This window comes from Macaca fascicularis, chromosome 3 (genome assembly GCF_037993035.2).
Source record: "Macaca fascicularis isolate 582-1 chromosome 3, T2T-MFA8v1.1".
Classification (NCBI taxonomy): Eukaryota; Metazoa; Chordata; class Mammalia; order Primates; family Cercopithecidae; genus Macaca; species Macaca fascicularis.
This window is the reverse complement of record NC_088377.1, coordinates 158,799,147-158,905,027: the sequence shown is the minus strand read 5'-3', so window position 1 is coordinate 158,905,027 and position 105,881 is coordinate 158,799,147. Positions and strand designations below refer to the sequence as shown.

At 35.7% G+C, this 105,881-nt stretch overlaps 1 protein-coding gene and 1 pseudogene across 1 annotated transcript; both read left to right on the top strand.

Moving 5' to 3' along the window:
- The first annotated feature begins 14,790 nt into the window (after positions 1 to 14,790).
- Positions 14,791 to 19,166, top strand: LOC102129935 (ankyrin repeat domain-containing protein 49-like; annotated as a pseudogene).
- A 9,961-nt stretch (positions 19,167 to 29,127) lies between these two features.
- Positions 29,128 to 93,595, top strand: ASZ1 (ankyrin repeat, SAM and basic leucine zipper domain containing 1). Its single transcript, XM_005550597.3, has 13 exons — positions 29,128 to 29,232; positions 29,649 to 29,748; positions 34,404 to 34,526; positions 36,484 to 36,595; positions 71,269 to 71,380; positions 72,204 to 72,338; positions 73,963 to 74,087; positions 74,918 to 74,993; positions 75,995 to 76,051; positions 77,022 to 77,131; positions 88,320 to 88,425; positions 89,597 to 89,710; positions 93,341 to 93,595. The coding sequence occupies exons 1-13, from the start codon at positions 29,128 to 29,130 to the stop codon at positions 93,491 to 93,493; spliced, it is 1,428 nt and encodes a 475-aa protein (XP_005550654.1). The 3' UTR covers positions 93,494 to 93,595.
- Positions 93,596 to 105,881: the final 12,286 nt, after the last annotated feature.

Below are 105,881 nucleotides of genomic sequence, written 5' to 3'. Positions count from 1 at the left end.
GCCTCACCTGGGAAGCGCAAGGGGGAAGGGAATCCTTTTTCCTAGCCAGGGGAACTGAGACACACAACACCTGGAAAATCGGGTAACTCCCACCCCAATACTGCGCTTTAAGCAAACAGGCACACCAGGAGATCATATCCCACACCTAGCCGGGAGGGTCCCACACCGACGGAGCCTCCCTCATTGCTAGCACAGCAGTCTGTGATCTACCGGCAAGGCAGCAGCGAGGCTGGGGGAGGGGTGCCCGCCATTGCTGAGGCTTAAGTAGGTAAACAAAGCTGCTGGGAAGCTCGAACTGGGTGGAGCTCACAGCAGCTCAAGGAAACCTGCCTGTCTCTGTAGACTCCACCTCTGGGGACAGGGCAATAACAAACACAGCGGAAACCTCTGCAGACGCAAACGACTCTGTCTGACAGCTTTGAAGAGACCAGTGGATCTCCCAACACGGAGGTTGAGATGTGAGAAGGGACAGACTCCCTGCTCAAGTGGGTCCCTGACCCCTGAGTAGCCTAACTGGGAGACATCCCCCACTAGGGGCAGTCTGACACCCCACACCTCACAGGGTGGAGTACACCCCTGAGAGGAAGCTTCCAAAGCAAGAATCAGACAGGTACACTCGCTGTTCAGAAATATTCTATCTTCTGCAGCCTCTGCTGCTGATACCCAGGCAAACAGGGTCTGGAGTGGACCTCAAGCAATCTCCAACAGACCTACAGCTGAGGGTCCTGACTGTTAGAAGGAAAACTATCAAACAGGAAGGACACCTACACCAAAACCCCATCAGTACATCACCATCATCAAAGATCAGAGGCAGATAAAACCACAAAGATGGGGAAAAAGCAGGGCAGAAAAGCTGGAAATTCAAAAAATAAGAGCGCATCTCCCCCGGCAAAGGAGCGCAGCTCATCGCCAGCAACGGATCAAAGCTGGACGGAGAATGACTTTGACGAGATGAGAGAAGAAGGCTTCAGTCCATCAAATTTCTCAGAGCTAAAGGAGGAATTACGTACCCAGTGCAAAGAAACTAAAAATCTTGAAAAAAAAGTGGAAGAATTGATGGTTAGAGTAATTAATGCAGAGAAGGTCATAAACGAAATGAAAGAGATGAAAACCATGACACGAGAAATACGTGACAAATGCACAAGCTTCAGTAACCGACTCGATCAACTGGAAGAAAGAGTATCTGCGATTGAGGATCAAATGAATGAAATGAAGCGAGAAGAGAAACCAAAAGAAAAAAGAAGAAAAAGAAATGAACAAAGCCTGCAAGAAGTATGGGATTATGTAAAAAGACCAAATCTACGTCTGATTGGGGTGCCTGAAAGTGAGGGGGAAAATGGAACCAAGTTGGAAAACACTCTTCAGGATATCATCCAGGAGAACTTCCCCAACCTAGTAGGGCAGGCCAACATTCAAATCCAGGAAATACAGAGAACACCACAAAGATACACCTCGAGAAAAGCAACTCCAAGACACATAATTGCCAGATTCACCAAAGTTGAAATGAAGGAAAAAATCTTAAGGGCAGCCAGAGAGAAAGGTCGGGTTACCCACAAAGGGAAGCCCATCAGACTAACAGCAGATCTCTCGGCAGAAACTCTCCAAGCCAGAAGAGAGTGGGGGCCAATATTCAACATTCTTAAAGAAAAGAATTTTAAACCCAGAATTTCATATCCAGCCAAACTAAGTTTCATAAGTGAAAGAGAAATAAAATCCTTTACAGATAAGCAAATGCTTAGAGATTTTGTCACCACTAGGCCTGCCTTACAAGAGACCCTGAAGGAAGCACTCAACATGGAAAGGAACAACCAGTACCAGCCATTGCAAAAACATGCCAAAATGTAAAGACCATCGAGGCTAGGAAGAAACTGCATCAACTAATGAGCAAAATAACCAGTTAATATCATAATGGCAGGATGAAGTTCACACATAACAATATTAACCTTAAATGTAAATGGACTAAATGCTCCAATTAAAAGACACAGACTGGCAAACTGGATAAAGAGTCAAGACCCATCAGTCTGCTGTATTCAGGAGACCCATCTCACACGCAGAGACATACATAGGCTCAAAATAAAGGGATGGAGGAAGATTTACCAAGCAAATGGAGAACAAAAAAAAGCGGGGGTTGCAATACTAGTCTCTGATAAAACAAACTTTAAACCATCAAAGATCAAAAGAGACAAAGAAGGCCATTACATAATGGTAAAGGGATCAATTCAACAGGAAGAGCTAACTATCCTAAATATATATGCACCCAATACAGGAGCACCCAGATTCATAAAGCAAGTCCTTAGAGACTTACAAAGAGACTTCGACTCCCATACAATAATAATGGGAGACTTCAACACTCCACTGTCAACATTAGACAGATCAACGAGACAGAAAGTTAACAAGGATATCCAGGAATTGAACTCATCTCTGCAGCAAGCAGACCTAATAGACATCTATAGAATTCTCCACCCCAAATCAACAGAATATACATTCTTCTCAGCACCACATCGTACTTACTCCAAAATCGACCACGTAATTGGAAGTAAAGCACTCCTCAGCAAATGTACAAGAACAGAAATTATAACAAACTGTCTCTCAGACCACAGTGCAATCAAACTAGAACTCAGGACTAAGAAACTCAATCAAAACCGCTCAACTACATGGAAACTGAACAACCTGCTCCTGAATGACTACTGGGTACATAACGAAATGAAGGCAGAAATAAAGATGTTCTTTGAAACCAATGAGAACAAAGATACAACATACCAGAATCTCTGGGACACATTTAAAGCAGTGTGTAGAGGGAAATTTATAGCACTAAATGCCCACAAGAGAAAGCAGGAAAGATCTAAAATTGACACTCTAACATCACAATTAAAAGAACTAGAGAAGCAAGAGCAAACACATTCGAAAGCTAGCAGAAGGCTAGAAATAACTAAGATCAGAGCAGAACTGAAGGAGATAGAGACACAAAAAAACTCTCCAAAAAATCAATGAATCCAGGAGTTGGTTTTTTGAAAAGATCAACAAAATTGACAGACCACTAGCAAGACTAATAAAGAAGAAAAGAGAGAAGAATCAAATCGACGCAATTAAAAATGATAAAGGGGATATCACCACCGACCCCACAGAAATACAAACTACCATCAGAGAATACTATAAACACCTCTACGCAAATAAACTGGAAAATCTAGAAGAAATGGATAATTTCCTGGAGACTTACACTCTTCCAAGACTAAACCAGGAAGAAGTTGAATCCCTGAATAGACCAATAGCAGGCTCTGAAATTGAGGCAATAATTAATAGCCTACCAACCAAAAAAAGTCCAGGACCAGATGGATTCACAGCTGAATTGTACCAGAGGTACAAGGAGGAGTTGGTACCATTCCTTCTGAAACTATTCCAATCAATAGAAAAACAGGGAATCCTCCCTAACTCATTTTATGAGGCCAACATCATCCTGATACCAAAGCCTGGCAGAGACACAACAAAAAAAGAGAATTTTAGACCAATATCCCTGATGAACATCGATGCAAAAATCCTCAATAAAATACTGGCAAACCGGATTCAGCAACACATCAAAAAGCTTATCCACCATGATCAAGTGGGCTTCATCCCTGGGATGCAAGGCTGGTTCAACATTCACAAATCAATAAACATAATCCAGCATATAAACAGAACCAAAGACAAGAACCACATGATTATTTCAATAGATGCAGAAAAGGCTTTTGACAAAATTCAACAGCCCTTCATGCTAAAAACGCTCAATAAATTCGGTATTGATGGAACGTACCTCAAAATAATAACAGCTATTTATGACAAACCCACAGCCAATATCATACTGAATGGGCAAAAACTGGAAAAATTCCCTTTGAAAACTGGCACAAGACAGGGATGCCCTCTCTCACCACTCCTATTCAACATAGTGTTGGAAGTTCTGGCTAGGGCAATTAGGCAAGAGAAAGAAATCAAGGGTATTCAGTTAGGAAAAGAAGAAGTCAAACTGTCCCTGTTTGCAGATGACATGATTGTGTATTTAGAAAACCCCATTGTCTCAGCCCAAAATCTCCTTAAGCTGATAAGCAACTTCAGCAAAGTCTCAGGATACAAAATTAACATGCAAAAATCACAAGCATTCTTATACACCAGTAACAGACAAACAGAGAGCCAAATCAGGAATGAACTTCCATTCACAATTGCTTCAAAGAGAATAAAATACCTAGGAATCCAACTGAAAAGGGATGTAAAGGACCTCTTCAAGGAGAACTACAAACCACTGCTCAGTGAAATAAAAGAGGACACAAACAAATGGAAGAACATACCATGCTCATGGATAGGAAGAATCAATATCGTGAAAATGGCCATACTGCCCAAGGTAATTTATAGATTCAATGCCATCTCCATCAAGCTACCAATGAGTTTCTTCACAGAATTGGAAAAAACTGCTTTAAAGTTCATATGGAACCAAAAAAGAGCCCGCATCTCCAAGACAATCCTAAGTCAAAAGAACAAAGCTGGAGGCATCATGCTACCTGACTTCAAACTATACTACAAGGCTACAGTAACCAAAACAGCATGGTACTGGTACCAAAACAGAGATATAGACCAATGGAACAGAACAGAGTCTTCAGAAATAATACCACACATCTACAGCCATCTGATCTTTGACAAACCTGAGAGAAACAAGAAATGGGGAAAGGATTCCCTATTTAATAAATGGTGCTGGGAAAATTGGCTAGCCATAAGTAGAAAGCTGAAACTGGATCCTTTCCTTACTCCTTATACGAAAATTAATTCAAGATGGATTAGAGACTTAAATGTTAGACCTAATACCATAAAAATCCTAGAGGAAAACCTAGGTAGTACCATTCAGGACATAGGCATGGGCAAAGACTTCATGTCTAAAACATCAAAAGCAACGGCAGCAAAAGCCAAAATTGACAAATGGGATCTCATTAAATTAAAGAGCTTCTGCACAGCAAAAGAAACTACCATCAGAGTGAACAGGCAACTTACAGAATGGGAGAAAATTTTTGCAATCTACTCATCTGACAAAGGGCTAATATCCAGAACCTACAAAGAACTCAAACAAATTTACAAGAAAAAAACAAACAACCCCATCAAAAAGTGGGCAAAGGATATGAACAGACATTTCTCAAAAGAAGACATTCATACAGCCAACAGACACATGAAAAAATGCTCATCATCACTGGCCATCAGAGAAATGCAAATCAAAACCACAATGAGATACCATCTCACACCAGTTAGAATGGCGATCATTAAAAAGTCAGGAAACAACAGGTGCTGGACAGGATGTGGAGAAATAGGAACACTTTTACACTGTTGGTGGGATTGTAAACTAGTTCAACCATTATGGAAAACAGTATGGCGATTCCTCAAGGATCTAGAACTAGATGTACCATATGACCCAGCCATCCCATTACTGGGTATATACCCAAAGGATTATAAATTATGCTGCTATAAAGACACATGCACATGTATGTTTATTGCAGCACTATTCACAATAGCAAAGACTTGGAATCAACCCAAAGGTCCATCAGTGACAGATTGGATTAAGAAAATGTGGCACATATACACCATGGAATACTATGCAGCCATCAAAAAGGATGAGTTTGCGTCCTGTGTAGGGACATGGATGCAGCTGGAAACCATCATTCTTAGCAAACTATCACAAGAACCAAAAACCAAACACCGCATGTTCTCACTCATAGGTGGGAACTGAACAATGAGATCACTTGGACTCAGGAAGGGGAACATCACACACAGGGGCCTATCATGGGGAGGGGGGTGGGGGGAGGGATTGCATTGGGAGTTATACCTGATGTAAATGATGAGTTGATGGGTGCAGCACACCAACATGGCACAAGTATACATATGTAACAAACCTGCACGTTATGCACATGTACCCTACAACTTAAAGTATAATAATAATAAATAAATTAATTAATTAATTAATTAATTTATTAATTAATTAAATTAAATAAAGAACGACATTAAGGATTTTCTGTGGGAAAAAAAAAAAAAGAAATGTCTATTCAAATCTTTGCCCATTTTTAAATCAGATTAGATTTTTTCCTATAGAGTTAAGCTCCATACATATTCTGGTTATTAATTTTTTGTCAGATGAATAGTTTGTAAATATTTTCTCCCATTCTGTGGGTTGTATCATCTCTTCACTTTGTTGATTGCTTCCTTTGCTCTGCAGAAGCCTTGTAACTTGATGTGATCCCGTTTGTCCATTTTTGCTTTGGTTGCCTATGCCTGTGGGGTATTGCTCAAGAAATTTTTGACCAGACCAAAGTCCTGGAGATTTTCCCCAATGTTTTCTTGGAGTAGTTTCATAGTTTGAGTTCTCAGATTTAAGTATTTAATCCATTTTGATTTGATTCTTGTGTATGGCAAGAAATAGGGGTCTAGTTTCATTCTTTTGCATATGCTTACACAGTTTTCCCAGTAACAATTATTGAAGAGGCTGTTCTTTCCCCAGTGTACATTCCTGGAACCTTTGTCAAAAATGAGTTCACTGTAGATGTGTGGATTTGTCTGTGGGTTATCTTTTCTGGGTTTTCTGTCCCATTGGTCTATATGTCTGTTTTTATGCCAGTATCATGCTGTTTTGGTTACTATAGTTCTGTAGTATAATTTAAAGTCAGGTAATGTGATTCCTCCAGTTTTGTTCTGTTTCTTCAGGATAGTCTTGGCTATTTTGGGTCTTTTGTAATTCCACATAAATTTTAGGATTCTTCCAATCCATAAACATGGAATATCTTTCCATTTTTTGGTGTCTTCTTTAATTTCATCAGTGTTTCATAGTTTTCATTGTAGAGATCTTTAACTTCTCTGGTTAATTCCTAAGTACATTTTTGTGGCCATTTTACATTGGATTACTTTTTTGAATTCTTTTTCAGATTGTTCACTGATGACATATAGAAATGCTATTGATTTTTGTATGCTGCAATTTTACTGAATTTGTTTATCAGTTCTAATAGTTTTTTGGTGGAATCTTTAGGTATTTTTTCCAAATATAAGATTATATCCTCTACAAACAAGGATAATTTGACTTCTGGCTTTCCTACTTGGATGCCCTTTCTTTCTTTCTTTTCCCTGATTACTCTAAGACTTCCAGTATTATTTTGAATAACAGTGGTGAAAGTGGGCATCCTTGTCATGTTCCAGATCTAACAGAAAAGGCTTTCAGTTTTTCCCCATTCAGTTTGACACTATCTGTGAGTCTGTTGTATGTGGCTTTTATTATGTTGAGGTATGTTCTTCATATACCAAGATTTTAGAGTTTTTGTAATAAAGGGATGTTGAATTTTATCAAATGATTTTTCAGCATAAATTGAAATGATCATATGCTTTTTGTCCTTCGTTCTGTTGATATGATGTATTACATTGATTGATTTGCATATATTGAACCATCTTTGCATCCCTGGGATAAACTCCACTTGGTCATGATGAGTGAGCTTTTAATGTATCATTGAATTTGGTTGCTGGTATTTTATTGAGGATATTTGCAGCAATATTTGTAAGAGATACTAGCCCGTAGTTTTCTTTTTTGATGTGTCTTTGTCTGGTTTTGGTATCAGTGTAATACTGACCTCACAGAATGAGTTTAGAAGTATTCTCTCTTTGTCCATTTTTTGGAGTATTTGTTCTATAGTGCAAATTAAGTCCAATGTTTCTTTGTTGATTTTCTGTGTGGGAGATCTGCCCAATGCTGAAAGTGGGTTGTTGAAGTCTCCAGCTATTATTGTATTGGGGTATATCTCTCTCTCTCTTTAGCTCTAATAATATTTGCTTTATATATCTGGGTGATTTTGTAGATTTCAGCAGCAATGCTATTAATATATATTGTAAATATATATGCACTTGTTGGGTGCATATATATTTACAATCATTATGTCCTCTGGCTGAATTAACCCCTTTATCATCATATAATGATCTTGTCTCCTCTTATAGTTTTTGTCTTGAAATCTATTTTTCTCTGATATAAGTGTGGCTACTCCTGCTCTATTTTGGTTTCCATTGGTATGGAATATCTTTTTCTATTCCTTTATTTTCAGTCTATGTGTACCTTTATAGATGAAGTGTGTTTCTTGTAGACAACAGACCACTGGGTCTTGTTTTTTTCAGCCACTCTATGTCTATTGATTGAGAGTTTAGTCTACTTACATTCAATGTTATTATTGATATGTAGGGACTTACCCTTGCAATTTCATTATTTGTTTTCTGGTTGTTTTACAGCCTTCTCTTCCTTCTTTACTTTCTGTTTTCCTTTCAGTGAAGGTGATTTTCTCTAGTGGTATGCTTTAATTTCTTGCTTTTTATTTTTTGTGTATTGTTGTATGTTTTTCTATCTGAAGTTACCATAAGGCTTGCCAATACTATCTTATAGCCCATTGTCCATTATTTTAAATTGATGCAACTTAACACTGATTGCATAAACAAACACACAAAAAGAAAATTAAAACTTTATACTTTAAATCTGTCCCCCTGCCTTTTAACTTTTGTTTCTTTATGTCTTATTGCACTGTCTAGGCCTTGAAAAGTAGTTGTCATTATTAGTTTTCATTAGTTCATCATTTAGTCTTTCTACAGAAGTCAAGTTTACATACCACAATTATATGTCATATTATTCTTTGTGTTTCTGTGTGCTTGCTATTACCAGTGAGTTTTGTACCTTTAGGTGATTTCTTCTTGCTCATTAACATCCTTTTTTTTTTTTTATAGACTGAAGAATCCCCTTTAGCATTTCTTGTAGGACAGGTCTGGTGTTGGTGATATCCCTCAGTTTGTGCTTGTCTGGGAAGGTCTTTATTTCTCCTTCATGCGTAAAGGATATTTTTGCTGGATATACTATTTAGGGTAAAAGTTTTATTCCTTCAGTACCTTAAATATGTTGTGCCATGATCTCCTGGCCTGTAAGATTTCCACTGAAAAGTCTGCTGCCAAACATATTGGAGCTCCACTATATGTAATTCACTTATTTTCTCTTGCTGCTTTTAGGATCCTTTTTTTAATCCTTGACCTTTGGGAGCTTGATTATTAAATGCCTTTAGCCAGTCTTCTTTGGGTTAAATCTGCTTGGTGTTCTATAACTTTATTGTAGTTGAATGTTGATATGTTTCTCTGGGTTTCAGAAATTATCTGATACTATCTATTTGAATAAACTTTCTACTTCTATCTCTTTCTCTACCTCATCTTTAAGGTCATTAACTCTTAGATTTGCCCTTTTGAGGCTATTTTCTAGATCCTATAAGCATGCTTTGTTTTTTTATATTCTATTTTTCTTTTGTCTCCTCTGTGTATTTTCAAATAACCTGTCTTCAAGTTTACTCATTCTTTCTTCTGTTTGATCCTTTCTGCTATCAAGAGACTCTGATACATTCTACAGCATATCGACTTTTTCAACTCTAAATTTTCTTGATTCTTTTTAATTATTTCAATCTCTTTGCTAAATTTATCTGATACAATTCTGAATTCCTTCTCTGTGCTATCTTGAATTTCTTTGAGTTTCCTCTAAACAGCCCTTTTGAATTCTATCTGAAAGGTTACATGTCTGTTTCTAGACACCAGGATTGGTCCCTAGTGCCTTATTTAGTTCATTTGGTGAGGTCATGTTTTCTAGGATGTTGTTGATGCTTATAGATGCTTATATATGTTTCCTGGATGTTGTTTATAGATGTTTCCTGGATGTTGTTGATGCTTATAGATGTTTCCTGGATGTTGTTGATGCTTATAGATGTATAAATAAGGTACTAGTATTGGTCTCTAGTGCCTTATTTAGTTCATTTGGTGAGGTCATGTTTTCCTGGATATTGTTGATGCTTATAGATGTTTGTCAGCATCTGGGTATTGAAGAGTTAGGTATATTTATTGCAGTCCTCATTGTCTGGACTTGTTTATGCCTGTCGTTCTTGTGAAGGCTTTCCAGGTATTTTGAGGGAATTGGGCCCAAAGCCCAATAATGCTGTGGTTTTTGCAGACTCATAGAGGTACCACCTTGGTGGTCTTGGATAAGATTTGGAAGAAGTGTCTGGATTACCAGGCAGAGACTCTTATTCTTTTCCCTTTCTCCCAAACAAATGGAATATCTCTCTGTGCTGAGCCACCTGGAACTGGGAAGGTAGTGATATAAGCATCCCTGTGGCCACCACCACTGGGACTGTGCGGGGTCAAACATGAAGCCAGCACAGCACTGGACCTTGCCTAAGGCCTTTCCCTTCAGAGTAGTGAGCTCTCCCAGGCTGTGGGCATGTCCAGAGATGCTGTCTGGGAGCTAGGGATTGGAGTCAAAACAATCTTGGCAATTTACCTGATGTTCTATTGTACTGTGGCTAAGCTGACACTCAAATCATAATACAAAGTTCTTCCCACCTTTCTCTCCTCTTTCTACAGACAGAAGAGCCTCTCCCTGTGGCCACCAGCACCATCGGTCCCCAGGGGTTTCTGCCAGGCCACCACCGATGTTTAAAGCCCAAGGGCTCTTCCACCCAGTTTGTGGTGAATGTTGCCTGGTCTGGGACTTCTCCTTCATGTCAGCAGGCTCCTCTTCTGACCCAGGGCAGGTCTATAAATGCTGTCCAAGAGCCTAGGCCTGGACTCAGGGACCTCTGCTTGTTGCTCTACCCCTACTGTGACTGACCTGTTGCCTAGGGTGCAAAACAAAGTCCCCTTTACCTTCCCCCTCTGCTTTTCTCAAACAGAAAGAGTCTTTCACCATTCCCACCACAGCTAAGAATGTGTTGAGTCACCCCTGAAGCCAGCATATCTCACAACCCAAGGCCCATAGCATTCTTCTGGGTTATCACTGGTGGTTATTCAGAGCCCAAGGGCTCGTTAGTCATCAGGTGATGAATCCTACCAGGACTGGTCCTTCCCTTCAAGGCAGCAATTCCCTTGAAATATCAAGAAATATCATCCAGGATTTAGGGCCTGGAATGGGGGCCTCACAACTCTCCCTGATGCCCTATCCTACTGTGGTGGAGCTGGTATCCAAGATGCAAAACAAAGTCCTTTTTACTCTTTGCTCTCCTCTCCTCTAAGCAGAAGGAAGGAGTCACTTTTGTTGCTGTGAGCTACGTGGCCTGGGGTTGGGGAAGGGATGGCTCAAGCACTCCCTTAACTGCAGCAACTGGTGTCTTCCTAGGTCAGGTGCCACCCTAGTTCACTGGCTCTAAGCCCAGCCTAGCACTAGAAGTTGCCTAGGAATTGTAGTCCTGTACCCTAGACAGCCTTTCTAGTATACCTAGACCCCAGAGCACTTAAGCCTACAGTGGCGAGGCTTGCTGAGAAACTCATATTCCAACCGCCGGGATGGTGATTCATCTCTGGCTAGGGCTGGTCTAAATGCTTCCTCCCTGTGCAGGCGCTGGCTGAGCCCAGCATGGCTTTATTCTCTGCTGTGACAGGGCAGCACTGAGTTCAATGTAAAGTTTCCCATTCGCTGTGCTCTTCCCTCCCCAAAGTGCACAAATTCTCTCCCTGCACCACACTGGCTGCTGCTGGGGAATGAGGGAGGGGTGGCATCGGCGATTCAAGACTGCCTTCCTCAATGTCTCTTTCCACAATATGAAGTTAAAATTAGGTACTGTGATTGCTCACCTGATTTTCGGTTCTTGTGATGGTGCTTTTCTGTGTGAAGATAGCTGTTAAAATTTGGTATTCCAGTGAGGGGGACGAATGGCATAGGCTTCTATTCTACCATCTTGCCCTGCCCTCATATAGTTTTTGAAGTTCAGGATTGTCAATTGAACAGTAGAGATAAACAGACCTAGTTTAAATCCCATCTCCACCACTTACTAAAATATGGTATTTAAACCTTCTAGGGCAAAGTGTTCTCATCTATAAATTGGAGATAATAATATTATCTACTCTATTAGCTGTAGTGAGGATTAAATGAGATATTAGCCATATAATATTTAACATAGTGCATGGCTGATAGTATACACTTTCTTTTTAAAGAAAACATATAAGCCAGGCACAGTGGCTCACATCTGTAATTCCTGTGCTGTGAAAAGTCGAGGCAGAAGGATCACCTGAGCCTAGGAGTTTAAGGTTACAATGAGCTACAAGAGTGCCAAGCACTATTATAGCTTGGCCAACAGAGAAAGATCCTGTCTCCAAAAGGAAAAGTAAAAGAAAACATACATACAATGGAATATTATTCAGTCATAAAAAGGAATAAGGTTCTGATACATGCTATCATATGGATGAAACTTGAAAACATTATGCTAAGTGACAAGAAAACATTATGCTTGAAAACATTGCTAAGTGATCAGACAAGAAAGGACAAATATTATATGATTCCACCTATAGGAGTACCTACAATAGGCAAATTCACAGAGACAGAGAGTAGAGGTTACCAGGGCATAAGGGGTAAAGGGGAATGGGGAGTTTCTGTACAATGGATACAAAGTTTCTGTTTGGCATGATGAAAAAGTTCTGGAAATGGATGACAGTCATGGCCGTACAGTATTGTGAATATACTTAATGCCACTAGAATTGTTATAATGGTAAATGTTATGTTATGTATATTTCACCACAATAAAGATAAAATTAAAAATGTTTTAAATGTGAACCATCATTTTTAACTTCCAAACATCTGTAGGGAAGGTCTAAGACCTCATAAGATCATGTCCCCACAATTATAATTTGAATTATTTCTAGCCATACACCTTATCTTATACTTAGCCATACCAAAGTTCAACTCTCTTCCTTCTGTTCTCTCTCCTGGCATCTCAGACTTTTAAAACCTCTTTGTTAATTTCTTTTCACATATAAAAATCACTTGTTTAATACAACTGTGAATGCAAAGATTTAATATAAGTGCTTGATCTGTAAAAAATTTAGATTAATGTCAGTACCTCATACTGCGGAAGCCAACTACCGGTTTTCTTTTTTAAAAAGCAACTGTTCCAACTCTTCATTCCTGGTTTCTTAGTCAATTTCTAGATAAAATAAAGCATTTCCTCTAATCTTGTAGTGTATCTTTTTAAGAAACAGTTTGCGGGGGATATGTGTGTGTTGGGATGTGTGTGGGGATGATAGGGCACAGCAGGGAAAAGGGAGACTTTGTCAAAGGTATTTTTTCTAATGTTAATAAGTTACATCTAATTGTTCCTCTTTTTTTTTTCAAATAGCTATTTATCATTTTATTAAACCAAACCTGATTGGTTGGCATGATTTCCCATTACGTAAATCATACTGTTCACCTCCAAATAGACTGTGTTTGTTTAAATGTTCAACAATTATACCATTCATTACAAATTCTATCCGCTTCCCTGACCTTGAAGTAAAAATGGACAATCTGTAATCAACAAGGACCTCCACTGGAATGCCTTGTGTGGATTGATTACACAGAAGTTATTTGTAATGATAAGACATACATTTCAGTCAGCCAATGGTAGAATATTAATGTGTGCTTGGAAAAATAAAGTTCTTTGTGAATATCATCTAGTATTCTGTTATCAAAAAGTATTCAAATTTTCTAATTTTGCAATTTTTACTATCAGAAAAAATTGTGAAGTATTAAACTTAATTCTATCCAAAGGAATGCAGTCTAAAATTTTCACTAGAAATCCTTGGGCCAGCAGTTCACAAGACTGATTACAAATATTCATATATGTTCAACTTTAGAATACTGTCCATGAAAAGAACAGAGTGTAAGAACAACTGAACCCGATCACAAGATGCATTCATCATAGAGATTTACTGTATTGTACTATCCATTTACATGAGCAATTGAGGCACTTTATAGTAAGGAAAGAAATAACTGAGTAAACTCTCTTGGTCTTATAAAAAAAGAGGGCAGTGTACTGCAGTAGTTAAAAAATTGGATCATGGGTCTGGTTTAAGTCAGGTTTCCTAGGAAAGCATGAGATGAGTTTTCTTGTCCAAGTGATTTATTGGGCTGTACTCTCTAAAGAAGAAAAGTGAAGGAAGTAGGATAGGTCAGGAGAGGCAAGAATGTGGCTCAGTTAGAGACTAGTTTCAGTTTGATCCCACAGGAATGCTCTGGAGCACAAATTGCACCACAGAATTAGCCCTACCTTGAAGCAAGTGGTTAGTCCTTTATAACTCCCTATCATTGAGTCATTGGTCAGGATCTGCCGGTAGGAATTGGAAGAAACATAGTCTCTCAGAAGAGAGTAACTCTCTGAATTATCAGCCCACAGTCATATGAGCTGGAGGATGAAATGGACAGCAGGGTAAGGTAGATATAGCTGCACATCATCTTCTACAGGGCTTAATTGTTCTGGCTTTTAATCACCACATAGCTATTACCTATGTGACACTTGGTGAGTATTTAAGTTCTCTGGTCTTGGGTTCCTTATCTATAAAATTGAGGAGAATAACCCTTGTTTCTCAAGGTTATTTCAAGGATAAAAAGAAAATAATGCATAGGGCTGGTGCTGGTAAATGTGCTCAGTAAATAGATGCTTTACAAAATGCTAAATGGCTAGAAGGCAAGAAAGATTTAATGAATGATATGGTTTTTTTTTTTCAATAAGACACTGTCCTTGGCAAAACTCCACAAGTAAGGAAATATTTTTGGGTTCCCTTCCAGTAGAGCATGACACAATAAAGACATTCTTGCCTATTTTTATAGATGTCTGTGCAAGTGCCTAGTCTCCAGCAACTCAGTGGTGGTACTTACTGAAAAAGCCCAAGTGGTGGGGTTAGTATGTGATTCTCATGACAGCAGCAGCCTCACCAAGAAGATATGGAAGAATTTGCAGAAGTCATACCATTTAGCATAAGGGAACTAGAATGGAAAGAAAGTGAAAAATGGTTGAACCCTTGCAGTAGCTGACCAAATTTGTTTGTGAGGATATGAGACACTTTTTGGTGGTGGTTGGGCAGGCAGTAGTGGGTTAATACACAAGACTCAGATCCTGTAATAGTAAAAAGCATTGGTGGTGAGCTACAGAATAATAGCAATAGGTGCCTAAGGACTACTGCTTTGTCATTTTTATTCATGTGATATATATTAGACTAGGTTAAAGATACAAGTACAGGTCCAGAGGTGACATCTGTGATTGGCATTAACTTGGGCCAGCTTGCCTAGAGCACTATTCTAGGGTATTAAAATATATCAAAGAATAAAACACAAATGCCTGCTACATGAGTTTATACTTAGCAGAAAATAAACATAATATATAAGCAAATAATACACTGTAATATGTTAGAAGGTGGTAATCACTATGAATTTTGGAAGTATATAGAGTAGGGTAGGGCATGCTGGAGAGTGAAGGTGGTAACCACTATGAATTTTGAAAGTATATGGAGTAGGGTAAGACATGCCAGAGGATGAAGGAGCAGTTTGCTGTATTAAATAGGATGGGCATGAGAGGCCTTACTGAGAAGGTAAGAGTTAAGCAGACACATGGAGAAGGTAAATGAATTAGTCTAGTGAAGATCACCAGGAGAGCATTTCAGACAGAAGGAACAGCTACAGCAAAGGACTTAAAATAGGAGAGAATCTAGCATGTTTAAGGAAAAGAGAAAGAGGAGTGAGCAAAGTGGATAGTGGTATGAAATGAGGTCACAAGGGTAACAAGACGAAGAGGAATGAATGAAATAGGGGGATTAAAAGTAGAGGGATGCTTTGCATGGTTGTTGCTGACCCTCCTTTTGTGGCCTGGCTCCTGCTCTCCATACCTGCCAGACTGGAATAAGCTACCACTGTTCACTTCTTGAATGTCATCTATTGCCTGCAATTACCTCTTGTTGTGCCTTTCCTGGAACAAACTTAGCACTCTCTCCCCCATCTCCTAGTGCTAAATCCTACTTAACTTTGGGGTATTCTTAGGATTTTCCTACAACTAGGATATTTTTCTTCTTAGCCTTTTCACCTCACCCTTTTCCACCTCACCTTCACCACCATGACCACCACCACCCTTGCACCCTCCCCGATCCAAGAGCCTTTTATTTTTTTAAGAGACAGGATCTAGCTCTGTCACTTAGGCTGGAGTGCAGTGGCACAATCATAGCTTACTGTAACCTCAAACTCCAGAGCTGAAGTGATCCTTCTGCCTCAGCCTCCCAGTGAGCTGAGATTACAGATATGAGCCACTACACCCAGCCCCAAGAGTCGTCTTCTGTTGTATGCATTCCCATGCTACTGAGTGGATCCTGCCATCAGACTCTTAAGGCCATTCCCATTAAAATATAATTAAGTTTAACAAGGCTTTTATGTTTCTTATAGGTATCTTCAACCAGCACATAACAACTCACCTTTGTTATCTAAAAAAGTAGAGAATTTTATGGAATGACTATAATCTGAAAGACGATGTTTAAAGCATAGTAAAGACATTTACAACACAATATTCCTTCTTTGTCTTTCTCAAAGCCTAGTTTGGTGTCAAGAAATATTTGTTGAACAATTGTGGAACAAAACAGACCTGGTTGCAAATCCAAGCTCAAATTTAATGATTCTAGGCAAGGTAATTAAATTTCCTGACCCCATTAGGCTGCAAAATCAGCCTAACATGTAATTCTCAGCGTGATTTTCAGACTTAAATAAAATAGCATAAAAAGGCCCCACATTTTATAGGTGCTTAATGGTCATTCCATTTGCATCTTAAATATACCTTCCTCTTTGTGTTGCTGCTTTCAGTTTACCTTGCTCACAATACTCAGCAAGAACCTATGAAGCTTCAGAAAATCTATTCTTTAGTTCATTACAGTTTAATAAATCACATAAGTCTGTTCAACCTGGGCTACAAGAACATAAGAAAAGTGTTGGCCATAAAGTCAAGTCAGAGCAAGGAGACAGCTGCTCCTCTTTCCCAAAATATAATAAATACCATTCAATTAGCCCTTTTTGAAGATGTTTGTTATCCATATAACGAATTATGAGAGACACATTTCTAAAATTTTTCTCAGATGTCAAAAACATCATATCTATATTACCATTTTATTTTAAAGTGACAATTCCAAACATGGTTTTAAACCAAACACATGCAGCTTATAATGAGCTTAAATTACTGTGTGCATAGAAATAAACATAAACTTTTCTAAACAAAAATGATATGTGCCAGTGGTCATTTTCTTCAGGTTCATAAAAACTGTTTTAAGAGCATTCTATGGCAGCAATAACTGCATAAATCCATTTTCTAGAGTTAAGTTGACATTTTCTACAACCTTGAAACACTGAAAAATGAAAGCTATTTTGACATGGTAGCAAACAATCAAGTCTACTAAAGATAAATAATCATCTCATTTTGTTTATTTACAAAACATTGTAGAAATGTTAAAATTGGGGCCTTACTTCCTGGTAGACCCTCGCCATCTTATAACTCCTGGGTCTGTAGAGGCAAGTGACCTCAGGCCAAGCCCTGTAGGTCAGACTCCATCATGGGTCCCAGATTGGGAGGAAGTGGCTTCTCCACTCTTGACTATTAGGAAGGCTGCAGGCAGAACTCCTAGGTCTATGAGTGACCAGCTAGTGGCACAAGGCTGGAACTGCATGCCCTTTCCCCTTACTCCTGTTCACGAGACTCTCTAGTTTACAGGTTTTTATTACCTACTTCCCCTTACTGTTGCCCCTGGATCCTTGGGTTCAGAATATCTCTACTGCTTTGTGCTTAGAGCAGTAAAATGTAGTGCAATGAAAAACAATGTGGAACCTTTGAATTAGAATATCTGGCCTTTCAATTCCATTGAAGGGTCCTTGATTTAGGGCAAGTTGTTTTAATCTATCCAAATTTCAATGCCTTCACCTGTTGATATGATTTGGCTCTATGTCCCCACCCACATATCATCTTGTAGCTCCCATAATTCCCACATATTGTGGAAGGGACCCTGTGGGAGATAACTGAATCATGGGGGTGGGTTTTTCCCATGCTGTTCTCATGACAGTGAATAAGTTTCACAAGATCTGATGGTTTAAAAATGGGAATTTCCCCTGCACAAGCTCTCTCTTTGCCTGCTGCCATCCATATAAGAGGTGACTTGCTCCTCCTTGCCTTCTGCCATGACTGTGAGGCCTCCCCAGCCATGTGGAACTGTAAGTCCATTAAACCTCTTTCTCTGCCCGGTCTCAGGTATGTATTTATCAGCTGCATGAAAATGAACTAACACATCTGTAAAATGGAGATTATAGCCCCACCTGTCACTGAGTTGTTTGTGATAAATTGACATAGTTCACATCTCTCCCAAAATGGAATATGCCCTTTAAGTTTGGAAAGGCATCCTATTAATTACTGACAGAATATCAGGAATATCATCAAATCTTGATGAATAAAATAAAGTAGATATAACACATCTCTAGAAAGATTACTTATACTATTTATACCCTGGCATTTGAAGTACTTTTTATTTAGAACAGTAGTAAAAATGGATAAGGAAAGTGAACGATGATGGAAAACCAGACCAAGAAAATTCCTTGAACTTTTTTGAATACCTTAATCAAATTGAATTGTTAGAAATACAAGAATACCTTATTCCCACTGGTACTCAAAGTCTCTGAATAAGCAATTCTGATAAAGATGAGTGAGAAGCAAGATGAAAAAAATGAAGAGTGATATGAATTGCAAGAAAAAAATGTGTGAAACGATCTAAGTAAATTGCTTATTTGGGCTACTGAAATAAATCCACTTTTTAACAGGAGCGCACCATAATCCACCAGATGTCCATAGAAAAAACTGAAAATCATTAACTGAAGGCATGTTTCTAGCCTTACTATAGTGCGAAGGCTACTTTCTGAAAAAGCCAATCATGTGAACAACACTAGGGACAAAGATGAATATACCCTTCTTCATTGAGCAGTCTACAATGGACACTTAGATATCATCCATGAGGTGACTGCACAAGGGGCAGATGTTCATCCAGTGACTGTGGATAGCTGGATACCCCCATACAACGCTTGTAAGTGTAATAACACTAGAGTGGCTTCTTTCTTCCTTCCACATGATGCAGCTATGAATGCCCAAACAAAAGGCCTCTGAACTCCGTTGCATCTTGCTTCTGGGAACAAAGATAGCAAAGATACCCTAGGACTCCTCCTGATGAACCCTTACATCAAACCAGGTCTGAAAAACAACTTGGAAGAAACAACATTTGATATCACCAAGAGGATAAGTATCTATTACTACCTCTTTAAAACTGTGGAAGGCTGTACAAATTTTTCACCTCAATCTTAACAAGTACATAACCCTCTTACTTGAGGGTAGAGGGTGAGAGGAGGGTGAGGGTTGAAAACTACCTATCAGGTATGACTACACTCAATACCTAGGTGACAAAATTATCTGCATATGAAACCCCAGTGACATGCAATTTTTTCACCTCAATCTTAACAAATAAGTAACCCTCTTACTTGAGGGTGGAGGGTGAAAGGAGGGTGAGGGTTGAAAACTACCTATTAGGTATGACTGCACTCAATACCTAGGTGACAAAATTATCTGTATATCAAACCCCAGTGACATGCAATTTACCCATATAACAAACCTGCACATGTATCCCTCCACCAAAATAATAGTTGAAAAATTAAAGGGAAAAAAACCAATCTGGATAGAAACAAAAAGCATAAATATAAATATTCAAGAAATAAGCTATAGCAAAAAATAAATTTTAAAAAATCAAAATATGAAAAAATATGAAAAAACTTAATAAAAATGACTTAATTTTATTATAAGAAACAAATTCATGATTAATTCCAACAGAAAAAAATACTTGACATGAATCATATCTGTGAGTTTTTAATTTCAAAAAATAACAACAAAATATACATTACTTCCTGCATATAATTTATAATTACTCAGGGTAATGCATTTTATAAAATAAAGCTATAAAAATGTTTCAGAAATTCTACTAACCAAGAGAACTAGCTTTCATAAAATATGGTATCTCAGAGACCATTGTTAAGACATTAAGAAACATTAAACGTAGAGTTTTAAAGTTTTAAACCTTTGCCTTGGTGAGAAAATTTGTAACGTTAACATTTGCTTCAATTCTTCTGCAATTTAATTAATATTTATCCTAAAGTAAAGACATCTATACTGGCAGGTATCTAAGGAAGTACAAATGGTCTGGTTCTATGTAAATCTAGGTTTAAGTCCCAGAACTTTTTGATACAAGCTTGATCTCATATTCCCAAATTATCAAATGCAAATAATCACATCTACCTCTCTCTATTTCTCAAAGGATTTATGAGGAAATCAGAAGTATATAATATGTATGAAAATACTTAGAATTATTTGAAAGGGTGACTTTACAAATTTGAATTAACCATGTGGTTTATTATTATTGGCATAATTAGAAAGAATAAGAGAAATAGCACACATTTATTTAGTTTTATCATTAGGTAATGCACTGCCTATTATAATAAATATATCATTCATGAGAATGTAAGGAAGTTATATGGAAGATCACTCACATGAGACGGCTCAGTGTTAAATCTGTCTGTGGCTTTATTTCTATACTACAGTAGAGTGGCTGAGAAGAGAGTCGATTCTGGAGACAGACAGACCACCTGAATTGATTTCTGGTTCTACATTATTTAGTTGTGTGATCATGGTCAAATTTCTTAACTTCTCACTGTCTTAGTTCCTCATTTGCAAAATGGTAATAAACAAAAGTACCACTTTGATAGGGTTTTCACAAGAAAGACATGAATTTGTGGCAGTCACTGTTGGCTGTCTAATTCAAAACCCATTCTCAACCTTCTTTTCCTTTCTCCTATTCTGGTATAAAGGCAGAAAAAAATGTAATACATGATTTCCCTACCTCCCTTGCAACTAGGAGTGCTAAGTAATAGTGCCAGCAGAGGAGACCTAAGCAGAAATCTGTTGGAGCTTCTAGGAAAGCTTTGGTTTTCCTGATAAAAAGAGACAGATGTATCCAGGTCCATCCTTTCCTTCCTTTTTCTTGTCTTTAACACAAACATGCTTCCTGGACCTGGGAGTGACATCTTGCAACCAAGAGGATGAGGCCAAGAGAGCAATGTAGATGCTATGAGAAACCACTGTGCCACTGAACCAATGCCAGTTTCCACACTCCTTTTAACATGAAAAGCAATGAACCATAGGTTTTTAAGTGACCAATACTGAATACTGTCACTTGTAGCTAGAAGTATTCCTTAACTGATAGAGTTAATATATGTAAAATGTTTGGAAATTGTTCTTAGTCACTGTAAATGCTCAATAAATTTTAGTTATTAGTATTATTTTCCAGTTAATGACATTTTGATATTACAATTGATATTACATTTGATATTATAATTGAATTTGAATAAGTGATATATATTTGTCTAATTTATGTATTCTTTCTTATAATTTCAACATAGAGCTATGTTATTTAAAATTCATTGTATTTTATACACATGATAAATGATTCTCTCTTGTAGTGAATAAGCTGTCTAAAAGCCCATTTTTTGCTATCTACTTTAATTCAAGAGCCCATTAAATCTGTTGAGTTCTTTTTGGTTTTCATCAATATATTAGATTTTTAAACTGTTCTATAGTGAAGCAAGTTTTGGAAATGATGTTCTAAAATTTCATTAGTTACCTTTTAATCCATTTTTAAAAACTTATAATTTTGCAATGTTTTTAACACTAACATGTTCATGCATTTATGTGTTATTGCTCTCCCCAGCAGTCTATTGGGACTACAGTTTACAAAATATAATTTTTTGTTGGAGTAAAGGTTAGCATAGTCTTAAGACACTCTTCTACCATACCTATATGCAATGTAGTAGGGTATACATTAAAAATCTAGGAAGAAAAAAAAATGAGATAAAAGTAAACAAGTTCCCTAGTTATTCAAACAATAAATAGACATAAAATCAAAGAAAATTATTCCAGGAAACAGATCATTCAAATTGTGAATCTATATATCACTCTACACTTACATTCATTTTAGAGTTTAATTAGCACTGTTTACATTATAAAGTCCAAACTGAAACTCTTAATTTCAATATTTGACCTCCTCCCCCACACAAATACATCCCTACTTTTCCACCGCTTTCCCCCGACGAAGTAAATGCAACAATTCACCCAATTGTTCAGGCTTAAAATTCGGATGTCATCCCTGACCAGCCTTTCCCTATCATCCCACTTCCAATGTATTAGTGAATCTTAATTGCTATCTCTACAAAATGTATAAATCCTGAATCTGACATCTAGCCACCTCCACAGATAACCACTAGAGACTCAGTTTCCTACATCATCCTTTCACAACCATTTTCATCCATGGACTCCATACTAGAATATTTGAAGAAACAAAACAAGACGAACATTTTCATTTACCACTACTTCCTTGTAGTATATTAGTTAATGCTTCTTAGCCAAAATCCATCTTCATCATTTTCTGATAAATTTTTTCCTCTTTGTTTAAGAATTTGTTTTGTTCTCTGACCTAACCATATTCCTTAAAGAAGAAAATAAATCCAGAAAAGAAGCCAGTCCTGTTTTCACAGCTTCCGTGTTCCTACTAGATTTAGACTTGTTGTCTGATATCTTTCTTCCACAACCTTTTCCAATCTTGGCTATATATTAAAATCACCAGAGGAACATTGAGAAATATCAACTCCTGGACTCTACTCTCAAAGATGTTGACATACAGTACATGGTTTCAACTGGGGTTGACTAGAATTATCTCCAGGGAATTCTAAGCAGCATATAAGGTTGAGAACCTAGACTGTTATATTAGACTCTTAACTGGTGCTCCTGATTCTACGCTTGCTCCCATAAATACAGTCTCTTCTCCTTGTAGCTAGAGTTACCTTTTAAAATGGTAAATCAGAGCCTTGAAACTTTCTATCACAATAACAATAAAACCTCAAAGAGGCCTTCTCTGAAATTCCTATTTTAATTCTTATTTGCTTCCATTATTCTCTATCTCATTTACCTGGTTAATTTTTCTGTGTAGAATTTATCATTACCTAGTATTTAATTATGTATTTATTAATTTATCTTGCTAGACTATAAACATTTGGAGGTCAAGGATCTTGCCTTGTCTTCCTCACAACTTTATTCCTGATGCCTAAACAATATAGTAGCAGCATAGTAACTATTTGTGGAATCAATTAATGCTATATTTTAAAAAGCAGTTGCTAATCTTTCCCCTTGACTATCTTGTGCACATAATTTCTAATAATTGAAAAAAATTGATTTACCATTTTTATGCCTCTAAAATTATCTCCAAAAGAGACAATTAATCCCACTATATCTCAGTCAAAATTAAGAATTCAGGATCCCAACAGAACTTTTTCAAACTATTGAAAATAAGAATTATAAAAATATGATAACATTAACTTTAAAACTAATTCCCCGCAAAATCCACCATCATCATTTGTAATATTAAAACAAACTACTAGCTAATCATTGCATATTGTCTGAGTGAAAGCTTGAAAGTTTAAAAAACAAACTCAGGAACTAGGAAGAAGAGCCTAAATCTGAGTAATATTTATTACTGTGATACAGCTGGTTTCTCACCCTCTTTGTTTTACCAGTTTCCTGTCATCAGTGAACCAAGCAGAACACTGAAGTCATTAACCCAGTGTGTAGGTGGCATTCTGACCCACTCCAGGAAATCGTCTTGGGGGAATTCCCAAATCTCTTCAGACAAAACCAAATTACTGATTTCTTATCTGGCCAGGAATAAAGCTTGTGATTTACCTGTAAATGAATCATAGCTCATTCCGAGTCTGATTTACTAGTCCGAAGATGAAATCTCCTTTGGAAAGGAATGTTTCCCTCTACAGAGAGTAAAACAAATGGTGGAAACAAGTATTCCCCTAGGGAGAGAGTGCTTCTGTGAGCATTATACTTTCCAAGTAACATCTGAGCACCACTATGAGGCCCAACAGTCTGGTGTTAGTTTAGAAAGTTCCACATCTACGACCTTGGGCAGTTGATATGACCTTCCTTTTCCTCAGTTTCCTCATCTATAAAATGGAGATGATAGTATTTACCTTAAAAAGCTATAGTGAGAATTATATGAATTAGTGACTACAAAGTGTTTAGAAAAGTGTCAAGGCACATGGAAGTGCTATTTAAGTATTGGTAATCACTAGCCTGGTGCAGTGACTCACGCCTATAATCCCACCACTTCCGGAGGCTGAGGCAGGAGGATCATTTCAGACCAGAAGTTTGAGATCAGCCTGGGCAATGCAACGAGACTCCATCTCAACAAAATTTAAAATTAGCCTGCATAGTGGCATACACCCAGCTACTCAGGAGGCTGAGGTGGGAGGATTGCTTGAGCCCAGGAGGTTGAGGCTGCAGTGAACAGTGTTCATGCCACTGCACTCCAGCCTGGGCAGCAGAGTGAGACCCTGTCAAAAAACAAACAAACAAAAATCGCTAAAAGCATGGACTGCAGAGCCAACTGTTTCCTGTCTTCCTGGGTAGATAATATTGGGCAGATAACATTACCTTTCTGTGCCTCTAATTCCTTCCGTAAAATTGAGATAGCATATACCTCAATAGGACTGTGTGAGTATTGTGACTTAATATAAGAAAAGTCCATAAAATGAATTTATTATCATTATTATTGCTGTGATTGTTATCTTAGACTATGATTCGGTGAAAGATTTTTGAAGCATTGATCTCTTCCATGTCTCCTGCTTCTTTAGTTACTATTTCTTAGGCCCTTGAAGTCATCCCTTTCCTTTAGTGGCTTCCTAAAGAAATAATCAATCCCCAAAACAAGAAAAGTTCATTATTACCTACCTTCTGAAGTTTACTTCTACCATTTCAGCCATCTCAGCCGCAGCCTAGTTCTGAGCCCTTGCTGGAGAGCACACCCACAACCATCTAATCTTTGACAATCCTGACAAAACCAAGCAATGGGGAAAGGATTCCCTAGTTAATAAATGGTGTTGGGAAAACTGGCTAGCCAAATGTAGAAAGCTGAAACTGGATCCCTTCCTTACACATTATACAAAAATTAATTCAAGATGGATTAAAGACTTAAATGTTAGACCTAAAATCATAAAAACCCTAGAAGAAAACTCAGGCAATACCATTCAGGACATAGGCATGGGCAAGGACTTCATGTCTAAAACATCAAAAGCAAAGGCAACAAAAGCCAAAATTGACAAATGGGATCTCATTAAATTAAAGAGCTTCTGCACAGCAAAAGAAACTACCATCAGAGTGAACAGGCAACCTACAGAATGGGAGAAAATTTTTGCAATCTACCCATCTGACAAAGGGCTAAAATCCAGACTCTACAAAGAACGTAAACAAATTTACAAGAAAAAATCAAACAACCCCATCAAAAAGTGGGCAAAGGATATGAACAGATACTTCTCAAAAGACATTTATGCAGCCAACAGACACATGAAAAAATGCTCAGCATCACTCGCCATCAGAGAAATGCAAATCAAAACCACAATGAGATACCATCTCACACCAGTTAGAATGGCGATCATTAAAAAGTCAGGAAACAACAGGTGCTGGACAGGATGTGGAGAAATAGGAACACTTTTAGACTGTTGGTGGGACTGTAAACTAGTTCAACTATTGTGGAAGACAGTGTGGCGATTTCTCAAGGATCTAGAACTAGAAATACCATTTGACCCAGCCATCCCATTACTGGGTATATACCCAAAGGATTATAAATCATGCTGCTTTAAGGACACATGCACACGTATGTTTATTCTGGCACTATTCACAATAGCAAAGACTTGGAATCAACCCAAATGTCTATCAATGATAGACAGGATTAAGAAAATGTGGCACATATACACCATGGAATACTATGCAGCCATAAGAAAGGATGAGTTCATGTCCTTTGTAGGGACATGGATGAAGCTGGAAACCATCATTCTCAGCAAACTATCGCAAGGATGGAAAACCAAACACCGCATGTTCTCACTCATAGGTGGGAATTGAACAATGAGAACACTTGCGCACAGGATGGGGAACATCACACACCAGGGCCTGTCGTGGGGTTAGGGGATGGGGGAGGGATAGCATTAGGAGATATACCTAATGTAAATGACGAGTTAATGGGTGCAGCACACCAACATGGCACATGTATACATATGTAACAAACCTGCACGTTGTACACATGTACCCTAGAACTTAAAGTATAATAATTGAAAATAATAATTAAAAAAACAGGAAAAAAAAACAAATAGTCCCTAAGAATATATTCTTGACCCTCTCATCTTATCCTATCCCTTCTCCTTTGATAACATTATTACTTTAATATGTCCATTATTACTTCTTAGGAAGATGACTTCTAAAGCTGGATAGCCCAGGCCTCTCTGGGGAACTTTGGACCTTAACTGGACATGGATGTTCCTTAGCTTTTTAGATGTGTCTCTGCAGAACAAAGCTTACCTGTTTCCTCAAACTTTTCCTCCTTCTTCTTCTTGTCTTACCAGCTTTGACTCCCCTCTCCTGTTCATCCTTTATATCCAGTCACCAAATCCTATTTTTTTTTCAGCTTAAAATTTTAATTTATTCAGTTCATTTAAGAGTTAAGTGTACTCTTGGGGTTGGATTACATCACTGTAACATGAAAATGAGAAATGTTGGCTGGTCTTTTGAACACACAATATATAAACTTGAGAGTAGTTAATTGCTTAGTATTATCCACTATTTTGATTTGGAAACAGAGAAAATAAGTATTCAGCAAGGGGGCAAGGCATGTAAAAAGCCAAAGAGGAGACAAAATATATTTTGAGTTCAATAATGCATGCCAGTCCAGGCTTGTTCCTGGAGGCTTATTGAGTGTTGAATTCTTTGCTTGGTGCCTAGAAGTGTTTTTTTGTTTTGTTTTGTTTTTTTCTTCTCAACTTTTATTTTAAGTTCAGGGCTACATATGCAAGATGTGCAGGTTACAGAGGTAAACATGTGCCATGGGGGTTTGCTACACAGATCATCTCATCACCTAGGTATTAAGCTCAGCATCCATTAGCTAGTCTTCCTGATGCTTTCCCTCCTCCCAACCCCCACCCTGTGACAGGCCCCAGTATATGTTGTTCCCACTTGTGTCCACATGTTCTCATCATTCAGCTCCCACTTATAAGTAAGAACATGCAGCATTTGGTTTCCTGTTTTTGCATTAGCTTGCTGAGGATAATGGCTTCCACCTCCATCCATGTCCCTGAAAAGGACATGATCTCATTCCTTTTTATGGCTGCATAATATTCCATGGCATATATGTACCACATTTTCTTTATCCAGTCTATCATTGATGGGCATTTGGGTTGATTCCATGTCTTTGCTATTGTGAACACTGCTGCAATGAACATACATGTGCCCATATCTTTATGAAGGAATGATTTATGGTCCTTTGGGTGTATACCCAGTAATGGGATTACTGGGTCAAATCCTATTTCTGCCTCTAGATCTTTCAGGAATCACCACAGTGTCTTCCACAATGGTTAAACTAATTTACACTCCCACCAACAGTGTAAAAGAATTTAGTTTTCCCCACAACCTCACCAGCATCTGTTGTCTTTTACTTTTTAATAACTGCCATTCTGACTGGCTGACATGATATCTCATTTTAGTTTTGATCTGCATTTCTCTAATGGTCAGTGATGAGCTTTTTTTCCTTCTGTTTGTCGACCTTGGTAATATTCCTCTCCACTGCCAGGAAAGCTCTATTCTTCCACTCTTATATGGCTTGTTATTTAGGACTCTGCACAGGTCTGACTACCCTATTTAAAATCTACCTCTTACATTGAGACAGACCTTATTCCAAGCCTATTACTTCATTTAGTCCTCATAACAATTCTATTTGGTGGGTACTATCATCACCTCCCTTCTACAGATAAGTTAGCTCATACCCAGATAGATGCTAAGTAAATTGCCCAAGGGCACACAGCTACAGCTAGTGACTCCTCCGGGAAACACCAAAGTGGTTTGATTCCAGAAACTGAGCACACTTGTTTCTTTTGAAGCACTTACAATCCGCAATAGTGTTTTTGTTTCCTTGCACATTGTCTAACTCTACTTATTAAAGTGAGCTCCATGAGGCTCCATGGTTTATCTTTGACGTTGTCTCCCCAAACCCAGTTGCACTTGGCTGTACTAAGTAATCCCTAGCATTTATTGAATGAATGCATTGAGAAAGACAGATGTGGCCCCCAAATAGCTAAACTACTTAAAAATACTTACCTCTGAGTCTCTGAAGTACATAATTTCAAAATCTTTTATCAAAGAATCTGCAAGAAAAAAAAACAGCAAAAGCTTTCAAATAATAGTGCATGGCTATTATCTTGAGATACATATAATATGCCCTGTTTCGTGGTAGATCTACTTTTCTTTGGTGGGGAAGAAAATCACTGTGTTACCAGCATCTAGAAGTTCTACCGTCTAGAACCTTTCTACATTTCTACCATGTAGAAAGATGAGTTTGAGCTTGGGCCACTTCCACCTGGAGCTGTTTGAATTATTTGCTCTCTGACCGTTTAAGTCATTTCTTTCTTTCTGGCTCTTTGGATCCACTGTATCCAGAAACCCCCTCCTTTCATATTTTCCTCTAGGACATCTACACTACATAGCGGGGAAGTGTTTTGATGGTCTGAAGCTTCTAAATCTAAGGTGAGATCTAAGATCACATGAAATGAAAAAGAAGAATTCTTTGCGGCAGTATTTTCTCCTGGCTCCTTTGTCGGCCTCTACTTGTGTAAGGGCTTCTTGAATGTCTGAGTGGTGCTCCTGAGCGAGGTGCTCCGAGGAAGATTCTGTCTCCCAGGGGATACAGATTTAACAGACGTTTGGCAGGGGGGCAGATGAAAAGGATGGCGGGGAAAGTCTAGTCTTACTTGCCATTAAATCCTAGTGTGCTCCTGCCACATGTAAGGCATTCTTTGCCGAGCAAGAATTTCATCAAGCAAATACTTTAAAGAGGTCAAAAGGTAAGTCTCTGAGAGGAACTGGAAGTGCCAGCAGGAGCCTGGCGCACGAACTTCATCACCAGTGTTAGACACGCCAGGTTTTCACCTCAGGAAGCCTCAAGGTTAGGGACGGGGTAGGTAGGTGAGCAGCGGGCCGCTGTGCGCCTGCGCTGGAAGGCTCCAGACCCGAGCACTTGCACGTCGCTGCTTCCCGCGCATCCCTTCGGACGCCCCACCCCGGTGCGCATGCGCCTGGAGAACTGAAGGACGCGCGTTGCCCACAGGAAGCTGCCTTGGCTAGCATGGCGGCGGGAGGGCTACGCGGCCTGCCAGTGGCCGGCGGAGGGGAGAGTAGCGAGAGCGAGGATGACGGCTGGGAGATTGGGTATCTCGACCGGACGTCTCAGGTAGCAGAGGAGGCCTTGTCTTGACCACACCTGGTTTCGGCCTTCCCTGGCCCTCGAAGGCGAGGCCCAGCCTGGTGAAACCTCTCACTTCCTCGCATGTATTTCCCTTTTTCTCAGTGGAAATACGGGCGTTTGTAGTTAGGCAAACCCGCACAAATTTCCTCCTGTTCCCCAACTGTGGTTACCACCAAATACGCTTCTTTAGATCGTTGTAGCTCTTCACTTGGGTTTGGATCCATCATTACCTATTCCCTTGAAAGATAATTTTCGACACGAATTCTTTTCAAACTTTGTATCTCGGTCAAAATAAAGCTAAGAAAAAAACCTATGTACTTAACCAAACATTATTGTTTCCTGATGAGGTAGAAACAAAACTATATATAACAAGAATTTTTTAAAACTGTTCATTTTTCTAGAAATTGAAAGGGCTGTTACCCATTGAGGAAAAGAAAGAAAAATTTAAGAAAGCAATGACCATCGGAGATGTTTCATTGGTCCAGGAGCTCCTAGATTCTGGTGAGAGATAAGGACAGTTTCACCTGAACACAACTGTCTTAAGTTTGCAAGGATTCCTTATTTTTAAAAGATTTATGTTGCTTTTCTAATGGAAACACAACAAATGTTAATATAAATTATCATAATATCCTGCATAATCTTCGTTGACTCTGAGTACTGCCTGTCTTATTTTCTTACTCTCTCCTTACATTTGGAATGCCACCCTATTTATCTTCCATCAGTTCTTCCACCTCCTTCAAGCAAGAGGCCTACTCTAATCCTGTCCCACTCTGATCATTCTTAATTTTCTCTTCATTTACTCTGCTGTAATGTTGTATGTTTCTTTTTTCTTTTCTTTTCTTTTCTTTTCTTTGGGTGGTGGGGGGTGAGGGGGAATGTTGTCTCACTCTGTGGCCCAGGCTGGAGTGCAGTGGCGCGATCTTGGCTCACTGCAACCTCCACCTCCTGGGTTCAAGTGATTCTCCTGCCTCAGCCTCCTGAGTAGCTGAGACTCCAAGCGTGTGCCACCACGCCCGGCTAATTTTTTTTTTTAATAGAGATGGGGTTTCACCATGTTAGCCACTATGGTCTCGATCTCCTGACCTCGTGATCTGCCTGCTTCAGCCTCCCAAAGTGCTGGGATTACAGGCATGAGCCACCGTGCCCTGCCTGTTGTATGTTTCTTAAGAATTGGTTCGAGTACATTTTAGTTTTTCTCGTTACAGTTTTTTGTTTTGTGCTGGTGGAATGAGGCCTGAGCTAGGAATCAGAATAAGTATATGGATAATTTCTTCCAGCTTATTGACTACTCTGGTTTCTTGGAAGAGGCATTTAAGCTTTGAGAGCATCAATTTTCATTTTGGGGGGTTGAGGGGAGGGGATGGAGCGTCGCTCTGTCGCCCTGCTGGAGTGCAATGGCACCATCTTGGCTCATTGCAGCCTCCATCTGGGGGCCGGGCTTCAAGCGATTCTCCCACCTCAACCTCCCGAGTAGTGGGGACTAAAAGCACCTGTCGCCAAGCCCAGCTAATTTTGGTAATTTTAGTAGACACGAGGGTTTCACCACGTCAGCCAGGCTGGTCTCGAAATACTGACCTCAAGTAATCACCCACCTTGGCCTTCCAAAGTGCTGAGATCTCAGGCATGAGCCGCCACACCCAGCCAGAGAGCATCAGTTTCTTTATGTAAAGCATCATAATTCTGTCCTGGGCTTCATGACTTTTTTTGTGTGTGTGGATTAAATGAAAAAAAAAATTTTAATTACCTTCACATAGAAATGTAAATTATTGATTATAATGATTGAAATTACTCAAAGGAATAACAAGCATTTACTTTAGGTTGGTGCAAAAGTAATTGTGGTTTTTGCCATTGTAGATACAAAACATTCACACACGAGGTAGTTAGATGTGATTATATGTAGCATAAAGTTTTTATTCTATGCTAGAATCAATGCATAGTTTACTGAAAAGTAAATAATTTTGAAAACAAGACAGATCTAGGTTTGATTACTAACTGTGCCACTTGATGACTTTGTAACCTTTACTAAATTACCAAATCTTCCTAAGTTTCAATTTCTGTCCGTTTTAAAATGAGGATTATTATATCAAAGTGTTGTTGGCAAGGGGGAAAATTAAAATACACTTTTAAAGGACTTAGAACACATAGGAATTATGTAAACATTAGCTGTTATTCGTGTAAGATATGAGAAGGATCTGTATGACTTTTTGGACAGTGGAACTTGAGTTTGTAATTGAAAAATGAAATTGAATAAACTCTGAATAAGTAGAAAGAGGCCTGAATACCTAATGTTAATATATGTATAGTGTACATAGCATGGGGTGGAATAAGCAGAGATTTGTTTTAGAAAAGAAAATTTGCCTTAGGAGTAATGGGACTAGGTACAGTTAACATGATAGAGGCTTTTGAAGGATTAAGACTTGATATGATTGATGGGCAGGTTAGAGGTTTACAGTCTCTTGAACAGAGCCTGCTGCTAAGTAGTTATTTAGTCAACCATTTGAAATTTGTTTTTAATTACAACAATTTTTAAAGTTCATTTTTAAAAGCCAGTAATAGAAATGTAGGTAGAAGTAGAAAGATTTCTTTACCATTGTCCTCACTCTCGTTCCCCTTACTGCTGATCCTCACTTTCACAGGTTAACTCCTGTTTTAGGGTATTTCCTTCCAGATGTCATTATGTAACTGTTTTTTAAAATATTGTTAATTTTTTGCCTTTCAAAGTCATTGTTGTTCTTGAAACATGTTTCTGCACCGATTGAAAACTCTAAAAATAAAAGCACATTTTGAGTCAACCACTTTTAACCATTTGAAGATGTCTCCAGTTTTTGTTCTGTGTACTATCATTTCAATTTTCTTTAAAGTATGACATATTTTAGACATTCAGAAAAGAAAGGTACCCCCTCTGGAGATAACTACTTTTCTATAGTTGATGTTTATCATTCTTATGAGTATCTTTATACTTTTACTATATCCCTAAACAATATAGTATTACTTTGAATGTTTTTGAGCTCTGTAAATATACGGTGTTCATCTTTTTGAAACCTACTTTTTTTTGCACTATGCCTGGAACATAATATGTGCTTAGTAATTTATGTTAAATATTAGAGGTTAAACATTAAGTTAGAATTTTAGTAAGAATTTTATACTATAATGCCACATTTGCTGCTTTTTTTTTTTTAGACGAAGTCTCGCTCTGTTGCCCAGGCTGGAGTGCAGTGACATGATTTCAGCTCACTGCAAGCCCTGCCCCCTGGGTTCACGCCATTCTCCTGCCTCAGCCTCCCGAGTAGCTGGGACTACAGGCGCCTGCCTCCGTGCCTGTCTAGTTTTTTTTTTTTTTTTTTTGTATTTTTAGTAGAGACAGGGTTTCACTGTGCTAGCCAAGATGGTCTCGTTTGCCTGACCTCATGATCCACCCACCTCCGCCTCCCAAAGTGCTGGGAATACAGGCGTGAGCCACTGCACCTGGCCTTTGCTTCTTTTTCTTCACATCTTTTCCTTTCTATCTTTGCTATCACAGTTTGAGCAGTACTCTCAGTAAATTGAGAAAACAATGATCTTTTCTCTGATCTCATTGATATGCTTTCAATTGAAGCAGTTTAAAGAGGAAGACTTGTTAGAGAAGACAAGTAGGGCTAGCAGTATGTGTCTATACTAAGATGGTTTAATGTTTTCTCCCAATGATTATTATGTACCTTATATCAATTAAAATTAGACAATTAGATATTAGACATATGTAGTCTTTCAGTGACCCAGTGTTTATACAGTCAAAAAAGTGACACCCCCACCCCCCACCAAGTCTGCATTTCTTCTGTGATGTGACCTTAATCTGTGCGCATAGGACATTTTATAGCCAAAGACAATAGAACCTGTAAATTACAAGGTATTAAAGGCAGGCCCACCTTCAGTGGTGTTTCACATGCAAGTTTTCCTTCTTTGAAACAGAAAAATGTTGTTTCCTTGCGATTAGCAAATATTTCATAGATTTAAGAGAAAGATTGCTACTTAAGTCATGATCTCTTGGCCAGAACCAGTGACTCACACCTGTAATCCCAGCACTTTGGGAGGCTTAAGGTGGGAGAATTGCTTGAGGCCAAGGGTTTGAGACCAGCCGTGGCAACATAGTGAGATTCCACCACTACAAAAAAAAAAAAAATTATCCCGGCATAGTGGCACGTGCCTATAGTCGGAGCTAGTTGGGAGGTTGAGTATGCTGTAAGCCATAATCATGCCACTGTGCTCCAGCCTGGGTGACAGAGTGAGATCCCATCTAAAAAAGAACAACAAACAAAAACAAAACTTACTTTCAGTACCTGATATCTCCTTTTATTTTAGCTCACTGCTTGTCATTCGATTGTCCAAGATAGAACTTGATAGTCATTTTTAATTTGTTCTTTTCCATCATACCTCCTCCTCAAAGTAATTTTAAATTCTGATGACCCTATCTTTGAAATGTCCTTTTGTTTTCCTTCCTTTCTCTCTCTATTGCCCTTTCTCTGATTTTCTTATAAACTTCCTGCCTTATAACTAGTTTCCTTGCTTCCTGTCCCATTTTCAATAGTGGTATCTGTGTTGTCTTTATAATACATATGTAATGATGTCATTTTCTGGATCAAAAACAGAGTCTGCATTTCTTAAGAGAGCTTTCATAATCTAACCTTAACCTATCTTTTTAGCTTCATGTTTTATAAGTCACCCATGGGTAAGTTTAGTGTTAGGAGTAAAGTTAAAGGTTTTTGAGGGATATATGTGGTATTTTCAACCGTAGAGATAATTGATATTGCCCAGGGATAATATTCTAATTTAAAAGGCATTTTACCTCTGTGAAACCTTTCCCAGCTCCCCTAGAGAAAAAAAGGTAGCATGTAAAAACCTGTTATAATATATACATACTCAGTTACATATTATATGATTAAACATCAGTCAGATCAGTCTTTTGGAACGTAGTGCCTGTAGCGAAACTGAACTTAGCAAATTATATTAACGTCCCAATAGAATTATTTTCTATTTTTTGGAAGCCATTATTACCAAAACTTCCCGTGGTGGAATAAAGTACTTGATGTACGTCACTTTACACAGTACTTTAAGCATATAAGGTGGCTGATTTTTTTCTTTGGTGGTAGTGGGCTTTTAAAAGCTTGTTTTTATATTGACAGGCATTAGTGTAGATTCCACCTTTCAGTATGGATGGACTCCCCTTATGTATGCTGCTAGTGTTGCCAATGCAGAACTGGTTCGAGTCCTTCTGGACAGAGGTGCTAATGCAAGCTTTGAGAAGGGTAAGATGTTTCAGATAACTTAAATGATTATGCTTACTGTGATTCCTTGATTTCCAAGTAGCTATTATATGAAGTGAAAAAAACTAAAGCAGTTTGAAGTAACCTTTCTATTTATTATATTATGTAAATAGTATACAAAATCAAATGAGAAGCCATACATATTCTGAAAAACTCTTTCCAAAAACATAAATTCCAGTTACAGTATCTTTATAACTGGTTGTTATTATATACCTTTAACTTTAAGGTTTTGGTTGCTTTTAAAGGAAAAATTCTTTGAAAGAAACATTAAAAAGCTTGTAATTTAGTGGCAAATTACTTGAAAATCAGTCTGGAATTTTAAACTAAACTCCAAATTACATCACTTAAAGTTGTTTCAAAGATAGTTCATGAAATCCATGTTTGTCCTTGTTACTAAATAATTTCCATTCAGTAGTACTTTGAGTGTTAGAAGAACAAGAGTATATGAGCAAATCGAGTTTAATTATTACATTGAATTCCTGATTACTTATTTTTAACATATTTTCAATAGACAACTAAATTTGCTTCATAATTTCAGGTATAGGTTTCATTTTAGAATTGATTTTTACATTAATTTTATACCTACAATTTTATTCTTTTTTCTCATTTATATAGTTTACATAAATTTCTGTCTTAACAGTTTCATGTTTAATTTTTTCTGTTAGGTTTTTCTTTTTATGGTATCATTTAAAAATATCACTTGGCCAGGCATAGTGGCCCATGCTTATAATCCTAGTCCTAGCACTTTGGGAGTCCTTGGCAAGAGGATCACTTGAACCCAGGAGTTCAGGATCTGCCTGGACAACATAGTGAGACTTTGTCTCTGCTAAAAATAAAGAAATACTAGCCGGAGGTGGTGGCACACACTTATAACCTCACCTACTCAGAAGGCTGAGGCAGGAGGACTGCTTGAACCCAGGAGTTTGAGGTTGCAGTAAGTTATGATCATGCTGCTGCACTCCAGCCTGGACAACAGAGTGAGACACTGTCTCAAAAAAAGAAAAATTACTCAATGAAAGCTATGCTTAGGAATGAGGTTTTCAAAAGTGTATAAAATATTCTCAAAAAATTAATAATTGTTATTTTTATACTTCTCCCTCCTTGTAATCAGAGGGATACTTAGAGTTATAAAATATATTTTTCACAGAATGTACATAAAAGTTCCTTTATGTGTCCCACAATAACCCTATCACATACAAAGGGCAGATATTAGGTTCTTATCTGTATATTAGATCTAATGAGATGTTAAGACATCACAGGAGTTACAGTTTCTCAGTGGCAGTACTGGGACTAGAATATGCTCTGTCAATATTGAGCCACTAATGTGAATCATAGCTGTGGTGACCTGTTTTGAAGTTTTAATTCAAAATAGGTGTTTTTTGTGTTTAATTTACTCTAATCTTTGCTGACACCATGAGAGCCAAGGGAAGAAGAGTTTTAGGAAACAGTGAGTTCAGAAAGATCAAGTACAAAATTACTGAAAAGAAACAAAACCAATGGATGTGGCAGTTACAGCAATTTCAGTAGGGTAGTTTATAAGCCAGATTTCAGGAGCTTTCAAATGGGTAAGAAGTGAAATCAGAGAATATAGATCATTGTTTCCCAAACGTGAGTTTAGCAAGGCAAATTTTAACAAAAACTGTTCAAATCCAGACAATGTGGCTATGTCCATGCCCTTAACCACTTTCTGTTCTCTTGAAGTAATGGGAATAAAAGGGGAAGGAAGTTAAATGACTTATAGATAAACTTTGGAGACTAAAGGGATTCATGTCTAATCTCATCTTTTGATGAAGGAAGACAAAGTTATCTGCTAAGAGAGAGATTTAGGAGGAGGTTATAGAGTTTTAGAGTGCAATAATAGAATGTTTTGGGTGGTAAAGACATCAAATAGATGCTCTTGATGTATGGGGGTTTTTCCTCACTTTTCTATTCACTATAGATAAGCAAACTATTTTGATAACTGCATGTTCTGCTCATGGCTCAGAGGAACAGATCTTGAAGTGTGTAGAGCTACTACTTTCAAGAAATGCTGATCCAAATGTTGCTTGTAGGTAAGAGCCTTTATATCTGTTCAAAATTCAAGTTGAATCATAATTTTTTTTGGTATCAGCCTTTTAAAAATCATGAACAGTGTTTACTTGGCCAAAGAGTTGATGAATGAAAATAGTTCATAAGGCCATGGTTCCAATTCTATAAGATTATCAGAGGAAGCGGATATCATGAAGGTAGTCTTTCAACTTTACGTTTTGAGAGGAATGTCATAATTTAGAATGAGAGGAAAAGGAGGACAATAAACTATAGTATAATTTCTTATGAATCATACTCCTCAAAAGAATATGACGATTGACCTGTAAGAGTAAAGCCTCTTAATGTTCTCTCTGTATAACATTTAACAACTAAACAATTTTACAAAAATACTAAGAAAATATGTCCATTTTCTATTTTCTTAAGTGTTTACATTTTCTTAAGACTTCATGAATTAACTAGGTAATAACATGTATGTAATAGCTTCTAGATACATAGAAGTCAAGCATAAATGTTATCTTGCATCTTTTGAAATGTCAGTAATAAAAATGAATCAGAATGCTTAAAATTTCTATCACATTGGCTTCCTTTCTGACTGCATCTTGTATTTCATCTATTAAATCTCTCTTTGTGTTTCATTTAATCTTTAAAATGAGTAGGAAGTAGCCCATCTAACAAAAATGTCTAGCACAAATAGAATTATTATTCATAATTCTTTAGTTCAGATAGTAATGATCTAGTACCTGATATATAGAAAGAATTATGCTTTACTCCAGAAGTTTTGTTCTAAATTAGTTTAGTTTATATGATACCTGGACAGCAACCTTGGAAGGTACTTTACAGCTTTAGATAATTCCTAAATCTTTGCTGAGATTTTTAAAAATATATTTTGGTCTAGTTGTAGTGGTTCTCAAGCAAGGTCTATTTGACCTTTCAGGGGACATTAGGCAATGTCTAGAGACATTTTTGATTGTTATACCTGAGAGATACTACTGGTACCTAGTGGGTAGAAGCCAGGGTTGCTGCTGAACATCCCAAAATGCATAGGACAACCCCTCAAAACAAAGAATTACAAATCCCAAAATGTCAGTAGTGCCACGGTTGAGAAACCGTGATCTAGTGTGAGAAGGGCCAAGGTTTATTGAGTGGCTAATTAATATTTAAACAAAGATAAAAAAGAACTGACAGAGAAACTACCTGCAAACCTTTATTTTTTTTTTTAAGACAGGGTCTCGCTCTGTCACCCAGGCGGGAGTGCAGTGGCACCATTGTGGCTCCCTATAACCTCTGCCTCCCAGTCTCAGGTGATCCTCCCACCTCAGCCTCCAGAGTAGCTGGGACTACAGGCACACATTACCACACTTGGCTAATTTTTGTATTTTTTGTAGAGATGGGGTTTCACTATGTTGCCCAGGCTGATCTTAAACTCCAGGGCTCAAGCAATCTGCCTGCTTCAGCCTCCCAAAGTACTGGGATTAAAAGTATAAGCCACCATGACTGGCCTACCTGCAAACATTTTTTTTTTTTTTTTTTTTTGGTTTGTTTTGTGTTTTGAGACAGAGTCTCGCTCTGTCACCCAGGCTGGAGTGGAGTGGCGAGATCTTGGCTCACTGCAACCTCTGCTTCCTGGGTTCAGATGATTCTCCTGCCTTCGCCTCCTGAGTAGCTAGGATTACAGACGCATGCCACCACGCCTGGCTAATTTTTGTATTTCTAGTAAAAACAGGGTTTCACTGTGTTGGCCAGACTGGTCTCAAACTCCTGACCTCATGATCCGCCCGCCTCGGCCTCCCAAAGAGCTGGGATTATAGGCATGAGCCACTGCACCCCACCTCAAACTTTTAACAAAAACTTTTATCCTGTCATATATGGTACAATCCTTAATAAAATGTAACTTTTGGATCTGGTTATATCTTGGAATTAGGACATGTGCTTTAGTACTCCTCGCTAAAGTAAACTTCTATGAGTGTTGTAATTTTGATGTATACCTTTAGAAGTGACATAAGATAAAATTTTTGCTTGGTGCTCTTCACTTTATTTTTTTCCAACTGCCTCTATGAGATTTTGTAGGTAGTGAAGTCTTTACCCTCCTAATCACCTAAAATGTTGTAAACACATAGAATTCAGTCAAGCCAGTATCATAGGTTCTAGACTATTCTGTCTTCTCAAGAACTAGAAGATATCCTTTAGGTACATAAGGTGTATTGGGAAAAACAGATTCCATTTGAATTAAAATGACACAAGGTTAGCATCTTATGCTAAAAACTATAAGGCAATCACACTATAAGGTAATTTCAAAACTGAAAATCCTAAATAAGCAGATGAATTTGAAAGAGTACAAGATTAAGATTGGTATGTGGTCAACTCTCTAAAATAATTGGAGAATTTATAGAATGATTGAAGAAAATAAAGCAATCTGCATTTAATTAATTAATGTGAGAAATAACCTGAAAAACTATTCAGCTGCTTATTTTTTAATGCTCAAAACATAAAGCAATAAAATTGAATTGTGTTTTCTTGATAGAGCTGAAAAGAGGGTAAGTTATGGCAAATAGTGCTTTTTAGGCTGCAAATTTTATAAGAAGGATAGCATTAGGGGACATGGAGGGGTAGCTTACTTTCAGTATAAAAGACAAAACATATCAGGACACAAGGGGAGTACAATGAAATTTGGAGAGAATTTTATAGCTAACTCATTAGCAGTGACAAAAGTCAAAACCTATTAGAAGATTGGGAGCTTTAGATTCTTGTAAAAAGTGCCAGAAGATACCAGCAATACATCTGGGAACCACTCTTCAGATGTCAAGGAGAAAAACAGATCTTTAGATGAATTATTTTCAAGCTGTTGATGTAGCCTGTTTTGTTGAGCAATGCCTTTGCTAAGAAAAATTACCTCTTAAGAAAAAGAGCACAAGGAAAGAGTCAGCCATAAAACATAAATGGCTAGATTTTGCGAAAGCTAAATAGGTGGTCACATATTTGATAGCTGCAAAGAAAGATGGCTTCTAACTTTTTTTTTTAAACTAATATGGGATCAGTAATCTTGTCTTACGAAGTGAAAGTAATAGCAAAGTCTTGGAGATCAGCCTCTAAGCTTGAGATTGAAGTCTAGTTTCCATATGTAAAGTAGCATGAACTCTTCTCCATTCTATGGAAATACCTCAAAAGACAGGATCTTACTTTGAGATAAAATGGGGAGAAATGAGTTACTGCTTTGTATTAGAAGCAGGAAGATAATTTCTAGAGGTTTGTAGATCTTAAAATGAAAGTCACTTGAATTACTTGGTTCTGTTTGCACTGCACTACAAGTGGGTAGATAGAAGAATAAAGATTAAGAAGAAACTGTTGAATTTCCTCTACTTAACTAATTAGAAATCTCGCTGAATGGTACTGAGGGAATTCTGTAATAGTTTAAATTTTTTAACTTGTGCATAATTTACATACACATAATTAAAATACTCACATTTTCAGTGTATAGTTGGATCAGTTTTGAAAAATGCATGCATTTGTGTAACTTACACCACAAGATGGGATATTTTTATCACTCCAGAAAGTTCCATCATGTCTCTTGCCAGTCAGGTTCCCTCTCCACCAGAAGCAACCATGTGATCTGGATCTTGTTTCTACCACTATAAATTTTTTCTGTTCTAGAATTATATAGTATTTTTGTGATTTCTTTAACTGGGTATAATAAATTTTAAGACTCATCCATGCTCTGTGTATTAGTAGTTTGCTATTTTCTTTATGGCCTGAGAAAAACAAGTGTTCCAGTAAGGCAGAAAAATCGATTGGCTTAGAAATTAAAAGTAAAGACAAAAAAGCCACAGAGTTGTTAACTAGACTTCAGTAGGCAGAATGTTAAAATATTTAGGCTGTGTGCTAAGACAGCATGAGTGCTGACAATATAGTACGTTTTTCTCAGTCACTAAACAGGGACAAGTGCCTTGTATCAATGCTTCAAGTAGCAAGCACTGACTATCCACTCCTTTATTTTTTTATTTTATTTATTTATTTATTTGTTTATTTATTTATTTTGAGATGGAGTCTCTCCCTGTCACTCAGGCTGGAGTGCAGTGGTGGATCTCCACTCACTGCAACCTCCAGCTGCCAGGTTCAAGTGATTCTTGCCTCAGCCTCCCAAGTAGCTAGGCCTACAGGTGCACCACAACTCCTGGCTAATTTTGGTATTTTTAGTAGAGATGGGGTTTCACCATGTTAGCCAAGCTGGTCTCAAACTTCTAACCTTAAGTGATCCACCTGCCTTGGCCTCCCAAAGTGTTGGGATTACAGGCATGAGTCACTGCACCTGGCCCACTCCTTTATTTTACACACTGAATTGCTTATTGGGAATCATGTTTGGAGTATGTTGTGGTTGTTTCCATTTGTTTTGCTTCAGCAAGCCATTTGTGTATGTGTAGTAAACATTAATATCACTAAGTACCTTTGTTGTTGTTTTTTTTAATTTCATTTTTTTCAGTTTTCTTTCAAAGTTCCCCTTTATGTGCAGGGGGGCTACATTCCAAGACCCCCTAGTGGATGCCTGAAAACATGGATAGTACCAAACCCTATAAATACTGTTTTTTTTTCCCCTAGGATATATGTGATAATTTATAAATTAGGCATAGTAAGAGACTAACAATAACTAATAGAACAATGATAATAATATACTGTAATAAAAATTATGTGAATATGGTTTCTCTCAAAATATCTTACTATACTGTACTCACCTTTCTTGGTGACCTGAAATGATCTGAAAAGATCTGTCAATCTGATCTTTGGATGTGTAGTATATATAGCGTGGATATGCTGGACAAAAGATGATTCATATCTCAAGTGGGACAGTACAAAATCTCATCACACTATTCAGGACAGCGTGCAATTCAAAAGTTATGAATTTTTTATTTAATATTTTTGGACCTCAGGTTACTGCAGACAGCAAAACCTCAGATAAAGAGATACCATCTCATGCCAGTTAGAATGGCGATCATTAAAAAGTCAGGAAACCACAGATGCTGGAAAGGATGTGGAGAAATAGGAACACTTTTACACGGTTGGTGGGAGTGTAAATTAGTTCAACCACTGTGGAAGACAGTGTGGTGATTCCTCAAGGATCTAGAACAAGAAATACCATTTGACCCAGGATTCCCATTACTTGTATATACTCAAAGGCTTATAAATTATTCTACTATAAAGACACATGCACACGTATGTTTATTGCGGCACTGTTCACAATAACAAAGACTTGGAACCAACCCAAATGCCCATCAACGGCAGACTAGATTAAGAAAATGTGGCACATACACACCATGGAATACTATGCAGCCATAAAAAAGGAGGAGTTCATGTCCTTGCAGGGACGTGGATGAAACGAAACCATCATTCTCAGCAAACTGACACAAGAACAGAAAACCAAACACCACATATTCTCACTCGTGAGTGGGAGTTGAACAGTGGGAACCCATGGACACAGGGAAAGGAACATCACACACCAAGGCCTATCAGGGGATTGGGGGGCTGGGAGAGGGATAGCATTAGGAGACATACCTAATGTAGATGATGGGTTTATGGGTGCACAAACCACCATGACACGTGTATACTAATGGAGCAAACTTGCACGTTCTACACATGTACCCCAGAACTTAAAGTATAATAAAAATAAATAATTAAATTGTTATCATTTGATGGTGAATATTTCCAAACTTACTAAATAGGTATGTTAAAGGAGTAATTCTCATCTGCTTTAAAGTTTATATTGCACCCAAATTTTAAGTAAACATTTAAATTTGCTAATATCATTTGGATTCCTGTGTGTCATTGTTTTTTGCAAAAATTTTGTAGCTTCTTCCAACATTTTTTCTGTTTCATCTTGAAAGTAGCTTCTTGAAAAAACATCACTTAAATGTGGTATTATTAATTTAGGTATCTCCATCATGATACCATGACAAGCATCTTCTAAATTTTGGGTTGCCACCTCAGTTCTAGAAAATCTCACATCTATTGTTTCTTCAAATATTACATCCTCCTTCTGAGTCTCTGGTTGTATATCCGTTATATCTTCTCACTGTATCCTCAATATCTTTCTTTCATTTTCCATTTTTCAGTCTCATGCCATATTCTGGATTATAGCTTCTGATCCTCCCTCTATGTCACTAAATCTCACTTCACCTTCTAATCTGTTGTTGAAATAATGGATTTAGTTCCTCAGTTTTTAAGAAATTTTTAAAAACTTCTAGATTCTCTCACAGTTTTGGTCCAAATTATCTAACTTAAAATTACTAGAAATAGAAATCAGCATCTTCTATATTTTTAAATGGTTTATTTTTAACTATTTTTGTGTCAGCTCTGTAATTCTTTCCTTCTCATGCAAACTTCTTTTTTAAAATGTTATTTAAAATAGCTTTGGAAATAGCATTGATTTAATTCATGGACAACTTTCCATATGATATGTAGATCCACTTTGTTCTTTTATTATTTTTTCTTTATTTTCTTTTATTTTTCCATTTTCTAGCATCTATGGAACTTATGGTAAAAACTGACAACTTGAAAGCCATTTTTAAAATTAAGCCTCTAGGACACAAATTACATCTCATTCTTCTCTTGGATCTTGATACTGACAATATTTAACACAGTGTACATTATGTGGCAAATATGGAAATGTAATACTGGTTTATTTTGGCTTTAGAATTTGTTTGGGGACTTTATAATTTTTAAATGAAACATTCATTGAATATTTGCTGTGTAATAGGCACTGTGTTAATTGCTTGTCTGTGTTAATACATTGCATTGTATAAATAATCTTTACAACTCACTGATAAATGGTATGTTATTTTTTACAGAACAGAAAATTGGTGCTCAAGCGTTTAAGTGCCTTTGAATGTAACAGAGGTTTGATAAGGGTATTTATAACAGTTTAATCTGAACAGGATCCACCAGTAGAATGTATTTATATTCCTCATCTTGTCTATATTTAGGGTGTTTTCACAACAGTTTAAACAGCATGACTTTTTATATTGTTGCAAAACATATGTTTGTGTTAAACTTCCTGTATCTTTGGGTTTGGGTTTTTGGTTTTTTTTTTCTGTCTTGTTCCCTAATTTATAGTTGAATATTTTCACTTAAACACTCTAAAACTACAAAAGTATGGGAACAGAAAAATGTTACCACTTTAACTTAGCTTAATCACCTGTAGGTCTGAAAACAAGGTGGCCTTCAGTCAAATTAATTGGAACTTGGCATAGTAAATCTTCAATTTAACCTTAAATTTGGAGTTGACATTTTTATTGTTAGAATAAGCCTTTTAAAAATATATGCAATTAACATTTTTGTTATTAGAAATAGTGGGTTTTCCCCCTAGTTTGCTGAAACCTTTTCTTGTATTAAAAAATACATATTTTTTTTACATTTAGAAGGCAATTTCTCTAGCATATATGTATTTGTTACGTTAAGATTGCTTAGTCATAAGATAAGGGTTTTGTAAAGTGATGTGGCATTTTAATTTCAATAGATGCTTTATTACCAAAGATAAGGGTTTTGTAAAGTGATGTGGCATTTTAATTTCAATAGATGCTTTATTACCATTGATAAGGCAGAACACATTAATTAATGCCCTAGGTTTTGACGTAATCATTGTGTAATTGTTAACTTGTTGAATGCTATTACATGTTTTAATAAACAGAAGATACCTTTGGAAAAATGTTGCCTACTTTCTCAGAACATAAATTTAGTTGTAAATGTCACAGGAGCAGTTTGGTAGATAAAAATGTAATTTTGGCTTACAATAGTGACTTGTTTTCTAGTTGTAAGTAAACGTGTGACATATCTTTGCTCTAAAAGCATAGACTAGAATTACAAAACTATTATTTCATAAAGAATTTTTAGAAATATCTTTAGAAAACATTACAAGAAATTGTCATTTATGTTGTAGTTTTTCTTTTTAGCCTTTTAAAAACTATAAATAATCAAGACATTTTTGTCATAAGAGATTAAAATAATATAGAAGTTCATGTAGTAAATCATGAGTCTTTGTTGACTAAAGAAATTCCTTAAATTCTCTGCCCCAGGATAGCTATTTTAAGTACTTTGGTAAATGTCCCTAATCCTTTTTAAAAATACACATTTTCATACAAATGAACACACACACACAGACACTTCTTTTCACTTGTTTGGGATCTTTCCTTGTCAGTACATAAGTTTACCTCCATTTTTTAGCTGCTTAATATTCCTTATTATTAATGCACTGTAATTTATTGAACCATTATGTTGACAGCATTTAAGTTGTTTATAATTTCTATTGTTATGTTTTATGGGTAGTTAAGAGTACTGTCTTATGAGCCAGACTGCCAAGGTTTGAATCCCAACTTTGTCATTTACTAGCTCTGTAATTGGGCAAGTTATTCATCTTTTCAGTTTCATTCTTATATTAGGGGATAAAAATACCACTCACATCATTAAGTTGCTTTGTGTTTAGAACAGTGCCTAGCCACAGAGTAAGCGTCAGATGTTTGTTTGCCATAACAATGATGATAATATCCTTGGTGCGTGTTAATTCTGTAGAAGACTTCCAGAAGTAGAATTGCTCAAAAGGTTTGCACATTTAAAATCTTTCAAGTTATATCCAAAGTGTCCTCCAAAAAGTTTTTTCCACTTTACATTGGTAAACCATGTGAAAGTATCCATTTTGTTTTTGGCATTTTTGCTAACATATTATTAGGCTTTGTGGTTTGAACAATATCATGGATAAAAGTGAGCATGTTATATAGTTTTGTTATTTTTCTGAACATCATTCCTTATGTTTTTAGCCTTTAATATATTTTTTAATAAATTGCCCCCATTATTTTAAAATTTATCTCTTATCTACATATAGGAGCTGATTTTACCTTTGTTAGCAGTTTTACCTGTATGCAGACAGTGATAGATATCTTAGGGTTACCTTGCATATTTAAGGCATATGTTAATATTGCTATTCAGATACCTAGAAATCTAACTGGCCCTTTTGAAAGCACAAAATAGGATAGAGGTGAAGAAAGCTAGTTGATGAAAAGCTCTTGGCACTAATTTTTCAAAACACATACATAAAAACCAAGATCACACACAAACACCTCTCAAATTCTGACTTGACTTTTATCTTATTAGTGTCTGGTACATGGTAGGAAATTACTATTTCTAAATTGAACCCAATTCTCCATCAAATAGACTACCTCTTGATAAGTCTTATTGATTGTAATAATGTTATACACACTGATTAGGTTAAAATTATACCACTACCTCCTTATAAAGTTTGTTTGAGAATTTAGCTTTTTTGTCTTTTGCTATACTTTAAATTCTAAATTTGAAAGGACAGCTTAATTGCTTTCATTTAAAAATGTGATTTTTTTTTTTCCTCTTACATCTTTCAGGAAAACAACTTTCCATACCCTGTCCTGAAGTACTAATAGCTGATATCAGGGAACTAGTGTATGAGTTTATAATTTATTGTTTATAAGTTGTCTAACTTTAGTGTATTGGTTTTCAACAGTATAATGATAACCAGAAATTCTCAACAAGAATCTCTCCAAAAAACACCCTGCTATGCTTGAATAAAAACCCTGTTATCCTTTCTTTGTAATTTTTTACATTGTTTCATCCGCCATTTTATTGTAAAATTGCATTATAATGGCAAAATAGTCATAATTTTCATTGTTAAAATTAAGCAAAAATGTATTTTGAGTTACTGTATTAAGAAAAATTGAAAATTACTTACTTGTGAATGATCTTGGACTCAGAATTTATGTCCCAAGTCCTCTTACTATAAGCTTCATAACCTTGCTAACTTCTGAAACTGAACTTTTATTTTTCATTTATGGAATAAGATAAAATTTGTTTCACTGATTTTGCTGGATTCTTGTGACAGTCAGATGCAATATCATGTAAAATTGTTTTGTAAAAAGTGTTGCATATAAATATGACAAGTTTCTTAAAAAATGGCTGATGCCATTAAAGAATCACACTTTAGTTATGACTGTACTACTAAGCAGATACAAGGAGTATCTATTAATAATTAGGGGTAGTATGTTTTCAAGGAAATAGTAAAAATAAATTATCTACATAAAAAGTTCATTTATAAGGGATATGTTACACAAAATTATAGAAGTATGTATAATAAATGTGTAATCCCAAAAGAATTAATGAGAATTTTACATGTTCCTAAAACAAGCAGTAAGATGATTAACAAGCAAAGTCATAAATATGGTCCTCATCCATCCCTTAATTCTAAGCTAGTTAAACATACATTTTCTAGGTGAGAGAGAACAATATTTTTCTTTCTTGGAAGCCTCACTTGGATTTGTTTAACTCTTCTTTTTAATCTTTTATGGAGAGGAGTAGTGAAGTTTTTTCTTTCACATAATAAAAATATGTTTTCATTTGAGTGTTTTAGCTCGTATACATATTTGTTTTCAAATTTTGCTAAATTTTATGCATCCTGGTAGTTTTTCAAATAACTGACAAGGTCCCCCTTAATTTGTATGTTATTCATTTTTATTAAACAGATAACAGTGTCATTAAATCTTGGATTATCTTATAATTAACATTCCACATTTGAATGTGTTCTTCCTGAACATATAGTTGAATTCAAATTTCTTTATCCCCTTTTGGCTGGCTAAAATATTTTATTTAAAATAAAGCAAGGGACTTTTTTGACACCTTATTTATATTTTCAGTGACAAACTGTAAAGGAACACTGACTTAAAGCAGATTTCTTTTTTGCTAATATGTTTAACTTTTAACTATTAGAATTCTGAATAATTTTTTAAAATAAATTATTTCCTTGTTTTACTGGTTCTTATTAGAGCTGTTAGCATATCAAAACTGTAATTCATACAGTCTTTGAAAAGCTATGTTTTGCCTAATTATTCTAATTTTTCTTTAAATATGTTTTAAGTAAAACAATACAACGTGGTTAAAGGACCGTTTGTATCCTCCCCAATCATATTTATTCTTTTTCCTTCTTTCTTTCTGATAGAAGCAACCACAGTCTTGTAATTTGTGTGTACTTTTTCTGCCCAAGTTAAATTACACAAGTGATCATCCATCTGTGCGTGTGTATGTAATCATCCGTAAACATTATATAATGCCACTTGACATACTTTTTATTCCACTTTCTTATTGAGATCTAATTGACAAAATGAAATCCATAGATCTTCAGTGTAGAGTTTTTATTGTGACAAATACATACACCCATGTAACCCACATCTGTTTCAAAATATAGAACATTCTTCCTTACGCTAGGAAGCTCCCTTAGGCCCCTTCCAAGATAATCCCCTGAACCCAGAAGGCAGCCACTCATTATTTTTTCTTACCCTGCATTAGTGCTGTTTACTACATTATGCAATATTGTACTTCTTAACATCTAAATTCTTTTGCTCAGCGTGTTTTTGAGAACCTATGTTTTGTGTATCAGTAGTTCATTTCTTTTTACTGCTGAGAAATGTTCTAATGTTTGGCTATATTACAGTTCATTCTAGTTTGCTTTTCATTATTAATATCTAGCTGAATTCTACTATGGTGAAGGAACATATTCTATATATTTCAGATCTTTGAAATTTTTTGAGATGTTCTTTATAGCCCAGCCTATGGTCAATTTTTGCACTATAAAATAATGTGATTTGGCAATGGTTGGGTGTAATGGTCTACTGTGATATTGTGATATAATAAATATATATTTGGTCTTTGTCCCCTGGTTCCTGGGACAAGCTCCTTCATGCCTTGTAATTTCTTGAATGATGGGGTGATCTTTTGAATGATGTAGAGTATGTTTGGTTAAAATATTTGGTCTTAATCACTGGCTCCTGACACTAGAACTTCTGAAACCCTTGGAATCTCCTGAGTGATAAGAGTCTTTAGACATCTTATACTAATGAGATGACTGGTTGTCGGGGAGGGAGGCAGAAAGACCAAGACATGATTAAAAGGTAGAAATTTTTAACACTACCCACTGACCTCCACAGAGAGATGAGAGAGGCTGGAGATTGAGCTAATTACCAATGGCCAATGATTTAATGATCCCTTCATAAAAAAACCCTAAACTGTAGGATTTGTAGAGAGCTTTTGAGTTGGTGAATATGAGAAAGTACTGGCAGAGTAGCATGGTGAAATCTCACACCATCCCTCTCCTTCCCACCTGGGAGGTAAATTATCTCTTTGTCCAGCGTATCTGGATGAAGACTCTTTACACACTACCTGGCTGTTAGTCATCTACATTATCTTCTCCTGACATCCAACCATAGACATTGTCATGGCTTGATAATGCAGGATCACCAGAAGCAGATGATCCTCCTTCTAATGTATTGTAAGAAGGTCAAAGTAGCTTAACACTACGTCACAATGCCTGTCATTCACCCTGCTTCATCTCTTCACATATGCATTTTATCATTACATATCATCACAAGAAGAAAAAGGATGAATATAGTGCAATAAGATATTTTGAGAGAAAGATCACATTTACATAACTTTTATTGAGTATATTATTGCAATTGTTTTGTTCCTGTTATCACTTACTGCTTCTGATTTGCAAATTAAATTTTTTCATAGGCACATATGTATAGGAAAAAAACATAGTATTTAAAGGGTTCACTACTATCTGTGGCCTCAGGCATCCACTGGGGGTCTTGGAGCATATCCCCCATGCATAAAGCAGTGACTACTGTCCTGATTTTTTTTTTTACTTCCGTGTTCTATCAGTTACTGAGATCTGCATTTTGGTCAACTTTTGCTTACATCTTTTAAGCCTACCATATCCCTGATGCATTGACCTTTTACCGTTATGAAGTGTACCCCTTTGTATGTAGTAATTCTTACTTCATTATAATATACTTAATCTAATATTGGTATAGGTATATCAGCTTTCTTGAGCATGTGTATAGTGTTTTTCCATCTTTTTGCTTTCAGCCTTTCTATGTGCTTTTATTTAAGTAATATATACTTCTCCTTTTTTAAGCCAGATTGATTGACAGTAGTTTTCTTTTCACTGAAGTATTTAGTCTACCTGCCTTTAATGTGCACACTGATAGGTGTTTCATTAGTCAGTGCTCTTTTTTTCCAGTTCTGATTATTTTTTGATTAATCAAATATTATTTATTATTATTCCATTTTCTATCTTGCTGTAATTACTCATTCTTTTATTATTCTTTGAGTGGCTCCCCTACAGATTATAACATATATTCTTTACTTATTAGTCTACTCTAAATTAGTACTTTTAACAATTCCTGGACAATGCAGGAATCTTAGAATATTTTAACCTCATTTGTGCCCATTCCACCCCTGCATTTGTGCTATTGTTGTCATATATTTTAAATCCATCTCTTTTTTTTTTTTTTTTTTTTTTTTTTTTGAGATAGAGTTTCGCTCTTTGTTGCCCAGGCTGGAGTGCAATGGTGCAATCTCGGCTCACCACAACCTCCACCTCCTGGGTTCAAGAGATTTTCCTACCTCAACCTCCCAAGTAGCTGGGATTATAGGCATGCACCACCAAGCCTGGCTAATTTTGTATTTTTAGTAGAGGCTGGGTTTCACCATGTTGGTCAGGCTGGTCTTGAACTCCTGACCTTAAGTGATCTGCCCGCCTTGGCCTCCCAAAGTGCTGGGATTATAGAAATCTATCTCTCTTTAAACCTCACAATTTATTATTATCATTTTAGTATTGCTATCAATTATATTATTATTACCAACATTTATTTGGATTTACCCACATACTCACCCTTTATGGCTCTCTTCATTGTATCCTCTCTTTTCATGTTTTAAACAGGGATTTAATCAGGGATCATTTTTCTTCTGAAAACCTTTTTTTAATACATCTGCTGGTGACTGTGTTTTTGTTTGAAAGCATTTTTATTTTGAATGTATTTTTATTTTGCTTTTTATTTTTGAAAGTTATTTTCACTGGGTATAGAATTCTAAGTTAGCATTACTTTCTTTTGATACTTTAAAGCTATCATTTTGTTGTCTTTTATTTTTACTGAAAGCTTGTATTCCCAACAGCATTAACTCAAGCGTACTCTGATAATGACCCTGTGGTCTAAGGAGAGTATGTGTTTGGAGTTCTGAGCTAAAGAATCTGAGGGTAGCCAACCTAGAGATTCACTTCTTATCTAAGAAGGGCATCTCAACCCCTGGCCCATTCCTTGGAATACAGGCTATACAGGGGATTGAGACCCTTTGTTGTGGGTTAGATGGAGGTTGCTAGGTGGAGATTTCTAAGTAAAAATGCTATGTAACTTGTACACTTTTAAGAAATAGTTGCAGTTTTCCTAATCAGCCCATTGCTCCTGGACCACCTTATATATGTCTTTAATAAACCCTATGGCTTGTTCACTGGCTTGGGGTTTCCTCTTCAGACTCTCAAACATACTATCCCTATTGGAGTCAGTAGGAGTCCCACACAACAATTGGCAGTCCAGCCAGAAAGTTGGAAAGAATCCTGTGAGCACCAAGATGATGCGATCAGGGAAAAGGAAATCCACAAGGGAAACTCTGGGATGGCCATCCACATCTATGTGGGGCCCAATAACTGCTATCCTTGATGGATGAGGCCCACTGCATGAGTATGGGGATGCCCCATAACACCAAAAGGTCTGGAAGAGCTGCTGCAGGGGGTAGATCCAACTAAGTGAAAGTCATATGTCCAAGCTATGACAGCCATAGTTCATTGGCAGCTCCTGTGTGTTGAGGAGCCACTGAGGCTGAGGTCACTGCACAGGCAAGGGTGCATCAGTTATAAGGCAAGCTGTGATTAGAAAGAAATGCTTAGTTAGCTCAGACTAAAATGTTGGAGACCTTACTGTCCTGCCTGTGCCAACAGAATGACAGAATGGACACTCTGGCTTGCCACATAACTCATTTGAAGAGTTGTCAACTTCCAGGCCGACAAGTTAGGGCTGTCATGAATAAATCATCCTGTAACACTAAGTCCTGGGACCTCATGGAGAGCTCTAGTGGGAAGGAGGAAGAAGACTAGGATGAGTCCATAGAGGTTCCCATCCTCTCTGCATGTACATTGGCCACCACCAAGGTAAAAGTGGACCCCACAAGAGGAAGCCCCTCAAGACTTGCCCTGCCTGAAAGAGGGCAGCATACCACAATATGGGATTATACCACTGTGGAACTGGGAAATAGGTTCAAACAGAAGGGGAGAGAGTCAGTCATAGGGTGATTTCTCTGTCCATGGGACGTGAGGGCAGAGAATACTATACTCTCTAGATTCGAGATGAATAAAATGGCATCCATCACAAAGCACCTGGTCCTGAGGCAGCATTTCTATGGCACCAATAATGAGGATCAGACCATTCCCCTCCTTAGCTGAGTGGTTGTGGGCTTCAAGGGGGCCTGGCCAAATGAGGGAGACATCTCCACATCTCCTTTGCAATGGCAGACTGAAAAAGTTGCAGGATGTCCTCTGGGAGTGGGGAATGAAACATGCTATTAATATTTTTGCTAAAAATCATCACGATCCCAACAATGAATTGGTTACTGCCAGAATAAAAGAGATAATTCTGCAATTGACACCTAAGTAGTGATATAGGATGCCGGTTTCCATCTTAAGCACCCTAATATGGCAGCCAGTATCCTGGGCAGCACAAGTGGCCACTGACTTAAGGGAAACAGAAAAACGGCATAAGCAAGAGGTATGCACTGCTGGATGAAAGATAAGGGAGCCATGAAAAAAAAAAAGGAAACAGTCAAGGGGCTTGTCAGAGTGATTTGCTGATAGATGTAGGCAACCTGCTGATGGCAGGGATACCTACTGAAAAAAAAAATAGATAAAAAGTCTAACACTGTTTTGGTTAGACTGTAATAAAAACTCAAGCCAGAACAGCACTTCGCTAAGGAGCCGCAAGCTCAGCCCACCACCCCTCGCATACAGAGATGGCAGGCACTAACCCCTTTAGCCTAGGATAAAGGCCAAGGCTTCAGAATCGCAATAAAAGCAATGATGGCCAAGGACCAGAGGCCTCGTGTAAAACTGTATATAAGTCACCTAAAAATAAACAGACTGTGCTTGGTCTAGTGCAGTGGTTCCTCACCTTTTTGGCACCAGGGACCAGTTTTGTGGAAGACAGTTTTTCCTAAGACTGGGGATGGGGGGATGTTTTGGGATGAAACTCTTCTATCTCAGATCATCAGGCAGGCGTTAGATTCTCATCAGGAGCATGCAACGTAGGGATCTCTCGCTTGCGCAGTTCACAATAGGGCTTTTACTCCTATGAGAATCTAATGACACCACTGATCTGACAGGAGGTGGAGCTCAGGTGGTAATGCTCACTCGCCTGCCACTCACCTCCTGCTCTGCGACTCAGTTCCTAACAGGCCACAGACCAGTGCCAGTCTGCTGCCCAGGGGTTGAGGACCCCTTCTATAGTGGATACTGGAGCCAAATACACTCATAAATGGTAACACACCTATCAGTTCCAAGGGCCTATAGCAGCAATAGATAGTAAAGGGGGACAGGGAATGAGGTATAAAGGTTGAATTACTATTACAAGTTGGGAGACTGTCACGAAGACCCTATTTAGTATATATAGCTCCTGTCCCAAAATACATCTTGGGAATGGGGATTTTGTCAGGCTTGACCCTCCAAACTGACAAAAAATTCAAACTGAGAGTTAGAATGACAAAACATAATCACAGTAACACAAAATGGACACCAATACAGTTGCCAGCCCCATAGCAAATAGTAGTGCTGAAGCAATACCACTTGTGAGTGGGGGTTGGGGGCACAATAAAATCACAGAAACTATTAAGGAGTTAGCCGAGGTGGGCATTATGAGGCCAGTAGTGCACAGCCCATAAAACAACCCTGTGTGGCCTGTACAAAAACCTGACAGGACATGGAAAATAACAATACATTACCAAAAATTAAAATACCACTTCCCTTCTGATGAAAATAGGACAGGTGCTTGGCATGTAATGTTTTCTTATTAATTTAGCCAAACCTTCTTCAGCATCCCCATTTCGCCCAAGTCAAGACCAATTTACATTCAGCTAGAAAGGAGAACAATGGACCTTTACCATTTTGCCCCAAGGATATTTACATAGCCCCACTATCTGCGAAGGTCTAATGACCACAGACATCAATCAATGGACTACCCTGGAGAGGGTACATGTTTTCCATTAAATTGATGATATCATGCTAACTAAGTCTTTTTCTACCTTACAAACTGCAGTGGTTTGTACCTTACAAATTGCAGTGGTATGGAGCTTGCTAGTCCCCACCTTGCCATCTCACTTGGCAGACAGAGTATGGGCAGCACAGACAGTTAAGGGTCCATGCTTATCAATCAAATACTCAGTGTCATCTGGTTGGGTAAGAGTAAAGTCAAGTCCTTCTCTCTGCCATTATAGATCAGGTGTAGGACTACCCATGTCCTGCCACACCAAAGCAGTTGCAGACCTTCTTAAGCCTTGTAGGGTATTAGTGTCCTTTTATTCCCCATTTGGCCCAACTCCTCAGGCCCCTATATCACTTAGTCAAGATGGGGGCTCACTGGAACTGGTCCACAGAGGACGATGAGGCCTTTAAACAAACTAAAGTTATGACTGGAAACTCTAGTACAGGAACAACCTTGTGAATTGGACATAGCCAGTTACCCTGAGGGGTGTGCCATTAGGGTTCTAGTCCCAATTATGGAAGGGGGCTGAAGCTAAATATATCATCATGGAGCAACAACTCAATGCTAAATATCATCTCTTACAACAGTGGACAACATGACAAAGGGGCTCCCAGTGCTGGTATGCACTCAGTATCCCATAGCAGGTTGGTTAAAGGATACCTTCCAGAAACCAAAGTCTGGGAATTCCCAGACACAGATGTGGCCAAATAGCATACATATCTGCAATATTAGGCTCCAAACAAGGGGAGCACATCAACTAATAGTTCCCTAAGTGCAGAGTTCCATTTGGTGCTCAGCCCTGTCATCTGTTTGACAACTGAAGGACAATCTTTTATTGAGGTCACCGAGCCTGGTTTAATCAACTCCCAAGTGCTTAGAAAAACCTTTAATACAGTATGATTTCTATTATGTTTGGCATTCTCTTTTGTTATAGTTTGTATTGCTGCCACAGCATTTGGCTGCACATACTGCTCCTCCACATACCTGGCCCCCAAAAATCACACACAAAAAAACATGATAAAAATGTGAGGGCCATTCAAGAATATGCTGAGATGGAATGTATGGCAGATGCACTTTACAGCAGTAACTCCAGCATACCCTAAGAATGGCTGTATGGTCTAAGTAGAATGTGTGTTCGTGTTTGAGCTTCCAAGCTAAGGAATCTGGGAGTGGGCAACCCGAAGATTCGCTCCTTATCTACGAAGGACATCTGAACGCCTAGCCCATTCCTTGGAATGCAGGCTGAACAGGGGATTAGAGACCCTTTGGGGTTAAGTGGAGGTTGCTAGGTGAAGGTTGCTAGGTGGAAATTATAAAGTTAAAATGCTATTTATGCTTTTTATGCATAAATAGCTTTTTATGCTTTATTATACATAAATGCTTTTTACAAACGGTAGCAATTTTCCTGTCCAGCCTGTCACTCATGGACTGCCCTGTAAGTTCTTAGTAAACTCTATGTCTCATTTGTTGATTCTGGGTCTCTCCTTCGACCCCTTAAACACAGTGCCATCCCTATTGGAGCCAGTAGGGGTCCAGCACAACAAAAGTCAGCTGTTACTCTTATTGTTGATTCTTTGAAAGTACTAGATTTTACCCTCTGGTTGTTCTTAAGATTTTCTGTTGGTCTTTTTTTTAAAAAAAAAAAAAACAAACAAAAAACAAAAAAAACCAGCTTTGCTATGATATCCCTAGGTATAATGGGGTTTTGTTTTTGTCCCACAGGAATTCTTAAATCTGTTGTTTGATGTATTTCATTAGTTTGGGAAATTTTTCAGGCAGTATGTCTTAAGATACTGCTTTTTCTTCATTCTCCTCTCCAATTGAGATTTAGACCATTACATCTATATTGCATTTGTTTCTTAACACTCTTTCCTTCTTTTATCTTCTCCATATTCACACTGGGTATTTTCTTTTGGTCTGTCTTCCAGGCCATTAATTCTCTTCTGTAGCTAATCTACTGTTAAACCCATCTATTAGCTTTTCAATTTCATTAATCTTGTTTCTTAGTTCTACAATTTCCGATTGCTTCTTTTTTTTCCCCTAAAGTTTAGGTCTTTAATTAATTTTTCCTTCTATTTTTCTTCAACAGTAATCACACTTATTCTAGAGCATGTTTTAACATCTGTAGGTCTGGATTTTTGTTTGTTTATTTGTTTGTTTTATTTTGGTCATTTGGCTCTGTCTCCTAGAATGCCTGGTAACTTTCGGTTGAATGCTGGATATTATATAAAAATTTGGTACAGGTCTGTTTGCTTCCAGAAAATATTTAATATTCTTCTGACTGATAGTTAAAATAAGGGCAAGTCTCCTCAATTAAATCAGGGATTAAGATGATTTTAGGCTGGATTTCAGGATCCATTTATTTCCTGTTATTTTCCACAGTCTCAATTCAAACTTGGGGTGTTTATCTGAGCCACTCTCCCTTTGAGGATCATGAATGCCAATTTTTATTTCCTCTGTTATTTGGCTGAAAGCCCTCTTAGCATCTAGTTTTAGCTTGGTGGTTGTAGTCTTCTTCAGCCCCTGAAAATACTTTGAAGGCAGAAGTCCAACAGAAGATCACTTCTCTGCAGGGTCACCTTTCTGTTACTCCCCTTTTTCTAGATTCTTGAAGTTCTCAGTGCTTTAGTAGACCTGAACTCCAGTTTTTGTGTTGGAGTTCCCCATCACCATAAGAAGGTCTAAAGGTACTGCTTTCTCCTAATGCTACCCAGGAACTGGCAAATGTCTAAAGGGAAAAAGTGGAAGGGGATATAAGACTCAATTCAACAAATGCTGCTTTTCTCTCCCGGAGCTTGGCTTCTCCTGTTCTGGCAACTTTGGTTTTTCTACTGTGTCTATAAGCATATTTGTATTTTATCAGCTTTTACAGTCTTTTTCAGTGGGAGGTTTGACCTAACAAAACTTTTCTGATAGGTGGAAATGGATATCTAATTCCTAGCATTTTATCATTGTCAAAATTTCCTTTATCATAGTTGTTTTATTAATCTCTCAACTATAAACTGAGTGTTTTAAGCAGATTAAAAATATCATATAATACTGAACTGTATGCAAAAATATGACATGAAGACCAACCATTTTAGCCTTGGTACAGATGAGTGACAAATACATCATGGTGAAAACATATTTTTTCTGTCGGACTGAGTTTTGCTTTCTGCACCAGAATAGCATCACTCAAGTCTCTATTTATGAGGTGGACAAGCAAGATTGTCGCAAATTTTCCATTACTGACATCGATGGAGCCATGACAATTTGGGATTTCTGCTTTTCTTTGAATGCCCTCTAGTGGAAATTTTATTGAAATGAAATAACCAGAAATTGAGACTAACGAAAGGTTCTGTATCATCCAGAAATAAAGTTTAATTATGGTTATATAATGTACATAAACTTTATTCTTTTTAACCAACTCTTATTTTTTTAAGTTTTATTGAGATACAATTATGTAATGTAAAGCTTAAAGTGTACAGTTCAATGGTTTAAGTATATTTATGGTAGTCTGCAACCATCACCGTAATCTAATTTTGGAACAATTTTATCATTCCCAAAAGGAACTTAATATGCATTGGCAGTCATTGATTCCCACCCAAACCTCCCAACCCCCACCCCTTAGCAACCACTAATCTACTTTATAATTCTATAGGTTCCCCTGTTCTGGACACTTTACATGTAGCCAACTCTTGACTATAAAAAAATTTGAGGAAGCCTGGTAGATGAAGAAAAAAATCACTTAATGTCATTGGTTTTTAAAATTGGTTTCTGTTACACAATTAATACATGCTAAACGCTAAGAGTGAGAAGATGAAAGACGCAGTACTTACCTCAAGAATTTGACAGTACTAAAGAGATTCCAAGGCTATAAGCATTTACAACATAGGAAGATTAGAGGTAATAGAAAGTGTCTCTAGGAACAAAAACTGGGAAAACTTAGATGCAGATGACAAGTGAAACCGTCCTAGAGGTTCATTTCTCAAACTTAGTTGTTTTTTGTTGTTTGGTTTTGGTGGGTTTTGTTTTGTATTTTTTTAGCATTTAGTTTCAGCTTTGTTCAGTTTTGAGAGACAGTCTTGCTCTGTCGACCAGGGTGGAGTGCAGTGGTGTGATCCTGGCTCACTGCAGCCTCGACCTCCTGGGCTCAAGCCATCCTCCTGCCTCAGCCTTCTAAGTAGCTTGGACTACAGGTGCATACTACCATGCCTGGCTGATGTTTTTAATTTTTTGTAAAGACAGAGTCTCACTATGTTGCCCAGTCTGGTCTCGAACTCCTGGTCTCAAATGATCCTCCTGCCTTGACTTCCTAAAATGCTGATCTTACAAGTTTGAGCCACTGTGCCCAGCCTCAAACTTTGTTTTGAAGAATAAGTAGGAGTTAGCCAACTGAAGATCATAAAAATGAATATTCAGTTTAGAGGGAGGTGCACATGCAAGTGGAGAAAGATGAAAGAGCCTGTTTCATTTAGGCAGTTGTAAATAGTGAATCTAGAAATACTGTAACCAGATCATGAGATATTAGAGTAGAAAGTGGGTCAGAATTGACCCACTTTGGCAGAGGCGAGATAATAACCTGTGTAATCCTACTGAGAGATATGAATTTTATCATGAAAGCTATTGAATAATTTAAGAATGAACATATTAATATTTTGTAAAGGTTATTCTGACAGCAGATTGAGAACGAATTGGAATCAAGAAATCCAATTAAAAGATTATTGCGAGAGCAACTAAACAGTGTTTCGTCAGCACTATACCTGCCAGTATGTATAGAGGTACTTCTCTCTCTATAATGGCTGTACAGTATTCCACTGTATGGATGTGATATCTTAATCCAGTATTTCATTGAAGAACACTTGGATTGTTTCCATTTTTTAGTTTCACAAAAAAAGTACTACAGTGAACATCTTTGGCAAGTTGGATAGATTTTTTGATAGAACACATTCCTAAAGTGGAGTTGCTGAGACAAAGGTAGATGTATATTTAGAATTGTGATAGTGTTATGGGAAGGCAGGCCTTGAGCATGAGATGTCCAGGTTCTTGGCGTGTTGAACAAAGAGTTGAGCAAAATGCACAAAGTAAGAAAGGAACGAAACAGCGAAAGTAGGGATATATTGAAGCGAGGTAACACTCCACAGGATGGGAGTGTTTTAAGCAGATTAAAAAGATCAGATAATACTGAACTATATATAAAAATATGACATGAAGACCAACTATTTTACCTTTAGTACAGAGAAATGACAAATACATCATTTGTGGTTCAGGAGCCCCACTGACAAGGTTTTCTGGGGTTTAAGTACCCCTTTTGAGGTCCCTATTGGCCACCCACTATGTGGATGAAGGATTTGGCCTGTGGCCAATTAATAGCTGCAGTGAGTTCGCCTGTGGCCAACCAGAGGCCAGACTGGACTGGCACCCTATGCAGATAAAGGGATAGCCTGCGCTTGGCCCACGGCCAATCTGTGGCACTTTGCCTTTCCACCTGAGACTTAGTGGAATGGAGAGGCTTGTAGACGGAGTAGCCTTTGATCCTTGTTACTAGGCTGTGGAGAGATAGGGATTTTTCTTTTGATCCAGCTTTAGGAAGTTAGCATGAATTGGCCTTAGGTTCTCTGCCTTCAGACCCAGTGTTTTCTTCCAGCTTTGGGAAATTAGCATGAATTGGCCTTAAATTCCCTGCCTTCAGACCCTATTCTTCTGCCTTAATAGGTGTTACCAAATTGTCTTCTGAAAAAATTGAAAACCTTTACACTATCTCCAACAGTACTTGAGAGGACATACATAGTGACAGCACTAGATATTTTTTTTATGTTGTGAGCTTTACTGTTTGATTTGCAAGTAATGATGCCTCATTTTAGTTTGCATGCTTTTTAATAATACTTAATTGATTAGTCTTGCATATTTTTGTAAGTTGTTTGTATTTCTTTGTCTACTAATTAATTGCCTATGTACCTTGTAGTTTTGCTGTTTGGTAGTTCACATGTTTCTTATTGATTAACAAGAATCTTTTGTATATTGGATCTTTTAGGTTTTTATTGTGTTTGGTTTGGCATGGTTTGGTTTGGTTTGGCATGGTTTGGTTTGGTTTGGTTTGGTTTGGTTTGGTTTGGTTTGGAGACAGAGTCTCACTATGTTGCCCAGGCTGGTTTTGAACTCCTGGGCTCAAGAGAGCCTCCTGCCTCAGCATCCCAAGAAGTTGGATTATAGGTGTCTGCCGCCATGTCTGGTAGGTATTTTTAAATTCTTTTAGTTATTTTGATTATTTGTATTAAATTAAATAATTTTATTTTTAATTTAATTATTTTAATATATGTTGTAGATGCTATTTCTAGTTCAGTTTTTGTTTATGCTTTAAATTTTTTTATGTTGTGATTTTGAATGCATTTTTTGAGAAAAAAATGTCAGAAAGATAACTTACAAAAAGTGTGTTAGGCTCAGAGATTTTAATAGGTTACTTATTTTAAACTTCCAAGGAATAGATTACATTAATACTATCAAAACCTAAGGGGGAAAAAAAAACCTTTCATTTCTTGTTTATAAAGCAAACATAACACTGATTCTGAAATCCAATTTTAAAAAGATCCACTTAAAGAAATCTTATATGAACATGGATACACAAATCTTAACCACGTAATGAAGTATTAGGAAATTTAATGTTATCGGCAAATTAAATGAATAATATACCTGATCAAATTGATTCAGGTCAACTATACAAAAATGGTTCAACATTAAGGAAATATATAAGCAGGTCAGAGGATTTTTAAGGTAGTTATCATTATAATAGATGCCAGAAAGATATTTTATAAAAGTTAAAATCCCTGATTTTTATAACCTTAGTAAAATTTGATTAGATGAGTAGCTCCTTAATTTCACAAACATATATCTGAAGACAAAACAAATCACATGTTTAATGGAGAAGCATTAGCAGCATTTGCATTAATGTCAGCAACAAGGCAAGGATGCTTGTTATAAGCACTTTTAGTTTTACCATTGTTTTGGGAACTGTAAGGCAATTCAGTTATGTAAGAAAAGTACAAGATGTAGTTAATAATAAAAATACCTATTAATTACTGAGAATTTACTTTGTGCATGGTACTGTTCTTTGTTACTAAACATTATTTTCTCATCACAGATTGTGATACTAACACAAATAGGTGCCACAAATGTAGAAACTATTTTATGCTCATAGAAAGTTGTAGAAACTGAGGCAGTGAGAGTTTAAGAAACTTATCTAAGCCAGTAAATGTTGGAGGCTAGATTAGACCTAGGCATTCTGACTCCACAGCTTAACACTCTAAATCAGAGGTTGGCAGACGTCTTAAGTTTCACTGGAACACAGCTGTGCTCATTTGTTTATATATTGTCTATGGCTGTGTTCATGATACAACAGCAGAGTTGAGTGGTTGTGACAAATCCCTGTATACATCACAAAGCCCAAAATATTTACTGTCTTGCCCTTTACAGAAAAAATTTGTTGACTGCTGATCTAAACCATTGAACTATGCCTCTAATTAAACTATTAGATCTTTTTATTAGGAAAAGGAGAACAAAATCATGATTTTTAAATTGTATTAATGTATGCTTGGTAAACCGAAAATAGTCAACTCAGAAATAACAATCATAAAGTATAGTAGTTTCTACAAAACTAATGTGCAAACTTCATTTGATTTCCAACTCACAAGAAACGAAAAGCTTGAGAATATAATTTATTATGATTTAAATATGTGAAAGATCTAAATGAAAATTTTAAAACTACACCAAGTAAAATAAAAGAAGATTGAATAGACACGTCATGTTGGCTGGATGTTGGTTGTCATCTTGACTAGGATGACTCAATATTTAAAAAGACTTTTTTTAAAATCTAAATTTATAGAATTAAACATCTTATTCAGAGTGCCAAAGGGATTGTTTTAACTTGATGAAATGATTCTAAAAATTCTGGAAGAAAAACATGACCAAAAAAAGAATTTTTGGAAAAATAGGCTTATAAATTCAAGCTCTTAAACTGAGAATATGCTAAAGTCTTGCCCTTCCACAGAAAGCTTTAGATATAAAGGTATTAAAATATTTTGATAAAGTTAGTTTTGAAACAAAAAAAGTTATCTCTGCAATGGAAAAAGAGTAACTCGCCAAAGAAAGAAACAGATGGGCAACTCTAGCAATACCTAAAATCTGCATTACTGATAGACAAGGTTATCTTATCTTCTGTGTTTGGAGGCCTTTGCCATAGACCAGAAGGTAGGTGCACAACCATAAATCACCAAAATCTGAAGAATATAGGTATCATGAAACAGGTACAACAAATTCAACAAAAGAGTGACTTAAGCTAGAGAAAGTGGGAAAAATAGAGGAATCTAAAAAGGCCTTTATTCCTGAACAATAAAATAGGGATTTGCCTTCACAAAATAACAGCAGATATTAAAAAACAAGAACAATGAATTATGAAAAAAGGAACTATTGAATATTAAAACTAAGTATATGTGTAGAAGAGGTAGAAGAGTAGATGGGACTCATCTAATGAGCTGATTAGTGGACTAGAAGATAGAGGTGAGGAAATATCCAAGAATATAACACAAAGGGCTAAAGAAATGGAAAGTATAAAGGAAAGGTAGAGACATGGAGAATATTTCCAGAAGTCCTAACATCTATCAAATAATAATTCCAAAGGAGAAAATAGAAGATAGACTATATTTGAAGCAATAAAGACCAAGAATGTTTCCCAGCTGAAAACAAATTTGTAGGATTGAAAGAATTATTGAATAAAATATTTATATACAAATAGATATATATACATTTTTAATTAAAATATGTAGACACATCACAATAAACTTCAGAACATTAAGAATGAAGGCAAAAATTCTCAAAGTTGACTACAGAAGAGATTACTTATATATCAAGAAAACTCCTATCAAGAAATGACCATCTTGGCCAGGCTTGGTGGCTCACCACTGTAATCCCAGTGCTTTGGGAGGCCAAGGTGGGAGGATTGCTTGAGCGCAGGAGTTTGAGACCAACCTGGGCAACAGAAATTTTAAAAATTAGCCAGGCATGGTGGTGCATACCTGTAGTCCTAGCTACTCGGGAGACTGAGGTGGAAGGATGGCTTGAGCCCAGGAGATCAAGGCTGCAGTAAGCTATGATGGTGCCATTGCACTCTAGCCTGAGTGACAGAGCAAGACCCTGTCTCCTAAAAAAGGGGGGCCGGCATAGGGAAGAGTATTTATGTTAAATTTGTATTAACTTTCCATCATAAGTTTGGTGTTCTAGTAGCTGAGGAGCGAGTGAAGCAAAATAAAAGTAAATATCTCTTTTCTCATGAAACTATGTATAGTTATTGATTAACTTTTCTCTTTGTTGAATAGTAAGGATAAGCTTTTTGGAGAGGAGAGGACTTAAAAGTAAGTACTGTACTTGAAGAAAATAATGAAATTAAAAGCTTTCAGATCAAGTGGGTGGGAGTGAAACTAAGAGAACTTGATCAATCTAACAAAGTGATTCCATGTCCAAGGAGACATGGAAACATGTATTTATTATGGAAGCATGATAAACAGAAGGTGCAAAAGTGTCAGAAATAAATCCAGCCATATTAATAACTAAGAAAAGTAATATAATCGGTAAAACTCACTTATTAAAGTAATAGTAACTCTCATATTGGCTAAAAGCAAAATCCAGTGAAGTCACACCTAAAATAAAACATTACATTAGAGTGGAAAATAAATAAAATGATTTTTTAAATGCCATTTATTCAGCAAATATTTATACCTGGTAAATATCAAGAAAAAAAAAATACCCCAGGGTAGTAAATAAAATGCAAGGCAAAAATTACTTAAGGGACCAAAGAGAAAATGATGTTTTTAGAAGCAACAATTTAACAAGATGGTTTTAATATATATGGCTTTTAAATATATAAAACAAAAACTAGTAGAACTAAAAAAAGAGTGGAACATCCATAATCATATTTGAAGACTTTAATATATCTCTTAGAAAAACATTAGACAAAAAAATATAGAATAACACAATTAACAAGAGTATCTAGTTGATATTTACCTAGAATTCTGACTTTAACATAATTTACATGCATGGATTATTTTCAACATAAGTTACGTCATAGACCACAAAGAAAGTCCTTAAGAATTTTTTTTTTTTTAAATGATACCTGGCCAGGCACAGTGGCTTATGCTTGTAATCCCAGGACTTTGGGAGACTGAGGTGGGCAGATCACCTGAGGTCAGGAGTTCAAGACCAGCCTGGCCAAAGTGGTGAAACCCATCTCTACTAAAAATACAAAAAAATTAGCCAGGCATGGTGGCATGCACCTGTAGTCCCCAGCTACTCAGGAGGGTGAGGCAGGAGAATTGCTTGAACCTGGGAGGCAGAGGTTGCAGTAAGCAGAGATTGTGCCATGCGCTCCAGCCTGGGTGACAGAGTGAGACTCCATCTCAAGAAAAAAAAAAAAAAGAAAAGAAAAAAAAAGTTATATCTTAATAATTTCTGGTGATTTCTGGATTAATTAAAATAGAACTGGTAAAAGTGACAACACAAGGCCTTTATATCAGAACTTGGGTGATTCAGACAAAACGCAGAGGAAATTTCCTCAGAGAAAAATAATTTTAAATTCACTTATTGGCAAATTAAAACATATGAACAGTATATTATTAATGTTTAAAAATGACTTTGCTTATTGTATTATTTCCATACCTAGAAAACCCTAAAGATTTCCCCCAGAAGACTCCATAAACCCTGATAAATGACTTTAGTAAAGTCTCAGGATACCAAATCAATGCACAAAAATCAGAAGCATTTCTATATACCAATAATGTTCAAGCTGAGAACCAAATCAAGAATGCAATTCCATTTATAAGAACTGCAAAAAAATAAAATAATTAAAATACCTAGGAATACATCTAACCAAGAAGGTAAAAAGATCTCTACAGGAGGACTGAAAAACACTGCTGAAAGAAAAGGATTTTCCATTCGTTTTTTAGAATACATCTAACCAAGAGGTAAAAGATCTCTACAAGAGAACTGAAAAGCACTGCTGAAAGAAATTATAAATGACAAACAAATGAAAAAGAATTCCGTAATCACAGATTGGAAGACTGCAGTATCATTAAAATATCTGTACTGCCCAAAGCAATCTACAGATTCTATGTGATTCCTATCAAAGGACCAATGTCATTTGTCACAGAATTAGGAAAAACTATTCTAAAAGTCATATGAGGTCGGGCATGGTGGCTCACACCTGTAACCCCAGCACTTTGGGAGGCAGAGGGCAGACAGATCACCTGATGGCAGGAATTTGAGACCAGCCTGACCAACATGGTGAAACTCTGTCTCTACTAAAAATACAAAAATTTGCTGGGCCTGGTGGTGCATGCCTGTAGTCCCAGCTACTTGGGAGGCTGAGGCAGGAGAATCACTTCAACCTAGCAGGCAGACGTTGCAGTGAGCCGAGATCATGCCACTGCACTCCAGCCTGGCAACAGAGTGAGACTGTCTCAAAAAATAAGAAAAAAAAAAAATGAAACCAAAAAAAAACCTGAGTAGCCAAAGCAATTCTAAGCAAAAAGAACAAACCTTGAGGCATCATGTTACTTGACTTCAGACTATACTAAAAGGCTGCAGTAACCAAAACAGTATTGTACAGGTACAGACATAGACACATAGACCAATGGAACAGAATAGAGAACCCACACCAACAACCAACTGATCTTCTTCAAAGTAAACAAAAATAAACAATGGGGAAAGGATACCCTATTCAGTAAATGGCACTGGGAAAACTGGATACCCATATGGAGAAGAACGAAACTGGATTCCTACTGCTTACCATATACAGAAATCAATTCAAGATAGATTAAATACTTAAATGCAAGACCTCAAACCACAAAAATCCTAGAAGAAAACCTAGGAAATGCTCTTCTGGACCTTAGCCTATGCAAATAATTTATGACTAAGTTCTCAAAAGCAAATGCAACAAAAACAAAATTTGACAAGTGGAGCCTAATTAAACTAAAGAGATTCTTGACAGCAAAAGAAACTATCAGCAGAATGGGAGAAAATATTTGCAAACTATGCATCCAACGAAGGACTAAATACCCAGACTCTATAAGGAACTTAAATCCGTAAGAAAAATAACCTCATTAAAAAGTAGGTAAAGGACATAAGCACTTTTCAAAAAAAAGACATACAAGCAGTCAAGAAACATGAAAAAGTACTCAACATCACTACTCATCAGAGAGATGCAAATCAAAACCACAATGAAATACCATCTCACACCTGTCAGAATGGCTATTATTAAAAATTCAGGCTGGGCGCAGTGGCTCACACCTGTAATCCCAGCACTTTGGGAGGCCAAGGCAGGTGGATTCCAGAATCAGAAGTTCAAGACCAGCCTGGCCAAGATGATGAATCCCAGTCTCTACTAAAAATACAAAAATTAGCCAGATGCGGTGGCAGGTGCCTGTAATCCCAGCTACTCAGGAGGCTGAGGCAGGAGAATCGCTTGAACGCAGGAGGCGGAGGTTGCAGTAAGCCAAGATCACGCCACTGCACTCCAGCCTAGGTGACAGAGTGAGGCTTCTTCTCAAAAAATAATACATAAAAAGTCAAAAAATAGCATGTTGGTGAAGCTGCAGAGATAAGGGAAACACGTACACTGCTGGCAGGAATGTAAATTAGTTAAACCACTGTGGAAAACAGTTTGGAGATTTCTCAAAGAACTAAAACTAGAATTACCATTTGACCCAGCCATCCCATTACTGAGTATATACCCAAAGGAAAATAAATCATTCTACCAAAAAGACACTGCACTCATTATGTTTATCCCAGCACTATTCACAATAGCAGCTGGGCATGGTGGCTTATGCCTATAATCCCAGCCCTGTGGGAGGATCGCTAGAGGCCACAAGTTCGAGACCAGCCTGGACAACATACAGAGACTCCATCTCTACAAAAATAAAAAATTTAGCCAGGTGTGGTAACACATGCCTGTGGTCCCAGCTACCTGGGAGACTAAGATGGAAGAATTGCTTGGGCTTGGGAGGTTGAGACTGTGGTGAGCCATGATTGTACCACTGCACTACAGCCTGTGTGACAGTACAACCCTGTCTCAAAAAAAAAAAAAAAAAAAAAAACCCACTGTTACAAAGATACAGAACCAACCTATGTGCCTATCAAGACTGGATAAAGAAAATATGCCACATATAGACCATGGAATACTATACAGCCATAAAAAAGAATTAAGCCGTGTCCTTTGCAGCAGCATGCATGCAGCTGAAGGCCATTATCCTAAGTGAATTTATGTAGAAAAAGAAAACTAAAAAAAGGAAACCAAATACCACATGTTCTCACTTATTAGTCAGAGCTACCCATTGGGTACACATGCGTATAAAGATGGAAACAACAGGTAACTTGCTTAAGTCCAGCTGCTGGCTACCCATAAACCAAGAACAGAAGAAACAACATGTGGTGAAAGGAAAGTAATTTTATTTATCAAATGCTAGCAATTGGAGAATGGCCAGGCTCATGCCTTCAAAAGACCATTCCAACTTTTTGGGCTAAATGAAGGGGTTTAAGAAGGAAAAGGTGTGGAAAATATGCAGGAGTGTTACCTGAGGGTGCAGGTCTACCTGTCTTGTTTCAATGATTATCTTGAGAAATTGCCTGTCCCGAAGGTCTGGTTTGCCTCATCCTGACTTTGGCCTGGTAGTGGTAGGCTAACTGTTCGTAACTACCCCTAAGTGGGAGCTGTATCTCTCTGCCTGGTTTATTTCAAAATTGGCCCCTGGATTACCTAAGCAAGCACATAAGTAGATAAGCAAGCACTGTTCATTGAAGTGCCTGGTGGGAAAAGTAGAAACAAAACGTTTCAAAATATGTTTCAAAGCTGAAAACAAGAAAGGAAAAAAAGTTTTAAAATGCATTTTGAGGCTGGGATACTTGGTTAAAAATAGACACTGGGGAATCCAAAAGGGAGGAGGCAAGGAGGGGTCAAGGGTTGAAAAACTACCTATTGGGTACTATGTTCACTACTTGGGTGGTGGGATTAATAGAAGACCAAACCTCAACCTCAGCAACACACAATATACCCATTAACCAACCTTAACGTGTACTAAAAAAAAAAATGAATCTAAAAAAAAAAAAGACTTCTGGATCCAAATTGTTACCTAGACAACTGTAAGTCAGATATATTCAAATACATAAATACATCACCATCACCATGTATTTATGTATGCATATATGCAAATACTGGGTGCATTTCTAATAAGCAGTAATAGATTTCTTGGCTTTTATATTTTTACTATAAGTTGTATTGTTTTATTTTCATTTCATGTTGTTCATTGCTAGTATGAAGAAATACAATTGATTTTTTAAATATTGCTCTTGTATGCTGTAATCTTGCCAAATTCATTAGTTCTAGTACTTTTTTTGTAGAGTCCATCAGGTTTTCTATATACATCATGCTGTCTGTGAATAAAGACAATTTCGCTTGTTTTCCCATCTGGAGGTCTACCATTTTTCTTATTTTTCCTTGTGTTATTCCACTGACTAGAACTTCCAATAAAATGTTGGGAAGAAATGTGAGAGCATACATCCTTGACTTGTTTCTGATCTTGGGGGAAAGTACTCTTTCACCATTAAATATGATGTTAACTGTAAATTTTCCATAGATGATTTTGTCAGGTTGAGGAAGTTCTCATGTATTCCTACATTGCTGAGAGAGTGTTTTTGTTAGAAATAAATGTTGGATTTTGTAAAATACTCATTCTGCATTTGTTGAGGGTTTTTTTTTTCATTTTTAGTTTGTTAATATGGTACATTATATTGATTGATGTTTCAAATATCAAACCAGCCTTGCATTCCTAGGATAATTTCCCTTAGTCATGATGTATTAACCTTTTTATGTGTTTTTGGATTCTGTTAAAATTTTTTCAAAACATTTTTATTTTCAGTGAAGATTATTGGTTTATAGTTTTCTTTCCTTATAATGGCACCCTCTGGTTTTGGTATAAGAGTAATTTGTGCTTCATAGAATGAGTTGGAAAGCAGCTTCTTCTCTTCAGTTTATTGGATGAGTTTGTTTAGAATTGGTGTTGTTTTCATTAACTGGTAGAATTCACCAGTGAAGCCATCTGGCCTGTTATTTTCTTTGTGGAAAATTTAATTTAATTTATAATTACTAATTAAGTTTTTAAAAAATAAATCTAGGGCTATTCAAGTTATTTCTTTTTGAGTGAGCCATGGTAGTTTGTGTATTTTGAGAAATTTATCCATTTCATCTAACCTGTCTAATTTATTGGCATAAATTTGTTCATAATACTTCCTCATACTTCTACAATCTGGATAATCTGTACTGATGTTACTTCTCTTGTTCCTGGTACTGCTAACTTGTTTCTTCTCTCTTTTTTACTTAATCAGTCTAGCTAAAGGTTTGTAAATTTTATTGATCTTCTCATAATAAAGATCTGAATAAGAATAAGGAGTTAGCAGTATGAAGGTCTGGGGACAGGGAAGAGCACTTGCACAGTTCCTGCAAAGGGGAGATCTTGGCATTTTCAAAGACAATAAATTGTAAGTGGCCAAGAATAGAAGCATGAAGAGGAGTTACAAGGCTATGGCAATAATATAAGTCAGAGAAAGATGATGTTGTCTTGGACCACTGCAGTGGCTAATGAGGTGAAGAGAAGTGATCAGAAGCAGATTATGAAGGTGAAGAGAAGTGATCAGAAGCTAATGAGGTGAAGAGAAGTGATCAGAAGCAGATTATGAAGGTAGGGCTAATAGGAGCTGCCAATGACTTGTACTCAGAATGACAGAGAAGAGTCATGAACTATGCCTAGTCTTAAGCCTGAATAATGTGGTTAATGGTGGCTTCATGAAATAGGGAAGACTGAGAGGAGCCGATTTGGGTTATTATAGGGGTAAGTGCAGTGGAGATGAGACATCAATGGTTTGGACTTAGATGTAATGAAGAATTTGAATTAGAATGGTTAGTTAATTCAAATAATTTGTTGTCATGCGTGTGTGTATGTGGGGGTTTTTTGTGGCTTTGTTGTTGTTGTTGTTGTTGCTGTGAGACAGGGTCTCACTCTGGTTGCCTAGACTGGAGTGCAATGGCATGATCTTGGCTCACTGAAGCCTTGACCTCCCAGGCTCAGGTGATTCTCCCACCTCTGAAGTAGCTGGGATTACAGGTGTGCACGACCACACCCAGCTAACTTTTTTTTTTTTTTAATTTTAAGTAGAGGTAGAGGCGGGGCTTTGCTCTGTTGTCTCGAACTCCTGGAGTCAAGCAATCCACCCACCTCAGCCCCCCAAGTGCTAAGATTACAGGCAGGAGCCACCACACCTGGCAAGTTGTATATAATTTTTTACGTTTGCTTAAGTTATCCAGGAAATTCAATCTTTACTTCATAAAGATTGTCTATCTAATGAAGCCACTATGTAAGAGATATTCAAGGTAGAGGAGGCAATGTTATACAACTGCCTTAGCATATAATTTCACATAAAACATTCAAATTATAATATACCATGAAATAGAAGAAACAAATATATAGGAATTGCTTTGTGCTAATAAGGACATTGGTGTGAAGTGATCAGATTTCAGGGTATACCTTATGCTAACAAGCCTTACAGAGAAATAGTCTATTTGTAGGTTGTATATGTAATGTGAATAACCAATAAAAACTTTCTTGGTAAGATCAAAACATGGAGCTCTGAAATTATTTATTTTTCTTTTCCAAAGTTCTTTGTGTATAAATCAGATCTTGAGGACGACTCAGGAAAATTGGACTCAGAATCTCAGACCTCCTTTAAAACAGACCATGATGTTATGTTCAGCCCAAGTAGAGCTGATAAAATCTGGTGTCCTTGGAAGAGGCCCAGAAGCTGACTAACTTCCAGGAGTAGAAGGATTGAATCTCTAATTTTGGGAAATGATAAACTACAGAGAAACCACTATCCTCTCCCAGAAAGTACTCTTAAGAGAATATTAAGCTGGTTAATCTATTGGACTTATCTCTTTTCTGATTACATACAGTAAGTCTCCCGGTCAGAATAAAATTCTTTCAGTCTCAAACTAAAGTAGAATCATAATAGAATACATTAAGGAATAAAGTTTTTAAATTTACATTTTTGTTTCAGCAATCCTCTAAATAAAATGTAATAAGCATTTAGTATTAGCAAATCCTTTGAGGGCAGGGACCTTGTTTGTGTCACTCATTACTATATTCCTAGCAGAAGCATAGTGTGGGTACTCTGATAATTTTCTAGATGAATATGTATATTAGTGAGACTTCATAGTAGAAAGCATGGCTTATTTCATGTATTTTTTAATACATTTATTCACTAGAGGGTGCTGTGTAAGCATTCAGCACTTTAAAAGTGTCATCTCTTTCACTTGTACTTATTTGCAGGAAGATTGGATTTTTAAATCACCTGATTTAGCAAAAGCTTTCATTTCTTTTTCTTTATTTTCAAAGTAGTACTGGTGGTATTGTGTATGGTTAAATTAATGAAAATGAGAGATTAATGGCAGCATTAACACAAATGTTTCCTTTCTTCCTCCTCCTTAGGAGACTTATGACCCCAATCATGTATGCTGCTCGAGATGGTCACACCCAGGTTGTTGCTCTCCTTGTTGCTCATGGAGCAGAAGTTAATACCCAGGATGAGAATGGTTACACTGTGAGAAACATTTTTACAATGTTTCTTTTTGTTTCTGTTATTATCAGTAATCCATTTTAAAAAAAGAGTTTTAAGAAGTAATAATTACAAAAGGGCTGGAATATAATTGCTATCTGGTGAAAAAAAGCAACAGTTGAAATAAAAGGCTGGCATGGTGGCTGACGCCTGTAATCCTTGCACTTTGGGAGGCCAAGGCGGGCAGATCACCTGAGGTTAGGAGTTTGAGACCAGTCTGGCCAACATGGTGAAACCCGGTCTCTCCTAAAAATACAAAAAATTAGCCAGGCATGGTGGCACGCGCCTTTAATCCCAGCTACTCAGGAGGCTGAGCCTGGAGAATCGCTTGAGCCCAGGAGACAGAGGTTGCAGTAAGCCGAGATCATACCACTGCACTTCAGGCTGAAGTGCAACAAGAGTGAAACTCCATCTCAAAAAAAGAGGAATTAATTGACTCTCTTAGTCCTTACTCTTGATTAAAAAAAAAAAAAATTGTAACACACAGCAAAATCTGGGCTCTAAAATATACCTAAGAATTCTTTTTTGTAGAAAACTGGTGATTGGCAAATAAATCCTTTTATTCCATAACATCAGTTAATTGTATAAAACACTGGTTTTAAAAAATCAATGAGCTTTGCAGTCAGCTTTGCAATTACAACTTTGGAAATATGTTTACATTATATTGTAAAATCAAGAGATTGCATCATTCTATTAATTAACTATGTTCTCTTTTTTATTGTGTCATAAATACTGTTAAAAACTTTTCCTGTCTGTCTCATATACACTCCTTCTCTTTAAACAATCTTCTTTTTCCCCCCACTTACAGGCTTTAACATGGGCAGCACGTCAGGGTCATAAAAATATAGTTTTGAAGTTGCTTGAACTTGGAGCTAATAAAATGCTACAAACCAAAGATGGAAAGATGCCAAGTGAGATTGCAAAAAGAAACAAACATCATGAGGTATCCTTCTGTACATATTAAACTTATTTTTTGTGGCATGTCACATTATCGTTTGTAGAACTTTTTTATTAATTTGTTAGAATTTACAAGGGTAATTATAGTGTATCTGGCAATTATTAAATGTTTAAATATGTATCTTTCCTCCAGCCAGGTAATGAGAACTTTATTTTGCTAGAGTATTCATCTTCTGTGAAACAAGAGGCACTTATAATACAGTAATTTAAAAGCTCTATAAAAGAGTAATAAAATCTTATTCTGGCCCCAGGAATAAAATTGTAATATACTATTTAAACATTTCAAACTGGTCCAGAATTTTAAGTTATTGAGTGAAAGCTAGTAAAATGCCAGTTTGAACTTGTAACTAAAACATTCTTTTGTAAGTTTAATTAATATATTAAAAAATTTAAAAATTAAATTATTTAAGCAACATTTACTCTTATATGTGTGACAGGGCATACGATAAAGTGATAATATACCTGGATGTATAATCTATCATTTAGATGTTAAGCTCAATAATAAATACTTGCCATACATTAAATTACTTTATCAATATAAACTTTTGGTCTGAAGATTAAAGCTGTAGCCACAAGTCTGTAACTTGTAAGCAAGGATCAAATATAGTACAATAATAAAACTAAGTTGTTTAGTCCGGGAGTTTGTAACACTGAGTTCCTGAATTTGAAAGCATGTAAAATTCCAAAGATTCCGTCATGTAATCATCAAACCAAGCCACATTTACTGCATATAAAGTAACTTCCTCTAACCTTTTAAGCAGTCTGATAAACATGGCTATCATTTTCCAAGTATTATTCTAATATTTTCAGAATTATTATAGGGTAAACAGTAATCACTAAAGCCCTGCAGAACTTCAAAAAGGAATTTACCATTTTTCTTCTAAACTTTGAAAATTCAAAAACTTAAAATTATTTTATTACATTGTTAAATGTAGAGTAGATGACACCAAACTTGACATAAGAAGTTTATGAACATCAAAGGTTATTTTGAGTCATAAATCATTTATTGAAATGAGATTTGATCTTGTATTTTGGCTGATTACATGATATAACCTTTACTTCCTAAGAAGTTAGATTTTAAAACTCAGGAATGTCACCATGTATTTTTGAGGTGTTCAGTTAGGATTTGTATACATTTAGTCACGCGCATTACTCTCTTCCCACTTAGCAATGTTTTCAAAGTACTATCTTAATATTTAATCTGAGTCATTTATCCAAATGGAATTTTTAGTTTTGCTATAGATCTTACCAAAAATAGTAATTACTATCTTACTTTAATTTTTACTATTTTGAATTAGATGTACTTTTTTCTTTTCTGATTATTATTATAGGTCAAGGAAGCACTTACCTGATATCCCAATTACTCTGATTTGTTTATTATGCATTGTATATGTGTATCAAAATATCACATGTACCCCCCAAAATATGTACAACTGTGATATATCAATTTTTTAAAGTTGTTATCAGGGTAGTAAATTGTGAAACTTCTGTCCCACTTACTTGCTAAAATTTCCTTTCTGGATATGAGATAATCGTATGTTTGGTTTCTTTTAACTCTAAGTTATAGTATGCAATGTTAATTATATTTGAATGATGTTAACTTTTTTCAGATCTTCAACTTACTTTCTTTTACTTTAAATCCATTGGAAGGAAAACTTCAACAGCTAACTAAAGAAGACACTATTTGTAAAATATTGACAACAGATTCTGATAGAGAAAAAGATCACATTTTTAGGTAATATAGCATGTTTTAGTTCAACAGAATACCTATAAGTAAAACTTGTGTATATTTTACTGTAGTAAATGTGGTGACTTATTTAAAATATATGGTATTTTAAATGTTTACAAGCATTTTTAAATGTCTGGGTTTTTAATGTTCTCCAGAATTTTAGAAAATTTTTATTCATTTTTATGTACTAACACTAATGATAATAACTTTAAATGTAAACTTGAAGTACGATATCAACAATAAAATCTATTTTTAAATGTTCTGAAATTATATTAGTGTTCAAACAGTATTACACCTTGTTTTCTAACTATTTTTAGTACAGTTCTAATTTTATATGCTAAAATTAAACATACACTTTCCCCCCCAGAACACTGCTGTTCAGTACATGGCCAAAAATAATTATCTCCTTACCCCATTTAAAGTTATTTACATTTTACTTACTGCAATTAAAGAGGTGTGGTCCCCCCCCCCGTTTTTTGTGGGGTTTTTTGCCTCAAACACGTGGGCTCAAGCAGTTCTCCCACCACAGCCTCCCAAGTAGCTTGGACTACAGGTGTATGCCACTGTGCCAGGCTGAGGAGATTTTTATGTGCAGAAATTTCACAAGGTGTACATACTGACATATATTTTCATTTTGGGGAAAGATGAGTTATACTCCTCATACACCTTCAGTCACAAAACCTTACTCATTCCTTTGATATAGCATAGGTCTGGTGTGCAGATTGCACATATATGCTACATGAATTCATCATTCGTATTCTCTTGCAATATAAATATATATTTATTTGTGCATTTATAGTCTGTTCTGAAATTGACATTGCTATAAATGTATACAGTTCATATACAGCATTTGGAGATCTGGAAGTATTTTTACATGGTATTGGACTTGAACATATGACAGATTTACTAAAGGTAAGATCTTATATAACCTACAGTGAGTTATGCATATATGTTAGTTTGTTGGTTACTGTAACATTAGATATTAATTCATAAACATGTCTATAAATAACTGCCTATTCACTTTTCTCCGTAATTTGTAGTACATCCCGATTTTAAATTTGAAACAAACATTTCAAAAATGTATTATTCTAGAAATTTTCATAAATTAGAATCTGAAATTAAACAGTTTTTACCCATTGTCTAACCTTCATATACACCTGAGCCCTTAGTTTGTTTCTGTAGTTGCTCATCTTCATGAGTAGAATATTGGAAGAGCATGATATTAAACCAAACACACCTGGTATCAGATTCTTGCTCTGATGTTTAATCACTGAAATATGTGACTTACATATCTCATTTGCTTCATAAGGATAATAATACCTAGTGTAGGGTTGTCATGAAGGTTAAATCAGATCATATGCCAAGGACTGTCTGGGTGTTTTAAGCATACATTATGGGGTTTGAGTCCATGACAGTTATTATCAGCTAGGTGGGGATACTGAAGCAGTAAAGCGCTATTTAAGATAGACTCCTCTTGGAGTGTGCACATTCTGTTAAAATATTTCAGAGTTGGGCTTCATTGTATAATCTTCAAATGTCTCCCTATTTGGAGAAATCTTGAATAAAACTACATGATGGTTTAATGTGATACAGTCAGAAATTTAAAATATTCATAAAACATAATTTCTGCCAAATTTTATAGAACTGCTTTTCTTTTAATGTAAGCAAATATGAATAGTAATCATTTGAATCTGAAAACCTAGCTGTGTTTATACTTTTTAGGTGAATAGTTATGATGATACTCATTACTGTCTACTTAATATTATAGTTCTATATCTACATATCCTGTTCCCTCTAGAAAACTGGAATTTGCTTGAGAGTGAAGCAAGTAACTAGCTTATGAACACTTGCCTACTTCTCCTTCTACTATTTTAATTATATGGAAAGGTGGCCTTTTTTTTCCTTTTATACAGGAAAGGGATATAACGTTAAGACACCTTTTGACCATGAGGGAAGATGAATTTACAAAGGTTAGTATCAGTTTCAGAAATTCCTGATATATTGTTTGATGTTTTTAAAATTATGGATCCTTTTCTCTTTAAAATACTAGGGCTACAGACAAAAGATTGCTCTTTTACTGTGTCCTTGATTAGATATGATTACGCATAACCATATCTAAAGTCTTGTGTTAGTGTTAAGTTACTTTAAGAACATGTAATGACTTACAGTTTGGGTTGTTTGTTTTTTTTTTTCAGATTGTCATGACATCTGAACTAAAACTGATCCTTCAGTTTCAAATGTGAAATAGATTTGTAAACTGGGGCACTTACAAATAAGAGATTGTTTTTCTATGTATATGGGTATTAACATATGTCTCCCAAGCCTTTTGTTTGGTTCTCAAAACTATTGAGACCTTTTATTTTGCCATCTAGTATTACCTAATAACATATAGCTGTGGGATGTGTTAGAGACACCTTGATAAATAGGATATGTAAAAAGCAATGATCTGAGTGCATGACCACATGGGAAACTTGAAATTTTTAATATCACTAAAAATAAATAAGCATACTACAAAGCTAACTCCAGTATAGAAAATTTAGTTTAACACTAAAGGTAGAATACAAACAAAGATAGGACTTGATTCTCATTTATCACTGATTTTTAAATGAAAATTTGAAGGCAATTTCGTTTTACTGTGTTTTTTGAAGTATTACAAATATTAAGTTCTAGTAATTTGTTTTGGGAGTCCATCATAGTTGTTATGTATTGCAAAAAAATTGGCTATAGTTATTATATATCTAAATATTTTAATGCTGTAACTAACATCAATCACAGTTATAAGAAAAACATATATTTTTTTAGAAATGTGTTATTTTTCCACTGTATGCCTATTTTTTCAAGTTGTGAATTCATCAAGTAAGAAAACATCTTCAGTGATTTTGAGTTTTAAATTATTCAAGTATAACTAATTTACTGTACCTTAAAACTATTTCTGCTTAGAATGGAATTACCAGTAAAGACCAGCAGAAAATTCTGGCTGCTCTTAAAGAACTACAGGTAGAAGAGATACAATTTGGAGAGTTATCTGAAGAGATAAAGTTAGAAATCAGGTAAAATTAACTTATTTGTTTACATTAATAGTGTTAAGAACAAATTGTTCTTTTTTAGTTTAATTTTCATAATGTCTGAGTCATTTTACTTGATATGATCATTTTCCCAGGGTAATAGATTTTGGAAGATACTGTGTTCTGAAATTGGATGTGCTTTGTAAAGTCAATTTTTATAAAGTCATTTACCAAGAAGCAAACAATGTGTCTTCTTGTTAACTCACATAGAAATATTTTTGTTTTATTTTTTCATTGCATCTTGCTAAATTGAACCTTATAAACAATCCCATACTTTTTTATAGTATACCTTTAAAAATCATTTTAGAGGTTAAATTGAAAATTCAAAGTAATATTTTCACTTAGGTCAATAAGAAAATATTTCTTAGGTAGCTCAGTTCTATTTTCAGCCTTACTGTATAAGAAATTATGTTACCAAAATATAAACTTCATTTCCAATATTAAAAACTTGTCAAGCAATGGTTATTAATAATCCCAAATCTATTTTGAAAATAATATTTGATTTTATTAATATATTATACAGCAATAAGTGATTTTTTAAAATTTTTTGAAATATAGATTCTTGGGATATTTCAAAGAGATACACAGGGAAGTCCCATGCATTCTTTCCCTAGTTTTGCCCAGTATTAGTATCTTTTATAACTGTAGGACAATATCAAAACTAGAAAATTTACATTGGTACGACCCATAGAGCTTACTCATATTTTGTGAGTTATGCACTCATCTGTGTGTGTGTATATATATAATTTTATCACATTTATGGCTTCATGTAACTACTTCCATGTTCAATGTACTTAACACAGGGCTCTCTCACACTACCCCTTTATAGCCACGTCTAACCTTCTCCCCATACCAACCCCTAGTGACCAATAATTTGTTCTCCATTTTTTTAATGATGTTATTTCATGAATATTATATAAATAGAATCATACAGTATAAATCCTTTTGAGATTAACTTTTTTCAATCATCCTAATTTTCTTGAGGTTCATCAAAGTTGTTGCATGTATCAGTACAATAGTTAATTCCTTTTTATTGCTGAGTAGTATTCCATGGTATATATATACTACAGTTTGTTTAACCATTTATCCATTGAAGAACATTTGAATAGATTTTAGTTTTTAGCTATTCCAAATAAAACTGCTATGAACATTCATCTACAAGAGTCTATTAGAAAATACATTTTCTTTCTTTGGGATAAATGCTGAAGAGGACAATTGTTAGGTTGTACAGTGGTTGCATATTTAGTGTATTTTAAAACTGTCCAACTGTTTTCCAGAATGACAATACTGTTATATTTCCAGCAAGTGTATGAGTAATCCAGTTTGCTCTCCATCCTCCCCAGCATTTGGTGTTAGCATGATATTTTTTAGCCATTTCTGATGGGTATATAGTAATAGCTTGTTATGTTTTTACTTGCACTTACTAATGGCTAATGATGTAAACAGCTTTTTATATCTTATTTGCCATATGTGTACTTTTTGTGGTGAAATTCTAACAGTATCTTTTGCCAATTTTATGTTAGATTAATTGTTTTTTAATGTTGAGTTTTAGGAGTTATCTACATTCAAATCTTTTGTTGAATATGTGATTTGTAAATATTTTTCCCAACTCTGTAATTTTTCTTTTCATCCTCTTAATGGGGTCTTTCACAGAGCAAAAACTTTTATTTTGATGAGGTCTAAGTTACCAGATTTTCCCTTTATAGAACATTACTTTTGGTATATTTTTAGTATCAAGTTAAATAACAGTTTAAGAAATTAGGTCTCAAAGATTTTCTCCTATGCTTTTTTCATAGAAGTTTTATAGTTTTACATTTAAGTCCATGATACATTTTGAGAGTTCATTTTTGTAATGTTATGAGGTTTAGGCCGAGGTTCTTTTTTTTTTTTTTTTTTTTAACCAGGGGATGGATAATTGCTCTAGCACTGTTTATTGAAAAGGCTGTTCCTCGCCCATTGAATTGCTTTTGATTATTTGTCAAAAATTAATTGGGCATATTTGTGTGGGTATAATCTGGGTTCTCTATTCTGGGTTCCTTATATGTCTATCCCTCTGAAAGTACCACATCTTGATTACTCTTAACTATATGGTAAGCCTTTATATCAGGAAGAGTGATTCCTCTCATTTTGTTCTTTTTCAAAATCATCTTGGCTATTCTAGAGCCTTTTTCTTTCCATATACATTTTAGATAAAGCTTTTCTATGTAAAGCTTTTTCTACAAAAAAAAAACTTTCTGAGATTGTGGTGGTAATTGTATGAATCCTATTGATTAATTAATTCATAAACACATATATCTCTAAAAGTTTTAGGTTTTCTTTTTTAAAATATATTTTTTGGGACCGGGTCTCACCCTGTCACCCAGTTTGGAGAGCAATGGCACAATGATGGATCATTGCAACCTCGAATTCCTGGGTTCAGGTGATCCTCCCGCCTCAGCCTGCTGAGTAGGTGAGACCACTGGCATGTACCGCCATGCCTGGCTAATTTTTAAAATTTTTTGTAGAGACAGGGTTTCCACTTTGTTGCCACAGCTGGTCTCAAACTCCTAAGTTCAAGTGATCCTCCCACCTTGGCTCCCTAAGTAATGGGATTACAAACCTGAGCCACCATTTCTGACCTTCTTTGTTTTCTTTCATCAGCATTTTGTCATTTTCATCATACAGATTTCATGCATATTTTGTTAGATGTATACCTAAGTATTTTGTTTTCTTTGGTGCAATTGCCAATGGTATTTATCTTTTTATTTGTTTCCATGAGCAATTGATTTTTGTGTCTTGACTGTACATTTCAGCCTTACTGAACTCAGATATTAGTTGTAGGTTTTTTGTAGAATGTTTGAGATTTTCTATGTAGATAATCGTGTAGTCTGCAAAAAAAGGTTAATTTTTTCCTTTCACATTTGTATGCCTTTTTTCTTCCCTCATGGCAGTGGGTAAGACTTCTAATATTATGTTGGATAGGAGTTGTAGATAGTGGACATTCTTGCCTTCTTCCCAATCTCAGAAGAAAACCATCCACTTTTTTAGTATTAATTAACTGTGATGTTAGCTATAGGTTTTTTTGTAGATTCTCTTTATGATATTGGGGAAGTTATGCTCTATTCATTTTTCTGAAAGTTTTTATCATGAATGGTTGTTGAATTTTTTCAAATGCTTTTTCTATCCCAAATGATATGACCATATGACTTTTTCCTTTAGCCTGTTGATATGGTTACTTTGTTAGATTTTTAACTATTGAACCAACCTTGCATACCTGGATTAATCCCATGTGGCTGTGGGTTATTATTCTTTTTATGCATTGTTGGATTTGATTTGCCAGTATTTTGCTAAGAATTTTTGTATCTAAGTTCATGAGGAATATTGCTCTGTAAGTTTCTTTTTTGCGTTTTGTCTGGTTTTGGTATCAGGACAACACTGGCCTCACAAAAGGAATTGGGACTTATTCCCTCTCCTTTTATTTTCTGTAAAAGATTGTGTGGAATTGACATTAATTCTTCTTTAAACATTCTGTAGATTTCTCCAGTGAAACCATCTGGGCCTGAATATTTTGTGGGGGAAGCTTTTAAATTACAATTAGATTTATTTAATGGTCATAGGATTATTCAACTTATATCTATTTTACTTTAGCTGAGTTTTGGTAATGTGTGGTTTTTCAAGGAATTGGTTCATTTTTTCTAATTGATGAAGCCAAAAGTTGCCCCTAGTATTTCCAGCTATTCTTTGAATGACTGTAGGATCTGTTATAATATCCCATTTCATTCTTGATATTGGTGATTTCCATCTTTTCTTTTTTTATCTCTGTTAGTCTTGCTAGAGGTTTACGCATTTGTTTTTCCAAAGAACCTGCTCTTTTGTTTCAGTAACTTTTCTGTATTGTTCTTGCTTTTAGTGTCATTGATTTCTGCTGTGATTCTTACTGTTTTCTTCCTTCTGCTTACTTTGAATTTATTTTGCTCTTTTTCTAGATTCTTGAGGCAGAAATCTAGATCATTTTTGAGACTTTCTTTTCTTATGTAAACATTTAGTCTTTTACATTTCCCTTTCAGCACTGCTTTAGTTGCATTCCACAAATTGTGATACGCTGTGTGATCATTTTCATTCACTTCTATGTATATTTTTATTTTCTTCGAGACTTCCTCTTTGACCCATGGATTATCTAAATAACCCATGGTGTATGGTGTTTAATGTCCACGTTTGGAGATTTTTCTGTTATCGATTTCCAGTTTGATTCTGTTATAGTCTGAGAATATACTCTATGATTTCAGGGGTTCAATAGCTACATGTGACTGGTGGCTAGATGGAGGAGATATAGAGAATTAAGATTTTAAAGGCTTTGGCAGGTTGAAGCAAATCTCCCCAAAATTAATAGGGTTAACTTTAATAAGGATAAATGGAAAGTCCAAGATTAACTATATTACTATAGGATGGGACTTAATATACATGAAGAATCACTAAGAGTTTTTAAGTTTATTATTAACTCAGTTTAGGTTAAAGTGTCACATGACTAGTCATGGAAAGCCAGCACTGTTAGGCTGCATTAATAGAAGTATAATGTCCAGAATAAATAAGATAACAGTTTTATTGTACATAATAGCTACTTCTAGAGGTTTTTGCTTATGGAAAGAATTTAACCATAGCATAGAATACAAACCCTGTAAGGCCTCTTCTGCCTTTTAGATTATATGATTGTCTTTTCAGTAATTTTCCCCTAGATTTTATAATCCGAAATAACCTATAATAATTGTTTTCATTCCACCAACTAGATAATTTTGAAATTATGTCACTTAGCAACACTACCTTATAACCAGCCTATGAAATTCTTTTTTCTTTTACAATGGCTTTCTCTCCCCAACTTTGAGGATTTGTGCACCAAATGTTTTTCCCCACCTTCTACCTCTCATTGCAGTTGGTCAGGTTAATTACATTTTACCCAATCTCTTGCTCATGTAAGCTTCTCTTAACTCATTCTTTCTATTTTTTTATTGCTTAGGAAACTCTCTTCCTTTCTTTCTTTTGGTTTCATATGAGTTCAAAAGTAACCATTACCACAGGGACTAAGAATAGGAATAATGCCTGTACAGAGGACAAATCAAATTTTTTGCCTCTAGAGCTTTTAAAAGTACATACAAGTTCCCTGTAAGAAATCTTCACAAATATTTTTTCTATTTCCTCAGTTTCCTGTAATCTTACTTTTAATACTAGCTTAGTATTATTTTCTAAGTTTTCTTTTTTAGTTAATTTAAGAGTATCACAATCATTTTAGTTTTCTACTGATAATACAAATACTGTTTTTTATTTCAACGTATTCCAGTTTGATTTTTTCCCTAAAATAATTTTACAAATGAGGATTACATAGCTAACATAAAAGTACCTTACATGTTAGTAGAGACTTGGTTTCTATATATATGCTTTTAAAACATATTAGGGTTCATAACCATGATTTATGCTAGTGATTTCCTTACCTGGCTACGTTATCAGAATGACCTAAGGAGCTTGGTGTATATATTAACCGTGTTATCCATTGCCTGGGACATGACTGTATAGCGAGATTTTATTGAATACATGGATAAATGAGTTAATGAATTATAATATCCTATACTATACTTGTAAATGCAGTGATATTATCACTAGTATAGTCTGTCTAAAACTAATATTGTAATTATGATAAACATTAATTAAACATACAAACAATAGATTTCCACATTATTTTGGAGTTCAGAGAAGTATTCCAGAAAATAATATAGATGATCCTAATTTCTTAAAAACTTTATTATACAGCTTAAATTATAAATATTCCCCATATTAAAATTCCCTATTCCCATTTTTCCATTCTTCTTCCTTAATATATCTCATTACAGCAAGATCTGTATTTAAAATAATGCCTCATCATTGTTTCAGAATAACTTAATAATTCTTAAATATTTAAATGCATTGTGAAGGATTTCAGTTGTGAGGACTTAAAAATCAGCACACCTTCTTAAATATCATTGTTCATTTTCTTGCTTTTCTTCATTATTGTTTCTATGAAGAAATATTCTAAGTTCTAAATGACTGAGTTACAAATTAAATGTTTTTATGTAACTCATTTGTATGATGGCAGGGTTGCCTATATGAATTTACTTTATGGGATTTAATAAATGTAAAGAATGTACAGAATCCTGAATGGTTCACTTATAAAAAGCTACTGCATTTTTTTAAAAAAATAAAACTGGCAGACATATATTCCAGGAATTTGACCCTGTTATTAAATCACAGACTTTGTTTACATGCTGTTACGGAAAAGGTTTTACTTACCATTTGTTCAAAGTCATTCTTTAAAGAAGAAATCAGTCATTAAGTCATAAGAAAACTAACAGCAGGAAAAGTTGAACTGATTGATTATAATCTCCTAGTAATGTGACTTCAACAATTTACTGATTTATTTTAAGATAGTTTTCTTCTGTGTGTCAAAATCTTCTAAAATAATCTGTTACAACAATGCATACAGACACTGCACTTACTTTTTTCTGCCTTAGTATGTTTGCAGAATTAAAGTATGCAATTTAAAGCCAATGCAGTGGGGTGTGCCTGTAGTCTCATCTACTTGAGAGGCAGGAGGATAACTTGAGCCCAGAAGTTCAAGGCCAGCCTGGGCAACATAGCAAGACTCTCTTAAAAAAATAAAGAGTGCAATTTAAAATTGTAATATCCATTCTGTTGCTAATTTTAGATATTTTGAACAGAAATAATAAGTTTTCATTCACATTTGAAATTTTTAACTGTTCCTGTTTAGACTCTTTGTCTGAGCTAACTGACATCCACTTGAAGGTGTCAAAAGCATCTCAAAGCTATGTCCATCAAGAAAACTGCTCCACCCCAAAAAATCTATATAGATGTTAAGATTTTATGTAAAAGTGTATTGTTCACCCCTATTATTTATAAACATTCTAAAATTTGAAACTCTAAATACTGAACATCAGGAAAATGGTTAAATTCCATTGCATCAATATAATTATTTTTTCATCATTAAAATTATTTTGAAACTTAACATCATGGGAAAATACTCATGATAATTATAAAAGGCACAATATAAAAGGTCATGTGAAGCAATGTCAGTTATATATATCCATAGGAAAAACACTGGAAGAAAATGTGTATTATAAAAATATATTCTGAGAGAAAATAGTACTAGTCATTGTCTTTGAGTGGTAAGATTGTTGACGATTTTAATTTTTTTCAGATATTCTACAATGAGCACATAATACCTTTGTTTATAATACCTTTATTTAAAGTATAAATTTTATCTTAGTACTTGACTTCAGATTTTTTAAATGGCCTGTTGTTTTAGTTTGCTTATACTATGTTATGCTGTAGTAACAAATAATTTCTAAATGTCAGTCACTTATAACAACAAACTGTGTTTCCTGATCATCTGTATCGTGGGTCAGCAACAGTGATCTTGTCATTCTGAGAGTAGGCTGGAGGAACAGTCTCAACCTGGGACATACTGCTCTCATGGGAAAGAAGAGAAAGATGGCAGGATCATTCAGTGGCTCTTGAAGCTTCTGTTCAAAAGTTACACAGTAACTTCCAATAATATTTTATTTGCTAAAGCAAGTCATGTGGTCAGGCCTCATGCCCCTGGGGCATGAATTATAGTCCCCTGACAGGGGTCAGGGAACTGGTAGTAGTTAGCTCAGTAGAAAAGACATGAGAATTTGATCAAATAATACAGTCTACTATACCTGTGTCATATCTGCTTATTTTGAATTTTTTAAATAAGCACAAAGTTATCAGGCCTGCCATGTAAAGTTGTATAGGTCATATACTGTGCAGCTGTGATGGAGACACACCATTCACATAGTGTGAATGGCACTCTGTAGAGTTTTGTTTTGTACAATTTGTCCATCCATATTCAGTGGCTCTGAAAATTATATGTCACAAGAAAGGTATATATTTTCCTTTCATTCATTAAGACTAATTTTGCTAGTAATAAAATTTGTTTATTTGAACTCTTACTATCTTAAGAATAAGAACTGATGAATTTATATTCCACATATATATTCGTGAATCACCTATCTAAAATTACATACCTGCTATCAGTTGATAATTCAAATGATAATTCTCAATGGATCTTAATTTCCTCGAGGTCATAAATTAAATATATATGGCATTAGTGAATTACTCATTTCATAATTATTCTTGATAAATAAAATTGGAATATTTAAAGAACACTGAAATCTAAGTTATAAGTGTACTTATATAAATAGTACACGGAAACAAAATACAAGTAATCACTGCTGTTGCTTTGGCAGAAATGTGTCAGATACTCCAAGTTCTGTGTTTTCTAGAGTAAAGATCAGAAAGAAAATAGAATAAAGAAGAATTGCATATTTTTTGAAAATGGTTTTATGAATACTTATTGCTAAACAGAACAAGGGTTTTCCTACATTTTTTAATTTTAGGTTTGCCTGTTGAAAGCAACCATCAGATACTTTTTATTCTAAGTCATTGATTATATGTATTTTGTTTATAAAGTTTGTATTTTATAAAACTGTTAAAGTGAAATTGTTCATTTTTTCAGCCTAATAGCTAAAAGACTTGTCTTAAATGAAAATACTATATACATCCCAGTACTGTATCTTAGAAGTTTTCTATTATTTTCATTGGAGGCTGACATTGCTTGCTTTTTATAACCTTTCCTTCTAGAAATAGTGTGAAAGAAACTTTGTATAGTATGTAGTCAGAACTTCTACAAATAAGAATTTCTGTATGGGCTTAGAAGTACCCTTTGGGGGCTAGGATGGTGGCTTACGCCTATAATCTTATCACTTTGGGAGGCTGAGGCAGGTTGATCACGTGAGGCCAGGAGTTCAAGGCCAGCTGGGCCAACTTGGTGAAACCCCATCTCTACTAAAAAATACAAAAAGTAGCTGGGCATGGTGGTGCACACCTGTAATCCCAACTACTCAGGTGGCTGAGGCACGAGAATCAGTTGAACCCAGGAGCAGAGATTACAGTGAGCCTCGCGCCACTGCACTCTAGCCCGGGCAACAGAGCGAAACTCTGTCTCACACACACACACACACACACACACACACACACACACACACAAATTACCTTTGGTCCAATAATAGTAGTTTTTAGTGTATTTTTATTTCAGTAGATACTGTTAAAGGACTCCCCAGAAAGGTCATCTAATACAGTTGTCAACTCTTGATATTAATGATCTTAATTTTTATCATTCTGCTAGGATGTGGCATCTTACGGTTATTGTATTCCCACATTTATTATCCATTCAAATTTTGTTTCTTTTTTTTTTTCTCTGAATTCCCTATTAATAGCCTTGACCAACTTTTCTGTTGGGTTAAGTTTCTTTGTTGTTTCTACTATAAATTGGCTTCTGCCACTGAAGCTAATCTAGTCACCAGTGTTTTCTCATTACCAAAATCAGTATACTTATTTAATGTGCTTAATCTTTTCTCCTTTGAATCCATCCCCTTCATTGTCATTCATAACAATTCTTAACTACTGATTTTCTTCTACTTCTCAGGCTACATTTCCTTTAGTGGCTTTTCTGTTCTACCCCTGTCAACTCTCCCTTCTCCACAATATGTCTTATGGTCGTCTTTATGATCATAGTTTTGATTTCTATTGGAGACATTTCTAATACTACTGTGTTTGTGCTACCTTCACAATTCAAGGAAAGACTGAATCTTGGCTAGAAGTTAGTGAAAATAAAGACATATTTTTTTCCCATTGAGGTTCACCGACTTTGAATTGTATCTATCTTCATGAGTCTTTAGAGCCCAGAATAAATACCCTTGCAAGACCCCCATTTTCTACCACTTACTTGTTGTTGCCACCTGCATGTCTCCTCACCATTGCAGTCATCATAATTACATTTACCTGAACACCAGCTATGTACTAGACACAATCCTAGGTACTTTATGTACATTGTCTTCTTGAGTCCTGCTGTCTCCATTCTAGAGATACGAAAACATTTGGCTTAAGATTATTCTTGCCCAAAATCATAAAGCTAGTAAGTGTGGAAGATGAATCCAAACTCACATTGACTCTTGACTCAAGAGCCTGTGCTCTTAATTATTATGCCATAATGTTTTCTTTTATCTCCACCATCCACCACCAAATTCAATTCCTTGCTTGGTGGCACTGCCTTCCATGGAAACCAAAAAAACTGAGAATCATCATAGATTCTTCCATTACATACAATCCATCACCAAGTTTTTCAGTTTATTCTCCTAAAGGTTTCTCAAGCCACTGCTCTCCCTCCTCCCCACAGTAAGACTGCCACTGCCAGATCCTTAGTCTAAGTTTTCCTTCATCATCTCTTGGATGCATTTCTCTGTTAGTCGCCTAATTATTCTGCTTCTATTTTTGTGTTCCTTTTATCCACACCACTCTCCAAATAAACATTCTCATTTAAAAGTCTAATTTTCAAATTTCCTGTTGAAAATCTCTTAGTAACTCTACATCATCAGAAAGGTAAAATTCAATTCCTTATGCTGACACAAAAGTTCTTTTAATAAATGGTTATATCCAGCCTTTTATCTTACTACTTTTCAATAATTTGTGTTTTAATTACACCTTACTGACCTTTACCCTTGTAGTCTTGCACCTGCTATTCTCTTTATCCAGAATCTCTTCCTTACCTACTTGGCAAACTTTTTCTTCAACCACAGACACAATTCAAGTATTATCTCTGTAAAGCATTTCTAATTCCCTACTTCCTCCTTCTCATGTGATATTAAATTCATTCCCCCTGAATTTTAGATGTCTCCACTGTAAAATAGTATTAACAACATCTATCCTATAGGGGTTGTTAGGAAAAATCAAAAGAAATAACAAATGTAAAATAACTAGTGCAGTGTCTTCACATAGTAGCTACTCAGATATTGATTATTTTATCTTCCTCCTTCATGTGTTCCTGTGAATAATAAAGCTGCAATTGTATATCTGCATCTTATCCTGAACTTTAAGATTCTCGGGATTGGAGGTTTGTTTTTCTTTTATAATCAGTGCCTGTTTCAGTACCTAATCTGTATTAGCTGTTCCATGAATTCTTTTGGAAGAATCTAATTTTATGACTAGATTTTCAGTAACTAGCCTAGTAGAATGAAATAAATTGCTCTTATTGGTAATTCCTGCTTGTTTGTTGGTTTCCTTTCTTTAGTGGTGATGAGTTCCTCAACTTTCTTCTCAAATTAAATAAACAGTGTGGCCATTTAATAACAGCTGTACAGAATATTATTACTGAGTTACCTGTAAATTCTCAAAAGGTATTCTACAAAAGTTATTAAGTGAAGAAAAGTATGAACACTGAAGAACATTCCAGATAAGTTCATGATAATTCAATAAATAGTACTGATTTGCTAAAATTATATCATTTGTTCTGCAAAATCACGTAAGATCTAAATAACTCAATTTGTTTAATATTATTTCATTACATACTAATTTTAAAACTTTGTATTCTTACCTCAAGAAAAAGAAAGCGAGTCAGACCAAAAATTAAACTGATCCATGTATTGAATTTACCATGTGTTCTTGTTTAAAATATAAAGTGACAGGAGACCCAAGTGAAAATGGAAACAAAACAGTGTGTTATTTAAAAACTGTATCAATAAAAAATTTTTAAATAAATTTAGAATAGGAAGAGTGCAAGTGGCCAGGCATGGTGGCTCATATCTGTAATCCCAACACTTTGGGAGGCCCAGGTGGGAGAATTGCTTGAGGCCAGGAGTTTGAGACCAGCCTGAGCAACATGGTGAGACCCTGTCTCTACAAAGAATTTTTTAAAATTAGCTGTGCATGATGGCATGTGCCTCTGGTCCTAACTGAAAATTAGCTGGGCATGATGGCATGCACCTGTGGTCCTAGCTACTCAGGAGGCTGAGGTGGGAGGATCACTTGAGCCCAAGAGGTTGAGGCAGCAGTGAGCCATGATTGCACCACTGCACTCCAGCCTGGGCAACAGGACGAGACACTGTCTCAAAAAAAAAGGAAGAAAAAGTGTAAGTGGCCTGCAAAAGCAGCTTATTTCATGTGATTAGGTTTTAGCTGTTTGTCTGAGTAAAAATTTTTTAATGCACTTGTTTTCCAGTGATTTTTATATAACATCAATTAATATGAGAATCGTGTCATTTTTAAAACCTTCATGAACTGATTTGTTCATCATAAATGGTATTACTAATATTAATCTCCATATAGAAAGTTATATATACATATATTCAGGAAATGCATTTGGCAAGCTCATTTGATTATTTTTATAAAGTTACTTATTTTTGGTGTATTTATCCTAAACAATTTTGATATTTATCCTATATCAACAAAATTGGTATATATATCAATTATGTAATTTAATATTTAAGAATGTTGTATAATCTTTGTGGATATAAAGTTGTGGGAAGTTATTTCCATTATTTATTGTTGAACTTTTGAAAATATTAACAGATAACGCTGGAATGGGCTTCTCCCCGGAATTTTACTTCAGTTTGTGAAGAATTGGTTAATAATGTTGAAGATTTGAGTAAAGAAGTCTGCAAATTAAAAGACTTAATTCAAAAGGTATATATTTAACATTAAAAGGAGGGGAAACGAAGGCAAATGATTTACAGCAAAAGGTGTTAGACCATGAAGCAATTCTGGTAAGAGCAACAAATGGAACACTTAGACAAGTGGGGAAAAGGATAGTTTCCAAAGGAAGAAATATACATAGGAAACAGATTTTGTTGGCCATTAAAGAAATGCATACTAAAAGAAGAATGTGTCATTTTTATCTTTTCAATTAGCAGGGAAAAATGTATCACTACCAATTTCTAGTTAGAATTCACCAAACTGATACTCTTATGTGAGACTGGTAACACAAGCCCTTTCAAAAACAGTTTAGCAGGATGTGCCAAGTACCATTAAAAATTTGTATCTTTTGATAGTATTTTATCCCAAATTATATGTACCATAAGTATTCTATATTAGGAGAATAACTTAATAAATTATGCTATACCAATTGTTATAATAATAAGCAGTTAAAAATGAAAATTAAATATCAGCTGGTTAAAGATACAAAATTATATTTGTACATTATTACTTACATGTAAATGTACAGATAAAATAAATGAAGTATTTATTGGTTCTGTTAAAGAAACAGGATTGTGGATGAAATACCCCTTTGATTGTCCAGACTCTCTGTAATATTTTTATAATTTAACTGTTTTCTAAAGAGTATGGACTTTTTTGGTTCTGGTTTTTCACACATACAGAAAAATATATAATATATATCCATATTTAAGGACAGGTGATTTTTCCACTTCGAAAAAAAATGGCTATAACAAAATCTAAGCTGTTGGAATGGGAACCTTTGTTGAAGATGGATAATAAAGAAAAACACTTCCAGTCGACCAGAGAGCTCACTTCTGAGCTCTTGATCTGTTTAATAAATTTATGTCTATAAAGCTTTTGTGAAATATCTGATTTGAAGGCTAGATTATACATTATTTAGCTTCAACCCATAATTCATTTAACATTTTCATTAATATTTTATCAAAAAAGTTCTTTTCTTCAAAATAGACTTTATACATGTTCCAAGTATTAATAAATTGTCATTCTAGCTATTAATGTGTTAAATCAAAAGGAGTCTTCCCCCCCCCCCCCTTTTTGATACCAAGTCTCACTGCATTGCCCAGGCTGGAGTGCAGTGGCGCGATCTTGGCTCACTGCAACCTCTGCCTTCCAGATTCAAGTGATTCTCCTGCCTCAGCCTCCTGAGTAGCTGGGACTATAGGCATGCACCACCACGCCCAGCTAATTTTTGTATTTTTAGTAGACGCGAAGTTTCACCATGCTAGCCACACTGGTCTCAAACTCCTGAGGTCAAGTGATCCTCCTGCCTCAGCCTTCCAGTGTGCTGAGATTACAGGTGTGCACCATTGTGCCCAGCCCAAAAGGAGTCTTTTAAAGTGAGAAGAAAGTTGTGAAGCAAATTCTGTTATACAAAATAATAGGTGGGAAAGGACATTTTAAATGGGGAAATGAGCACCATGTTTCAGAATTCTTGTAGAAAATAATTTCTTTCCAAAGAAAAAAGGCATCTTAGAAATTGTATTATCTCTGACATTTATTCATTCAACAAACATAAGACTGCTTGCTATATGTCAAGCACCTGTGCTACACAAGCTACATCCTGAACTTGCTGACAACCCAAAACTTATAGCACCATTCATCATCACTACCTCCATCTCATCTAGAAGAATCAAAGGAAAAGAACTGATTCTACTTAAACATGCTATTTTTCATGGGTATTCCAGGGAAGTTTAGAAGCCTGTGTATAGAGATACTTCTTGCAAAACATCAGCGTTTTTTAGTGTAGGAAATTTCCTAAAACATATTTGCTTCAGGGTTGTTTACTCATTTGGTTTCTCCAAGATGAACTAAAAACATAGGGGTGAGGGGTAAGGGTGTGTGTATAGAATTAAAATGAAATTAGAAAACCATATTTTTGTTAAATGAGTGAAATTAAGAAACTTTGCTATAGAGACTGACTCACTCTAAAGCATACACAATTCAATCAGGTACCATAATATTTATTTTAATAATGCATACCTGTTAAGAGAATTTTCATTGTTCTTTAGCTAAATAGAAGACCTTTTTCCCGTGACCCTTCTCTATTTAGAATTTATGCATTTCTATATAAGAACTACCCTTGAAAACATGAATTAGTTTATAATAATGGCAAATACAGTTCTTTGGGCAAGAAAGTCTTAATTTTGGAGCAAGCTAGTGGTTTGGTTTTTCCAGATTAGTCTTGTACAAGTAGTAATCATCATAATGAGATTTGATTTAGGGAATTATGAAGGCTTCCAGATTTGCAAATATGCTATGATGCCTGTTAAGCTTATATTATTTCAGAGTTTACCAGTAATAATCGAAGGAGATTTTTTTTTTTAAGAAACATGAGTTATCACAGATAAGTGTATGGAGGTAACAAAGAGAGAGGGTGGGAGAGGTCAAGGCTAGACTTTAACACCACATCACTCTCTTTCAAGCCAACACACTGACAGGCTCCTGTCAGAAAGGGTCATTCTAAGTAATTGGTTAATAAAAGGAATGACTGTCTCAGGATTCAGTAAATGGAGCATCAGTGTCAAAAAGGAATCTGTTGCTGAATGAAGCCATTTGGAAGTTAGACCAAGAATATGGTATTAATGAGTTGGCGTTGGAGTCTGGTTTTCTGCTATAAATTTAAAATTAATTTTGCAAGCTTTTTAATTAAATATTTACACAGTCGAATTTGGAAGTCATTATTCCTGCTGATGTTGAAAGTATTTATGTCATCACTCCAGCACAGGATGTTTCTAGTAAATATCACTCTATAAATGTGCCTGATTCTTTTTATCTTTCAAGGATCTTTGGTTTCTGCTTATTTTCTCTCGTGCCCCACCCCCAAAAGCCATCTCTCTCCTCTCAGCCCTCCCTCTTTAAGTCTTTTCTCTCTCACTTCCCCCTTCTCTCTCTCTCTTTCTCTCTTTCCCTCTCTCTCTCTGTCTCTCACAGAAACACACACACAGAAACACACAGAGTGGGCACACACACACACAGTAGGTAGGGGAGAAGGGAGCTTCTTGAGCAAGAAATTTGTATCTGTGGGAATTTACAAACTGAATGGGTACTGTACTTTCATTGCTGAGAATTACTAAAAGAACCACTTAAGTTTTTGTTGACATTTGTTACTGCAATTATATTTAAATAAAGTATTAAGTTTCTACCAGTAGCATCTGGTCTTCTCGTTTTTGCTAAATTTCATGTTTTAGGTTTGCTATAATAATGATTCACTTTTTTGTAAGATGTTAATTGATATGTAATACACAAGCAAATCAGTATCAATTGTCATTCCTTATAAGTAAAACAGAAACTTTAAATTTAAAGTTACTTTGTCTTATGACATAAAAACACCATTTTAAAATGTGATTATCTGTGACAGCATGTATTTTTAATGGCAAACTAATAATTTACAGTAATGGGATGCTAATGAAAGACTGTATTTCAAGACATATATGTTTACTTTAAATCTTCCATGGGAATCTTGAGTTGCCTACATCTAAACAAGTGAATTGAATTAACATGGATATTATGATATTTTTTTAAATCAAAATGTTTTTATTAATATACAATAACTCTTTTCTTTTTCCATGCAAATATTAGTTGCAAAATGAACGGGAAAATGATCCAACTCATATACAATTAAGGGAAGAAGTATCTACATGGAATAGTAGAATTTTGAAGAGGACAGCTATTACAGTATGCGGATTCGGTTTTCTTCTTTTCATTTGCAAGCTAACTTTCCAGAGAAAATAACCCAAATATTTGTTTTAAGTTATATATACACATCTTATTGAACCATCCAAAAATCATTGCTTTTAACTATTTGTGGCACAATATAACTTTACATTCTTTGCCAATATTCCATAGGAAAAATTTTGACAATGTAGAGATTTTTTCTTTTAAAAAGTGATTTGTTACTTTGACTTATAAATACTATTTGTTATGTTTATGTTAATTTTGATTAGGCAGTAAAGTATAAGTAATTCTTTGGTTTGATCTTATGTAAATCACATTCAAAATTAAAGTTATATCTAATATCTTTGACTTTTTTTAAGTGTGCTCATTTGTCGTAGTGAATCTTACAGAATTTGTAAAGTGTTCATAAATTAACAGCTTTCTTTTCTTTTTTCCCCCTCCATTATTACATAATAAGGATTTTTATTGGATTTTTTTGTTATATTACATTATGAGGAAATTACTAATTTTGAAAGTATCTGTGAAAATACAAAGGATAAAGGTAAAATGTTAAAAGTTTTGAATTGTGGATTAAATCCTTAGGAAAAGTATTTTAAATACAAATTAAAACAGCAAAAAATTAGACACTAGTGTTGAAAGTACAAAGTACATTGGAATTTTTTATGTAAAATACTTTGGGGAACATACATACTATATAACATTCTTACAAATGTTATTAAAGTGAATGGCATTTGACATATTATTTATCATATCTAAAGTAAGATTTATTTTTCAAAATCACCCTAATGATACTCAGATTTTTAAAGTGAAGTTAATAAAAAGGCAGGCCCAATTTAGCAGGGAATATAGTATTTAAATCTTGCCTGACTTAGTGCCGTACTTAAACAGATGCAGTTGATCTACAGTTGTTTGAGAAGTAAACAAAGCAAAGATAAAAAATTGTGGAAAGGAAGAACATTATAAGGATCTATAATTAGTCGCAGTTTCTGCTCTTATACCAGAACAACAAGATTTCAATCATTCTTTTCTTGAGTATATGCTCAACCAGTTGTCATTGGAAAGTAATCACACTATGAATTGGTGCCTGACATTTTAACCTAACTGCTAAATAGCAAGGCATATTTTTTTCTGATAGTTCCTCATTTAAATGAGTTTTAGAAGTTTTAAAGGTACTTATTTTAATACATACAGTGTTTCACTCCCAGCACAGTGCTTGGGTAAATAGAAAACATTCAATAAATCTTGTGTTTTAGTTTCTTTTTTAAAAAAAAAAAAAAAACTCTCAGAAAATGACAGACATACTATCAGATTATCTATTTATGATGGTCTTTTTCGCCTCAGTTCATCTTAAAGATACTGATATTTCTTCTGTTGGCTGGATGGGTCACTATTTTATGTATAGTCATAGTTTGTTCTTTTTTATTACTATGCAGTATTCCATTGTCCAACTATTCTGTTATTTATCTCTTGCAGTTTTGGGCTATTAATAAACCTACCATGAACATTACTGTGTATGTCTTTATACAGTAATGTATAAAAACAAACCATCTCGCAAATATTAGGACAAACTGAAAATGTGAATTTATAAAACACTTGCTTTCCAAAAGGATTTGTCACAAAATTCCATAAAATGGTGATTTTTTTATTTCCATGACAAATACAGTGTGATTTTTAGACTATAGATTGAGAATAAGCACAGCAGCATTGTTGTGATTAGTGAAGTTATTTCTATGGGTAAAGTTTTTCTTGTAATTTAAAATTGGTTATTTTATCTAGAGCATAAGTCTCTTCCTACTCTGATTATCTCACCTGATTACAGTGCTTTTTTGTGGGAAAGGAGGCATTTATTGCTTCTAGAATATCCATTCTTTTGTAACACATAACTCAGTATAAATCATTTTTCTTCTCTTCTTCAAACAAGAAGAGGATTTAAAGTAAGTGTCCCCTAGAGACTTCCCTGAACCACAGGCACAAATATTGTCAGCTGAGTTTTAATTCTATGCACTTGAAAGTAGTAAACCTTTTTAAAAATTAGTTGGTATTTAATTTTTAATTAATCTGAATCAGAAAATGCTCCTATATCTTTAGAACCAACTCTGGTACAAATAATCTATTTTGAGGATGTAAGTATCTTTCAAAGAGAAGCATGCTTACTTGTCCCAACTTTCCACTATCCTTTAGTGATGTGTTTAGTGCCCTTTGTCAATCTTACTACCTTTCTCTGATACACTTATTACATTTCTCTGATACATTCAGTAATCTTTTTACCAGATAACTATTTCGGGCTGCTCTTCCCTCAAACTTCTGAGACCTCCACATCTCATTCTTAAAATGATGGCCATGCTTCGTATTTCCCTGGGAAATATAATCATTTTTTAAAAAGAACTTGCATACCTCTAGTTAAGAGGTCAGCAAACATTTTTTTGTAAAGGTCCAGATAGTAAATATTTTAGACTTCGCAGGACATGTGGTCTCTGTCAAAATTTCTTAACTCTGCTATTGTAGCACAAAAGCAGCTATATACAGTACATAAATGAATGAATGTGGCTGTGGTACAATAGAACTTTATTTACAAAAACAGGTGTTGCCTGGATTTGGCCCACCAAGCTATAGTTTACAGACCTCAGTCTAATGTCACAGAGTTACAAATTTGAGGCTCTTTTAATCCTGTAAGCAGAAATTTATTAATTTTGTTAATATTTTCAAGTAATCAGCTTTTGGGTTTATTGGTCAACTACATTTTAAAATTTTTACTTCATTTCCACCTTTATTATTTCCTATCTTAATTGTTTGGGTTCTTTTTCTTTACTCAGTTATTTCAAACACATTTGAAATATTTTTTGCTTTCTGAGAAACAAATTAAAAGCCCTGTATTCTACATACCGTAGTTTCACAATTCCTTTTAAAATACATCTGTTTTTCCCTATTGGGTTATTACAGTATTTATTTATTGACATTTATTTCATAAATTATTTTTTCTAAATTGCTTTTGAAAAAAAAAACTACATTGTGACTTCAAACTTATATTTCTGCAACTTCCTCTTTTGAAAAAAAAGTATTGCTCAAAAATAAACTGATTATACTGTAAAGAACTATTATTGTTTCTTAGGCTTAGGACGGAGATGGACAGATTACCATTTGAATGCCTAATATATGGCAAGCACTTCATAAATGTTACATTTAATTCATAGGCCAGGGCCATGAGGTATATATTCCTGTTTTACAGAAAATGAGTTTCAGAGACAGTTGAAGTAATTATTGAAATTCACACTGCTAATAAGAAAGCTGGGATTTTAATCCAATCAGTTTAACTTCAAGTCCCATGCTCTTTCCAGCACTCATCCATTCATTCACTCACATATTTACTGAGCACTTATGTGCCAGGAATTTTTCTAGATGTTGGGAAATCAATTATCCCTGCCCTCATGGAACTTATATTCTAATGGAAATAAACTAACAGATGAAGCATAAGATATTAGATGTGATAAGTGCTATGAAGACAAGACAAAAGGAAATAGGAAGTGCAGGGTAGAAGTAGTACTTTGAGTGGTCAGGGAAGACATCTCAAACTTCAGAACTTTTGAGAACATAAAGGATTAGAGAGTAAGCCATACAGATACCTGGGGGGAAACTATTGCAGAACAAAAACCATGAGGCAGAAATATCACTATAGCAATGGAATGTACTGTTTTTTTGTTTGTTTGTTTTGAGATGGAGTCTCGCTGTGTCACCCAGGCTGGAGTGCAGTGGTGTGATCTCAGCTCACTGAAACCTCCGCCTCCCGGGTTCAGCAATTCTCCTGCCTCAGCCTCCCAAGTAGCTGAGATTACAGGTGCCCACCACCACACCTGGCTAATTATTTTTATTTATTTATTTATTTATTTTTGTATTTTTAGTAGAGACAGGGTTTCACCATATTGGCCAGGCTGGTCTTGAACTCCTGACCTTGTGATCCACCCGCCTCAGCCCCCCAAAGTGCTGAGATTACAGGCATGAGCCACTGCACTCGGCCTGTACTGTTATTTTTAAATGGACTAGAGGCACCAGTGTGGATGCTGTGAGACTAGTTAGGAGGCTGCTGCAATATTCCGGGTGCAAGATGATGGTAGCTTGAATTAACATTGGAAACAGAGCAGTTGAGCTCAAGACACGTTTTAAAGATATAACCAATAGGATTTACTTACAGGTTGAATGTGAGTTCTAAGTGAAAAGCAATAGTCAAAGATAACTCAAGTTTTTTGGCTTGAGCAACCAGAAGAATGCAGTTGCCATTTACCGAAATAAGGAAGTCTCTGAGAAGACAAAAACAATTAGGAGAGATGAGAAGGGAGTAATTTTTAATAATCAGAATATTTTAGTCAGAAATTTAGAGGAGAGAGAAACAGGCAGAAGATAAAAATTTGAGTGTTGTCACTTTAGAGATAAGAAGACTCGACTGGATCCCTAAGGGAATAATGTAGACAAAGAAGAAGGGTAAGTCTAGGATACCAAAATTCAAAGGAAGGGAGACAGGAAGAATCAGGAAAGGAGATTAAAGAGTGGCCAGTGAGGCTAGGCAAGAGCACAGGTCAGCATCCTTCAACCCATGGGCCAAATTTGGCCCAGAGGATGGTCAACAGCATTAGTCAGTAGGGAAATGTAAATGTAAACCACCATGAAATATAATACCATTACACACTCATCAAAAAGACTAAAATTTAAAAAGAATGACACCAAGTGGTAGTAGGGATAAAGTACTTGAAACTCATGCATTACTAGTTTAAACCACAGAGTGGGAAAACCATTTTGGAAAACCATTTGGCAGTATCTACTAAAACTAAACACGTTTTCTTGATGACCCAGCAGTTCTTCTGAATATGTGCCCTAGAGAAATGAGTTCACGCTTCCCCAGAAAGACATATACAGTAATGTTCACTGTAGGTTTATTAGTAGCCCAAAACTGCAACAGATAAATAACAGAATAGTTGGACAATGGAATACTGCATAGTAATAAAAAAGAACAAACTATGACTACACAAAAACATGGGCAAATCAGACAGATACAATATTGAGAAAAAGAAGCCAAACACAAAATTTTGTACATACCATATTATGAATTTATATGTAAGTTCAAAATAGGGAAAACTTATTTATGGCAAACTTACAGAAGTGATGGTAGTGGCTAGGTCTGAGAAGTAGGTATTGACTGGAAAAAGAATCAAGAACACTGGAAATATTTTATCTTGATCTGGCCAGGAGTTGCTTGGGTATATACATAAAAATTCAATGATATGTACAATTTCAAACTCCAAAATTCAAAGATTTTAAGAGGTAAAAAATTGGCATATTAACAAAAGTGGATTATGAAAAAAACAACTATAAAATGCCTACTCTACAACCTAAGTTTGAAAACAAGTTTAATTTTAGGTATTATTGAAAAAAAAACTGCAAAATTTAAAGAGAAATTCAGAGAGTTTTAAAATCTGGTATTAGGATAGTTTTCATGTAAGATAGTAAATTTGGAATTAGAATACCATTAATATGAGCAAGTTTATCACATTTTTGATAAACAGAAAACCTAAGGTTATAAAGTATAAGGAATACTTTATAAAGATTTGCAAATTAAAATATTTAAAAATAGTAAATGCAGTCATGCATCACTTAAAGACAGGGATACATTCTGAGAATGCATCGTTAGGCAATTCTGTCATTGTACAAACATCATAGAGTGTTTTTAAACAAACCTAGAGGTATAGCCTACTACACATCTAGGCTATATTGTGCTCCTAGACTACCCTGTACAGCATGTTACTATACTGAATATTTTGGGCAAGTAAGACAATGGTATTTTTATCAAAACATATCTAAACATACAAAAGGTACAGTAAAAATACAATATAAAAGATAAAAATGGTACACCTGTATAGGGCGCTTACCATGAATGAAGCTTGCAGGATTGGAAGTTGCTCTGGATGAGTCAGTGAGTAAGTGGCTAGTAAATATGAAAGCCTAAGACATTGCTGTATACTACTGTAGACATTACAAACACTGTGCACTTAGGCTACACTACATTTATTTTTAAATACTTTTCTTCAATAATAAATTAACAGCTTACTGTAACATTTTTTACTTTATGAACTTAATTTTTTAAAACAGGTTCTTTTGTAATAGCATTTAACTTAAAACACAAAATATATTGTACAATTGTGCAAGAGTATTTTCTTTATATCCTTATTCTATGAGCTCTTCTCTATTTTTAAAAGTATTCCTTTGTGTTTTTTTTAAAATTTTTAAACTTCTTTGTTAAAACCTAAGACACAAACATACACACATTATCCTAGGCCTGCACAAAGTCTGGACCATCAATATCACTGTCTTCTACCTCCACATTTTTCCCACTGGAAGGTCTTCAAGGGTAATTACATGCATGCAGCTGTCATCTGTAATAACAATGCCTTCTGAAATAATTCCTGAATGATCTGCCTATTTTACAGGTTTTTTAATAAGTAAAAGGAGTACACTCTTAAATAATGATTTAAAAGTTTAGCAAATACCTCAATCATTAACATAGTTTATTATCATTATCAAGTATTATGTCCTGTACATAATGTATGTGCTAGACTTTTATATGACTGGCAGCACAGTAGGTTTGTATACACCATCACACCACAAACACGTGAGTAATGCATTGCACTAGAGTGTTACAATGGCCATGATTCCACTAGGCGGTAAGAATTTTTCAGTTCCATTATATGCAGATATTCCTGCATCATTGACTGAAACATCGCATTTCATAGTGCAGTGTGCCATGTGACTGCACTATAAAACTGTACACTTGGCCGGGTGGTGGCTCACGCCTGTAATCCCAACACTTTGGGATGCCAAGGCAGACAGATCACTTGAGGTCAGGAGTTTGAGACCAACGTGGGCAGCATGGTGAAACCCCGTCTCTACTAAAAATACAAAAATTAGCCAGGCATGGTGGTGCGTGCCTGTAATCCTAGCTACTCAAGAGGCTGAGGCAAGAGAATTGCTTGAATCTAGGAGGCAGAGGTTGCAGTGAGCTGAGATTGCGCCACTGCACTCCAGCCTGGGCAACAGAGTGAGACCCTGTCTTAAAAAAAAAATGTACACTTGATCTTGTATTTGTTCACTCAATGTTTTGTTTTAAAAGCTTTCTTGAGATAAGTCATTCATTTAAAGCATACAATTCAATGGATTCTCATCTATTAGTTTTCTATCCATAACCAAACTCAATTTTAGAACATTTTCAGTACCCCAAAAAGAAACCCCTTACTCCTTATCTATCATCCCCAACCCCACCCAGCTCTAGGAAACCACTAATCTACTTTCTGTTTATAGATTTGTCATTTCTGGCCATTTCATATAAATGGAATCATACAATATGTGATTCTTCATGACTGACTTCTTTCACTGAGTATGTTTTCAAACTTCATCCCTGTTTTAGTATGTATTAGTACTTCATTAATTTTTATGCTGAGTATTTCATTGTATGCATATATTACATTTATCCAGTCATCAATTGATGAACATTTGGGTTGTTTTCCATTTTGGGCTGTGAACGTGTTTTCATTTCTCTTAGATATATACCTAGGAGGAGAATTATGGGCTCATATGATGACTCTATAAGACCATTTGAGAAATTGCAGACCTTTTCCAAAGTAGCTGTACCTTTTTACATTTTTTACCCACTGTGTGTGAGGGTTCTAATTTTTCCACATTCTTGCCATTTATCTGCCTTTTTTATTATTTCCATCCTAGTGGATGTAAAGTGTTCTCTCACTGTGGTTTTGATTTGCATTTTTCTGGTGGCTAAAGAGCATTTTTTCCTGTGCATATTGGCCAGTTGTATATCTTCTTTGGAGAAATGTCGATTCAAGTCCTATGCCCATTTTTTACTTGCATTGTCTTATTTAGTTATAAGTGTTCTTTATTCTGGATACTAGACCCTGATAAGATACATGATTTGCAAATATTTTCTCCCATTCTTAGGCTTTCCTCTCACTTTCTTAATAATGTCTTTTGATAAGAAATTATTTTCATTGGATGATGTCTAATTTGTTTTCTCCTGTTGTTTGAGCTGTTCATGTCATATGTTAGAATCCATTGCCAGATCTAAGACCACGAAGATTTGTTATGTGTTGTCTTCTAAGATTTTTATAGTTTTAGCTCTTATATTTAGATCATTGATTCATTTAGAGTTAATTTTTGTATATGGTATGAAAAAGAGGTTCAATTTCATTCATTGGCATATGGATATTCAGTTGTCCCAGCATCATTTGTTGCAGACTGTACTTTTCCCCATTGAACTGTCTTGGCACCTTTCACTGAAGATAGTTGACGTTACATAAATGTGAGATTCTGATAGAGAGTGCATTGAATTTGTAGATCAATTTGGGGAGCATTGCCATCTTAATATTAAATCATCTGATCCATGAACATGGATGTCTGTCCATTTACTTAGATCTTTAATTTCTTTCAGCAATGCTTTATAGTTTCCAGAGTATAAATGTTGCTCTTATGTTAAATGTATTCCTAAGCATGTTTTTCTTATGCTATTGTTTTCTTAACTTCATTTTCAGTTTGCTCATTGCTACTGTATAGAAATACAATTGATTTTTGTATATTTATCTTGATTCCTGCAGCCCTGTTGAACTTACTATTTCTAATAGTTTTTGGCAGACTTATTAGGATTTTCTGTATGCAAAATCACATTCTCTGCAAATAGATGTAATTTTACTTCTTCCTTTACAATCTTCATGCCTTTCATTACATTTTCTTGCCTAATTGCCTTGACTAGACCCTGCAGTACAATGTTAAATAGAAGGAAAAAGAGCAAACATCCTTGTCTTATACCTGATCTTAGGGGGAAAGGATTCAGTTCTTCACCATCAAGTACTATGCTAGCTGTGGGTTTTTCATAAATGCCTTTTATAAGGTTGAGGAAGTCCCCTTCTGTTGCTAATTTGTTGAGTGCTTTTATCATGAATGCATGTTGAATTTTGCCAAATGTTTTTACATGTATTCCCATAATCATGCAGTTTTGTCCTTTATTCTATTGATTTGGTGTGACCAGTCTTGCATTCTTGGGAGAAATTCCTCTTGGCCATGGTGTTTAATTCTTTCTAAATATTGCTGGATTTGATTTTCTGGTATTTTTTGAGGATTTTTCCATCTATATACATAAGTAATACTAATCTGTAGTTTTCTTACAATGTCTTTATCTGGTTTTATCAGGATAATAACTAATAGAATGAATTTAAAAATGTTCCCTTTTATTTTTTGGAAGAGTTCATGAAGAAATTGGTATTCATTCTTCTTTAAACACTTGATAGTATTTACCAGTAAGGCCATCTAGGCCTCCATTTTTCTATGTGGGAAGGTTTTTGTTACTAATTCAATTTGTTATGTCTATTTCAGCATTTCATTTCTTCTTGAGTCAATTTGAGAAGTTTCTGTCTTTCTGGGAGTTTTTCTGTTTCATCTACATTATCTAATTTGTTGGCATACGGTTCATAGTATTTCCTTGTAATTTTTTTTCTGTAAAGTTGATAGTAACATCTTTCATTTCTGATTTTAATACTTTGAGTCTTTTCCTTTGTTTAGGTCAGTCTAGCTAACAGTTTTTCTATTTTGTTGATCTTTTTAAAGAACAACCTATAAATCTCCTTTTAGGCACTGCTTTAGAAGCATCCTGTATTTGTATATTATATGTTCATTTCCATTCATCTTAACATATTTTCTAATTTTTCCAGTGATTTCTTCCTTGACCCACTGGTTCTATTTTTTTTTTTTTCTTTTTTTCTTTTTTTTTTTGGAGATGGAGTCTCGTTCTGTCACCAGGCTGGAGTGCAGTGGCATGATCTTGGCTCACTACAACTTCCAACTCGCAGGATCAAGCGATTCTCCTGCCTCAGCCTCCCGAGTAGCTGGGATTACAGGCATGCGCCACTATGCCCAGCTAATTTTTGTATTTTTAGTAGCGATGAGGTTTCACCATGTTGGCCAGGATGGTCTCGATCTCCTGACCTTGTGATCCACCCGCCTTGGCCTCCTGAAGTGCTGGGATTACAGGCGTGAGCCACCACACCTGTTTCTTTTAAGGGTATGTTAACTTCCACGTATTTGTTAATTTCCCAAACTTCCTTATAGCTATTAATTTCCAGTTTTTATTGTGATCAGAAAACTTGTTTTATATGATTGCCGTCCTTTTAAATTTATTGAAACTTGTTTTATGGCCTAGCATATGTGTTGTCTATCTTGTAGAATAGTCCCTGTGTGCTTGAGAAGAATGTGTGTTCTGCTATTGTTGGATGAAGTATTCTGTAAATGTCTGTCAGGTCAACTTGTATATAGTGTTGTTCAAATCTTCTATTTTCAGACAGAAGTTGATCTTCTGCCTAGTTGTTCCGTTCATTATTGAAAGTGGGGTATTGAGGTTTTCTACTATTATTGTTCAGTTAACTATTCCTTCCTTCATTTCTGTCATCATTTGTCTAATGTTATTTTGGGACCCTGTTATTTTTACATAAAATTGCTATGTTTTCTGGATGGATTGACCCTTTTGTCATTATAAAAAGATACTCTTTATTAGTAGTAACTTTTTTTTGTCTTGAAGTCTATTTTGTCTGATAGCATAGACACTATTGATTTCTTATGGTTGCTATTTGCAGAGTATATCTTTTATCATCCTTTTACTTTTAACCTGTTTGTATCTTTGAATCTCTGGTGTGTCTTCTATAAAGAACATATTAGTAGATATTGAGGGGTCTTTTTAATCCAATCTGACAATCTGCTTGTTAACTGAATTTTTTAATCTACTCATATTTAATGTTATTATTGGCATAGGTGGATTCACATGCCATTATACTTTTTGTTTTCTATGTTTCATAACTTTTCTGTTTCTTTATTTATCTTTTACAGCTTTCTTTTATATTAAGTGAATATTTTCCAATGTAAAATTTTAGTTCCTTTAGTGGTTTTTTAGAACTATATTTTAAGTTATTTTCTTGGTAGTTGCTTTAGGATTTACCATATACATCTTATAACAATCTACTTTAGATTTATACTAACTTAATTTGAGTAAGATATAGAAATGTTACTCTTGTATAGCTCTATTCTGTCTTTCATCTTCTTGAACTATTATTATCTCTATTACAATTATGTAAGTTACTGACCCAATATTATAGTATTGTAATTATTACCTTACATAATTTCATGTTACTAAAGAAGTTGAGAACAGAAATATGAGCAAATTTATATTTAGGGTTTGTTATATTTACACTCATATTTGCCATTTCTGGTTCTTTTCTTTTGTTCCTGTGGGTTCAAGTTACCATCTGTTATTATTTTCCTACTCTAATACAACCCTGCTCCCTTTGACTTCTACTGTTCTCTTATTTTCAAATATAATACATTTCTATCCATCATAGGCTCAACAATGCAATTGTATACACATTGACTTATACAATAGCTTTTCAAACCATTAAGAGAAGAAAGAAATATGCAGTTATACTATCTTTTATAATTACATAGATACCTTTACCATTTTGTATTTTTTGTGTGGATTTGTTATAGTAGTTAGATAGGCATTAGCTGGACAAGAGAAGGCTCTTCTCCCTGACCCACTAGGAAAGTCAGGTGATGGTTTGACAATTATCACACCGCCTCTCTGAAAACACTAATTCTAATTCGGCAGCTGGCACCAGGGCTCCAGGGAGAGACAATCTCCTGATGATCTACAGCTGTTAACATTAAAGTGTTAATTAAATGCAGACACCAGGGAGAAGCAACTTCCTGGGCATGCATATTAAAATACAAAATGGTGAAGTATGATCTTTGGGGGCACTACACCAGAAATGGGAGGAAGGCCTCCGATGGGCATGCATAGAATTTCCTGAACACACTGCACGTGCTCACTTCCCAGAGGTAAGGGGGTGGGTGGTGGGCACTGCACATGTGGGTAACCTACACTAAGGGCAGAATCACAGGAAAAGGGTGCAAGATTGCAGCCTATAAAGTCCTAGGATCATGGTTAGGCACTGCACTTGTTCTCCAAGTCACCCACTTGGATTTCTCCCAAGTGTTCTTTCCTTTCTTTCCTGTTCTAAAGCCTTTTTAATAAAATTCCACTCCTGCTCTGAAACTTGCCTCAGTCCCTTTTTCTGCTTTACACTCCTCAATCAAATTCTTTCTTCTGAGGAGGCAAGACTTGAAGTTACTGTGGACACATATGGCTATGCTGCTGGTAACTCAGATACCTGCCACAAGTAACAGATTTAGAGAACTATCTGGGTTTACTTTCTCTTAAAAACTTTCTTTAATATTTCTGATAAGGTAGGTCTGCTAACAATGAATTCTTCCAGTTTTTATTTATCTGGAAATGACTTTGTTTTTGTTGTTGAAAGTTTTGCTAGATATGGGATTCTTGATTGACAGGTCTTTA

Excerpts from the sequence above, each read along its gene's own strand:
- ASZ1 (XM_005550597.3), top strand. The coding sequence starts at position 29,128 with ATGGCGGCGGGAGGGCTACGCGGCCTGCCAGTGGCCGGCGGAGGGGAG. Across the intron at positions 29,233-29,648 it reads ATCTCGACCGGACGTCTCAG|AAATTGAAAGGGCTGTTACC; the intron begins GTAGCAGAGGAG and ends TCATTTTTCTAG. Across the intron at positions 74,088-74,917 it reads GAAAAAGATCACATTTTTAG|TTCATATACAGCATTTGGAG; the intron begins GTAATATAGCAT and ends AAATGTATACAG.